Raw genomic sequence first — 144,179 nt, forward strand, 5'->3', positions numbered from 1 at the left:
AATGATGGAAAATAAGGCGAGCTAAAGCAGTGGTGAACTCTCCTGCAGAGATTGTTCCACCACTCAGAGAAGAGAAGAAACAATGCTTCCCGCCCAGCATACAGCAGTACGTGACCTGGACGTGTTCTGACGTCAGAGGTGCCTCTTATAGGTACTCAGAGGCACGAGAGTGGAACAGGCTTGTTGGCCTCGAGGGACCCACTAGATGGGAGGAAAATGGAAATCTGAGAGTAAGCACCTTAAGTGCTCCCTGATCACCCTAGTACGGATTATGGCACGCATTGAGGGGAGACATGGAACCAAGCCGAGCTGTCGGGCAATGCCAGGCTCCAATGGCAGGCACTGGCAGTCCCGTTTTCTACAGTGGGCACTGATTTTGGGTGCCCACTTTGAAATATCTAAAGCCTGATTTTCAGAAGTGCTGAGCACCTGCAGCTCCCATTGATGCCTGTTATGGCCGTGCACCCCAAAAACAAGTGGGTGTGAGCAGGGGGTGCTGAAATGGAGGTTAAATCACCTGTGCCCACTTTATGAATGAGGAGCTGGGCTCAGGGCCATGCTCCCACACTTGTTACTGCCTTCAGGATCTCTGGAAGGACCAGGAGCAGGACAGCATGTAGTAACTTTGCAGGGGGCAAGTGGGAAGAGGGCTTCTTGCATTCCTTACAACATGTGCTGTGCTCTGGTGGCTCGATGTTGGCAGGAGGACTGTTGTAGCCCGTTTGTATTTGATAAAGCAAGGGGGTCTTTATAAACCTGCTTTAGCTATCACTGGATCAGTGGCAGACGCACTGCCTGGAAGAACAGATGCTTGCTGAGATCTTTCAGACAAAGAATCGTCTGCTCTAATGCCCAGATTAGGACAATTAACCTGCAGGACAATTGCTCCATTAATCAGCTGGGTATCGCATACTTTCCTGATGCTCTGTGGTTTTTAACACTCTCCCAATCACCTATTATTAGCCTTGTTTCTCTGAAAGTGCCGCATGGCAGGAAGCCAGCTCCAGTAGACCTGAATATTTCAGGTTCCTGGAAGATGTGGTTCTGCTTTAATGGAAGAAAGCGGTAGAAGGCATTAGTCACCTTCAATAAGTCAGGCGGCAGATAAGCAGGCCTGGCTGGGGACTCGGGCAGCGAATTCAAAGTGGGCAGGGTATGCTGAGCAGTAACAGTAAACTGCTCTGTTCTTCCCATTCAAATTTGTCTCCAGCTCTCTGCCACTTTGCTGGAGACTCCTCCTGTACTTGGGTCTTGCTCCTGATGAAAGGTGCCAGTTTATCCAGAGCCTTTGATAGGCTGCCTGGAGTGCTGGGATCAGCAGTTTGGCTGATCGTGCCACAATGAGTTTGAGCTTTCCCTTTTTTCAACAGTTCTTCCAGCGAATTTAGGGCTTGGCTACACTTGCAAGTTGCAGCGCTGGTGAGGGGGTTACAGCGCTGCAACTTACTCAGTGTCCACACTTACAAAGCTCAGCCAGCGCTGCAACTCCCTGGCTGCAGCGCTGGCTGTACTCCTGGTCTGCTACGGGTGTAGCGAATCCAACGCTGGTGAGGCAGCGCTGCTTATCAGGTGTGGACACTCACCAGCGCTGTTATTGGCCTCCAGGGTATAAGAGTACCCAGAATTCCTGTCTACGAAAAACCGGAAGGTACTCCCGAGTACAAACACAGCTGCCTCTTTGCTCCAGCGAGCGATGTGAGCGAGGCTTTGGAATGTTTCACAGCTTGTCTGCTTGACGGAGACAATAGCACGGCGGGGGGGAGGGAGTCCTTGGAGAAGCTGCTTATCTGGTCTGAAGCCTTTTTACCATTTAAGAGTGATTGAGAGAGGGGTGGGGAAATGGCCAGAATTTGCAAGGCAGGGAGCTCAGTGTCTGCTCCAAAAATCCGCTCTCCTGTCTCCCCGACGCTCCCTGTCACACTCCACCCCCCCCCCCCCTTATTGAACTTGCAAGGCAGGGAGCTGTCACAGTGTCTGCTCCAAAAATCCGCTCTCTCTGTCCCCCAACACTCCCTGTCAACTCCACCCCACCCCCCTCTTTGAAAAGCACATGCAAGCCACTTGAACGCTGGGATAGCTGCCCACAATGCACCACTCCCAACAGCGCTACAAATGCTGCAAATGTGGCCACACTGCAGCGCTGGTAGCTGTGAGTGTGGCCACACTGCAGCGCTGTTCCTACACAGCTGTACGACCACAGCTGTAACTCCCAGCGTTGCACATTTCCAAGTGTAGCCATACCCTTAGCGTGAGGGAAAGATGCCAGATGGAGAGTTCTGAAGGCCTCTGGTTAGTTACAGGATAGATTCAGCCTGGGTAGGGGACAGTGTAAGCCTATATACAAACACGCCACCAGCTGCCAGGGCCCCTGAACCCTTATTAGTCCAGCCTGCATGCTCATTTAATCACCAGTCCCACTGCTGATAAAGCCAGTTATATAACCCATGCTCATGGCTGTTAAGGACTGGACTGTGAGACTCTTTTCACGTAGGTCCCCATACTGCCATCGTATGGTAACAGCTTTAATGTGTTATTCACTGAGGATGGACATTAAACCAATAATTTACAGATTAAAAGTTCCCCAGATATTTCATATCCTCCAGCATGTCCTGAGTCGCCTGACTGAGCTTTTCAGAAATGGCTTTTCATTTGAATGAAACTGACTCATAAGGGATAGGGTCCTATTGCTTGCTGGCCAAGGGGGCCTTCTGCCCCCAGAACATCCTCTAGGGGGCACTAGCAGGTAAATATCTGCAGTTCAATGGGCAGTCATCTCTTTCCCAAAGGGTGGCCTGAGGGAACCTGCGGAACTTAGTTTGTGCCTGTGTGGAACTAGGAGACGGGGTGGGTTTTTAAAATCAAGTTCCCATTCAAAATGCCAGTTAAAACTTTAACTTAAGAAGGTAGAGGGTGTATTGATATAATGCTGGTAAATATACACTGGTCCAAGCCCATATTTTTCTCAAGGGTTCTCCAAGTTGCTGAGTCTTTTACAATCCACTCTCTCTGGAGTCCCTAGCTTGCTTGTCTATCTCTCCGTCAGAGATATTTCTGCTTTGGGATATCTCAGTGACTTAAGCCATCTGCTTTCCAGTGCTGTAACTTCACTTTCTTCACCATCAAGGAAGCCCATAGACTATAGAGCTTTTTCTTTAATCTGTGATTTTGACTGCTTTAGGAATAGCTGCTAGAGCGAAGAGGCGAGGTGTGTCTGGAAGAGACATCTGAAGAGTGAGAATAATTCTGATATGTATGCCCCCCTGCAGTCCTTTAATGAGCAGGCAGTCCCCGCAGCATATGTATCCAGGACCTATGCCCCAGTGCCTCTCTCTTCCTCCCTCTGTATCCCTAACACCAACTCTGTATATTTCTGCAGGGGTTGTGGGTAAATGGAAAGGTGCTTTTTGATGTCTGGTTCATTGGCAAAGGCCTAATGAGGCTCTTTTCAAATTAAACCTGAACTTGAGTGTCCCTTTCAGTCAGGGCCGCCCGGGGGGAGGGGCAAGTGGAGCAATTGCCCCAGGCCCTGCAAGCCCTGGCCCAGCGGCGGTCTGGGTCTTCGGCGGTGGGAGGCCCTTCAGTGCTGCCGAAGATGCAGAGCGACTGAAGGGCCCCCCCACCGCCGAAATGCTGCTGAAGATCCGGACCGCTGCCGGGTAAGTACAAGTGCCGCAGCTCTCCCGCTTTGCCTTGGGCTCCCTGTATCCTCTGGGCGGCCCTGCTTTCAATGCACTATTTAGAACCAAGCAGAAAGGTTCAGGAGAGATGTCTCTTTGGATCAAGCTCAGGCCGGTCTATAGAGACAAATGGCTGGTGGTGAAGCTTAACTCATTATGGTCCCTAGTATAGAGCTGGGTGACCAGATAGCAAGTGTGAAAAATGAGGACACTTTTTTAAGAGTGTGGGGGAGGTGAGGGGGTATAGTTGCATATATAAGACAAAGCCTCTAATATTGAGATGGTCCCGATAATACAGAGACATCTGGTCACCCTAATATAGAGCCATGGAGAAGTTCTCCTGGAGGAATGAGAGAGCATTTTTAATACAGTGCCCAGCAGCAGGCCTCTGTCAAGGAAAACAGAGCAGCCTCATCTCCCCCTATCTTTACAACTCATTAAAAATGAAGAAGCCTTATTAAGTGATTCAAAATGTGGATTATTCCTTAATGCACTTGCATTCCTGCGGTTCATCGTTGGTTACTTTTTAGCCATTAGCTTCACAGACAGTCAATAAAACACTATCAACACTGGGGGCTTTAATCCTGAAGTCGTCTGGACTTTATCCTCTCTTCTGATGGACTAGTAATGGTGATATGAGAAACCCTTCTGGAATGCGGATTGCTTTAGGAAGCAGATGGGGTGAAGAAAGTGGGAAGTGCATCTTTCTTGGGAGTATATATTAATCACAGTAATATCTGAGCAGTGAACGTAGGGAGAGAGAGCAAGACTAACCAATGTGCTATATTCTTGTATTCTTCCTGAGGGGTAGCTATATGGAAGAATTAAGTTACCAGGTCCTTAATCTAGTAATATAGCCATTTCCCTGGAAGAGCAAAGTCCTTCAAGCACAAGGTTCTATATAGAACCAGATAGAACAACATGTGGCAAATGTTACCAGTTTTCTTTAATAAATACAGTCCCATTGTGACGGCCTGGTTGGCGTTTGGGTATGCAGCCCAGACCAGTGAAAGGTTGTCTCACCACTTGTCCTGTAACCCTGCCCCCTCACCCACAATGCTTTGCTTCTGTAGCTCCCAACCTGGGCTACTCACAGCCAGCCTACGAGCACACAGGCCACCCTCTGAGTGTATGTGAGCAAGGCAGCCCTGGTTCAGCAGCATTGACCCCAGCCTTGGTGACAATCATCGAGGTGACCTCAACACACTCCCTAGTCCAAATTTTCCCCAAACCATGTGCCCTGAAGTGTCCAGCCCTCTCCTGGAGGGCTCAGAAAAATAATATAAGATTTGTTGCTCCTGTAAAGAGACAAAACCACATCACAGCTTATTAACTTAATGGGGGTAAATACACTCTTCCCTTTAAACCCAGCATGAAGGTGGTTTATAGTAAAAATAAATGGATTAACAATCGGACATAGGTTAAGTGATGCGAAGTAAAAGGAATAAAGTTAGTAAGGGCTACAAGCAAATAAATGTGAAAACGCTCATTGAAAAGTCTGAAACTTAATCGAACAAGATATGGGCTTTGTTCAAGACAGTTTCTCTCAACAGTCATTTTTCCTCCCAGCCATGGCTGACTTTCCCTCAGGCAGGACCTTCCACAAAAGTACAAGTTGCTGGCTTCCCTCATTGTCTTACATGAAAGATTTTTGCTTAAGCAGGTTTCTCATCTATATTCAGTTCCAGAGACTTCAACCTCCTTTTGGTTGAAGGACCCATCTTTCTCAGCTTGCTAGTGCTCTGTTTCCTTGTGTCTGTCTACTGATGGATTCCAGAGAGTGCTTCTGTCCTTGCTTGTATCTTCCAAATTGCAATGAACTTGTTTCAAGAGGCAGGATGAGCTCATGGTGCTTTTCCCTTGCTGTGGGCTACCCACCCCCCTGCTGATCTCTATGTAAGTGGAGCGTCCATTGTTTCTGGTCTCACGATGCTTAATTTACACAGGAGACAGGTAGACAGCTGTGACTTTCCTGCCTGTCTGAGCAGTCTGTATGGCCTAATATCAATGAGCATCCATAATTCCTTATATAGTGTTAATACATGCCTTTCACAATGATAGTAATCACCAGTGTGTCATTAGCTCCAGAAAAGACCTCATTCTATAGTATCTTATAACATGGTAATATTGTATGCAATCAGTTCATTCAATTGCTTATCACCTGATGTTCAGCCCCCCATCTTTATAGACCGATTTGCAGCGATTCAAAACAATGAGAAGAGTGGTCACTTGACTTAAGGGGATTATGGGACGTTTCCAGAGGTTGATCAGAGTGCAGTAATGCAACACCTCATTCATACTGCCGCCGCAGCGCTCCAGCAGGGGCGCAGCAAACATTATTCTTCTTGCCGAGGTGGAGTACCAGGAGCGCTTTAGCTGCGGAGTCAGAGCGCTCTACGTGCCTTGCTAGTGTGGATGGGGAGTGAGCTAGTGTGCCCGGGGCTGCTTTAATGCACTGTAACTTGCAAGTGTAGCCAAACCCTTAGGGAGGTGGATTGCCTATGCTGATGGGAGAACCCATCCCGTTCGCATAGGCAAAGTCTTACACAAAAGGACTACAGCAGAGCAGCTCTGCTGCTGTAACATTTTAAGTGTAGACAAGCCCTTTATATAGTGCAGACCTGTCTACCAACCCCCTGGTGACCTGACATACTTAAGATCTAATTCTAGCATATATCTATAACCCTTCATATCCACTATGTACATAGGGATCACACCAGAATATTATGATCAGTGAGTTATTCATTTTGAGATGATACCTCACAAGGCATATTTTGTGCAAAGATTATTACAGTAGCGTGTAGGGTGTGAATACAGGGATGCTTAGCATCACAATCCTATTTCAACCTGGGGGATGGGTGGCTGTGAAAAAAACTAGAATCTGTAGGTATTAATCACTTTCCTATTTGCTGCTTTGCTATTGTATGTTCATGGATTTTATTTTTGCTCACTAATCACTGTAACTGCTTTCTGCATGCCACCGAGATGATGTACCAGTGGGAAACTGGATGTTACATTCCTTAGGGAAAAATCCTGATATACATATTTTTTGTTAGAAGATATTGCTCAGCTAACACTGTAAAGACAAGTGAAAAGAGAACCGCTCTTCTTACTAACAGCCTGCATTGTGTCCAGTATGTTTGGTCTGCTTGGTAACAACCATTACAAATATTAGATCAGATATTTAAATAAATGCATCTGGGTTCTGTCTGTGCCCCCGTTGTGTTCACTCTCCATGACCCTCCTAACAAATGCATTTAGTGGGAGGAACATTTAGGGAAATAGCAAATTTCAGCCAATATTAAGGAGAGTTTGTGGAAGGTGCATTTGTGATCATGAGTATTAACTCCCCAAACCTGATTCTAAACATTGTGTTAATCCAGTTAGGGAATAGACACATACTGGGTGAAATCTTGGCTCTGCTGAAGCCAATGGGAGTTTTGCCATTGTCTTCAACAGAGCCAGGATTTCACCCACTGTGTGATGATGTATGTGTTCAATTAAAAGAACTCAGATTTTGACAGCCAAGTACTTGCAATAAGCTAGCTACAGACGAACAATCATTCCCAGAATTTGGTGATTAATTTTGAATGTGATAAAATTGTGATCTGCTCCCAGGCAAAGAGAGGTAAAATGAAAGACATATAGTATTACTTACAAGTTATTCACCCACCTCAATTCTATGTGGTATGGTTAGAACACAGGAGGCGTGCCAGGGTCCTGGGTTCCAGTGCTGCCTCTGTTGGTGACTTATTGTGTGACTTTGACCCATTCAATCTCTGTGCCTCTTTTTCCTATCTGTAAAATGGGGATAATAAGTCATAACTAGCCTTGCAAAATCATCATTAAAATTTACTAGCACAGCCAATCTGCACCTACCATGTTGCTGAAGAAAGGGACCCCAAATAGGCAGTGCTTTCCCCCATCTTGCACTACAACCTCTGCATTGGGTATATTGCTGTGGGGCTCTGGCTCAGAGGTGAAGATGTTGCCATTGGTGCCAAATACCTATGTTGTTGGCATTTTCAGTGAAGTTACCAAAAATGAATATCTTGTACTAAAGAGCCTTAGATACTCTTTGCCAACTCCATTGGTTTCAGATCTATCCCCCTCATTTTGCAGCTACCTGAGATATAATATTGTGATGAAGTCTCATTATATTACAGCAGAACATGATGCTGGTGAGTTGCTATAATCTCACTCCCTAGGGCGACTTGGAAAGATCCCATTAGTCTCTCAGATGTTGTTTGCTGTAGCTGCGTTGATCCCAGGATAATAGAGAGTCAAGGTGGATGAGGTAATATCTTTTATTGGTCCAACTTCTGTTGGTGAAGAAGAGCTTTGTGTAGCTCAAAAGCTTGTCTCTTTCACCAGCAACAGCAGGTCCTATAAAAGATATTGCCTTACCTACCTTGTCTCTCAGATGTTAGCCTTTGAGTGATGGAATATGTGCCAACTTCAAGGACTTATTTGTAAGGATGACATAGTGAAATCCAGGATGTAGGCAGCCCCTCCTTCTGTATTTACATGAACACACATATCCAATATGCTGATGACCAACTCTGTGTAAAAAGTGAGCCCTCCTGGCAGCTCCTGCTAGCTCTACCTTTTGGTATATCCTGTCCGAGAAGCCTTGAGATGTTCTGTAGTGATTCCAAAAGCGCTATGGTGAGAATTCTTACAAGAGTGCATTTTGCTTGTTATATACACCTATGGTCATAGGCAGTGAGGCCACTACGGAGGCTTGCTCAGTTTATAACCATGAGTGGATTAAGTTGTGGCTTCAAAGGCGAGACTGTAGATTTATCCACTAGCCCTACCTAATTTATTTATAGCGCACAGATATAACCTCTTTAAATGCCACTCACAGCCCATATGAAGCATTCTTACCAACCAAAGGTTAATGGGCCTGGAGTCAAGGTAAATTAAACCCTATCAGAAATGTATAACCTTCTGCTGGAGGAGAACCCAGGAAGCACTCAAAATGTTGTGCTCTTAGTGATCTACAAGATGTTGGTTACTAGAGTAGTGGGACATTACTGTAGCTTCCACCCTCGCAGAGTCCCAGAACTCAGGATCCTGTCCAACCCCAAACATCTACACAATGATTTTTCAACCCTGGAGCCTGAGCCCTGCAAGAACGAGTCAGCTGTCCTGGGCCAGCTGTGGGTTTTTTATCCCTGTATAGACATACCCTATGTGTCTGTGTTTGCCACTTGTTGTGAGGCTTCATTAATTATTTGTAAAGCACTTTGATAGCCTCTTTTGAAAAATGCTACTTTGCGCTTTGGCAGAATATCAAAGAGGACTCAATAGTACTTTTCCCAGGAGAAAAATGCTCAGAAAATAAATAAAGACAAGTCAAAGAGGAGTTATATCTAAGAGTTCTGGGCAGACTATAACTTGGTAGTTAGATTCTGCATGCATGAATTCTCCCTACATGTTCAAGTAGCTCTCTGATCCCCCGAAGTGCTTGGGAATCCTTCTGGATGAAAGGAGCTGTATAAGTCTGTTATGTTATTAGCTCCTGCTGTTGCTCTACATATATGAAATTAGAAGAGCTTTTACACAGCAGCACCTCTGTTATTTGCTGGAAACCCACCAGCCTGAACCAGCAAGAGAGGTATAAAGGACTCAGTCACATGCAAACTGCATTTGTCTAGTGTAGAAGAAGGGTCACCAGCTATTATTCTGAGATTATTCTCAGTTGCCAGTTCAAATCCATTTTGGGTCAGTATTGATCCAAAGTTGTTGTCATGGCGATTTTGTGTTTGTGTGTGTGTGTGTGTGTGTGTGCGTGTGCGCGTGAGCTGCAGGTGATATTGTGGCTATACTTAGTCATCCCACGTCACAAAAACAAACCACTGTCCACTAACTTGCCAGTCTCACCTGAGACCTTGACAACAGGGCCCAGTCTTGATTGGTTCCTAGGCACTACAGTAGTAAATAAGTTTCATTCTAACAACAAGTGAAATGGAGGCTGAGCTGCTCTCCTCGCCCTCCTGACCAGAAGAGGAGAAATGATCTTGTGCTTTGTGAGTACTGTAAAGAACCAGAAGTTCAGTCTCTGGGGCTGTCATTCTGGGTACCCTTCACTAGTGCTCAATTCGCCCAAACACTAGACGTAACATGTAAAGAAACAGGATTATTTTCCCTTTTTTTTAGGGGAAAAATGCAAATGTTCAGACCAAGCACCATCATGTTTCAATAAGCCAGTTCCTTTGAATTCCATTTTATGTTCAGAAACTGCTGAAAGGACATTTTTATCCTGGTTAAACAAACATCTCAGGCTTTTTCCATGCTCACTGAAAACAAACCTTTTTTGAAGTGAATCAGCAACAGCCATGTTCAAGGCTCCAGCACTCCCCCTCTCATTGTCTCTTTGAAAGTTAATTCTTTTCCATTGTTGAGACCTCTGTCCTTAAATGTTCTTTTGATCTAGGCTCCATTAGTCAAGGCAGAGGAACAGGCTGAATTTGCATAACAGCTGCAAAGCTGCTGAGGGGGTTGTTTCAGACATTTATGCCGTTACTCTGTTTGGGGGAAGATGGTTTGCTGGAAACTTTGGTGAGTTAGCAGTGGAAGACCCAGAGGGTAACTGTTGGCCTGCCTCTACAACCTGGCATAACTAGAAGGGGTTTTGGTGCTTGTTTTTGTTAGGGTTAAGGAGGAATGGCACCCCAAACCTCCATCCTATTGCTGTGGATTGCAATATAAAGCACTAGCTTAATGGGTGATCATGTCTCCATCTAGTGGCTGGCCCCACTGAATATAATTGCCTGCAACTTACCACCTGTAGGATTCTTCTTCATCTCAAGTGACAGAGGCTATGGTTTTATTGCTGAAGTTCTTGGGTTCTCTCCCCCATGATAAACCCAGTGTCTTTGTGACCAGATTCAGATGTGCCTGTTCTGGACAGCACTGATGTGGTGGCTGGCTCAGAGTGGCAAGGTGACCATGGGAGAACAGGTGCAGGGTACAGTATTATAAGGGGGAGGTATAGCTGGATGCAAAGGTATCAGACAAGGTGAGTATTCAGTTCAAGGTGCAGGTACAAAGGGAGCATGGGAAGGCCCCATATTGAGTGGTTTGATTATTGGCCTGCAAAACCCAGGGTTGTGAGTTCAATCCTTGAGGGGAACATTTAGGGATCTGGGGCAAAAATCCGTTAGGGACAGCACTTGGTCCTGCTGTGAAGGCAGGGGACTGGACTCAATGACCTTTCAAGGTCCCTTCCAGCTCTATGAGATAGGTATATCTCCATATAATAATAAGTGCAGGTTGAGGGAAGCAGATGCAGTGATGGGGGAGGGGGGCAGCAGACAGACAGAGGTAATTACATATAGAAAAGAGAGGCTTATGGGACAATGAAGTGTAGATCTGTTGCCTCTCACCTGAATAGCCAGCACCATTGCTCTCCTCCACTAGCTAAAAACCCTAGTGGTGCCACGGGCATTTGTGCTGCTTCAAGCCCACACCAATAGTTTTTCTGCCTAATTACCCAAAGCCTCGTTTCTAATCCAGCTACCTGCTTTGAAACTCTGCCTTCTCTACCTGCCAGTCCCTCTTCTAGCCTCAGGGGACCTGGGATTGTCAGAAGCAGGACATGTTATAAGCACAGTGTGAGTCGGTTAGTTTGAAAGCTGCAGGGAAAAGCTACTGAATATGCTGTGTTACACTGCAGGACTTCAGTGGCCGACCTCATCCCTCCTATACCACACCCATGTTGAGGTTAAAATGCCATGTGTACTCTGGATTCGCTGCATCTCACAATTATGGTTAGTGCTCCCGGCAAAAGCCCTTTGCTCTCTGCTGTGATTGCTGTCTTCTCTTTTCTTAATAAATCTTACATGATTTCATGTTGATTTTTTTTTAACTTAGCTTGAGACCTCCTGCTGCGCCTGCCATTGAGCTTACACCAGCCCCGACTGTAAGGCTTTCTCATGGCCAGAGATTTAACAGCACAAAACATCTACCCCTTGTGGTAGTGGCAGGCATGAGACCTTGGCTGTACGCTTCCAGAGGGCTGATTTTCTTTCCCATGTTAAATCCCCACCTAGACAGACAGACTGACTGACTGTGCATTGTTCCCACTCCTGCTGTCTCTTCAGAAACCACCAAGGCTGCTGCTTTCAGTAGTCTGCAGCACTGCGTAAGACTCTGCAGCGTGTTAAAAGCAAGTAGGGACTGATTTCACCCTCATTGCAGAGCTCTGCCTGGCTCCCATAGATTTAGGGGTTCTCCAGATGCTCTGGGATGCCATCTAAGCTCTTGTAATAGGCCCTTCTTCCTCAGCTGGTGGGACTGTACAAGCATCAAGAGGAAGAAACTCTGCAGAAATTGCTCCCCACCACCCACATAGGTGTGGCAAGCCAGCTGCTGTTTGGGTTCTGGGGGTGGCAGTGGTGTGGGGCAGGCTTCCCTCCTGGGTTACATGGGGCCCTGCGAAGAGTTATTTGTAGTTCAACAAAAATGCCACTCACAAAGTTTCCCTTGAAAACGCATACTGTGCCCTGCAAAAGTCCAGCTCTCCCAGGCTCTCCCAGAGTCCTAGGGCCTTCTTTGGTCCTTTTAGGCTTTGGCTTCTTTGGTAAAGCCCTCAGCAAAGGGGCCCACTGTAACGGTCGTTTTTCTGATGTGGCCTTTTAAGTAATTCCAACCTAGTGTCCACGACAACATTTATAGAACATGCTCTTAGAAGTTCAGTCCAGGCAGGTCTAGCAGTGAGACCATGAATCAGAATCTCTTTGTTTTATGGCTTATTGGGTGGGTAGAGGATGCAAAGAAGAGATGGGATTTGCAAGAGGTTGAAAAGGAAATCAACCCTATTTTGCTTTACAAGGTGTAGAGGTCCTTTTTCAACAAACTGCAGCCCTTCTGGTGAACACCTTTGTATGCTGACATTTCTTGGCTCTCACAAACTGAGTTTCCTCCCTGTTTCTAACCCAGCTTTTCCATTTCCATAGCTTAGTTAAGCGCTAATCAGTGAAGCATGATTCCTGGCTGGCTTGCCTAACGTTGCGCTGCACAACAGGGAATGGAAAAAGGAATGCAGGAAGAGTCAAAATAACCTCTGATGAAGGTCACATCCGCATAGTGTGACGCAATGATCCTTTGAACAGTGTCCTCCCTACAAGTGTATCCCAAAGTGTTTTCCAGAGATTGAATAATATGAAAAGGGTCCAGATTCTGCTCTCCATTACACACATGGATTATATGGCATAAATTACAGAAAATGGGAGGGAAAGGAATTTTGACTGTTATATTAGGAATCAAATGAAATTTCTGCCTGGTTTAATATTTCTATGCTTCAGGACAGCGGGCAGGTAAAAAGGGAAAATGCGAAAATGCAGCACAGGTTCGGGGCAATGAGGGAATGAGGCTGTTTTCTCACACCATCTTGGAATCATCATTGTGATTCTTCCAATCAGAAAACCCTGCCTGAGTTGCTATGATGTTTGCAAAGCTCTATTTAAAATGAACATTGCTATGGTTTAGTCGGTTACATTCTGATTTGCAGAGTGGATGTCTTCATGCCCCACTTTACCCTGTGCTTATCAAGCACTGCAGAGCTGCGAGGGGAGGTTAGTGAGAGCATGCGGTAGCATCAGAGCAAGTGTCCTGCCCCTGAGATATGAGACACTTTCTGCACAGTTCTAGGGGCTGTTCCGGAAGAAATTAAGACCCCAGATTAGTAATGATGGCGCAGAGTTCTGTCACCATTAGGTCACTAGCTCAAATCTGACCGAGGTCGATGAAAGTGTTTAGTGGCCCATTTGAGCTGAGTTGCTGATATCAGTTCCCTTGGTAGAGACAAGGGCCATGTTTTGCCTCAGACTTCCCAGATATCCCTCTGCAATGAGTTTATCTCTAAGCACCCGCACTGCCAGTTTCCCTACACACCTGGCACCCTCATTGGCAGTCTTAGCAGAGAGGGCAAAAAAGAAAGAAATCCACCCTGAAAGTGATCCTTCAAGCTCAGGGCTGAGGCACCGTGGCAGCAGGGCAATGTGGGGAAAAGAGAGAGAGAGAAAGAGAGAGAGAATGAACCCCAGATGTGGCTGCAAGGAAGGGCAAATTTCTGAAATTTCTGGGGTAAAATCAAGCTGAGGTGAAAACAATCATAAAATCAGGGACTGGAAGGGACCTTGAGAGGTCATATAGTGCAGTCCCCTGCAATCCTGGCAGGACTAAGTATTATCTAGACTAGGGGTAGGCAACCTATGGCACACGTGCCAAAGGCTGCACATGAGCTGATTTTCAGTGGCACTCACGCTGCCCGGGTCTTGGCCAACAGTCTGGGGGGATCTGCATTTTAATTTAATTTTAAATGAAGCTTCTTAAACATTTTAAAAACCTTATTTACTTTACATACAACAATAGTTTAGTTATATATTATAGACTTATAGAAAGAGACCTTCTAAAAATGTTAAATGTGTTACTGGCACGCAAAACTCTTAAATTAGAGTGAAAAATGAGACTTGGTTGCCCGATCCCTGATCTAGACCATCCCTGACAGGGGGTTTTGTCTAACCTGCCTCTTAAGAATCTCCAAGTAGCTAGGATTTACCACAAACCTCCGCTAGGCAATTTATTCCATAGTGCTTAATGCACTTCCCTGACAGTTAGTAAGGTTTCTCAATGTTCCAACCTAAACCTTTCGTGTGCTTGCAATTTAAGCCTCATTGCTTACTGTGTTCCTATCCTCAGACGCGTTTAAGAAAAACAGTGTTGTTCTCCTATCCTCTTTGCTAGACACAACCTTTCATATACTTGAAAGCTGTAGATATATCTCTCTATCTCGGTTCTTCTCTCTTCCAGACTCAACAAAACCCATTTTTTCTTCAAATCTTCCTCATAGGTCATGTATTGTACTAACCTTTCAGATCAATTTTGGTCGCTCTTCTCTGCGACTCTCTCCATTGTACGTCACCTAAATAGGCACCCCAGAACTTCAGGCACAGATATACCAGTGAGGCCTAATCTCAGTGCAGAGTAGAAGCGGGAAGAAGTTACTTTCTCAGCGTACTTGCTTACAACACTCCCGCATACACGCCACCGCAGCTTATGATGATATTATGCTATTTTGGTACAGACCTATACTGTTGACTCATTTTGCTTGTGGTTTCACTATGACCCCAGATCCTTTCTGCAGTATCCTCCTAGACATCATTTCCCATTTTGTATGTGTGCAACCGATTGTTCCTTCTTAAATGGAGTATACTTTGCATTTGTCCTTCATTGAATTGTATTCCCATATTCTTCAGACATTTCTCCAGTTTGTCCAGATCATTTTGAATTTTAATCCTATCCTCCAAAGCACTTTCAACCCCTCCCGATTGGTATCCGCAAATTTTATAAGGGTACCTCATATGCCATTATCTAAATCATTGATGAAGACATTGAACAGAACTGGACCCAGACTATGCCTGTGGACCCCACTCGTTATGTTCTACCAAGCATGACTGTGACCACTGATAACTACTCTCTGCGGAATGGATTTCCAACAGTTTTGCACCCACCTTATAGTAGCTCCATCTAGGTGATCTCTCTAGTGGTTTATGAGAAGATCATGCAAGCAGTAATCAAAAGTTTACTAAGTCAAGATATACCACGTCTACCACTTTTCCCCATCCATGAAGCTTATTACCCTGTTCAAGAAACTATCAGCTGGTGTGGACACAATCTGTTCTGTACAAATCCAGCTGCACTTTAACTTATCATCTTTTATCTTCTATGATTTGCAAAGGTTTCTTAATTATTTTTCCTTTATTTTTCTGAGGTACAGAGTTATGCTGACTGATTTGTAATTCACTTGGGTTTCCTTATTTCCATTTTTATAGATGGCACTATATTTGCCCTTTTCTAGTCTTCTGGAATCTTTCCCATCTTCCATGACTTTTCAAAGATAATTGCTAGGCTCAGACATCGTCTCAGTCAAGTTGTGACTTCTTGAGTACTCTAGGATGCATTTCATCAGGCTCTGGTGACTTGAAGACATCTAATTTGTCTAAGTAATTTTTAACTTGTTCTTTTCCTATTTTAGCATCTTCTGATCCTACCTCATTTTCACTGGCATTCACTATGTTAGATGTTCAATCATCACCAACCTTCTTGGTGAAAACTGAAACAAAGAAGTCATTGAGCACTCTCTTCCATTTCCACATTTTCTGTTATTGAGTAACAGACCTACCCCGTCCCTGGGTCTTCCTCTTGCTTCTTATGTATTTATAGAATGTTTTCTTGCTACCCTTTAAGTTCCTAGCTAGTTTGATCTCGTTTTGTGCCTTGGCCTTTCTAATTTTGTCCCCACATACTTGTGTTGTTTGTTTATATTCATCTTTTGTAATTTGACTTAGTTTCCACTTTTTGTAGGACTCTTTTTTATTTTTTTTAGATCATTGAAGATCTCCTGGTTAAGCCAGGGTGGTCTCTTGCCAGACTTCCTATCTTTCCTTTGCTCTTGTGCCCTTAATAATGTCTCTTTGAAAAACTGCCAACTGTCTTCAGTTGTTTTTCCCCTTAGACTTGCTTTCCATGGGATATTACCTACCAACTCCCTGAGTTTGCTAAAGTCACCTTCTTGAAACCCATTGTTTTTATTTTGCTGTTCTCCCTTAGAATCGTGAATGATATCATTTCATGATCACTTTCACTCAAGCTGCCTTCCACTTTCAAATTCTCCCTGTGATAGAGCCACATCCTCCTCCAGTGTGGCCGACTTACACCGGGGTTGAATCTGGTCCTTTATTTACAAGGTGAGCTATGGTTGAGCACATACTGGCTGCTGTGCTGGTTTATAGTCCCTGGACAGCTGGTCTCTAACTCATCAGTGTAAAGCACCTCAAGTTGATTATGAAAGCTGCTATGTACAATCAAAACCTAGTCTGGATTTAAACAAATAGAGCCGATATTTTCAACATGGGGTCCAATTCTTCCCCTCTTGACCCCTCCCCATGCCCTAACTTTTATGTCTGGCATTAGCCTTTTACAATAATAGTGACTTTCTTGGATAGTACCTGATATTGCTGTCTGGAGGACTGTAGTCTGTTCTACCCAGCGTCATCAAGCAGTCCAGGTTGGAAGCATTCAGCATGCTCAGAGTTAATTCCTGCTAGGTAGTGAGTCTTGAGAGTGCCTCCCCTCCTTCCCAAAGGTGAGTGGCTGCGCACAAGCATCAGAGAGGAGAGGAGCTTTCATTACAGTGCCAGTGTGACTGGCAGAATGTCGGAGAGCAGCAGAAGTTTCTCAGATCACAACCTGACAGGAGAGAGACTGATTTAGTGGTAAGAAGATTAATTTGCAGTCTGAGCTAAATGCATTTAAAATTGCCTTTAAGGAAGTTTCTTACAAGCTCAGGGCTTTAACAGCATCTTAGCCCCAGTCTATTCATTTGTTCTGTGTTTTAAATTTTATTTTCTTATTTTATTTTATTAACAAGAGCAATGTCATAGTGTGTTTGTTTTTTTTCCTAATCCCATCTGTTTTGCTATTGTTTGTAGAATACTTACCTGGGATTAGAATCAGGATTTCACTTTCCCATTAACACACATCGAAAACTTAAAGGTAAAATGACCAGAGATTGAATATCCGAAAGAGAGAACTTCCTAATGCGATAACACTACAGGAGTTAAATGAATGTATCCACTGGAGCTTGGTTCAGATAATCGGCTTAATCATGCACAATGTGTATTGAAAATATGAAAGTTACATTTCAGTGAAATGAAGTTTACACAGATTTCACATTTACTGCTTTAAAATTGCATGTATTCCCTTAACAACCAGACATTCTGTATTGGTTTATGTGATTCTTCTCTTTTTTTTTTGGTCTGTAAAGGAGTGAAGGAAATGACTGCTGATAGCAACATAACATGTCAAATCAAAGAGCAGAGATTAAAAGACTAAGTACAATTATAAAATAATTACATTTTAAATGTCTTCCAATCGTTTCCTTACTCTAGAAGTTTGCAAAGGGACTTCTATAAAACATGGTTTACTTGCAACCTTTCTTTTTGCATTTACAACTACTCCAACATTGGACAACGCCATGAAATATTCAGAATGGAAAAGCCCTGCACTAGCACTGTATGAGCTAACAGGTCTTTTTCATCTCTAGCGCACGGGCTAGACTCTGTGCTGTATTTGGTAGGTGCAGAGGAGGGGAAGGTCAAAGCCATAGATCGATCTGTCTGTCTGTCTATCTTATGGTTTTATATGACTGCCCATCACCATAGTATCTGAGCACCTTCCATGTAAAAGGAATAGCAATAGTGCTGTTCCTACTGGACTTCATGGAGTCTCTGGAACAGCTCCCTGACTAGGGCTCAAAACACTGCTTGGGGTAGAAGTGAGTGAGCTAAATCGGGAGGTAGTATGGCCTTGTGGGTAGAGCACTAGTCCAGACTCAGGAGAGCCGGTCCTAGCTCTGCTGGTGGGTGACCGTAAGCAAGTCACTTCCCTGGATGTGCCTTGGTTTCCTCTTCTGTAAAATGGGGATAATAATATTGACCTTCTTTGAAAAGTGCTGAGAAATCTATGGATGAAATATGTTATCTGTGAGTTAGGTGGTATTATCCAGTCATACAATGACCCAGGCTCTGGCATACTGTAGGAGCTGATCTAAAGTAGGCAAGCTAACTAGGACCACCTGTGGATTGCTGGCAGGTAGTAGTGCTCTGGTCATGCTCCCTCCCCTGGTTTCCTGCTCCTGACATGCCCCCTTCACTGGTGACTACAGGATGTGTGGCACAGCAGCCAGCTACACTGGCTTTGTATCAGCTGAGAACTCCCCCATGTGGTGGGAATCACGAGCTGGGGGAAGCTGGTGGCTTTCCTGCCCCATTAGGCCACCAGAGCAGCTCAAAGGAAATTGATAACAAGAAAGGCTCTGGCTCTATAATTCAATGATTTATGTGTCACATTACATCACAGTTATGAGGCAGTTGCAATATGATGGCTGGTGTTTATATATTTCTGTCTGTCTCAAGTACTGTATATGAATATGTTTCTGCTCTGCCTGGAGTGAATGCACACAGAGGATGAAGATCTTAATAGTGGTACAACTAGTAAAGATTATCTCACAGATCTCGTGGTAGGGCTCTATGCCTGCTTGTGACCATGAAGTCCACACGGCTACAGGATGTGGAATGGGTAATGATGGCAGAGACTTCTACAACCACAGAATCATAGGCCTGGCCACCACATCGGTCATGTGGGTACCTTTCACTCTAGAGTTCTGCTGTTTCCTGCTTGAGCAGGGATTCAGTAAACTACAAAGGGTCCTTCCAGCAATAGACCGTGGCACCTGCCCCACTGCCTCTGCCTTCATCACTTGGGAAACTGCCTTCTACTGCTGCTGAATGGACATCACCTGGCTAGTCTTTGTGCATTGCTGTCTGCCTCCTTGCTCTGTAGGGCTGTGACTCATACCTCGCAGAGTATGGCACAGGAGCTGCTAAGAGGAGTTGGCTGGCACCGCTATCCTCCGTCGTGTTACAGGAAGGATGTAGAAAGAAAGGCAGATTGGGGGCCATGGGAGCATGAAGAGTGAAGGGAAGAGATCTGGGCTTTAGGTTACTCATTTGTATTTTATTTATTCATGTTCCTGTATGATGTTCTCTTGGCGGATGCCCCACAGCACTCTATATCCAAGGGAAGGGAAGGTTAAGGCAGAACAATATTGCTGTGGGGCTTGGAGTCTTTTTACTTTGCACCAGAAGGACTAGATTTTTAAAAGTGCTCAGCTCCCAGTTAGGAACCAAGAAGAAGGGTGCAGATTTTCAAAGGGGTTCAGCATGTTGGGGGAATGCGGAGGGCTTCTGGAAATCTGGCCAATTCCCTTAGGCACTTTGGAAAATCTGACCCTAGCTTTCGGGCAGGTATGTTCAAAGGGACATGTCCCATAGAGTAGACACAGAAAGCACTTCCTCCACCATATCTCACTCAGAAATGCAGTCATCCCTGGAGTGGAGCCCAGCAGCTGTTTATCAGCATACAACAACATTACATCTCCCAAGTTTTAGCACAGGAAGAGAAGAACAGCACATGTTGAGATGGGTCTAAATTACAGAGTTTGCATCCAAACTGGAATTTTTCCAGTGTCCAGCTGTGTCTAGACTTGATGTGGTAGTTTGGGCTGCCCTGGTTTGATGCATCAGGTTGGGATTTGGATCTGAATGTCTCCCCTGCTGGTATTTGCATCTGGGGTTCCAGTTCAGGCCCATCTGTAGCAGTATCTAACAGGTGCTAGAGGAGGGGATTTAGGCAGGGATATAATGTAATATTCTGTACTTTATTTTGGCCATGTCATAGTGGCTAACACCCCAATTTCAGCAAAAACCATGATGGGGTCATTTTATTTCCTTTTAAAAATTGTTTTGTATGAATTTGGTACCACGGAGACCGAAGTTCTCGGTCAGCAGAACAGGAACAGCATGAGTAGCAGCACAGCAAACCTCCCCTCAGTACTCTACCCTGAACTGCAAAGGTCACCTCTAAAGACAAAAGGCTACTCTCTTTTCCATGCCCATTCACTCCTTGGCCTCCCGACTCAGATTGCCAGCCAGGGTAATTGTGATGGTTGTCCTGTGACGTAGACATCTGGACACTAGGAACTAAATGGAGACCGCAGACTCATTTACCAGAGGAGACAGAACAGCCACCAGATGGTAACAACTTCCAGTCACTTCCGAGCTGGGTTGGATCTGGACCAGTGAAGTAGATTAAAACGGCGAAATCTTTTTTCTACTAAAGTTTTGCTATTGACTTCAATGGGGCCAGTATTTTACCCAAAGACTGCATAGCCTACAGTATGACTGCCTGCCTGAGCTCTTCAGGCTCCCCTGCATGGGACTATTAATAGCACCAAGAGTGTGTGGTACAGAGGTAAGCTTGATTCCAAAATGAAGCACAAACCAACAGATTTTAGTCTGAAGTTGCCTAGGGCTCATGCAGATACATTACAAATTTAGTTTGCTTCTCAGTGGGGAAGAGGAAATTCTCCACTGCAATGGGGGAGAGGGAAGGGAGTGGAAAGAGTGCCTAGAGATGTAGCAACCAGAGCCCATAAGAGCCACACAAGCCCACTCAGTTGTTAAAATGTATTCACCAGATGACTTGTTACTGCAACTGCCTCATCTGTTTAGCTTTCTTCTGTTTTTTAATTGTAGTTCATTGGAGAAGCAAGAGAGAGATCATTCCAAAGTTATACTGGGTGCTTAATGACCTGTCATATATCTGGTGTGTGTAGAGGGGATGGATCCCAGAGAAATGACATGGGTTGCCTTTAAAAAAAACCTCATTTATGCCAGGTCTCAATTTGAATATTTTTACTAAAATTAATAATAAGAAAGCACAGTCCACTAGACTGGAAGATTGACTTTACCCCTTCCCTCCCTAGATGTAACTGACAAAACATTTACAACCAGAGCATATTGGCAGGGAAGAGCAGGAGCAGAAATGACAGCTCCTGCTATACTGTATTTTAATTAAAAAAACCCAATAACCTCAAAAAGTTTCCTAAGTCAAAAGTCTTTAACATCTGTTTGAAATTCTGTTATTAAAACGCAGAGTTCCAGCCTGGCTGTCATTTCATGAATGTCCTCAAAGGGCTCTCTTTCTCCTTAATTAAAAAAATACCCGCCGGCCCCTCCCCCAGTAATAAAGTTCCAGGGAAAGGAGTTTGACGGGGAGAGAGACGTGTTAGTGCTGGTGTGGAACTGGGATTGTTATCCATTGCTGTGATAGGAAGAATGGTCCAGTGCTAGCTGGGGACTTGAGAGACTCAGCTTCAATTGCCTGCTCTGCCACAGACTTGCTGGATGGCCTTGGACAAGTCACTTAAGGGTATGTCTATATAGCCTGTGGCAACGAGCCTCCCAGCCGGAGCCGAGAGACAGGTTTGCGTCCTTAAGCTTCAGAGTCCAAGCTCCAGCCTAAGCTGGGGGAGCTCTCTTTGCAGGGGGGAGGGATAGCTCAGTGATTTGAGCATGGGCCTGCTAAACCCAGCATTATAAATTCAATCCTTGAGGGGGTCATTTAAGGATCTGGGGCAAAAATCTGCCTAGGGATGGTCCTGCTTTGAGCAGGGGGTTGGACTAGATGACCTCCTGAGGTCCCTTCCAACCCTGGGATTCTATTTTCAGAGTGCTAGCACAAGCCCAAGTCTCTCAACCCAGGCTGGGTTGCTCACTGCTGCAGGCTGCATAGATGTACCTGTAGGCTCTCTGTGTCTCAATTTCTTATCTGTAAAATGGGGATAATAGCACTGCCCTACCTCTCAGGCCTGCTGTGATGGTAGATATATTAAAGTTTTTGAGGTGCTTAGATACTATGGTAACGGCAACCACATAAGACAGCTAAGTATAATTCTTCTTGAGATTGCTTTGAGGCCACCAAGTAAAGAAAGCAATTGTCACCTAGAAGGCACAAAACTATCTGTTTTTACAGATACAGTGCAATCTCTTCTGTGTGACTGGAGTGCTCACTGCGGCTGTTCACCCAGGAGTGCTCAGTGAGGGAGTTGCACATTGCTATATAAAGTCTCAGATTGGTTAAAGGATCATGGTCAATATTGTGAAACTGACTCATAGGAGAAACATTCTTGTATCTGAGAGAGGCCACAGGCACTGAGGGAACAAACTGAAACAAAAAGCAAATGATTATTCGTTGCTAATGTCTTTCATTTGCAATGACTTGCAATTTGCGTTTAATTTTTAATTTAATTTAATTTAACTTTTAATGTGTTTAACTTTTAACTGTGGGAGTACGAGACTGGGCCCGTGGTTTGCATATATAGGAGGACCTTTAAGTAACATTAATTCCTAAACACTTTTCTGGAGTGAAAATTTTTTGAAACCTACAATGTAAAGTATGAAATTGCTCAACCAGTAATCTTATTGGGTGGCTTTTCTATTTCAGAGATTGCAGCTAAACATAGCAACTGCATCAGAATGACCCGCTAGCACTGTCAGAGCCAGCTAGGAGGTCGACTGACAACGGCACAACAGAATCTGGACTTTCAGCAGCCTGAGCAAATAATAGTCTCTGGTTGGAAACATTGGTTTGTCTCCGGGCCCAAATGTATCAGTCAGTAGGCCTGGCCGGGCCCAGCACTCAGGAGAAGGACTAAGGACACAATGGAGTGAAATAAGAGGGATGCTGCTGGCTTGTTGCATGAGGGAGGAAGTTGTCAGGGACCCATAGTTATTTGCAATATAGAGAGGATAAGAATATTGTAAGACTTTTTTGAAAAAAAGGATCATTTTGCCTGGAGGAAGCTGGTGGCCTCTGAAAGCTGAGAGGCAGACCTGACGCACGGTTCCTGTTTTCTCTCTGGGCTGAGTCCCTTCTGTTGCCCCCTCTTTTGCCTCTCTCTGAGGTTTGTGAGGACCACGAACAGGGAGACACTTTACATGCCCTGAGGCAGCTACCTTCAATTTCACTTCTAACCAGAGCTCTAAGAAGATGGGCAGCAGTTTGACGCTGGTTGGGGCCCTCTGGGCTTTCCTATCCTTTCTCACAGCAGTTGCCAGCTCAGCCAGTTACTTTGTGCCCTGTTGGCTTGTTGGTTCCCAGATGGGGAAGCCGGTTTCATTTGGCACCTTCCGACGGTGCACGTACCCAGCTCAGACGGAAGAGAGGCACCTGGTGATGGTGGAAGAATGTGGGAGGTATGCCAGTTTTGGGGCTATCCCCAGCTTATCCTGGCAGATCTGCACCATAGTGACGGGAATTGGCTGTGCCTTGCTGCTCCTGGTGGCGTTAGCAGCCATCCTGGGTTGCTGTGTGGAAGAGCTCATCTCTCGGATGATGGGACGCTTCATGGGGGCAGCCCAGTTTGTAGGAGGTAATGGAAATCGTTTGCATTATGCTACATATGTGAGTGGCTTCAGGTTGCTGATTAGCATATGCTAATACCGTACAGTGATCTTCAGAGCACTGCTCAGGACAGCAAAGATCCACTGTGCTGGAAACATATGTATTAAACTTCTGAAGTAAATCTTGGTAGCATGAATATGATTTTTATTCCAGTACTTCACCCTTCTGTTTTATGTATAGTCTTTAATTTCCTGTAGGCTCTACATAAATACCGTGTCTGTTACAAGAGACACTCTCAGTACATTAAATGTTCTTCTGGTTTGTTACCAGGCCCAGAGCTGTAACATTCCCCAAAGGCCAGGAATCTCTGTGGGAGAACGTTCTGCCTACTTTAGCCGCTGGTCACGGTGCTTTCTCTTTAATACACATCCCCTGATGACAGTAACTGCAGTACTTTATTTCCACTATCGTCTTTAACACCCCTGATTACTTCAGTCATGCCTCTTCCAGAAAGAGGAGGACCTGACCTTTCTGAACCCTCTGAGTGCTTGACTGCACAGCAAGTTACTGCACGGCAAGCCAGGATATGACTCCACTGCGCCTCGGCTTGCTGCACAGTAGCGTCTTGTTGTGTGGACTCTGCTACAGCGCGGTGAGAGTCCCAGAGTGCAGCTTAGAGTAGTTCCAGTGGTAGTATACCAAGCCTCGCTTCGGCACTTTCACTGTGCTATAGCCATGTCTGCATGGGACATTGCTGTGCAGCCAGCTCAGGCGTTGTAGATCCTCTCTGCCATAATTCGTGAGACAGAGAGGATAATATTTGTAGGCGGTTTTTTTAGAAAAAAAGGATAATTTTACCTGTGGGATGCTAGTGGCCTCTGGAAGCAGGGAGATAGCTCCCTCCTGGCGGACATGGGACACTGTAGTTTTCACCTCAGCTAATCGAGGCCCACCCAAGGGAGGGCATATAATGTCAATTTTGATTAACTACATTCAGGTGAGAACCATCTATGCCTTGACTCCACAAGGCTGTTATGTTGTGGCAGCTCTCTGAGGTTAGCTATCTCTGCATACAAATACACTTCTTCTTGCAGTCACGCTATAGCTGTGGAGAGGTTCTCCTAATGTGGCTTTCTACCTAGCATAACCCTTGTGGCATTTTATTGGTCCTGCCCGCGGTTGTCTCCACAATTCTGTTATCATTATCTGTATTGCAGGAATCTGTCAAGACTGGGCCCAGTTGTCCTGGGCATCATAGACACACAGCTAGAGACAAACCTGCCCTGCAGCGCTTACTATCCAAAGGGAGAAGACAAGAAAAGGGAAACTGAGGTACAGAGTGGGGCAGGTACTTGCCCAGTGGCAGACAACAGGCCAGTGTCAGGGCTGGCAACAGAACTCAGGTCACCCGAATCCTCGTCCAATGGACCAGTGTGTTACCCCAGTCTGACACCCACTTCGCTCCTTTGAAATCAGTCTGGTGTGAAGCTGGAGTGACACCTTGGTGAATTAGGCTCATTGTCTCCAGAACTGTGTGATACCAAAAGAATCCTGCCTCTCTCTCCGTCTTCTCTTCCCCAAGCTTTGTTCAGTCCAAACTGATCAACTACTTGGCCCTTTCCTGTCTGTCTTCCATTCTCAGCCCCAGACCTCCTACCCCCCTGCCTTCATTCCCTCTCTGAGACTGCCCACCATGCCTCCATCTTCCCTTCTCTCTCCTTCCTGGAGGGTTCCATACTCTCCTTGTGCCTGCTAGTAAATTACCGTAGATGACTGATGGAAAATAAAAGGCAAAGCTTCCATCAGCTGCAGTGGCATTGCTCCCGGTGGGAGGTCCCTTAGCGTACAATTACCAGCAGTGATTTGCCCCGGTACCGCTAACCCATCCTTGAAATGTAGTTTTGCACTGTGGCAACTTATCCCAGTTTCAAACATTGGCGCAAAACATGGCTTATGGCCTGTGGCTTTGCAGGTCTACACTAGGGGTTTGCACCGCACCAGTAGTCAAAATTGCCACTGTAGCCAAGGCCTTAGTGTGTTGTCTGCATTTTTGTAATAAACTGGAACATCTTTGTTTCCCCTCCCCAGTGCGATACTGCTAGTTTATTTACAGAATAGCTTGAAAACCACAGAGACCACAGCAAAGCAGTGTGCAACTGCTTTCTTCTCACAAAGGAGGCCTATGAGCATGGAGGGTTATACATATAAAACCATGTTGTGATGGATTGGAAGCAGCTATCTAAGCAATGCAAACAGGAGTTCCTGTCCACAAAGCTGAGCTGGGACTAAGGGAGAAGTTTAAACAAAGGAACCCTCAAGGAGTTAAGAATAAATCTCAGTTGTGGGTGTTATATTCAAATGTGAAATCGATGATTACACTAGGCTATCATCCCCCCAGGTTCTGCTCTCCGTTCTGTCAGTAGCAATTCCAAAGAATGCCACTGATATCAGAATCTGGCTGCCAGACTGTAGGGCACTGAGGAGACTGGTTTTCAAAAATGCCGAGGACCTACCACTGCAGCGAAAGTCAGTGGGACCTGTGACTGCTTAGCACCTCTGAAAATCAGCTCACTACTATTTTCTCTAAGGCCATCCCTTTGTATTAAGGTAGCCTCATCTGTGCGTGCTGTGCATAATTTAGATAACTCATTGCCATGAGGCTTTCAGCTGGACAAGCCCCTGAAACCAGCACCACGAAGGATGAAGAACTATTGCTGGGAAATAGTGTTGCATTGGGATTATTTTTAAAAAATATGATAAATATTGGAACGTTCGTAATTGCCTCCTTTTACGCTTTAGCTTGGCATGCAATGGGCTTGGCTAGGCAGCTGGTTGTGTTTGCTTGAGACCGCTTCCAACTGAACAAAACAAAGAGGTATTGTTTAAAAATGCACATCCAGCCTTATGGGCAAGAACCGTAGGGGAGATATTACAGGGATGGTGCCAGAGTCCAAACGTTTTAATTGACCGCTGTCTGAGTCCCTTCGCCCTCCGGAGCTCTGTAATAGATGCATTTCTCTCCAGGATCTCCTCCCATCCAGGCAAATCATCCTCAGCAACAGAGTACAAATTGCTTTCAACAGCTCTTTGCAGAATCAGGCAACTTCCCCTGGGACATCAGACTATAACAGCAGGGTAGCCATGTTCTGCACAGTGGTACAAAGGGGAAGCAGAAAGGGCTTGTCGTTAAGGCCCAGGACTGTATTCATTAGATCTCGCTTCAACTCTTGACTCTGCTACAGACTCTTTGTGTGACCTTGGGTCAAACACTTAATCTCCCTACACTCTGGTTCCCCATCTATAAAATAGGAACAATAATATTTCCTTAAGTTATTGTGGGGGAGAACCTACTAATGTTAGTGAAGGGCTTGAATCCTACAGCAATGAAGGCCAGATTCATTAAGATGTACCACTAAATCTTGAAACCAATGCATGTTACCTCCTCTTGTGATGGATGTGATAATTTTCAGTTAAGGAAAATAAATAGTCCAGATTCTTGGCTCTGCTGGGGCTGCTTTGCATCTCTCTATCAGTGCAAAACAGCCATGAACCCAGAAGATTCATCTCTGTACAAGAAGAATCCACAGATGGTACAGAGCATATACTCCAGTGCGTCCTGGCTGCTAGACTAGCTCCAGGGAGTGTAAGTAATTTATATTGGAGAGTGGGCTGGCCCCAGGATCAGGGGAGCCCCTCTCTGGTCCTGCATCAAGTGCAGCATGGCCAGACCTGCAAATCAGGCACATTATTCTTTGATGATGGGAGAGTGGAAACAGAGTTGCAGGCTTCACAGGTTTAGATGAACAGAGGTAGAGGATGGCAAAGAGGTCTAAGCATCAGGTTTGAAATACCTAGAGTACCCGCCATCAGGACTAGGAATCCCAGCAGGGCTGACTCAGCTCTAGACCTCTCCATGGATCGCCTGTACGGCTGATTGCGCCTCCCTTGGACAGGTCCTTGATCTTCTCCATGCCAAACCACTCCTCACTCTCAGTTCCCTGTGGAGCAGTTCAACCACCTCCACCTTCCATGCAGACCAGGATAGATCCACTCATGGAGTGTGCCTTCCATGTGTAGGGTAAGGGACTTTGCTGCCAAGCTACATTCTAGGCAGAGTCTGCAATTCCCCACTATAGTTGTGTTTGCCTAATTGTTCAATTTAAATGCAATCTTTTGATGTTGGTTCTATATAATTTCATGTCCTATACTACACTGTGAGAAACAAGAATGATGTAAGACATATATGCTTGCAGTTTTTTTTGGGTTACATGTACATTAGCAGAAATCACTCCCTGGGTGACTATTCCTGCTGAAGAACTCGTTTTCAGATTATGTTGCATTGTTCTACTTAACGTCTGTTGGCAAGCCTGTTATGTGTTTTCTTCAGGACCAAGGAACAGGAACTTCTGGCCACAAGGATTTATTCTTCATACTAATCTAGCAACATTTGAGTATGTTCTACCGCCATCTAGCTAGCTCTCAAGGTAGTTCGCATTACTACCCAGCCCTGTGAGAGGTTGAAGGCTGTTTTATTTTTACATTTAAGATTGGTCAGAACCATGAAGTTCAGGTCTGGATATGAACTGCTTCAGAATACTTCTCTATGCGGGGCTCTGGTTTGGGCTTGTCTTATTGAGGCTGCTGAACATTTGTTTACCTGAATTTCCATTTCTACTTATCCTGTTGAAGCATACCTCAAAACATAATTGTTGCTCGGTATTTTAGGTGTCAACCTACATTTCCAAAAAATAAAAGACAACTGTATGAAAACTGCAGGTCAAAGTTTATTTTGAAAGGTCACCACCCACAATGTTTCATCATGTGTGATCAGGGCTTAAATTCTCAGAGAGGATGTCTTGGCGCCAACCATGCCTCCCCACCACCATTCTCCACAGGGCATACTGGGGTTCCAGGCTTCAGCCATGGGGCCCCATGGACCCCCTGAAACTGGCCCATGCCCCCCGCAGAGGACTGCAGATCCCTGGTTGAGAACCACAAGAGCATCAGGCTGGTGTCAAGATTTGAAAATATTTACCAGAGCTCTGCTCCAGACAGCTCCAGCTGAATTTAAGCCCTGTGTGTGATCCTTCGTATGGTTATTGCTTAAATATATATTTTTTCCTCCAGTCAAATGCTTCTTAGTAGATCTTAACTAGGTATAGGTCATGGGCTATTAAGCACCAAGTAGATAAAAGGAGGGGTGAATTCCCCTAATAACAATTAAAAATCAATCAACATTAAATAAAAATATGCCCAAGAGCAACATGTGTTCCTGAACAATGATAAATCAACATGGCTTGTGACTACTATCTCCTGACAATCCTGCCATGCAGGTAGCAGGTTATAGAAGACTGTAATTGGATGAATCAACTTGTCTCTTTCCTTCCTTGGGAAGAAATAGTATCACTAGTTAGCCAGTAACCACTCAGCTAATAGCAGTGTCATAGATCAATGCACTGGTGATACACAAGCGTAGACTCAGGTTTAAATCATTTCATACAGCAGCACAGGTAAACCAAAAAGCCTGCTTTAAGTACTATCCTTACCAACTGCATTACAGAGCTAATGTACATTACAGATAAAGGAGCTAGTAATGTTATTTTAAAAGAAAACATTTCACCACCTAGCAGTTTTATAGGTTTTTTTTTTAGAAGGCTGCAGGAGAAACTAGATTTGTAATTTAAATGATATTATTTGTATAATGACAGTGCTTATAAGGCCTCAACCAGGGATCGAACCACATTGTGCCAGGCACTGCACAAACCTAGAATAAAAAGTAGTCTCTGCCCCCAGACCTTCCTGATGTCCACTGATTCTCGACTTGTACAGCGTCTCACAATGTTGAGTCACATGTGCCTGCAAAACTCTATGGATTTTATGACAGGCATAGAAGGTTCTCAGCAGTAGGTGCATTAACTGAAATGGGGAGAAGTGCAATTAGTTTCCAGTCAGAGCAATCTCAGCATGGCAAAAAGTGCAGAGAAAATGGGCCCATTAAGACCCAGACCTCAGATACATTTTCCTTTTGCTTTGAGCCCAGCTGTACACAGCAGTTTGTTTACTAACCACAGAGACAGAGAGCAGGGCCCCTGCAAGTATGTCCTATCAGAGTAAACATCGGTTTGCTGAGGTTAATCTTCTGCAGTGATGGCCTGGCTGTAATATCCCCAGGAGACTAGATATGTCACATCCACACATTAGTTCTGTGCTCCTTTTGCTGGTGATGGAAACAGGCCGTTTGTCCCTCCATTTAATGACATGGAACATTCTCCATCTGAAAAGGCCACAGAGCATTATGATGAGTTTTGCTCTTTAACCCTTTGGACACTGGTAGTTTTTAGGCTTCCGGCCTTGTAAGGGGAACATACAAAATACATTAGAAATGTGATAAATACAAATGAAAAATGTGCTTCCCACATAAATGCTGGCAATTTGTATGTATAATATTTGTATAGTAGCAGTAAATATATCTGATGTTCCCCCCTTTAAGCATTCCTATAGCCAGGCACCTGGACAATGCTGGTGTTCTTAAAGTTCAGTGCTCAATGCTGCACTCTGAAACATGTCCACGGTGCAGCCTTAGCAGAGTTCCAGGCATCCCTCCTTCCCCTACCTGCCAAAAATGCAAGGATCACACCTGGATGGTGCAAGTCACGGCAAGTTTCAATTAACACAAACATCCTCTCTAGCTAAGGTTGAGCATGCATATTAAATGTATGATCCTAGCATCATGCCCATATGATTCTTGCACTTTTGCCAATGTGAGGCCTCCTCATACTTTGTCCTGGAGGTCTAACTTCCTCCCATTCCCATTGCAAGATATGCCTGGTGGCCTGCCCCCTCCTTACACCTTATCCTTGGTTCCAGCATCCCTCCTACTGACTCAAATTCTGCAATCCTTCATAGGCTTTAGCAGCTAGCACTGAAATGCTGATGCACTATTTCATGGAAGTGTTTACAGCAAAGGAAATAATATTTTCCATACTATCCAGCTTCACAGTCAGTATTAGGCACATAACATTGCTAATTATTACACATGCAGCCAGTGCTAAACACATGGGTTTGACATCATTCCTGCCCGGTGTATTTGTCTGTTGGGTATCACCCTAGTTTTCAAGCAGTGACATCAGAAAGAGACATCACCAGGGAAAACTGATCAGTTCCCCCTTCTAATAACATGTAACATAGGAAATGCGGAAAAGTGCAAATGTACTGCAGCATAATTTACTTACTACTTTATTTTTAAGAATACGCCCTTAAGGGCTTCCATTAGCCCTTTGGTCAAGTATAATGGGATTAGTTGTCAGTTACGAGTCCACAAAATACATTTTTGGCATAGTGCCTTGTACTTCTCTAAAAGGATTGTGCATGAGGGTGCGGCTGCACATGTATATTATATTTTTTGGAGAGGCTCTAGGTGGATATGGCTGACTGCCACGATAGGATGCATTGGCTTCTCAGCCCAGATTGCATTAGTGTCAAGCTGTGTTCATACTGTTATTCTCCTGGTATGACTTGTATCTGGATACACTCCACCTGAGGGGTTTTTTTTTTTTCGGCTCTAATTTTTAGGCTTTGATAGTATCAAATGAGGGGAAAAAATGCTCCAGTAACTGATTTAAATTGTAAATAAATGTGATTCAGCTGGGCAGCTGCCCCTTTTGTCTTTGGGTTCCGTGAATATTCTGGTGAATGAGTTTACTGGCAGCAATGTCATCAGACAGTGATATTTTTTTAAGTAGGGCTGTCAATTAATCGCAGTTAACTCATGCGATTAACTAAAAAAATTAATTGCAATTAAAAAATTAATCATGATTAATTGTAGTTTTAATCACACTGTTAAACAAGAGACTACCAATTCAAATTTATTAAATATTTTGGATGTTTTTCTGCATTCTTATGTATATATCTTCTATTCTGTGTTGAAATTGAAATCAAAGTATATATTTTGATTACAAATATTTGCACTGTATGATAAAAATGATAAACAGAAGAAATAGTATTTTTCAGTTCACCTTGTACAAGTACTGCAGTGCAATCTCTTTGTCCTGAAAGTGCAACTTACAAATGTAGATTTATTTTTTTGTTACATAACTGCACTCATAAACAAAACAATGTAAAACTTCAGAGGCTACAAGTCCACTCAGTCCTACTTCTTATTCAGGCAATCGCTAAGACAAACAAGTTTGTTTACATTTATAGACGATAACGCTGCCCCCTTCTTATCGACAGTGTCACCAGAAAGTGAGAAGAGGCATTTATCTGGCATTTTTGTAGCCAGCATTGCAAGGTATTTATGTGCCAGATATGCTAAACATTCGTATGCCCCTTCATACTTCAACCACCATTCCAGAGGACATGCATCCATGCTGATGATGCTTGTTAAAAAAAATAATGCATTGTTTAAATTTGTGACAACTCCTTGGGGGAGAACTGTATGCTTTGTTATACCCACATTCTGCCATATATTTCATATAACATCGGTCTTGGATGATGATCCAGTACATGTTGTTTTTCATTTTAAGAACACTTTCACTGCAGATTTCACAAAACACAAAGAGGGTACCAATGGGAGATTTGTAAAGCTAGCTAGTGCACTGGACCCAAGGTTTAAAAATCTGAAATGACTTCCAAAATCTGAGAGGGACGAGGTGTGGAGCATGCTTTCAGAAGTCTTAATATGGAAACTCCGATGCGGAAAATACAGAACTCGAACCACCAAAAAAGAAAATCAATCTTCTGCTGGTGGCATCTGACTCAGATGATGAAAATGAACATGCCTTGGTCCACACTGCTTTGGATGGTTTTCAAGCAGAACCCGTCACCAACATAGACGCATGTCCCCTGGAATTGTCGTTGCAGCATGCACATCTGGCACTTAAATATCTTGCGACGCTGGCTACAACAGTGCCATGAGAACGTCTCTTCTCACTTTCAGGTGACATTGTAAACAAGAAGTGGGCAGCATTATCTCCTGCAAATGTAAACAACCTTGTTTGTCTGAGTGATCGGCTGAACAAGAAGTAGGACTGAGTGGACTTGCAAGCTCTAAGATTTTACATTGTTTTATTTCTGATTGCAGTTTTTTGTACATAATTCTACATTTGTAAGTTCAACTTTCATGACAAAGAAATTGCATGACAGTACTTGCATTAGGTGAATTGAAAATAATATTTCTTTTGTCTTTTTACAGTGCAAACACTTGTAATAAAAAAATAAAGTGAGCACTGTACACTTTGTATTCTGTGTTGTAATTGAAATCAATATATTTGAAAATGTAGAAAATATCCACAAATATTTAAATAAATGGTATTCTATTGTTTAACGGTGCGATTAATCGTGATTAATTTTTTTAATCACTTGACAGCCCTATTTTAAGCAAATATTGGAGGATAGTGGCAGCAAGCGAATCTCAGATTCGTAATCTGCATTGTGGAAGGAGCAGCTCCTCAGCTGTGTCATAGCACATGTTGGCATAGCGCAACTGGTTTCCATAGAGCTATACCCATTTACACTAGATGAGGACCAGCCCTAAGAATAACATTCATCCAATCAAGGACCAGAAACCTAACAGATGACCTATGTGTCCAATCAAAACAACTTGTATTTCAAAGGTCAATTACTAAATGATAGAAAAGCTGTTTGCTTCAAAAATTCAAAAATCATTGGCTGAATAATTATGAAATTTTAGAAAATCATGTTCCTTTTCTAGATAATCCAAACAGATGAAGAGGAACATTAATTGTATAAACTACACATATCCGAATTATTCACCTCCCTTGTACCGAGCCCCTTAAATCCCATTGATTTAAGAGAGTTCAGCACCTGACAGGACGGAGCCCATTGTTTGTAAACTTAGTTAGAAAATTGTAGCTTTGATACTGAGGGGGATGGGGAATGTGTGTGTGTTTGTATGTTACTCACTAGCATCCTTTACTAACAGGCAGTAGGCAGCTCTTCAAAGCATTTGTCCTAGAAGAGAGACCGAGAGAATTCAATGCAACTTTGCATCATTAAACAGCTGAGAATGACGATGGGACCCAGCAGGAGACCCGAATGAGCACAGTGTATTTATCATTTTCTGATAGATTGTTACATTCTATGATTATCTACTGGAAACACATATCCTGGCAAGCCATTTACAGCGGTCAGTGACTGCTGAGTTGGTCCAGGGAAGACAATGACAGCACAGATTACACAAGGCAGAACCAGTTACTGGACCATACCTGAGCTTTTCTGCATTGCTACATCACCAAACAAACAAAAACAACAACCACCTAAAGCCCAGGAGCTGGAAACCCAAATCAGAGAAATGCTCAGTTGGACAGGTTTTCTGATCAATCCCACCTTGTCGTTACAGAGCAAATAGTTGCAATCATTTTTGGGTGCAGCCACAATTATCTGCAATGCTGCCAGTGATCCTCTTGATGGCTCGTTAAACATCACACATACATGCTGGGCTTACAGTGTGTGTCTGTGTGTGTGTGTGTATGTTGGAGGAGAAGGTCATAGACTAGGGACAACAATCAAACAAACAAATAAACAGAGTAATCAAGCTGGGTCACTGAGGCCTGTACTTTAAGCACTGTTTTACCAAAGCTGCCGCTCCCAGATTATGAAAGACCCTCCCAGCCCCCAAAAGTTTTCAGACCACTGTAAGCACCACACACGTATTCTCCTTCTTCTGATTCTTGGCCGGAGCTGGACGCATAGTCCAAACATTTTCTGGTGAATATTTGTTTGAATTTTTAACTGAGTTTGCTTCAACTCCGTACACGTTCCTGTAGGGTCCTTAATGCCTGTTATGGCACATTATGTGTTTCTCTGTCTAGCTGACTTTTGTTTTATATGAAGCAAGAAACAACAACTATCCAGAGACCCGTTCTGCTTTCAGTCAAATCAGGAGTAAATCAATGGCGCAAAGTCACCACCAGAGCGAGAACTCAGTGGTTCCCTCTCTAACATTGCGTGTCTGAAACGTTAACAATACGTGGCAGCTGCCTCCAGAGGCCCTTCTACACTTAATGGCACAGTACACAGGAGACAGAATAGCAGCATCACCTTTCAGTCACATAGCAACATGGGCCAGTGTGGCTGAGCTCTATGGGTATGTCCACACTGCAATTAAACACCCACAACTGGCCTGTGCCAGCTGATGGGGCTCCAGGCTGTAAAATTACACTGGAGATGTTTGGGCTCAGGCTGGAGCCTCAGCTCTGGGACTCTGCCAAGCTCCAGCCAGAGCCCAAATGTCTGCAGTACAATTTTACAGCCCCGCAGCCCAAGCCTTGCGAGTGTGAGTCAACTGCGAGGAGCCAGCCAAGGGTTTTTAACTGCAGTGTAGACACAGTCTCAGTGTCCTCTCTCTTAGCAGTCAGAGATCTTGATTTCTCAGAACACTAGCTTGGCTTTCAAACCGTATTTGTTTCTACTGAGGCGTTTTATTAAATTGTGTCAATTCCCAGTCCCCTGTTAATCTTCAGTGAGGTTTTCAGAAACATCTATTTGATGATGAATGAAATAAAATGAGCAGCCTAAAAGTCTGTGTTTCTAGGCATCCTGTCACGACGACCCCAGAGTGGTGGAGTTTTGTTTGGTTTTTTTAAAACTTCTGTGGGACGTCTTTACATTTCTCTCTCTCTCTCTCTTTTTTTATAGGGCTGTTGATAAGCTCAGGCTGTGCTTTGTATCCCTTAGGATGGAACAGCCCAGAAATACAGCAGACGTGTGGGAATGCCTCCAATCAATTTCAGTTAGGTAAGGCAGCCCTGGAAAGGAGAACATCTAATGGCTAATGGGTTTTTACACATATTCTCTCTAGTTAATCACCATAGATGAGTCCTGAATCAATGACAACGATATTATTCATCTCAGCCAGGACCTATGCTGGCCTGGTAGATCCAGCTATTTTGGCTGCTGTCAGTGTCATGGGTCATATCACACCTCTGCCTTCTGCAATTTGTGGAATTTTCATTTTCTTGTGTTTAAAGCTACCTCCTGGCGCTATTGCTAATGATCTTTCTTTGATGACTGGTGCAGCTGATTGTGACTTATTCGCCTCCCAGTCCCAGACCTGAACTTTAGCGTCCACAATCTGGTCCTGTCCCAAACCTGGACTTTTGCGTCCAAAAGTCTGGGGGCTTACCTGAAACTCCCCCAAGCTCACTACCAGCTTGGTATAAGCAAGAGCCTGTATTGAGTTCTTAAGCAAGTTATTTGTTTTATTTTCTTTCTTTTTTATATAAACTTTTTGTTAAACGGTGGAAGTTTCTTTTCCTAGGAGGCAAAGGGAGGGAAAGCCAGCTGTGGGCTATTTCCTATTGCTTCGGGAAAGAGCAGGCTACGGGAAAGAGAAAGAATGACCATCTGTCTCAGTACGTCTCCCTCACGGAAGGCGGCACGGGAAGGCAAAGTCCAAGCTTTGGATTTGCATTCAATTGTCCTGAGGCAGAGAACGCTTATTCTTGGGAACAGAGAAACCGGTTCTTGGCAAGCCTGGGAAGGGGGGGGAAGGAGTTTCCTGCTTTAGATCAAGCATTTGGAATCTGCGGTGTCCCCCAAGGGGGGTTGGGGACACCAGAGAGAGGAAGGGGGGTCAGGCTCTCTACTTAAATTCCGGACCTGGTGGCACGAGTTCCCAGCAGCGCTGGCATTTCTCTGTCCTTTGCCCTTCCCTAGAAAGAAAGCTTCCACATCGTTTTAAAAGAAAGTTTTATATAAAAAGAGAAAGCAAAATATAAACACAATAATCTTGCATTAAGAAACTCAATTACAGCTTCTGCTTATAAGAAGATATGAAGAAACAGTCTGATTTAAAAGGATAAGCCCATACTTAAAACAGTCCAAACATAATCAACATACCATGTGAATACAACCACATAAGATCATCATAGCGACTACTTGGCCTTTCCTATGTTCCTCACAGATTGTTTATATAAGTATTAAGAGATGATTAGGAGGAAAACACGTGTACTCATATGACCGAGAACGAAAACAAAAAAAGACCCCGAGTCTACAAATTCCCCCTGACTTTAAACAATCCAGTTCTCTGATTGGTCCTCTGGTCAGGTGTTTGGTTACCCTTTCCAGGTAAAAGAAACTTAACCCTTACCTTACCTATCCATTTATGAGAGATGACTGGTGCAGCTGATTGTGACTGTCGGGTAAAACAATACGTAGTGTGTCAGAAAAGTTGATCTGGGGCACTTGTTATCCGGACTGATGCCTTATTGTGCTAGATGCTGTGTACAGAGAGCTAGGCAGACATGATCCCTGCCACTTCCCCACCCAGGTGCAAGGGGTGCTTCTCTGGTGCACCAGTAGATATGTAGCCCTGTATCTTCAAAGTCATGTATACAAACATTAAATAGCGAACACCATAATACTTTATATTTTTCTTTGTTTCTTTCTTATTTTGTTAAGCAAAATGCTTGTGATCTGACAGAGAATGAAGCCCTGTGTTTATCCACAGGACAGATGCAGCACAGGCAGCAACTGTGTAAACTTCTTTGCCAATGTTCCCAGAGCTCACAAGCTTAGGCCTGGTCTACACTAGGAGGTGGGGCGGAGGGGGCGATGCAAGATATGCAACTTCAACTACAAGAATACTGTAGCTGAAGTCAAAGTATCTTATTCCAACTTACCTCCCGTCTTCATGGCACGGGATTGACGTCTGCGGCTCCCCTGTCGACTCCACTACCGGCACTCGCTCCAGTGGCGTTCCGGAGTCGACGGGGAGTGTGTTCGGGGATCGATATATCGCGTCTAGATGAAACATGATATATCGATCCCCGATAAATCGATTGCTACCAGCCAATAGGACAGGTAGTCTGGACATACCCTTGGACTGACCTGGAGGGCCCACCTCTGCTGGGGACAGAGTGTGACAGATTTTTGTTACCAATTTGCCTGGGCCACAGGATTTTTTTTGGGAGGACATGATGAAGCACATAAATAAATCTTTAAGTTTTAAAGATTTATAAATAAAATAATACAATATAGCAGAGTGTGCTGGGAATGCTCCCATGTCACTCTGGGGAAGAAAGAAAGCATTACAGCCCCAGGTCCTAACCCACTTTTATACTTACACACGCACTACCCAAAACTGGCCAGGCCTGGGTGTAACGTAAGAAGAAGAGGGAGAGGGGCGGATGTGAGTTTTTGCCCTGGGCTCAGGGCAAATTCACAGTAATTTTTGAATTGCTTTAGCTTTTGGTAGGGTCTTAAGTTTTGGGTTTTTTTGGGGTGTTGTTATTTAGGGCCCTTCATGCCTGATGCACTTTGTACCAGTTTAAACAGGCTTGCTGTGGCCTTTTTGGTTTTTTAAAACATTTTGGCTTTGGAGACTTTTTTTTTTGGTTGGCTTTTATTGTTTCTGTTATTTTTGCAACTTTGCATTTTTTTTTTTTTTTTTTTTTTACAGCTGGTTGTGGGGGGTTGGACTTTTCCCCTTTTGTTTTAGCAGGTAGCAACTGGCCTTGTGCGGGAGTCAGCTTTTTATTTTTGGACTGAGCTTGCTAGCTACAGAGTTGAGTTAACCTCTTCTTCTTCCCTGCCCCCCCTTGGACTTTGTAAGGAAACTTTCACTTTTCACTCACACACCTTTGACCTTTCCCAAATGCTTTGCGATGCTTGCAACAGCATTAGCAATATACAGTGCTGATTTGCCTTCCCAGGGGACTCCCTAAGGGGAGAGGTCCATTGGATTGCGACATTCCCTCCGTTGACCCTGAATCAACATTTTGTTGGGAGGGGTCACCACTTAGGTTTTTACCCTCCCCCCCATACGGTGGCAAGGGTTACTCTTGGTTTTTTACCTAAACAGCAATACAACATGCACTAGATTATTAGGACAACAATAATTGCATACACTAGCCAATAATGACTTTTAGCTTTATTAGTAACATAGGATAACATATTTTTTGTTGACATAGATGGCTTATTTGGATGGCTGTGGCAAAGGCATTTTTTTTTTTTTTTTAGGTTAAATGTGTGTTTTAACATTGTGAAGGAGGAGGCATTTGTTTGGAATATGGAAAGTTGCTTTTGGGTGTGCGCCAATGGGAAAAACACATTAGGTGTTATTTATGAAAAATTAAACACAGCATAGTTAGATATGTTAACAGTTTGTTGCAGAACGGCAGGCCAATGCACTGAAAAATTTTGTGTTTGTGATTTTAACAGTAAATTGAGAGGCACCCTGGGGTTGATGGCTTTTTAAACACACGCTGAGGTATTGGTAAACAGATGTGCTACAGTGGAAGCATATTTTGATGCCTCCCCTTCCCAACAGATGTGTTGATCCACCTTATAAAAGTGGCCTGGCATTGCCTTTTTTTTTTTTTTTTTAAAAACACATTATTTGAGGGTATCAGAGGGGTAGCCGTGTTAGTCTGGATCTATAAAAGCAGCAGAGAATCCTGTGGCACCTTATAGACTAACAGACGTTTTGGAGCGTGAGCTTTCGTGGGTGAATACCCACTTCGTCAGACGCAGGTAGTGGAAATTTCCAGGGGCAGGTATATATATGCTAGCAAGCAAGCTAGAGATAACGAGGTTAGTTCAGTCAGGGAGGGTGAGGCCCTGTTCTAGCAGTAGAGGTGTGAAAACCAAGGGAGGAGAAACTGGTTCTGTAATTGGCAAGCCATTCACAGTCTCCATAGGCCAGAGTTGCCAGGTGTTGCCCTTTGCAATTCATATGTGCTGGTAGTCCGGGGATGCAGTCAGCACATATTGCTTAGTAGTGTTTTTTATGGGGGAGCCACCACCTTTTATACATTATGATGGACCACCCAGTTTTAGAAGCAGCCTTTTTAAAGGCCTGGTTGGATTTTTATAGCAGGGGCCCTCACCCTTTTTTATGGGACCGAAGGCCATGAAGGAGCAGCCTATGCCTGTGCACTTTTAATTAGTGAGCCTTTAGAAATGGCGAAAAGGCCATTGTTTTGGGGGAATTTTTGAGTGGGAATGGATTTTACAGGGGATGATTTGGGCTTTATGGTGTACATTTTTTTGGATGCTATGGATTTATTGGGTTAAATATTGTTGGAGCTGGGAATACACAGAATTTTATGCTAGTTGGTTTTTGGCCTTAATTTTGGTTTTAATTAATTTTTGCAAGGTATTTTGCATGTGGAGGGCCAATTTGGCAGTATGTTTGAGGGTAGCAGTGGGCACTGTTGGATGGGTGAGATTTGCACTTGTGACTAGTTTTATGGCCTTTTAAAATCGTTTTAACTGCTTGTTTTTTATGGCCCTTTATTGAATAGTTTAAATATTGGCTGCCGAATTAGCTGCATTCCACAAGGAGCTTACTAGGATTTGCTTTTTTTGGGGGAGGGAGACACATTTGTGTACGGACGGGAAGTTGGAGGGTGTCCACCCCTTGTGCATTTGGGGAGGAACGTGGAGACCTGAAAGCATGTTAGGGTTTGGGATTTAATTGGGGAGGGATACACAGGGCCAGGACACCTAGGGTTCTTGGCAGGGGGCCTCCCCGGGGAAGATATCCAAGTAATACATGGTGTTACATTTTTAGGATGATGTGCAACAATTGCCCTCCCCCGCACTCCTGCCAGTGGATAATTGATGGTTTAAAAAAAAAAAAAAAAAAAGAAAAAACAAGGTCCAATTTTGGACAGTGGTAAACTTAACAAAAGAGGACACCTGAGGATTTTTATAGATACACCTCTACCCCCATATAACGCAACCCGATATAACACGGGCTCGCATACAACGCGGTAAAGGCAGGTGGGAGGCAGGTGGGCAAGCGGGGTGAGGAGGCAAATGGGGAGCAGGAAGGGGTGAGGAGGCAGGCAAGCGGGGAGACGGTGAGGAGAGCAGCTGTCAGACGGATGCGGGAGGCGTGCTGGGCGGACAGTGAGGAGACTCGCAGGGAGCCGAGCAGCGGGCAGGCGGGGTGAGGAGGCGAGCGGCAGCTGGGAGCACTGGGTGGATGGTGAGGAGACTAGCAGGGACGCTGATTTGTCCCGGGCCCCGCACCCCTCTAGGGACGGCTCTGAGCAGTGTGTTAAGGGTGCCAGGCCAGGGCTGAGGGGTTGGATGGGTTGGGGGTTCTGAGGGGTCATTAGGGGGCAGCAAGTAGGTGGGGGTCAGACGGGGGTGGGGCCAGGCTGTTTAGGGAGGCACAGCCTTCCCTACCCGATATAACACGGTTTTACCTATAACGCAGTAAGATTTTTTGGCTCCTGAGGGCCGCGTTATATCAGGGTAGAGGTATATGTGCCACCATACATACATTGCATTTTACCAACGAATTCTGCAGGCCTGAAGCAGCAAGAGCAGGTCCATCACTCCTGTTTGGGGTGTTCTTGGGCTTTTGCTATTATTGCCTTGCCCTGCTAACAAAGCAAAAGGGAGGGAAAAAGGACATTGCACATTCATTTATTGGGGAAACTGAGGCGCAAAGGATAAATGTTTAAAAATTATTAGTTGTTTTGTTACAGCCCTTTTTGGCTTTTGTTATGGATATTGTTTGCTTGGTTTAGGAAGTTACAGCAACAATATTGTGTTTAGGGATTGCTATTACTTGTTAAAGGGCTTTTAGGCCACCACAGGAGGAACAGGGTTTGTTTCCATGTGGTCCAGGGGAGGTTCGGGGCCACCCACCAGGTATTTTGCTGTGGCCCTACTGTGTTTATTTGGACTATGCACTGTTTTTAAGGCACTTCCCCTTCAGTCTTGCGCCATACTGTGCTTGAGCCACATTAGCAGTAAAGCCAGAGTGTCTTTGGAGAGTCTAAGGGGAAGGGTCATTGGACTGTGACAAGAGGAGGTCAGTTTCCATGGCTCATTCTCTCCTAGAGTTGTCAGACCTCCAGGATTGTCCTGGAGTATCCATAAATTAAAGAATAATCTTTAATTAAAGATTATGTTGCGATGAAACTTCTAGGAATATGTCCAACCAAAATTGGCAACCCTCTTTTTTCCTGGGCCTGTTCATTGGGATAGTTGACAATGAGGGCAATTAGCATCAACTGTGGAGGCTCTTTCTGTAATACGGACATTTGTCCACTCGATACTGGACTAAGACCACAAATTCATTTCACATAGGCCAATAAGCAGCTCTCCAGTGGTATTAACTTTTGCTCATTTTTAGAAGTGGCTGTGTTTGAATCTGTTTTAGGTTTGGGCTTAGGACTGATGTTTGGGTTTGGAGCTGAATTGGGGTTTGGGTATAGGGTGCTAAAACCTTTTCAGTAGTTCTCATGAGATTTCAGCTCCCCAATGGTCGAAGTTTCTGAGATCAGCTGATCTCATGAGGTTTACAGCCCTTGTGGGCTGCATCTGAACCTGGACTTCAAAGTGGGTCCCAGCTTTGGCATCTGATCAGGAATCAAAATCATAGAGAGATGGTTTGGCTCTAAGGATTCACAGCTGAACCCATCCCCCTAAAAAACCTATTGGGCTTGGATTCAGGGTTTGGATATTGGCTCAACTCTAACAACTATTGATTTGAGTCAGATTTGAATTGGCAACCCAGTTAAAAGACTCTATACTGCATTATCATCCCCCTGTGTCACCCAGTACCCCAGAGACATCTCATTCCTTTCTAAGGCAGAAGGGCATCCTTTCTTTGATTCTACAAAGCATCTGATGTATGTTTATCTTTAAGGACATGCTTAAATCCCATTGACTCAACAGGACTCAAACACATGCTTAACGTTACGCATGCACTCAAGGGCTTTGCTGAATCAGGGCCTTGTGGGTGATTTGATCTAGACATGCTAAATATAATCCTTTCTATCAGGGGATCACTTTCTACTGTGGCTTTGAAGGGGACAGAGAATGCACCCTGAACAGATAACATTATCCAAACCTCCCTCTCAGGAGGAGCAGCACCATGGAAAACTATTCCTGACAGTGCAGTTCCTCTGTAAACTGTCTCAGCTCCCTTGAGTACAATGTGCTGTCCACATCAAACACACAGGGAGGATTGAGGAAGGAGGAGAAGAGCTTTTTTCTGGTAGAGCTCTCTTTGTTGCTGACTCCTCTGAGATAGTAACAGATCAGGGTAGCAGTGTACATGGATCACAGGGGCATGAAGTTTATGATGAATGGGCTGAGGCCAATTACAGACGATCAAAGCATCTCTCCTATTTTTTCTTAATCAAATTAAGCCATAAAATAGCATTTAACTTGCTGTCTGCTGCTCTCAGAGATACTGCTGATTGCTTGTTAATGTCAGATGCACAGTCTGTTCTGGTTAGGCTCTTGTATTGCACCTCTTCCCATGGTATCTGAGCTTCTCAATGGAGAAGCTCTCACCTTAAAGTGAAGCAACACTTGGAAAAGTTTTTTGGGGGAGGGAGAGGGGAAAGAGGCATTTTGAGGTTCCAAATTGATTCACAATTCACAATATTCAGTTTGAAAATAAAACCAGTGACTTTTCCCAGTTGCTCACTGAAGTAGAAAGTTGTTTAAATTATTTTACTCTGGGATTTTCAGAGAGTTAGACACCTGGTTCCCATTGAAAGACACCCAACTCCCATTGGCTGGCACCCTTAGAGCTTTTGAACATCCTAGCCCTGGTCTTTATTGTAAGCAGCTCTGACTCCATCTACACATGGAGATCTGACTCCATCTACATATCTATTGAGTAAGAAGGTCCCTTTTTTGCACAGTCTATTTTCTGAGCATAGCCTTGCTTTAAGGATGTGACGTAAGACCGATGAACAGGAAATTGGGCATAATACACATGATCTTTTCTCAAAAATGACATGAATGTATCATTAAGGTTGAGAAATATTCAGGAAAGTCATAGGGTTGTCTCAGTACTATTATCCTTGTCATATTGTACATGAAGATCCACAGCAAGCACAAGAAGTAGTGATTTGGTTGATTGGTTTTCCTTTTAAATCTCTGCCTAATTGGCTACATATAACCTGGGCAAAAGAATTCTCAGAGGCCCAAACACGCTGAATTGTCAAGACATCTCTTCTTTTGGGCTTCTGACCATAGATTCACGTAGCTACTATACTCTGAATTGCATTTGGGGTTTGGCATGCTATGGGAAAAGTCAAGAAAGGCACAATCAACCTCTCCTCCCATCGTTTCCTGTGCTATTACAAGGCTTTTCAAGTCAGCAACTGGTAACTCAGTTACATCCTGAATTTGTGTTTCAGGCAGCTGTCCAGAAAGGACAGCTGGTTATAGAAGTGTATTTATTTCTAATGTTGGTGTTAACCTTTAAGCTGTCTGTACAGAGAGGACAAATACCAGTGGGGTGGGATGGATTAGGCTGGCTTGAGTTGTAAGAACACTTGCAATACTTTTTATTCTGAGTTTACCCAGCTCCAGCAGAGTTTCTGGGCCCAGCTGTTTCATAACTGCACAATGGCTCTTTGATGCCCATTGGCTGGTGCAAAGGTAACAATGTTGGGAATCATTAGGAACACCATGGTGCAGGAAGCCCCTGTGCTAAGGCAGGGAGCAGGCTCTATAGCAGTTATGGGTGCAGGGTGCGACTGGGTACCTGGAATGGGCCTCACTGAGAACGCCACACTCAAGGCAGATTGCACAGAATAGCGCAATCCCCCAAACGGGTGGTTTATTCTATAATTAGATTAATCAAGCCTGTAACAAAAGAGCTTTTGCAGCATCACACTAATAGATCATATATGTGCAAGTGATTGGAAATAGATCATATATGTGCAAGTGATTGGAAAGTCTTTGTATCAGGTTTCTGGCAGTGGTGGAACAAACTGCTGGTTTGCAAAAGTCTCTCTGGAATCACCCAAATAGATTGGGGGGTCCTCAGTCCTTGTTCAAAGCTTCCTTGTAGAAATCCAGTCCAGAGAAATGAAGACACAATGGAGATGTCTCAGGTGCCTTTTTATATTCTCTGCCATATACATGAAAATTTACTGTTCCAAACAAAGCCCACATGTGCATGGACAGATACTAACCCAAGAAAAAGTCCAGGGTCTGGGAGAAGATGGAGTTTCAGATCACATGTCCTCATCACATGTCCTTACATGCTTTGCTGACTCACTAGCGTGGCCATTGGCCCCTGGCTGTCTGAGGCATCCTCAGGAGGAGCTATCTGGGCAGCACATTTCTTTAATGCCCCATTGTTAGAGCTGAGTGACCTTAATGGGCCGTCAACACACAGTTGTGTCGCTGGAGGTAAATCTATCTGAGAGATGTCACTCATGTACAAACACATTTGAGATAGAAATGTGGCCAATATTCATAACTTCAGATACAAAGATGATACATGCATTTAAACAGGATTATTATTATTTTTTCCTGGTCATGGTGGGAAAGGGGCCCTGACCACCAGAGATGGGAACAGAGGTGGTGGTCGGGAAAGATGACGTAGTGGCAGGTGAGGGGGGCCACCGCCACCTGGGCATACACCCTGGGGATCGGGGGAGGAGCACCCACAGAGCTGGTGGAGGGAGCAGCGGGGAGGGACGCCATGGCTGGTGGCAGGGCTGCAGCGGTGGGGGCAGCCCCTGCCATGGAGGGCCTAGTCTTTTTGGCGAGGCCCTTACCCTATCATACATAGCAAATCATAACTTTTCCGTTGATACCTTACATGGTACATACTTTGTATAGGAGTTGTTGCAATTGTATAACAGTGGTAATATCAATATAAATGGTCATATTCAATCATGCAGCATCACGCAGGGGCATTTTGTGCTGGGAGGGGAGAGGCATGGGGATAGCGCAGAGGTGGACTGGCAGGGAAGGAGGCAAATAGAAGTAAGAGTTGTGGCCAGGGTGGAGCTGCACCTTATTGATTCTGCACCCCTGCAGGGGCCCACACTGCCCATTGCGAGGGGTACAAGTTCTGGCCTGTACCGGGGACTGCACCAGTCCCTACAGCATCTGAATAGTGGAGGTGCAGTCTGCCTTCCCTCTGTGCCTGCATCAGTATAGGGATGAATCTGCTAGTTCTAGCCACTGGACTGAGGTAGCCCCAGGAATTGTCTCCCTGTCTTTAACCTCAGATAGACAAGTGGCATCATTCATTTGGAAACTCTTCATAGGCTGTGTGATGACACTGGGAAAAAAAATCAAGTATATTATAAAGTAAAAAGCTCTTAGGAATAAGCTTTGTCAAAGGGGACTCAGAATGATGCACAGAGGTTTCAAGCTCAGGGTGATCTTGCAATGTGGAATGCTTGCATTGCTCGCACTTGTGCTGTGCCTCTTGGACCATGTCAGTCTTCCAGACTGTTTCCAGGCTCCGTTCCCAAAGATTACAAAAAGTACATTCATAGAGAAATCCAGATGAAAGCTGTAGCCCCGAGTGAGGGGCTGTTATATACTTCATATCTGAAAAACTGTGCAGATACAGGGCAGATGTTCTCAACCTTTTTCTTTCAGAGCCCCTGTCATAGCTCCCTACTCAGATCTGAACCTTAGGGTTCAGAAAATGAGATGCTAGCAGGAAACCCCCAAGCTTAATTACCAGCTTAGATCTGATAGCGCTGCCACCAGCCAGGAATTCCAGTGCCTGGCTCACTCTGGTCTCCCCAAAACCTTCCCTGGGGGACCCCAAGACTCAGATGCCCTGAATCTTACAACAAAGGGAAATAACCCCCTCTCTGGATGACCCTGGAAGATCACCCTGTTTCAATTCCTTGAAACACAAACCAGAGAGATCAGGTTTCTCTCACCCTCACTCAGAGTCCCTGCAAATGCAAGCTTTGTAACTGTAACACAAAGAGATTTTCTCTTCCCCCCTGTCTTCTTCCTCCCACCAATTCCCTGGTGAGCTGCAGACTCAATCCCCTTGAGCCCCAACTAGAAAAAAATCCAACAGGTCTTAAAAAGAAAGCTTTATATAAAAAGAAAGAAAAAGACATAAAAATGGTCTCTGTATCAAGGTGACAATATACAGGGTTATTGGCTTAAAAGAAAAAAATGAATAAACAGCCTTATCCAAAAAGAAATACAATTTAAAACATTCCAGCAAACTACACACATATAAATACAAAAAAAACAATATAAGCCTATTGTCTTTCTACCTTTGTACTCACAACTTGGAAACAGAAGATTAGAAAGCCTGGAGATAGAGAGATCACTCTCAGAGCCGAGAGAGCAACAGACAGAGACAAAGACCACACAACCAAAACTTCCCTCCCTTGAGATTTGAAAAATCTTGTTTCCTGATTGGTCCTCTGGTCCGGTGTTTGGTTCCCTTTGTTAACCCTTTACAGGGAAAAGAAACATTAACCCTTAGCTATCTGTTTATGACAGCCCCCCTCCCCAAAACATGCTATAAAACTCCACGGCCCACCTGTATCACAATAACTGGTTTTCTACATATACAAGTCAGGGCTGGCATTAAGGGGCTTGGAAGCAGGGCAATTGCCTGGGGCCCCATGCCACAGAGGCCCCCAGAAAGCTGCATTGCTCAGGCTTCAGCTTCAGCCCCGGATGGTGGGGTTCAGGGACCTGGGCTTTAATCCCATGCAGTGGGACTTCATCTTTCTGCTCCGGGCCCCAGTGAGTCTAATGGTGGCCCTGCTTGGAGGCCTCCCTGAAACCTTGAGGTCCCCTTGTGGGCCCTGGACCACTGATTGAGAACCACTGGTATATGGGGCATCTCTCATACATGCATCCCCCATTGCTGTGGGTTCTCAGTGCTTTACTGAACACACACTTCCCCATCTCCGAAGGAACAAGGAGCATGTTACTCTACACTTGACTGTATCCAAAGTAAACTCTAGATGTCAGTATAGCCAGATAATTTAATCAGCTGCTCCAGACCTTCCAGTCTCTTAATCTTGCAGCATTCTTATACTCATCCTGCTTTCTTTGCTCTCTTTCCTTGCAGCTGGTTTCTACTTCGGATTTTTATTGTCAAAGGAAGGACAAATGGCTCTGGAGTGAATGTAGATGAAAGAAGACAGCTGTGTGAAAACCAGCTCTGGTAATGGTTAGATGAAAGGTGGTAAAACTACATACTTGATACTACTACTATTCGCCACTGCTGCTTCCAGGAGAGCAAAATAATTATGGATTTTCTTAGTGCAGACAGGGTCTGATGAGAGTTCCAGGTTCCCATTGCTTTTTCCTAGCACCCTAGCTTCTTAAGGGGCTACCATGCTGCTTTTCTCAGCCAATATCAAGCTTGAAAGCCTAGTAAAATCCTGAAAAAATGTCCCCTTCATGAATATGCTCCCTGGATCTTTGGTCTGTTTTGTTGTGGGTTTGGTAGCTCCAGTAGTTGCCACTTTACAATTTATACCATCTACCTTCTGCTGGCACGTGTATTAAGAGAATAAACAGATGGAAGGTCTGTTGGTACATTCAGAGTTCCTTCAAAGGGAACAGGTCTGTTTATTCTGGCTGAGATCAGTTGTTCCTTGATGGACTATCGAATGTCCTGTGAACACACAAGCTGTTCCCCCATTGTTCTAATGGCAGTTCATGTATATTTTATTAGTACTTCAAGCTCTGTTTGCTTGGCTAGAAAGGTAATGTAAATATGTAGGACTCACCCCTGTGGCACCTTCTGCTGGTCATCTTGGGAGTTAGCTCTTTTCCAGCCTCTGGAGCACCCTCTGCAGGCTGGTGTCCCACTGCTGGTTGGCCCCCCATGTCCCTCCCAGAACCCCAGCGCCCCTTTAACTGGGTGCTGCCCCCTGGCAGTACCCCCACAGTTCTGAGTCTCCCCCTCCCAGGGAAACCCCCACCCACTATCACCACTTCACCTCAGTCTTGGCTACTGCCCAATCTCCACCTAGCCCCCATTCACTGGGGCAGACTGCAGTATAAGCCACTCATCACAGGCAAAGGGGTTCAGACCTGCTGCCTCTGGCTACCTGTGGGCTGCCTTTGTGACCCAGTACCTAATGAGCCTTACCAGGCCTGTAGGCTGGAGTTTCCTGATTCCCTTGGCCTTTCCCCAGCCCTGCTCCACTCCAGATACCTGGTTAACCTTTCTGCAGCCAGGCCCTTCTCTCAATGTTCAGAGAAAGACTGCTGAGCTCCTGGCTCCCAGACTTTTCATACAGGCCAGCTGTGGCCTGATTGGGGCGTGGCTCCCAGCTGTGCTTACTTCCCCAATCAGCATAGTTTTTTCTCTGCCCCAGCTCTCTGCCAGGGCTGTTTTAAGCCCTTCTGGGCAGGTGTGCGGGACCATCCCGCTAAAGGTAAGTAAAACTGAAGTGTGGTACAGTGAAGCATGTGTAAATTCAAACAAAGATAGGTTAAAAAACAACTAGAGGACTTCTAAAAGTTTCAGAGTAGCAGCTGTGTTAGTCTGTATCCGCAAAAAGAACAAGAGTACTTGTGGCACCTTAGAGACTAACACATTGATTTGAGCATAAGCTTTTGTGGGCTCAAGCCCACTTCATCGACTCCTAAAAGTCAATTCTTTGGAGCAACAGGGTCTGTGGCCTTCAAATTTGGCAACATGAAGCACTGGGCTCCAACGCTGTGTGAGACCTCCCACTGTGACTTGATATGCCTTGCTGCTGAGCAGACCATCTCTACTTGTGATCATTCCCAGAGGGTTGAGCATGAAGCACTTTACCTGTGAAAGAATCCAGAGGTGATTTGCCTGCCTTAGGAGGAAGGCACTAGAGCAGAGGTGGGCAAACTACGGCCCAGGGGCCATATTTGACCCACCGGACCATCCTGCCCAGCCCCTGAGCTCCCGGCTGGGGAGGCTAGCTCCCAGCCCCATCCTGCTGTCCCTCCCTCCCCTGCAGCCATGCTGCCATGCAGGGAGTGCTCTGGCCTGCCGCTCCCGCAGGGCTGCGTGGCTTGCACACACCCACCTCCCAGGCTTTCCGATAAGCCAGTCCTGCCACTCTGAGCAGCATGGTAAGGGAGTGGGGAGCAGGGGGGTTGGATAAGGGGTAGGGGGTCCTGAGGGCAGTCAGGGGGCAGGGAGCAGGGGGTGGTTTGATGGGGTGGAGGTTCAAGGGGGTGTGGAACTGGGGGGGGTTGGATAGACATGGGAGTCCCAGGGGGGGCCTGTCAGGGGGCGGTGGTGTGGAAAGAGGTCAGGGCAGTCGGGGACAGGGAGCGGGGGTGGTCCTGGAAGGGGGTGGTCAGGGGACAAGGAGTGGGGGGGGTGTTCGATGGGTCAGGGGTTCTGAGGGGGGCAGTCAGAGGGCGGGAAGTGGGAGGGGCTGGATAGGGGGCTGGGGACAGGCTGTTTGGGGAGGCAAAGGCTTGGTCTACACTACGTGTTTAAACTGATTTTAGCAGCGTTAAACCGATTTAACGCTGTACCTGTCCACACTACGAGGCCCTTTACATCGATATAAAGGGCTCTTTAAATCGGTTTCTGTACTCCTCCCCGAAGAGAGAAGTAGCGCTAAAATTGGTATTACCATATCGGATTAGGGTTAGTGTGGCCGCAAATCGACAGTATTGGCCTCCAGGTGGTATCCCACAGTGCACCACTGTGACTGCTCTGGACAGCAATCTGAACTCAGATGCAGTGGCCAGGTAAACAGGAAAAAAATGCCCGCGATCGGAAGCCCCGGCTCGAATTTTGATTTTCATTTCCTGTTTGCCAGCGTGGAGCTCTGATCAGCCGGGTGCGATCTGTCCAAATCCAAAAAGAGCTCGCATGGACCGTACAGGAGATACTGGATCTGCCCCCTGTATGGGAGACATATGTTTGTTCATGCAGCTCGTTACAGAAGCGATGCCAAAGAATTTGAAAAAATTCCAGTACACAGCGCTGCGTGACAAGTAACGAGCCAGAATCAAATGGACGCTCATGGAGGGGAGAGGTGGGTCTGAGGACTCCAGCTATCCGGCAGTCCCAGCAGTCTCCGAAACTATTTGCATTCTTGGCTGAGCTCCAGTTGGCTGTAGGTTACACATTGTCCAGCGTGTTCAGGGTATAGCTCGTAAATTTACTTCCTCCCCACCATGTGAAAGAAAAGGGAAGAAATCATTTCTTGACTTTTTTCATGTCACCTATGTTACTGAATGCTGGTAGTAGATGCGATGCTTGCTGCACGTGCAAGAGCAGTATCTGCCCTCTCCCTCCCTGGTGGCAGACGGTACAATGGATGCTATCCGTCGTCACCATCAGCCTGTGTAGGCTCCTGGCTGGCCTCAGGTGGGCTGGCCAGGGAGGACCTGGTAAAATTGGAATCCGGTCATTTAGCCGCAGTAGTGGTTACAGACGGCTGGTCCATCTTATCTAGGCATGGGGTCTAGAGCTCCATCAACCCTTCCTTTCCTGTGTGCATAAAGAAAGATGAGTTACTGGCCTGGACTTCTATAGCCGCGGCGCTGGCTCCTCTCTGATCGCACTGTGCACTTACATGTTCTGCCTGGACTGTATGCCCGGGAGGCTGCTTCCCCCTTTTTATCTCATTAAGTCACTAGTTTCGTATGTCTCTTTCTTTATATTCATGCCAAGATGGGGGACAACTGCCACTGGTATAGCCGAAGGTTGGGGGAGAGGGAAGCACAGGTTGGGGTTGTTGCAGGGCACCCCCCTGTGATGGCTGTAGTTCTCATTTCTGTGGGATCTGAGTCGGAGCAGCTGCTCCTTCTTACACTGGTTCTCTAGCTACAGCTGCCTTTCTGATGGCAGGATGACTTTTTTTTAGAACCAAAGGCGGGATTGATCGGGAACGTTGTGACCTCTGCCATCTGAGCTTTGTAGCTGTCAATTTGGTTGCTTACTATGATTCCCCCCAATGTTGTACCTGCTTGGATCTTATCTCGCTGTCCACGCAGATAGGATTCTGGGTCCTCAGCACCCCAAGTCGCAATATCCCTGGGGGACCCAAGCACAGCCCTGGGTTCCCTCTATCTATCCCCATCGCCTTCCCTTCTTCTGGTTCGCCAGAGCGATGCCTTACTGATGCTCTCTTTGAGATACAACCCAGCGAGGCATAAAGTCTACTTCCCCTGAGGCCTAGGGCATTCAACTTGTTAGCTCACACTGAGATTCCTCCTCGTTTGTCGCGTAGCTAGTGACTAAGCTGACCTTCAACACAAGAGAACAGTGCTTGATCTCTGCCTCTTTCCCCTACTAACTTTTTCCCCGCTTAGCTTATTCTCTCTCTTTTTGCCCATCAGCCACTGGGCTCTCAACCCAGAATTCTAAGGGGCGGGGGAGACTGTGGGAACTATGGGATAGCTACGGAATAGCTACCCACAGTGCAGTGCTCCGGAAATCGATGCTAGCCTTGGACCATGGACGCACACCACCAAATTAATGTGCTTAGTGTGCCCGCATGCACTCAACTTTATACAATCTGTTTTATAAAACCGGTTTATGTAAAATCAGAATAATCCTGTAGTGTAGACGTACCCAAAGCCTTCCCTACCTGGCCCTCCATAACATTTTGCAACCCCTATGTGGCCCTTGAGCCAAAAAGTTTGCCCACCCCTGCACTAAAGAGACCCTCCTCTTTGCTACAAGCAAGCAGCAGATGGGGAAAGAACTGCCTCAATCAGCATTGTGTTTTGGATGGAGGTGTTGATCTCATGTGGTGAGTGAGTCAGGAGGTATTGATTCTGGGTTCCACTCTAGTTCTAATCTGCCTCTGAGTGTTACTGACCACCAGTTCTCATCTATCCAACAAGGCTGTGGATATTCAAAGGGCTCTCGAAACCCTTTTCCACAGAAGCAAAGACTACACAGTAATTTTTTTTTGTTTTTAGGAAATGGGGAATAGGAGAAGCCAGAACCATCAGGGTTTTCTTCTGCCTGGTGGATTGTCTCTTTCACATACGAGCCTTGCTGAATGCAGACAACTACATAGAACCTCAGAGTTATGGACAGCTCGGGAATGGAGGTTGCCCGTAACTCCAAAATGTTCTTAACTCTGAACAAAACACAGCTCCAGCTTCAGAAATTCATACTCTGGACCAGGTTCCAGAGGCAGCTAGGCAGCTTCCTTGCAGGCAGCTTCTTTTCCAGGCAGGGCAAGCTTGTCCTGCACCTGGCTGGGGGTGGGAGTGAAAACAGCGAGTCCCCCTCTTGGCGGGGGATGGTGTTGGTGAAAACAGCCCCCCCCCCCGCCCCGCCAGCCAGGGGAAGTGGGGGTGAAAACAGCACCCATGGCTTACACAAAAGCAGCGCAGATCTCAGTCCTGCGCCTGGCTTTGAATTGCAGCCTCTTCAACTCCTAGTATAAGTGTGTGCCCCATGCATGAGGGTGGGGACAGGGTTAGCGGTGGGGACAGGCAGCTCAGATCTGCCTACCCTTAAGATGCAATACAGGCACAGTACAGGATTTGCTTTTTTATAAATTTTGTTTCTACTGCTGCCTGATTGGATACTTCCAGTTTCACATGGTATCCAGTTGACTCGTCAGTCCATAACTCTGGTTTTCGTATCTTTGAGGTTCTTCTCTATATCTAATCCAAGTGTCAAATCTAACAAATTGATATTGATTGTGCCTTGTTTTCTTGAAGTGTGTCTGCAGGTTAGTAAAGCTGATTAGAAAATGAATTTTTTCTTCACATACATTTTTTTACATTTTAGAAAAAATTGAAAACCAAATAAATTCAGATGGAAACTGACTTTTTTAAAATTTGGAAATGCTGCTATGGTGCATGAGAGTTGTAGTTTGCATTTCTCATACCCCTATTCTTCTCTACAGGCTGGCCTCCTTGTCCAGACTTCGTCTACCATGATGCACCATGGTACCATGCTCTTGCTGAGTCACCTTGGTGCATTGTGGGTGGTGTAGCCCAGCCCGGTAACCCAGAAGGCACTGCAACAACATTTCCAAATCAACATTTTCAGTTTTTGGAAGAATTTTGTTGGTTTTTGGATGTTTATTTTTTCCATGAAAAGTATTAGTAGTTTTCTGTGGAAAGCAGGCACTTTACATGAAAAGTTTCACTCAATTTTCTGTCAACAGGGCCGGTGCAACCATTTAGGCGACTGGGATTTGGGGGGTGGCATTTTCTTCAGCAGCAACCGTGGCGGCCGGATCTTCGGCCACCCCGGTCGCCGCTGGTATTTAGGCGGAGGGAGCTGGGGAAGGGGAGCGCGGGGAGGGCCACCTGCAGCAAGTAAGGGGGCTAGGCGGCACGCAGGGGAACTCTCCACCCCAGCTCACCCCTGCCCCAACTCCTTCCCGAGCATGCTGTGGCTGCTTCACTTCTCCTGCTTCCCAGGCTTGCGGCGCCTAAGCTGTTTGGCGCCGCAAGCCTGGGAGGCAGAAGAAGTGAAGTGGTGACAGTGTGCTTGGGGAGGAGTAGAGGCAGGGGTGAGCTGCTTCACTTCTCCTGCCTCCCAGGCTTGCAGCACCAATCAGCTTAGGCACCGCAAGCCTGGGAGGCGGGAGAAGTGAAACAGTGACGGCATGCTCGAGGTGCTTGTGCACAGAGCAAGGGTGAGCTGGGGGGGGGGATGCCTCAGGGTGGAGGTTGGGCACCTTAGGGGGGCGCAAGGTGGAAGTTTTGCCTAGGGCATGAAACATCCTTGCACCGGCCCTGTCTGTCAAAAACAGTTTTGATGGGAATTTTTCAAGTAGTTCTACTAGTTAGTTAGTCTAACATAATTCTAGCTATTCTGCCTGTGTTTTATAGCAGCATGTTGTTCTTACTGTTATATAGCACCTTCCATGAGCCTCAAAGCGCATTATACAATTACAGAGCATTTAATTAATGGAATGATTTTGCCCACCCAACAAAACAATCCCATCTGGAGTGGAAGTGAGACAGGTAGGATCATTTACATTAAGGCAGTGCTGTAGATTTCAGTAATGAGATGGATAAATAATGTTCTTTAACAGCATTTGTAGACTACAAGATATGATAATAAAGGGATCACGTTTCATGTTTCAGGGTGTCAGATGACTGAGTGTAGATTGAATCCCAAAGAAGTACCATCTTCCATATACATATATACACCGCTGGCTTGATGCATCTTTCATCTTCCTCTGAAGCGTTATGTATTATGATTGCTGAAGATAGGTTATCAGTCTGCATGGACCAAAGATTGGCATGAAACGGCAGTGGCCCTTTGTGAGATCCTGTGCACGGCCTTCAGACCCTACTCAGTGGGTTCACACTCCCGTGAATGCTCCTGATGAGAGCTGGTCACCATTTTTCAAATATAAAAAACACAAATGATTTACTTGAAAAATGGCCTGTTGTTCAAAAACAAACAGTGTTTGGGTTTTCTCTTTTTCCTGCCTCTTTCCCTTTTTCAACAGCAAAATGGAAATGAAAAAAAATAAAGGAGGGTGGGGAACGTGAATATTGAACTATTCAGTTCCGTTTGAAAACTTCAAACCTTTCTAAAAATTCCCCTTTCATCTTTTTATCCAGCTCTTCCACTGACTTACCCTCCATTCTCTGGGGAGAGGAGGGAGGAGACTTTCCTGTTTGTCTCTGCCTAGCCAAGTGCTTGGAATGTGCCTATCTCTGTAGTATACAGAGTCCGGCAAAATATGCCGGTCCCTCTACCCTCACCCATTGATTGCCATTCTGCTGTGCTTTCTGGCAGTCGCTCCTCTCAAGGCCGTTGGCTTTTCATTTTAAAATTACTAGTACTTGAGTGCTGTCGGGGGAGAGCTTCCTTAACCCTGCCATCATTTAGCTTGGCTGCATGGAAAAATATGTTTAAACTTCAGCACACACTGAGGCACTTATTCAACAGTCACTTTTCTGAACAGATGGGACCTTCAGCCTCCTTTGAGTTCCGCTGCTACTGCTAATGCAAAATGCATTTGTGTCGTGTCATGAAATCAGAACTCCCAGCACTGAAGGGAACTGCCTTGAGACGAGCTGAATCACCTGAATGCCAAACCCAGCTGCACAGCATTATGGAAATGCTTTCGAATTAGGTCTGGCTTGAGAACAGGCTCACATTGACGTAGGTCTGGTAAGAAGGAAGCTTTTCCCAGCAGACGGAGTAAATGTGCAGTTCTAACAAACAAGGTGTCTCCTCCCGCATGTAACTCCATCAAAGGTCATAGATTAATTTGGCCCAACATAGGGCTTGTCTACACTGGCACTTTATAGCACTGCAACTTCCTTGCTCAGAGGTGTGAAAAAACACCCCCCGAGCACAGCAAGTTTCAGCACTGTAAAACGCTAGTGTAGACAGTGCACCAGCGCTGGAAACCATGCTCCCAGTGCTGGGAGCTACGCCTCTTATGGAGGTGTTTTTTTTAGATCTCTGCTGTGACTAACACAGCCAGTTGCCAGTACAGACAATCCCGTTAGCACACGTAAAATGCCTGGCATTGCGTGTAAATTACTACTCTGTTAGGCTCTGGTGGCTTCTGCAATAGAAGACAGGGAGACCACTAGAGGGCGCCCAAACTATTTAAAGCAGAGGTGGGCAAAGACGGCCGGCGGGCCACATCCAGCCCGCAGGACCATCCTGCCCGGCCCTTGAGCTCCTGTCTGAGGAGGCTAGCCCCTGGCCCCTCCCTCACAGCCTCAGCTCACTGTGCTGCCAGCGCTTTGGGGGGCGGGCTGTGAGTTCCTGCTAGGCAGCATGGCTGCGTGACCCACTGGGTGGAGTGTATTAAATTGCTCCCCGTAGGAACGTGCTACTTACGTACAACTGCCAGTCCTGGTGCTTCATAAGTAGTACATTACACCCTGGGTAGGGAAGGCTGCAATCCCCCCCCGCCCCATATCCGCTCCCTCCCACTTCCCACCTCCTGACTACCCTCTTCAGAACCTCTGACCCATCCAACCCCCGCCCCCCGCTCCTTGTCCCCTGACTGCCCCCTCCGAGGACCCCCACCCCAACTGCACCCTGGGACCCCACCCCCATCCAATCCTCCCTGCTCCCTGTCCCCTGACTGCCCTGACCCCTATCTGCACCCCTGCCCCGACAGGTCTCCAAGGACTCCCACACCTATCCAACCCCCGTGCTCCCTGACCGCCCCTGCCACCAGAACCTCTGCCCCATCCAACCGTCCCCTGCTCCTTGTCCCCTGACTGCCCCTCGGAGCCCTGTGCCCCTTGCCAACCCCCCCGCTCCCCGCCCCCTTACCATGCTGCTCAGAGAACCAGGACTAGCAGCCATTAGCAGTAAACCATAAGTAGCACATTCCTATGGGGAGCAATTTAATACACTACACCATCCCTCCATACAGTTTCAGAACTGCCATGTGGCCCTCAGGCCAAAAAGTTTGCCCACCCCTGATTTAAAGGGTATTACTCAATTGGTGTACGCTATAATGGGTAACTCTGGCCCAATTACTCCTGGGTGAATTCTGCACTAAAAAATTAAAAATTCTGCACACAATATTTTAAAATTCTGCAAAATTTTGCATATTTTGTCAAAACAACACAGTGTAATTATACCAGTTTCAATTATTTTGGTAATTTATTACAAAAAACGGTCAGCAAGTATGTCTGTCATAATACAGACGAGAAAAAATCCAGGAAATGTTGGGGTTTTTTTTTTGTGACAAATAGATTTCTTCCTAGGCATATTAATACAGAACTTTGAGGAATTAATTTAAACTACAATACAGAAATGTATTTCCTGCTCCCCTCAGAAGCAGTGCAAAGACTTGGGGGAGTCAGAGGTAACAGAGGAGCTGAGGGAGAGGGAAGGGGTCTGGGAGTGAACCTAGAGGTTATTGGGTGTAGGTAGAAGTCTGGAACAGTTTTTTTGGGAGTTGGGGGAGGGTTTGTTAGGGAGTTGGGGCATCTCCCCCATATGACCCTGACAGACCCTAGCCTTTCCCATTCAGTCCCGCCCATCCCGGTGTGTCCCTGCACCTCCTACCCCCCTGTCCCCATGTGGTCCTGCAGCCCCCTACCCTCCATTCCCATGTGGTCCTAAAGTCCTCTCCCATTCAGCCCCTGGCTCAATGCTGTCACCCCACTAGCTCTTCAGCTTCCACCCCAGTCTGTCCCCCATCTAGCACTTATGAACACCAGTCTGTGACCCCTCAGCAGCCCTGTCTGTCCCCATCTATCTTCCCCGCATATCCAGTACCTGGCTCTGTGGGCAGAGTGCTGTGATGAATGCAGCTAGTTGCCAGCTGTTACTGCTGGTCAGCTGCTGCTATCTGTTCTAGCACCACAGCAGCCTCGGGTGGGTGAAGGGCACTTCTCTGGCAGAATGTATTTTCTGTGCAGAAAGAAAAAATTCTGCACCAGACATGAATTTTGCACATCTGCAGTGGAACAGAGTTTCTCCAGGAGTACCCAATATTAGGAAAACATTATTGTACAGCACAGAGCAATGGCTGTGCCAAAGCTAGGGTTGTGTTAGAGCTTTAAAGAGATTGTGTGGTTCACCAACCACCAGATCCAGAGCCATGTTTGTGGGGTGCCCATCCACTTGCTGATTAGAGAACTGAAATCCAAAAACATTCCAACTGCAGCAAGATGCACAGTCCTGCAAGAAGACTATAGCCAGGATGAGAACTGAATCCAACACTTCTGAGGCCCAGTCCAGTGCTTTACCCAGAGGCCATACCTCCTCTGCCCACTATCTCTGACCTAACTGTCACCTTTAAAATATTAGCATTTAAGCCTTTTTTTTTAAAAAAAAATGGAAAACGATCTAAACTCTTAAGTCCTTAACAGAATGTGTGTGTGTATAGACCTAACATTGCAACTAAATACATTGTAACACAAAATATTTCAAAATGCATTCCTACTTTATCTACCTGCCAAGACGTGTTTTGTACTGCCTCTGCTAGCCTGCTGATGTCTCTAATGCGGCATCTAAATCCATTTAGGAAATTATATAGGTGACCTGTTTAGGGCCTGTAAGGGACTGCGGAAGATTTTGTTACGGTTTAGCTAAGGCTGTTCGCCTTCTCAAGGACAGGTTATTAAAGGTTGCTGTATACTAGCATATGCTGTTTGTAGCCGGTTGGAATCGCTTAGCCTGGGAAGCCCGGCGTGTTTGGAAAAGCCTGGCCCTTTGCCATAAGAGATAGCCCAGTTGTGGGAAAGCTCCCACATGCCTATGTATGAGCTGCTTTACATGCTATTAGCATAAGGTTATATTTATCAGAATTTGTTTTGCTGCTTTGGACTCGCTCCCCGCTTTGAGTTAGCAACGTGCAGAGTCCCCGTTGCGGGTGTGTTTTCTTTACCTTCATTAAAAGCCATATCACTCACTGTGTGTGTGTGTGTGTCTCGTCCCTGCAGAGCACTTAGGCACGTAACAGGACCCTAACCCAAAGCTCATTGAGGTCAATGGAAAGTGGCCCATTCACTTTAATAGGCATTGGATCATGTCTTAGGTGCTTATGATTTTATCACATGCTGTGGGAAACGCACAGAACCCAGAGTGCCTGAATTCAGGTCCCAACAGGTAAATAAGCTTTTAAAATTGCCTTTAAAATATTTTAATTGTGATGTTTGAGGTACAGCTGGTCAAAAATAGAAATTCTCAGAATTTCTTATGGGAGATATAATCCAGTCTGGGGCAGGAGACAGCAGAACTATACCTTCCGTGAGGCCTGGCGACAGCTCAGGTGGACACATTCATGTTGAACTGACTGGAAATGAAGTGTTTCAATTCAGTTCAAACTTCCAAAATATTTCAATTTGGGTCCTCCTGATCAGAAACAAATATTTCATTATGATTTTCCTAATGGGCTTTTTTTGGCAAAACAGAAATTTTCCCGGAAACGCTATTTTCCATAAAAGAAAAAAAATGTTGATGGAAGATTCCCATCCACTCTAGTTTTAAACTTAGACATCCATCTATCCCTATACCATACCCATCCCTGTGGTATCTGAATGACTAATGAGTCTTATTAACAATCCAGGGTCTCAGACTTTTTTTGGAACAGCATTTTATTTATTTTTTTGCTATAAAAGTATTTTAATTTACTTTTAAGTCTTAGTGTCCATTGGTCTCCATCCCAACACATGTATGGGCTCATTGCACATGCTCACTGTAGCTGTCAGATGCCAGCAAAATGTTTTGCACAAGATGGTTTCTAGCATAGTTGGAAGGGAGGTTGCAGCTGGATACACTCAGATATTGACTATCAAGTACCAGGGGCATTTCAGGTGGTTGTGGATTGGTCTGAGGGCAGAGTTAGATGGTTTTAGCAGGGTTTTCTTTTAATCCCAATTCAATCCTGTGGGAACAGGAATATACTAATGACTGGGCAGAGCAAGGTGGAAGGGATAGAAGAAAACACTTCTGTGATTTGCGCTTTCAATCCTTGATTCTGTCTGGTGCCTAGATACCATGGTGATAAGGGCTTTTATAAAAACCAGAGATGAGCAAGAGATTAAAATGCCAGTCAGTGGCTTAGTTCGCTTAATGTTAACAATGCAATCTAATGAACTGCTGAATCTAAGGAAATATAGCCACATTCCAAATCAATGAGATTTGCAACTTGGAATAAAAGCAAAGTCTCTGATTGAAATGTCAGGCCTATCTCTGAGTGATGATTTAATAACTTTTATGAGTGATCCTGTCACAGCAAATCTCAACACTAGAATGGAGTGACTCAGTGAGAGCCTTTTAGCAATGATACCTACCAAAGAGGAACAAGATGAGCTTTTTATCCCTTCCCGACTTAGCTTAAAAGCTTATTTGTTGTGGAAACCTTTTCTCTTTCTCTTACAACTCCTTCCCCTCCCCCCACTCTCGTAGGATAAAATACTTCAGGGACGAATTGACCTGTGCAATGTGCCTCAAGGAAACAGGACCTAGAGTAAACAGAAGGTGAGGTACACCAGCAGGACCGGCTCTAGGCACCAGCAAACCAAGCATGTGCTTGGGGTGGCACAATTTCAGGGGCGGCATTCCGGTCACTTTTTTTTTTTTTGCTTCAGCAGTTGCGCTCTCGGACGTTTTTGTTTTTTTCTTGCTTGGGGTAGCAAAAAATCTTGAGCTGGCCCTGTACACCAGTTACGATTCCCTGTGTTCCTGTCATGAGTTGTGAGTGGGCTTACAGCTGGAGAAGGGCTTACATGTGAGGGTCACATGCTCTGGAGGTGTGGCAGAAAGAGGTGGAAAATCTTTTATCCCACAGTGTTACAATGGTGCCCATGGTATATAGGTTAAAGCTGCTTCCAGCAGGTTTTATACACCCACTGTTCACAACAGGCAAACCTCTGGGTGGATGAGGGTTACACTTGCCTGTCTTGAGTGGAGGCACAGGACTGTGTAGCTGTGAGCGGGGTCACTAAGTGGTTCTCTTCCCAGGTGCAGTCTCGCACACATCAATGGAGCAAGAGCATATCAGTGAGGTAAAGACTTGGTCAGATGTGTATACACTGTAGCGCCTTAAAGTGTGTGTTCTTTGGGGGTGGGGTGTGGGGGGGACTCTGCTGCCTTTACATACATGCACAATTGCATATCACATGGGAGTGCCACCTCAGTACCAATGTCCATGTGACATCAGGACTGACTGAGATTGAGGCATTCAGTCTCGTGTCCTCATCTAATGGTTGGAGCTTGACTAAAGGTGGGCAAATAACTAACTCATAACCCATAATTTATGTGATGTCTTTGTTATTCCTCTGTGATCTGTTCATGGGCACATGCAAGCTGTTTTGATTGGTAGGGGCCCATTTTGCTCCCCGACTGGATGAATGTAGCTCTTTGAAACATATTGCTAGTGTGAATGCTTGTGATTAGGAATTTGAAACTTTTACAATTCACCATCTCCATAAACATCGCTGCCAAAAATATCACTTGCTGAAGCGTTCCTGATAAGCAGAGACTCAGCCAAAGGGGAATTCATTTCAAAATGCAAAAGAATATTTGTGGATAATGTTTGTCATGTTTGTCCAGAGCTAATCAAGGGAGTGTCACTGAGCTTTATTTCACCACCTGTTGTAGCCCCGACTGGGGAAACCTGCATGGCTAGTCACATCAGCAGCTCTCCTCTGTGCTGCGCACCCTTGCTGCGCTTGCTCAGCTGCTCAGCATGGCTGGATCATTAGATGGCAGTCAGATCAGAAGCACATTCAGCAGACTTTTGCTCATCCTCTTATGAGCCCAGACCACTCCCACAGCTAAGCTTTACTTAGCTTAGGCTGGATACTCAGATCCATACTCTATGGAGCTGCATTGTTTTGGTGTGTCTTTTTTCCCCCTGTGCACGTCTTTATGCAAAAAGGGATGACTGGGCCCATAGATCAGATTCAGAAAGGGACGTTGAAACAACTAATCTTGTGCTCACTGTAGTGCATTTATACAAGGATAGCTACTTCAGTAATTGTGGGGAGCAGTCCTTCCTGAAGGACTTGAACAAACTGGGTAAACAATGCAGATACACGAATAAATGAAATAAACCCCAGTCCAACAGAATAACAGGGCTAGACATAGTCCTGAGTTACACAAAGAATATTCAAATAGCAGCACAGTTTGCTGGATTAAATCAAAAAAGCTGACCGTTGGCACAACAGTGCAGAGAACATCAAACTACATATTACTTGCCTTGTTCAGAGGCTAGCTCTAAGGACAGTAAAAAATGTGCAAGATATTTATAGATCTGCTTTTGCCAGTAACAATCCGGCCTAGAAGGATGACCTATATTGAATGCTTGCTGTTTTCAAGCAGAGAAACCAGCATTTTCCTTCATCAGTGCAAATTATCCATAGAATCCATGAAGATCTGCACATCTGTCCCTTGAACCATGGGGATGTACATTGGCTAACGCCTCTTTTTCATCACCGTGTTTACATTATAATACCTTGTAGTGGATTTTTAATTGTTTTTGGCTAGGCAGTGCAGGATGTCTGACAGCAGAGGGCCTGAATTGGTCACACAATAATAATAATAATAATAATTAATAATACCTAGCTCACAAGCAGGGGACAACAGTTTAGGAGAGATGTTACTTTTAATTCTGACATTTGCCATCTTTACTGACTGGATGCCTACTGAACAGGAGAGAGGCAGCAGGCGGGATGGAGGGTGTCCCTTAGCAGATTACCTTAAATCAGAGATTGGCAAAAACTCCAGCTCTGAACTCCCCCGCACTTTGAAGGATTTGAAATGTGGTGCAGGATGTGAATTGTGTGGTGGAGTCCTTCATTTTCAGCCTGATCTGTTCAACGATCCCTCCTTCCTATTAAAGGATCTTTGCAAATTCTGTTGTGCCGGCTCCAATGGTCTCATGCTTCCTGAAGGGGAAAACAATCTGCCCAACCCAGTACAACAGCTTTTTGGATGGGAGTGAATAATCCAGCTCAGATCTGTCTTAAACTAAGGGATTGTGTGTTTGACTACTGAGACTCCTTTCTCCCTGGCTTGTCCAAGTGCTCCATGTGGCTGGGCTTCATGACTATGAGACCACATGACACAGGCAAACCTTATTGTTAGGGACCTACCAATTCACCATCCATTTTGGTCAATTTCGTGGTCACGGGATTAAAAAAATCTTACATTTCATGATTTCAGCTATTTAAATGTGAAATTTCACTGTGTTGAAATTGTAGAGGTGCTCACCCAAAAAAGAGTGTGTGGGTTTTTTTTTGCAAGGTTATTGTGTGTGTGTGGGGTTGCAGTACTGCTACTCTTCCTTCTGTGCTGCCTTCAGAGCTGGGCACCCAGCCAACAGCCGCTGCTCTCTGGCTGTCCAGCTCTGAAGGCAGCGGAGAAGTAAGGGTGGCAATTACTGTAACCAGCCCATCCTAAAATAACCTTGTGACCCTTCTGCAACTCCCTTTTGGGTCAGGACCCCCAATTTGAGAAACACTGGTCTCCCCCATGAAATCTGTATAGTATAGGGTCAAAGCACACAAAAGACCAGATGTCATGGCTGGAGAGGGCGAGGCAGGGGAGACCAGCTTTCACGGTCCGTGACACATTTTTCATGGCCCTGAATTTGGCAGAGTTTATTGTACTGCAGTGCACATGACTGAAAAGGGGGTTCCTTGGAGTGAGTCTTGCCCACTGAGCAACACGGCATCATTTCAAAGGATTTAGCTTCTGCCAGCGTGTACAACCAAGGCCAATTTGTGCAATTTGTTGACTCTAGAACTTGCAAAATCTTTCTTCCTAAAGTGTAATTGTCACCTGCTGAAGATGTTCCCTCAACATGAACTACATTCCCTCTCGCTAATATGACATTGGCACCAGCACTGCAGTGTGGACATGAGTTACTCTCAGCATGCCAAAGACCTAATGTAGAGTGCTAATGTGAATTAATATGCCACGTGTTAGTTATGGTTGCTTTCAGTTGTCTGCCCTAGTAACTACTGAAATTATGACAAGGTATTACTGGGTAAAGCACACAACCACCAGTGCCATTATGGTATCAATTCTCTCCATTCTTGGAGCACGTTTCATCTCCCTCCCCCACCCCCCAGCTTTCTGATTGTCTATCCAACCTCAGGATTCGTGGATACTGATTGGTCGGTGAAGGGAACTCAAGGACAGATGAATATTACTATCTAATTTGGAATTAAGGCAGGATCCTGGAGGTTTATAGTATCACAGGCAATGTTATAACATGTTATAATATCACATATGTTGTAAACGAGCATGGCCTGTACCATATCTGGTAATAAACTACATTTTGGGGCTAGCCCGATGAATACAATTGTCTTCACCACCACCAGGTCCCTTTGCATTAGCGTACATCAGCCTACAGTGAGAAATCATAGGAAAAAGAGCTTCAGGGACTCACCTATTCCCCGTCCCTCTGCATTGAGGCTGATCTTGTCATATACATGCTTGTATTGAAGGCTTTCTAATGGCTAGGCCATAACTCCCTCAATAGTAAAATTAGTTCCCTGACCATCATTTTATGCAACTTAACTTTGCCTCACAGTTGCTGGTGCTCTAATTTTCTGTTAGATGAAATTTCTGCTGGGGGTTTGCAGTTAGGGTTGCTCTGGTGTTGTACAAAAGGAGTGACTCCAGGTGTGGAAACTTTATCAAATGTCTTTATAGTGATCTGGCTGCTTAGTGGAACTTGGATTTCCAGCACCAAAGCTGGATGATTTATTTCCTCTTCTTAGAACTTATTCTGCTTTCAGGGCAAAATTCTCAACTCAGACCGATGTAGCAGATCTTGACTTGGCCACTCCTCTCTATCCACTCATGCAGAACCCAGAGGGAGTTCCGTCGATAAAGCAGGATATAAGAATTTGCCATGAGCATCTGAGAAGAGAAGCTAATCCCTAGGCCTCCACTGACAGCGTTAATGACCTGGATTTTCCTCCTGGCTGCTGTTTAACTTTTGCCTAAAGCTTGTCTCACCCGCTCAAAGTGACCAGATGCCATGGTGTAATTTTTGCCCTGAATGTCTCACCAGCTCACGGCAACCAGATGCCATGGTTCCCATTGGACAAGCGGTGCCGGCTCTGTCACTGATTTGATTTAAGTATAAAATAGTAAAGTTTTAACCAATCAACCAGATAAACAAACAGAAAGAAAAGAAAAGATGCATTGAAAAAATGGGACCAGATTCACCATGGAATTACCCCAGCTTTACTCTGGTGTAAATCTACTGCTCTCTGCTTAGATTATAAACTTTTTGGGGCAAGGACTGTGTGTACAGTTCCTAGCACAGTGGCCTCTAGACACTATTCAATACAAATAAATAATAATACTAACGTTAGGAATAAGTGTAGGACTGGACTAACACAGTGGGGACTAAAAAAACCCCCAACAACCTTGGTCTTGCTAGTGAAGGGAGGGGACTGGACTCGATGACTTTCCAAGGTCCCTTCCAGTTCTATGAGATAGATATATTTTAAATCAGGCTCTATATACTTGAAATCAACCCTGATTTGTCTTATCATGGAAAGGATGAAAGAAGGACAATAAACAGGTAGATTATGTATTATTATTTATTTGTATTGGGGGGCACCTAAGCACCTCAATCATGGACAAACAAATTACAGGAAGAGGGTACCGGCTCCCGGACGCTTACACTCTAATATAAGACAAGAGACAAGAGATGGCTACAAACAGAGAGACGGGGAGCACAAGGAAACAATGAGGTGATATTGGTTGGCATGGTAGGTAGTGGTCTGACCACACCATTGCTGAGTTTTTGCTTTGTTTGCTGAGGAGTATTTTAAGGCGAGATTTGGAGAGGAACACTGCCATGGCTTTGTGGGTGTGTACAGGAAGCTCACGTCTGAGAAGCAGCATAGGAGAAAGCACAAAGGGAGTTGTTTGAAAATCTAACGAGTGGGAAGTGAAGGATGGCAGGAGTCAGCAGCTCCATAGTGTCTGAAAGATCACAAAGGGCTTTGGATGTAAAGATGATTTCAGTAAAAGTTTATGCAGGTATCTCATGCGCCAGGCTGCACCCTCATCTTTTCCCCACTAGCAGGGAGGTGCAGAGATAATACAGGGCTGTTTCATGACTAACACAGCACTACAACATGTACTGATTTCCCCTCTTCTTTCTCCTTCTGCAGGAACCTGCAGACTTGGCTGGGCATATTACTGCATGGGAGGTGGAGCAGCTGCAGCCATGCTGATCTGTACCTGGCTCTCGTGCTTCGCCGGAAAACATCCCAAATCCATAATGTTAGTGAAAAGCATCATGCAGAGTGCAAATCCATATGGAGTAGAGCTCGAGTGCTGCCTTAAACAATGAGCTTTCCTGGATACTCTCCTAAAAAAGGAGGAGGTGTGGTGGCCACATGGTCCAAACTTCTCTGACTAATACACATGAACTCCCACTTTTCCGTCGACAGAGGGAACCGAAGACTGCTCCCAACTACTGTTAGATATCTGGGCTAACTCCAGTCAGGTGGGGTTGCTCTAGATTTACACGGGTGTAACTGAGAGCACAACTTGGGCTACAATGATCATAGAAACATTTACAGTCTCCTTGCAGACCAGGCTCAAAGAATAAGAGGCTAATTTCCTCTGCACTGTGACTCCCTTGAAATCAGGGGATGAATTTGGCCCAAGGAAAATATTCATGCGTTCTCTGAATGTAAGCTATATCTTCATTAATAATGCCACCTGACTCTTATCTAGCATTTTTCCTCAGCAGATCTCAAAGTGATTTACTAATGAGGGCAGTATCATTATCCTAATTTTACAGATGGGGAAACAGAGGTGAAGTGAATTGCCAAAGGCCACACAGTAGGTTAGTAGTAGAGCAGGAAATAGAACCCAGGTCTTCTGTGTCTCTACTGCACCATCTACTTGACCACACTGCCACATTCAGGAGTGTGTGTCAGGCTGCTTTGCTATGCTCAGCAGACTGGTTATGCCAGCTTATGGTTGCTTTACAATTGCTGGAGCAGTGCAGTACTGGTACAGAAACAGGAGCCCCATGTGCAGTGTTTATCTAAAATGTCTCAGGCTGGGACAAGACTGAAGCAAGGAGAGGGAGGTGCTGCAACTGTGGCCCTTGCATCCAACCTTAAATATAGGAGCCTCTCCCTTCCCAAACCTAGAAAAGATGTAGAGTTTGTCCATCTAGCATGTGTATCCCTAGATGGAGTTCCGATAAAGCTGGCGGTGAGTGGTATATATAGATTGTTCTGTAGTAATATGGGGTTCTGAGTTGACTGAGTTCCTCTCCATGGCTATTGCAGGGCCTCAGAAATTTGAAGATTGTCTCCAGAGCATGGTCATTTTAGGATCACTGAGCACTTCGTCAGCACCATATGCTGCAAAATCCAGTGAAGGGCATGTTCTGGGCTTATAAACATGTGTATTCCTTAACCCTGCAGGAGAACTAGCTGGAGAAAAAGCTTGTGTTTTGCATTTATATTCTTGTTGCAATGTCTTGTAAATAAAGGTTTATGACCGTTTTCACCCACAGGAGGGAAACCCACATCGATTGCTGTATATTACACCAGCATTATAGAAGTTTATTATCACTTAGTTATGTAGCTATTCTGATTGACTATGTGACTTTCCAGAGCTATCTGATCTCGCGTATGCACAAAGTGACATAACTGGCATCCTTTTGGAAAATAATGTGAGGTTACTAAGGAGCATTCTTTTAATTTCTGCCAGAATCATGTAATATGAGGAAGAAGTAAGTCCTAATGCCTTTCATGGCAGAATCTCCTGGGGTGCCCTCTGATGGACTACAGGACTGTCTGCAGACTGTTGAATATCACCACTTCCAACTTGTGTTCTGTTAACAAATAAATAAATAATTTCTGCAACTGATGCAGAATTCATGAACATGTAGGGATGTAAACAACTGACAAGTGTGAGATGAGCTACCCAAAACCTGAGGGTCCTTGTACATTCTTTGCAAATTTGCATAAGCAGCACCTTTGTATTTAACTGAGCCTGCAATCTATTTTTTTACAGTTTAGTTTTACACAGAAATTTTTATATAGCTTTTAAAAAAAAGTCATATGTTGCAGCGGAAATTGAAAAGATTCAATATCTTATGGAGAGGGAAAACTAACCATTATAAACCTTTCAATGCTGGCCACTGAAATTATTAGAAAGACACACACACAAACCTGCTGGAGTTGAGAGAGGAGCAACAGCAATCAATTTATGAGGACCAAGGAACAATTAAACTCACTTTAGCAAATGTATATAATTTGGCTAAACATTAGCTGACCGAGGTGTGTAGGGGTGTGGGGAAAGATTGGGGAATGCAATAACCACCTGCACATTTTTGAAGGGTATGAATGCTAGGAAGGAAGATGAATTATATAAGGTGGTAATCAGGGTGTAGAACTAGGAACAACGGGCTCAAATTAAGAAAGCTTCCTGGCAGTGGAAAGATCTCCCAAGGGTAGGAGTGGAAGCTCTATCACTTAGGACATTTAGAGCAAGACTGGTCAAAGCATTAGTAAATGTCCTGTATGGAATAATCCTGCACAGGCACTAAAGTGGACTTGCTGTGACAAACCTTTCCCATCATTAATTTGGTGAGAAATCTCATCCTTTAAAATGGCTTGCTTTATTTTTCAGAAGTATATTTTATATGGAGGCTGGACTCTTGATGCACACTTTGGGCTCCACCCTCTTCACAGATCTGGGAAATCCCAGACTATTGGGAGAGTGGAGTAGCCCCTTAAAGAGATCAGGTATGTTGTTCATACAGGTGGATTTTTTGCTTGCTCTTTTCTTTTTTTAATCTGTATAGATTTGTTTCATGTGGCAAACGCTTCGATTTGTTCTTCCTGCTCTAAGTTTTAAAAGAGACTGTTATAAAGAACGTGGCCTCTTGTAGCTGCCTATTTGTGAGCCTCAGCTGAAGGTCCTTCGCTCCATGCCTGGCAGCTAATACAGGTTCTGTAAAGGCAGGGCAAAGTCTATGTTCATACCTTGGGGGAGTGGTTTTACCGTCACTGCTGTCCACAAGACACCCTGGAGGCTTCTCTTTTGTGGGAGAGCGAACCCCCCCTTGCCCAACCAGTTCTTTATTAATTTTGATCCTTGATCCCTGCATCACTGTTGCTGCTCAATGCTCAGGTTTAACACTAATGCCCCATGCTGTATGCTGTTTCAGATGGGAATCTGAGCACTGCCATATAGCCTATAGTGTGAGTATCACCTCTTGGTTTGTGTTCTTTCCCCGCCTCTCTCATTATTTCTTTTACTGCTGCTGTGCACTGAACTGATGGTTTCAGTGGTTTTGCCTCCTACCCCCTTTCCCCGGCCAGCACACTGCCTTGAGATACGTCAATCTCTTGCCATTCTTGCACTGCAGATCATCAAGCTAAGAGATTAGATGCAAAAAATGCTTTTGGGCATTAGAATAAATGGATTCATTTTGGATTAACTGAAATGCTGCAAATGGTTTGTTCCTTAGGCTTAGTTTCTTGAGCCTAGGGGTTTGAATCGGTACTCGCCTCAGAGTTGTTACTGCTCACAGTAAGCAGACTAGTTTAACAACAATGCAGCGATGCTATTAATTAACCACACTGGGCCAGATTCTCAGCTGTGTTCTGGCCCCTTTGTGCTGATGTAAACTGGAAAGTAGCCTGTTCTGGCCAGCTAAGACATTCCCAAGCATGGGCGAGCTCTCAGCTCAGAGGCTACCTATGCCAGATCTGCACCCCCACTCTCAGGCCCTGGGGGATGTTGGAGCCAGGGTTTGATCAGAGAGTGCAGTGCTTTGGCTATGTAAGGTGACAGATATTATCCGAGGAACCATTGACAGTTGGCATAATTTAGAGCAGCCTCAAGGCTCTTCTAACCTATGGTGGGGCCCAAAACAGTGCAGCTCCGCCTTGAGAATCAGGGAGCCACCTCCTCCTCCCCAGCTCTGCTGCACAGAGGAGAAAATAGGTACAGCCGAGACTCTGGCTCACCGTAAATTTAGTGTTCTCTCTCGAATAAATATGGATGACGATAGTGATTTAAAAAATACCCTGGGGTCTTCGCTGAGTTGCTCTCTAGGTTCTTCGCCTCAGGCTCCTCTGTGTCTGTCTATCTTAGGCATTTTTAAGGTGGTAGTCTCTATGGCACTGTATCTAAACACCAGTGATGAGAAGGGCTGTGAAGCTGCAGTTTGAACATCGCTATGATATTTTTCCTACTTTCATTTCCTATTACAGTCTGCATCATGAGACTGAAGCAACGAGACAGGAGAAATTTACAGGGTACGTTCTTTGAGAATTCGTTATTCACAGTCTGGCTTGTTTTTAATTTCTGTACCTGGCTTTGCCTGCCTCACTCATGACAGGGGCTATAACTTTAGTGACACTGGCGGGGATGAAAAGTGTCCCACTCTGGCTGGGCTGTGAAGATACCCAAGGAAATGTCTTCCCCTCAGAGATTTCCTTCTCCCTGACCCTTCCTGAAATGCACAAATGCACAACTCTTACTAACTTCCCACCCCAGCATATGACCCTTGTTCCCACTCATTACTGGAATGAAAAGCCCTCTGTACTGCTTTGCAAGAAGAACATAGGCTATCTTGCTGTAGTGTGATGATGGGCTAACATCAGATTTATCTCCACTTCAGTGTTTCCATTAGGGATGTGCTGACTGGTCTCACTCTCTTTAGAGAATCACTGAAGGAGAAAAGACAAAAAAAAAAAATCCAAACCTGCTTTATCTGCTTGTTATTAGCAGTAAGCACTATTTTTAATCACAGCCCCCATTTTTTTAGCTTTTAAACCAACATATGAGTCAGAATTAAGGGAAAAACAAACAAACCAAAACAAAAAAAAAAGGGACTTTGCCTTGAATGTTACTTAAGTGAATTAGTGGACCAATGACGATAGTGATGCTAGTGTGTTTTCCCAACAGACATAAGATCATAAAGAAAATTGTTGATGCAGGCAGGCTGTTAACGTGAGCAGAAGTGAAAATATTTGATGCTACTTTGGACTAGGATACTTAAAATGTTTGCCAGATTCTCCTCTAGCACTTCTCAACTATTTTCAATATTTAAATTAACCCTTTGTGAACCTTGACAATATTGCGTTTGCAGTGGAAAGTCATGTTGTGTGGTAGGAAGCAGTCATAAAACTGGCTCAGGATAAGACCACAGTAGTAGGTTGGTACTTTCAAAATTGCTCAGCATTGACTTAAATCTGCTCCCACTGAAGGCAATGGGAGTTTTACCAGTGAAGTTAATATGCCAGAGTCTCATATACACTAAGGCCTATTTAAGGTATATCTACACTGAAATAGTTTGTGGGTTCATAACTCAGGTTAGCTAGCCCACCCTTCGCTAATGGGTTAAATATAAATGAAGACAAGGTAACTCAACTTCTAACTTGGATCTTACACCAAAGACAGCTTGATTTCAACCCCAGGCTTTCCTTGAACTTGAGTTGCTAACCTGAGTTAAAAGCTGAGTTTCTGTGTCGTCATTGCTACTTGAACCTGAGTTAGTTAATATGTGTATGCTAACCTGAGTTAAGCACACACTTTTTTTGTGATGTAGACATACTCGTAGACAGCCCTGGCAGTGGAAAGCGTGCTTAAGGGGGTATGTGTACACTGCAGATGGGAGCGAGACTCCCAGCCTGTGTAGACAAATTCACAGTAGCGAGGCTCGAGCAAGCACGCTAAAAATAGCAGTATGGATGTTGCGGCTTGGGCTGCAGCTTGGGCTCTCAAAACCTAGGGGGTCAGGTGGGCCTGAGAGCCCAAGCCACAGTCTCCACACAGCTGTTTTCAACATGCTAACTCAAGCCCCACTAGCACGAGTCTGTCTACCTGGGCTAGGAGGCTCACTCCCAGCAGCAGTGTGAACATACCAAGAGGGGCCCTGGTGTGAAAGAGAAGGTGGCTCAATGGAAGCAGAGTTAGGCTAGCCAGCGCTGAGTGGTTTTGACAATCCCACCATGGCCACGTCTAGACGACGCGCCGTATCGGCGCGTTAAAATCGATTGCTCGGGGATCGATATATCGCGTCTCATCTAGACGCGATATATCGATCCCGGAGCGCGCTTAGATCAATTCCGGAACTCCACCAAGACGAATGGAGTTCCGGATTCGACATGGCGAGCCGCGGACATCGATCCCGCGCGGTGAAGACGGGTGAGTAAATCGATTTTAGATATTCGATTTCAGCTACGCTATTCTCGTAGCTGAAATTGCGTATCTAAAATTGATTTTATCTCATCGTGTAGACCTGGCCCATAAAGCCTAATTCCAATTACACTGAGAAAAATCTGACTGCTTAGCAGTCTCAACGAATGAAATACAATGAATTGAACAGAACTGCTGGTCACTCATAGTTGACATGAAAAGCATCTGAAGTTGGCCTCCCAACCTGCTAGATGATCAGACACATGAGGCGAGCCCAGTGTAGAAGGAAGTGTGACATAATGCCTATGACTTCCACAAGCATGAAGATAATTCCTCTCATTGGTTCAGTTCGTCCATAGTTTATGGATTAACAAGGCCACAGATCATGTGTATTGCTTCTTGAAATACAGCTATTTTTTCTGCTTAAGGATCATACAGACCATATCCATCCTTAGTATGATAATACTGCACAAGAAGCATGGCATTTTTTATAACTTATTGGAGTGATCATTGTAGATTTGAGGCCAAACTCAGTTTTGCTGTCAGCAGACAGAAGCCCCATTGAAAGCCCTGAGAACTGCATGCATGTACACACACCATTTCTCAACTGGTCCTTGAACATCTGCTATTCCCAGCTGCACAAACCTGTTGGGTATTCCAGTTGTTGTAGTGTCATAAGTGTATTGTAATGGCAACTGAAAGCAGAGATGAATGAAATTCCCCTTTAAATGACTATTGGGAACTTCTAAACATGGGAGGTACTTTGATCAATGGGTATATTTGTATCCATATTGTCAGATAACCATAACCGGAGGGCACTGTGTTTGTAATACTGTTCATAGGAATTTTGTCTCTGAATTACATAACTGCTGCCCCTGAAATGTTACAGCTCTGAAAATGCTGATTGCAAATTGATGTTCCGTCTTATGTGCCCTCACCCTGGGAATCAGATGAGATTGTGATGCATGAGAATGTTACTGGGGTAGATACAAACCTGTTCTGGGTAACATGAAGTATCCCCCCAGTTTTGGTTACAGTCTAGACATTGGAATGTGTAATGTTTTGCAGGATCCCAGATACCCCCACTGAGAGCGAGGTTAGAACACAGGAGCAGGAGTAAGAAATTTAATTACTGGTCTGACACTGGCAAACCAGGTCATGCTAGTGTGGATTCAGGTCAATTCACTTGTGCATTAGTATAGATCAAAGTGATTAGTGTTTACACTTCATAAAACTAATGGGATGTTACATGCATTGTTTTCACACATCTGTTCCTGTCATAATGTAATAGCAAATGTTTACATGGTAAATACCCCTGTAACTAAATAACTCATCAAGCATCAAAGAAATCTTGTGAAATGCTAATGAAGGACTTAAAGTCTTAAACAGAAAATGCTAATTTCAAAGCAAGTGGCCATTATGTGATGGTCGGCAGTTCAAAGGCTAAGTGCATTCCTCACTCATCATCGTCAAAGGAAAAGCCCATTGTCAGCTTGTTTTCTGTGTGAGGAGACGATAAATATGGATTCAGAGAAAGATCCTTCATCTCCCGACTGTTTGGATTCTAACAGTGCAGAATAACTGAGTGAGAAGACGGAGCTCCCCAGCGTTATTCTGGGTAGCCCCAAGAGACTTTTGGGAAACTGGCCAATTACTACAGCTCTGTTACCATTTGGAATTACAAACTGTGACTCACTTGTTATTATATTCTACCTGGTTCAACCTTTCAATAACTCTCATTTCCTTTTCTTAGCAATTAAACCTATAGTTAGTTTGCTACCAGCCTCATCTTTGGGGTAAGATTCATGGCACCAATCGATCTGGGGTAAGTGACTGATCTCTTGGGACTGGGAACAACCTGATGTGGTGTGATTTTAGGTTTAAGTGACCTTTCATCACGAAGTTTAGTTTGCGTGGGTGGCCAGATAGACGGGAGAGTCTAAGGGGACTGCCTGTGACTCCATGGTAGGACTGGTATAGGGATCCAGGAGTTCACATTTGTAACTGGCTTGGTGAAATTTAATTATGGACTATGTCACCAGTTTGGGGTGTCTACCCTTGTTTTGCAACAGTCTGCCTTGAGGTCAGACAGTTGTGAGCCACTCCAGAGAGCATGACAATTGGCTCTGCCACTGACTTCTTGTGCGACCCTGAGCAAATCTCCTAAGCTTTCTGTACATCTGAATAATTGGGATAATAATGCTTTCCTATTCACATGGGTGCGGGGTGGGGGGTACTAATTTGCTTTGTCAAGTGCTTTTAGCCCTCTGCTAAAAGATGTTTCACAAGCACAAGATACTAAGATAAAGCAAATTATTACTAATTTGCATCACAAACTACTAAACTTACTTGAGCATGACCATTTTTGCGGTGCTGTTATCTGAGCTCCATATTTCCCTTTGTTTTTCTTTCTGACCAGCAACCCCTTTTCCAGCCCACCTTTGAATTGGTTCATAGCCAGGTTGTGGTCTTTGCACCTGTTTTTCCCCAGAATCTATTTATTTCTCCATGTTGCTGTTAGTTAAGAACAGCCCGTAACCTTGTTCAGCCTTTCCCTTGTTACCTCATTTGTTTCAGACTCATGCTCAGCTGGGGAAGGTAATTGCTGAATGGGAAGCCAGATACCCAGATTATTCTTTAACAAATCCTGATTTCATACCAAGTTTTGTCCAGACAGTGCAGACCTGTACATCTCCCTGAATGGAAATGGATAGAGCCTTTAGACTTCATTTATGAAAACCACGGACCTATTATGCATAGGACCACAGAGCGCAAGCATTTTAATGGGACTGGGTACATACTGGATCAGTGCCTCTTAACCTTTTCAGACTACTGTACCCCTTTCAGGAATCTGATTTGTCTTGCACACCCCCAAGTTACACCTCACTTAAAAACTACGGGCTTACAAAATCAGACATAAATATACCGAAGTGTCACAGGACACTGTTACTGAACAATTGCTGACTTTCTCATTTTTACCACATAATTATAAAACAAATCAATTGAAATATAAATATTGTACTTACGTTTCAGTGTATAGTACATAGAGCAGTATAAACAAGTCATTGTCCGTATGACATTTCAGTTTGTACTGACATCACTAGTGCTTTTTATGTAGCCGGTTGTAAAACGAGGCAAATAGCTAGATGAGTTGATGTACTCCTTGGAAGACCTTTGCATACCCCCAGGGGTATGTGTATTCCTGGCTGAGAACTCCTGTACTGGATAAAGTGAGACATGAAGCAATTACATACTGGTTTTGTTTTTCTGTAATTGTTGGAACTGTAGCTATCCGCTTACCCCCGTCCTCCCAAGAGCCCCTGACCCTGAGAAATGCTATAGAAAAATGATCTGTGGCGTAACTGGGGCTGCTGTTGGGGAAGAGTGTGGGGTGTGACTGCAGAGGCCAAAGGTCATCCTCAACCTCAGAAGGCGGGGCACTGGACTGCAGGCAAACTGGGGAACTGCAGACAGCAGGCTCTGGGTACTATGGTCTATGTTTCAGTAAATTGCCAAAGACAAGCTCTCTATGACTTAATGAAAACAATCACACACGGAGCCATATTTTCAAAGAGCTGAGCTTTCACCCTTTTGAGACCCTGGATAGTTATTTGGAAATGTAAATGGAAGCTAAGCTCTTTTGGAAAGTCTAGTCCCTGATGGATGTAACTGGGAAACGTTTCCATTTTGTTTTCTGGGTACTGCACTTTTAAATTTCTAGGCGTCAGCTGCCATTTTCGGAAGCAGTGCTCATGCAGCATGTTACTTTGCTCGCTCTCTCATTCTTATGGAGATGTTACTTTTGTTGTTTTCCCTTCCTCTAAAATAAAAGTCACTCAGGCTAAAAATATATGGTTGTTCTTTGGCATGGAAAAAAAGCATAACTCGACAAACAAATGCATTTTGTATCTGCTTATTTGAATCCTTTCCCCACACATTCTCCATCTGTTAGGGTACTTAATACCACTTTAACGTACGCAGTGTATTAACAATTACCACTAGAAATGCAAGCGCTGTCAGCCATGGAAGCTCTGTCATCCAATTAAGGTAGTTACCATTCATGCACACTGCCCCAGCAGCTGCACTTTAATGACAACAGCAGCAAAATGAAGACAACCGACAAAAAGAGGCGAATCTGATTTTGATGGGAATATCTGCAGAGCTAGTGTGCTGTAGGCACAGTTGATCAGGTGCCATTGCTGGAGATAAACAACAATATTATATGACAATATTACAATATTACATAATGATTTATTAGCCATGGGCCTTCCACCTCCTTTCCACAAAAACAGGGCCAGAAAGCAGCATATTCTGGAATGCTGAGCCATTGTAGGGACTGGAATTAGAAACTAGACACAATGTGCCACTTTGTGACTGGTCCCGCATGGGAGTGCTAAGAGCGGGGATGGTGCAAGTACATTTCTAATCACCTCATTATGTCCTGGTGCAATGGCCAGCCAGAATCCAGCAGTGCCCAACTCTAGCGCTGCTGGAAATGCCAGTTTCACAAAAAGAGCCGGGGCAACATGATGATAGAAATATGACAGCTTCCCGTTCTTCCCCACATCAGCGCTAATTTGGTTGCGGGGGTTATATTTGGGTCCAGCAGGCGGTAGAGTTTATGAAAAAGGTGGCAGAAATCCTACTCCAGTGACCATTCCCCTAGAAGCCCATGCAGTCCAGACCCTGACTAATCATCCTCTCTATGCTGTCTCCTCTCCCTTCACTTTATAGTCAGAGCACTGAATGCAGCAGAGTGGCTTTCATTACAACATAAATCTGCTGGCAGTTCCTTTGACGCTTGCAGAAGGTGAAGACGCAGGCAATCATTACAATGCAGGCGCCACAGGAAATACTGACAATTTGAGAGAGGCTTACATAATGCAGGAAATATTTCTGCTTGGTGACAGGATGATTCGTTTGCAGGGGAAAGAAACACACCACTCCTCTATTTTACATCAGCACTAATTTGCTCTTTGATACCCTCTGCAAGGCAACAGTGCATGAGTGCACCAAAAATACAAAAATGCCATGTTGTTTCAGTCTTTATGGGGCTTTAATACATTAGGTTTATGCGTTTTGTATTTATTATTTGTAGCACAGCTGGGCCTAGAGCCCCCAGCTGAGATCTGGGCTCCATTGTGCTAGGGGCTGTACACACTCAGCAAGAGATGATCTTGGCCCGAGAGAGCTTACCACCAAAATAGACAAGATACACAAAGGGTGGAAGGATGGCTTGCCCATAGTCACATAGCAGGTCAATGGCAGAACCAGGAATAGAAGCATGGCGTCCTGATTCCCCATCCAGTTCCCTAGGCACTCGACCACACCCCATTTATTCTTTATTATGAATGGTGTATACTGACCAAGTGTATGCCAAGTGCGATGGAGAGTCTATTGTATCGTTGCACTAAGAACTCAGTATCTCAGTGATCTTGTCCCTCTGAGAAGCCTCCATGACTTCCCACCAGCCCCATGTTAAATGTTTGAAGATGCCCTTATGCTTTGAGAAGGCAGGTCATGTTGCTTCATTGTCTGGGCAGAAAATGTGCCAAAGGCTTCAGCGCGCACAGATGTCTGTGTGACAGAGCTTTGGCTTGGGGCGACAGATGGCATCCATAAAATAAAGCAGAGCCGTTGTTTTGCTTCAGAGAGCAAAGACGCCCTTCCAGTTACTCTTGGGCAAGCCGGGCACCTTTGAGCTCATCTTTCCAAGTGTTTTGTTTGGTTTTGGTGAGATCCTGCAGTGTCTGCATGAGCATAAGTGTTTGTGTGACTGATGCGTGATTGTATAGGTACAAATACTTCAAGTGTGTGTGCTGGAGAGTGTGTACCCTGCCCTGGTCTAGGGAGCGGAGTGGCAGCCTCAGACTGTGATTGTGCAGAATGAACATTACAACACTGCTTGGTCCTGCACCAGACCAGTCACAGCTCCATAGGTGCCCATCCTGTAGTGGGAAGGAAGGAGAAGGGGGCTGGCTTAGGTAACTAACATTCTATAAGAAACCAGAGTAAAAACACTTTGAAACAGATCAGGCCCTCCTGTTTCTCTGCTATGGAGCCTGTACCTCTCTCTAGCTGTCTCTGAAGACAGCACTGCCCATCTCCCATGTCTTGCCAGAGTACTAGAGAGGCTGAAATCCCATCATAGCTACATGGGCCTTACTCTTCTATAGGATAACAGGTTGGAAGGGGTGGTTAGGGCAAATGTCTGTCTGCTCCAATGGCTCTCTTGTGGATGGCTCTGTTTTGTCATCCTCCCTCTACTGTGAGGTTGCTGGGCAAGCTCATGAGGGGACTGGGCGTGCAAAGCCATTAGAGTGAGGATGGCCGCTGCACGTTTTGGTCAGACCCAGATGGCGCCGTGTCTTTGCTTTTCCATTGTCTGGCTGAGATAGTGACATGGCAACGAGTGAGCTGGACTAGTTAAATCCGGATAAGACAAAGATGATGCTAGTGGGTTGGAGTCATAGGAGGTGCTGACGGCCAGAAGGACCATTCCTATTAGTGCATGGTTAGATGTTCCTGACTTTTCCTCTCTAATCTGGACCTTGCTACTATGAGCCAAGTCTTTCCAATATCTAGGTTGCAGCCCTGCAGTATGTTCTGCCTGGGGCTACAAAGGCCACTCAAAAGCTACTGCTGGAGCAGAATGCAACTGCCTGCCTCTTAGGCAGTATCCAGCCTAGGGAACATGTCACACCAGTCTTCTTACAGCTAAGCTTGCAGCCTATTCATTTAATAGCCTTTCATTTTTACCATGACAATTTGCTATTGCATTTTACTTTCAGGTATGCAGAAAATTTAGTGTCAAGAAGCCTATTAATTTATATCAGGAATTCTTCTAAAAAGTGCTTCACTCCAGTTCTAAGTACAGTTTAGCCTGTGAGAGAAGTACAGGGTTATTAGTAAGTCTCCTGTCCCTGTACCAGGTAATCATTTAGCCGGGCTTCGTTATATATGAACAGCTAACTTTGCAGTCTAAGCACTTAGCCATAAATCATCTTATACTATATTAATTCTTTCACACAGAAGGATAAGACATAAATTATAACCCAGTGGGTTATAATTGCCTGTTATTAACGCATGTGCCTTGTTACTAATTATCCTTATTCTCCAAAGCAGCTTAGAAATTAGAAATGTTTAATTGTAGCTTGAAAGAAATAAAAGTACTGAGGAATGAGATTATTCCGTTCTACACTGTGCTGCTTTTACAGTCAAGGCCCTTCATAGCAGCTTGTGGATAGGGTGAGGCACGGCATAGTTAGCATCAGTTCGGCATTCTACCTTGGGAACACTGAGGTATGTAAGTCTGGGCCTGGGAAATAAGCTTTCCCTGAGATCTCTGCAAGAGCTGTTTATGGAAGTTGACATTTCATGTTCAGATTTTAGAACCAGAGAATTATTGCCAGTTTGGTGAACCCTAGTGGAAATTCCAGAAAACTACGTTAGAGTCCTTCACCTGGGCTCGCTTGGCCTCTGTTGTTAATTTCTATTAACCTTCAATGATTTCATCTTAAGGACCAGTTGCTCCAGAAATGAGTAACTAATAGATGTTCTGTTCCAAAACCTAATTGCCAGCTGAGGCCAGTAGGAACCAGTTGAATTAGCTGGAATTGCCACTGGGGATATGGTTGCCAACTTTGTAATATTTAAAAACCAGATACCCCAGCAGGAGTGCCAGACCCTCCTCCACCCTGCCTTCCCCCCTCCTGATTCCCCGCTCCTGCCCTGCCTCTTCCCCCCAAGACTCCACCCCCCATTCACTCGTCTTCCCCCATCACTCGCTGCTATTTCCCTCTCTCCCTTGCCCAGGCTGGGAGGGACTTGCCTGCGGAGCTGCGGCTGGGAGCTGCAGGCTGCAGCCTCCTGATGCAGGCAGGAGGTGGCTTCTGCTGAGTAGGGTTGGCACGGGTGATGACCTGGTGCCTCTCCGCCTCCCCCACCTGCAGTGACCGGACTTTGTGCGTCTGGTCAGTAGATTTGACCGGACAGTATCAGGGCTCCTTTGTGACTGGACTTTCTGGTCAAAAACCGGGCACCTGGCCACCCTAACTGGGGAAGGGAGAAATGTGGTGCTAAATGCTTCCCTTACCCTCTTTCCCAAAATTAAAACAATAAAGCTTATTTGGGAGGCCCGTGCATGCCTTAAGTGTGCAGAGGTTTCATAGGTCCAGTGACTGGGCCTCATACCCTGAAGGTCACACACTTATTCCACCCGCTCCTTTCCTTTCTCCCTCCTAGAGTCCACTTCATTACTGTGTTGTGTCTATCACGCTAGTTGCTACCCAAGATAACTATCAATCCCAGAGCAGCCACAGGAACTGGCTCTCTAATTAGAAATATGGGCTGAAGTCAAAACACACCCTCTGTATCCAAAGTCATGCTAGGCCTATGCTGTCCCCTCACCTTTCTGAAAAAGTCAGGGACAAAAATGACCTCTCCCTTTTTTCATGCATTTGACTCATATATGACACCAGATACAAAGCTGCTTTGATAGTGATTATTTTCTTGTGGAAAGGAAGGTAGGTCAAATGTAGGTCATTCTTGTTGGACCCCACATACAAGAGACAGCTCCTACCAGACTGATCTATCATGAGTACCAAAGAATATACAGTAAATATAAAATAATTAAAGCTTAAGCATCTGTTGTAGTTGTCATGATCATTAATAAGAACAGCTGGTGCTTACTGTCACCTTTCATCTGAGGATGTATTATTGGACTAAAAATCCAACAAACTCTATGATCTCAGCCAGGACATCAGCCATAAGATCTTTAACGATCATTTCAGACATGGTCAAGACCCTGGATTTATTTCTTTGGTAGATCAATGGGTCAGTTTAGCAGGCTGTACCAATTATACTTCAGAGTGCAGCACTCAGCAGTGTAGCTGTCCTTATGCTTGATTGACACTAAAGCATCATATTTAGTCTCAACTGAAATGGGCCTGGGATGCAAAGCTTGGAGAGCAAGAGGCGGTTTTCAGACCCAGGTCATTGATTCAACTCATTACAGAGATGCTATGTGTCAAATACCATGGAGATATCCATGGTGTAAGAACCTGACAGACAGTTTGATAAACAAATAGAGAAAAGTGGCAGCCATATCTGGGTTCATGTTCCAAATCTCCCCAATCATCAGAGTATTCAGATCCAGTGGAGTGGGCCCATCTCTAAAATCTAGCTAATAGAATAATGTGATTTATTCTTTGTATCTCAGTGGTATCTTGATTCCCCAGTGGGGTTTAGGGCCCCATTGTGCTAGGCACTGTACTAACAAGCACAAAGAAAGATGCAATCCCTGCTTTGATGAATTTTCAGTCTAATTCTGAGTTCACAGTCTCATAGGAGCTGATCTATGGCTGTCACGAAATGCTATGATAGCCAGTCACGGCAGTACATAGAACAATGACAACCATAAATAGTTAAAACTAACCTAGCTCAGCTGCAAAAGGTGATGGCAATGTTATTTTTGTAAGTGTGAATAGGCCTATTTCACAAATGAAAAGAACATAATCACCTTTCAAGGGTGAGGTATTTAATTTATTCCACAGGGATTCATTTCAATCCGTTTTTATACTAATCTATGCTTTTAATTCTCGGTCCCCCGCCATTAGGGAAGGATGCTGGCATGTGAGAGCCTGCTTAGAGGGAGACAAAGAGCATCTTTCTACATGCATGGCTGTAAACAGATTTAATTTCCTCCTGCAGCTTGATTTCATTTTGATCTGAATCAAATCACTGCCTCTCCTGCAGAATAATCATTGGACAAACCTGGTTGAACTGAGGGAGCTTTCTTATTCCTTAATCGCAATGCCTATGTGGTGGCAAATAAGCCACAGGAATCACAACAGCCTGAGGCCAAATTCCAACTTCACTTAAGGCCATTTTGGTTTTTACATTGGGGTGAAGCTGGAGTAACTATTGGTGTTACTCAGCATTTGCATTCATATAATCACGATCAGATTCAAGTCCTTGGTTAAAAATGATCTTTGGCATTCTTTGCCTTTTTGTTCTACTATAAAAACATGTTATTTCCCTCAAGGAACATTCCATAACAGAATCCTTGAGCTAATTTGGCCCTTGACTTCCCCTCCCTGTAATGATTTAGATCTCATCTTTGCTCAATACAGCTTTGGCCTTGCTTTCTGGGCTGGCTCAGAAAGGCGAACTGGCTGCGCTGTTGAACTGCAGACAGCAAATGTCAGACCTACACAATGTTAGAGTCACACAGATTATTCTGAAGTAAATAGCACAATTCTGTCAGAGTGGGGCAGTGAACACATTTTGTACAGGCTCAGGATTTCTGTTTGTTTTCTGGGTAACGGGATAACACATGGGGGTAGGTGACACACTTCTAAGCATGGTACGTTGGAAGAGCTCCTTGTCATGGCCCAAAGAACAGCAAAAGCCACGGGGTTAGTGCATACTTTATACAAAGTAAAGATCTGAGCCAGCAAAAACAGGTCAGGCTCCTGTTTGATGAGTGATTCAGTGTCCCAATTGTGTGTTTGAATTCCTTTACTTGTTCTTTTTCACAAGCCCGGTGACTTAGCGCTGGATATTGTGCAGTTGCTAGTGGGTTCAATCAATGTTGGTGTGAGCAGCTTACAAGTACCCACCCTGTCCCACAACCCAGTCAGCGTGCGCTGAGTGGGGAAAATTCCCAGGGCTTGGCTTTATTAATAAGTTAGCACAAAATAAACAATAATCTCCAGCCCAAGTCTGATCACAAGGTATTCCTAAGTTTCTCTCCTGACAACTGATCAGACTCTGGGTGTGTTTACACTACAATTGGGAGGTAGGTTTGCAGCATGTGTAGACATACCTGGTCAAAGGGTGCTCTGGTATGTCTCTACATGCTGCAACCATACTTTTTGACCCTCAGACTTTATATTACTCCATACCACTATAAACCCAGGGTGGAGTTAACAAGTTACAACTGCCACAAGATCCAGGAATCAGAAGGAATCAATTTACACTTCTTTTTAGGTTCTCAGCACCTGCTAGTTGAGTCTATCCACAAAAGAACCAGAGCAAGGTTATATATACTTTTATAGCAACTTTTTTTTTATAAGCTAATTTGCTTGTCATGATCTGTACGGGAGTAGGTTGACTCAAACTTCCACTGGCTTCAATGGGATCAGGTTTGGGAGCTTATTATTTAAACACTGTCAGTGGCTCCCACATTCTTTGCAACTGCACTTAGAGAAAAGATATTTCACTCTAGGGCAGTGATGTGCTGTCAGAATTTTGACAAAGGGCTCCCTTAAGAATTTTCTGCCTCAGCACCATACCATACTGAGTAGCTTCACTAGCTGAATATGGGGGAATATAGCCATCATTGCAAACATAGTACAAGAAGAATAATTCATACCTGCTGCAACTGCACTGACATCAATTTTCTGTGGTATTCTTCTTCCCATTTTATCGTGCAGTGTTGTACAGTATTGCTGTTCTCTGGAAATGCCTGCAACTTTCTGCCCTAGAAATGACTGCATTTCAATGGTGGGTGATGTGATTCCTGGTTCTAAAGTGCTTTGAAATCCCTCAGAATTAAGGATACTTGTGGTGGGATATACAACTCCTCCCCCCAACCACTGGACAACATGCGGTTAAAAGATTATGTTGGGCCTAGTCAGCCCTGCACCGCCACACCAGCAGCAAATGCTCCACCTGGTGGAGAAATTAAAAGACAGGGAAACAGGTCATTTAGGGGCAGGCCTGGAAGAAAGCAGATTTGTAGCCCACAGCTCCAGCCGCACAGAGCAGAGGGATGGCTGAAATCTCCAAGATAATGGCCCCAAAAGACCCTCCATGAGGGAAAGGAGGCCCCACCTCAGAAACAGAGAGGGAAGCATTCCCCTCCCCCTGCATATAGACATTGGTAGTCCCTTTTTATTGTCTTGATTTGGGCTACTCCAGCAGGGGAAAGTCTTGGACTGAGCTGGTTGGGGGGGCAGGGAGAGGAAGTGGCCCAGGGAGGGCCTGAACTGCCAGATCTTTAGTAGTCCAAAGGGTCCTGAGTTGCAACCTGGTGGAAAGGGAGGGCTCAAGCTCCCCAACCAACAATCCCCATAACTGTCATGGGTTGCAGCCCTTACCAATAGGCCATGCTTCCATACCCACCCCAGAGTGAAGAATATTATAATCCTATATAAATACAAGATAATATTATTATTACTATTATTATTTTGATGACTATTTTGCAGTGATACCCACTCTCTCTGTCACATTAATTGTAGCTGTGATTTGCTGATGGCTCAAAGCAACTTTTAAAATGTCTAGCAAGGTTCCATGCTTCTTATGCAGTCAGTGTTTTTCCACATGTCTTTTATGGGAATGTAGAAGAGGTGGCTAAAGTTCAAAGCTTTGATGCAGAAGCAACGCTGCAATTGACTTTAGCACTTGTGTAATTTTAACTATAGATAATTCCAAATAAAGAATAATTATCCGAGCTGCTCAAACTGATAGCCCTTCGCTTCCACTTGAACCCATCATCCATTCTCCTGAAATCAAGCTATATAATGAAGGATTTTGTGAATTTGTAGGAGAACAAAAAGCAATTCTCCACCATATTAATTCCCCCAATACTTCAGAGACAAAAGCTTTTAAGAAGTTCTGAGCTGTCGACTTACCATTAAGGCTCTTTCCTATGGTTTACCTGTTCAGAGAGAAAAAAACGATGAAATGGAGAATATTCTTGCACAGGATTAAATGCATCTTTGGTGACTCTCATTGATAACTTCTCCATCACTATCTGCTTGAGCAACAAGTTCATGGGACAGGCTCTGAGATAGTTTTAGAGATAGTTTTTAAGTATAACATTGATAGGTCCACTTATATTAGGCAGTAACACATAGCTGGAGTGCCCCCGTCTGGTGAAAACCCATTGAAGACAGCTAGAAGGAGAAAATCACCAAAGGTTCTCATTGAAGGTTTCCTCCAGGGAGTTGCCCTCTCATGAAATGCCTTGGGCCAATGAGCTAATCACCTTTTTCTGGGGTAGGGTGAAATAAAGTTTAGAGACCTCTCAGTGCTCTTTTTTAACCACAAGAGCACTCTTCCCATCCTAGACCAAAGCAAGAAACAGAAGAGCTAAATGATTTACATCTGAGTGAAGAAGAATGTAAGCCAACAGTTAAGTTCTAATTTCTACTTGATTGTCACAGACTGAACTCACCAAGAGCGTTCCATCATTGCCTTTTTACCTAGGAAACCTGGTTTAGGAAAGAAAATTCTTGTAGCTTTCAGCAACGTTAGTGGTGATTTAGCCCTCAGATATTGTGTGAAGCTCCTTTTGAGTTTGCTAAGATCTGGGTATATCAAAGGACAGATTTTAACTCAAAAAGTCTTCAGGGAGCAGCAGGACAGAAGACAAAGATAGTGAAGCCACGAAGATGTTCGAGGACCAAAGAATAATGCTTACATCCACTTCAGAGCCAAGAAGGAGAAGCCTGGGTTGATAGGCCTCATACTTCTCGTGCATCTACTTGTATAAATCAGGAAGAACTCCACAGAAGTGAGTGGAGTGAAATCAGTGTAAAGACATCCTGTGGAGAATCAAACAATTCTTTTTCTTTATGACATTATTATTTGTAATTATTTGGAGGGTCTGCTAGGCTCTAACAGGCACTCAAGTGGGACACTAATCAAACTTCAGAAGACTGTGAACAGGCCCATGCAGTGAATTTGAAGAATGCATTAAAGACAGAAAGAAAATTTCCCACTTGTAGATCCTAATTTTACAAGGGTGAGAGACTAAGTCTTTGGAAGCAGTTGGCCTGAAAGGAAGGACTTGCATGGAAAGGAAGTGACTGAGGACAAATTTGGTCACAAACCTGTGTTTTTCTCAGCAAAGGTATCCCAGATTTTGATCACTTTCCATGAGACTGAGGGAACATCATGGCTTTAGAACTTGTGACAGATGGAGGCGCTCCAAGCCTGGGAAAAGAGGCAAGATGATTACCCTTTGGTAAGTCTTGAGAGAGATCTTTTGCAGCAATCTTTTCAAACTTCATCCGGGGTGTAATGTTAATAGTCATCTCAGAAACATGAAGTTAAAACGTATGTCAGAGTCCTGATTCTCAGCTTACTAATATCAACGTAACTCTGCTTACTTCTTCCAGGTTACTCCTGAATTTCACCAGGCTCAGATCAGAATCGGGCATGTGAAAAGCAGGTGGGATAATATAGGTTGCTTCTCAAATTGTTTTAACTTCTTAATAGAAACAGTAAGAAGAAACTTGTAGAGTTAGAACAATGTATTCAGTCTGATTCCTTCTTGTTCATCCATGAGTGGGGACCTGCAGGTTATATAATGTTAACACTGATTGCCTGCAACTGTCCAGAGATTGCTTAGTTCAGTACAAATCTATACTTCTAACTAGAGAATTCTAGCCATCCAGCTTGGAGCTCTCTGTGAAAATAGTGGCACAGCATTAACTGCATAAACCAATGGTTGCATATGCTTCTATCAAAAGCCTCATTTAAACAATCAGATAAAATATGATCCTTGCACAGCTTTCTGTGCTGTCTCTGAATAATTGATATCTCTTTGGAAACTTTGGATTTTACCCAAAGAAATTGGTAGGCTGGAGAATGGAGAATTATTGTTTCTGTATTTCTTTTCGCTGTAGAAATGCTGTATTGTAGCTTTCTGATGGTTATCATTTTTTGAATAACACATTTTTCCATCCTCTCATAACTTCTTTATTGCTAATAGCTTTGTCATACAGCTTCGCTTGAGGTTCTTGACAGCTTTTATTCTTAAGGACATCTTTTATCATTTAAAAGATGTATCACAAAGACATCCAGGGTTTCTGTATATTGTGCAAGAGGCAAGGCTGACTTTATGAAGTAATGTCTTTCTTCAGATAAGGCCATTCTTCTTCCCATCACTGCTATGTTTGAGGCCTGTCTAACTTTACTATGCAACAACCTATCTTGGCATAATTTATGTCGCTCAGGGGTGTGAATAATCCACCCCCCTGAGTGACATAAGTTACACCAATATAAGCGCTCCTGTGCACAGTGCTATGTTGGTGGGAGAGCTTCTCTCGCTGACATAGCTTCTGCTGCTCAGGGAGGTGGTTTTATTATGCCTACAGAAGCCCTCTCTCCCGTGGGCATAGACACGCTGTAGTGGCACAGCTGTATTGGTACAGGCATGCCGCTGTAGTGCAGGATGTATAGACATGGCCTAAGTATCAAGGAATTTGCTTATGTCACTAACTGACAGAGATTCTTACAACGTCCCCTTGCCCAAGCAAGCTTGGTGCAGTATGATCCCAGGATGCAGAACACTCTACATTTATATATCGGTGCGATGAAGGTGTTCCATGCCCCACAACAGCCTTGAAGGGGTGAATGGACAGAGCAGCTACTTCCTCAAGCGTGGCTAATTATCTGACCAGCAACCATTGGCATAAAAGGCTGCAGCTCAGGCAGGGGAGGGCTGCTGCCTGAGAGCCTGAGAAGGACTTTGCACTGGCTACCGACTGGGAGGATGGGGCACAAGGAGCCAAAACCTCCAAGGAAAAGCACTGGGCTGAGCTACTCTGGAGGCAGATCAAGGTAAGAAGTGGCTGAGGGAAGCAGCAGTGAATCTGAGGGAGCAGACCTTAGTCCCTGGGCTGGAATCCAGAGAGAGGGACAGCCTGCGTTCCCCTACCTGCCTCCAAAAAAGGGGATGTAAAGTCCCCCATAACACTCCAATGCAAGGGGGCAAGAACTACTGAGCCCAAGGCGGGTCTGAAGACCTGGTGTAAGGTCATTGGACTATTTGTTAATTGGACTCTTTATTACTCTGGAAGGGGTGGAACTATAAGTGACCTGGCTGAAGGACTGAGCAGTGAGAAGGAGCAAGACATTGACAGGGGCAGCCAGTCTCAGAGGCACCTTGACACCATGCCTGGTCACGAGGGGGCATACTGGCCAGTGAGTGAACCCTCTACAAGAGGCTTCCATATAAAGACCTTGAAATGCTTTACAAGAATTAATGGAAGACTCTCAACATGCCTGTGAGGTTAGTACCGTCTCCATTTTACAGATGGGGAAACAGACACAGAAAGCAGATCGTCAGCTAGTACACATGAACACAGCTCTGCTGATCTACACCAGCCGAGGATCTGTCCAGAGCGATGAACTAATCGTTGGCAGAGCCTGGCACAGAAGCCTGATCACTTGACTCCTAGTCCTGTGCTTTCATCACTAGATCATTCGCCCATCCTTCAAAATGCAGCCAAGGCTGATGCTACTCAAACCATTTTGTTCCCTGCTGGGTTAAGATTGCTTCCTCATAGCACTCTTTGGGGAGGGAATCCCTATTTGATTCTTTTCTGTCCTATTTAGTTTCTCATCCTTTACATCCATCCCTGCAGTATGTGAACATCCATCTCTGCCCAAACAGTTGCATGCTTGATTCAGACTCCTGTGAGTTTACTTTCTTTCTCTCCAAAGTTCCCCAGCAGCAAGTAGCCCAGATTTAACAGTTTCCACAGCCAATCTCAGCTGTTTTAAAGAAGGCAGAGTTTATTGGAAAATGATCAAATCAGAGACAAGAACATATAAAACAGAAAATGAACAAACACTGCTTAGAATGATATTCCTTTTAAAAGAAATCTAAGGTGAGAGAAGAGTTGAAGTTACTTGGGCTAGTTTATGCTACAGTGTTAGATTGGCTTAATTTCAGTGCTCAGAACTGTGAAAAATTTCATGCCCTGTGCAATGCAATTAAACTGATGTAATCCCAGTGTAGACACTGCTAGGTCAATGGAAGAATTCTTCTGTCGACCTAGTGACTGCCTCTTGGAGAGGTGGATTTACTACCGAGATGGAAGAACTGTCGCTGCAGTAAGTGCCTACACTAATGTAGACACTGTGTAGTTTAGATATTCCCTCAGTACCGATGGCCAGATGTTCAACATATTTGTAGGTGCACATCATGAATGCACAGATCCCCAGATGTGTGCTTGTGACTTGTGGTTTGTGCTTGTGAACCCTCATCTGGAATTGCCTTTGTACCTGGAGTTGTGCATGCACAAGTCATTCACGTGAGAACTTGTGGCCTTACAAATCAGAGCCAGAAATATTACCTTGAACGTGGCATAATAAAGTTCTTCTCAGCCTACGGGTGTGCTCATTTCTTTTCCTTTTGTTGAACATATATATATAGATTGAGCCCTGTTTTGTGATATTAACGGCAGGTCCTGGGGAAAAAAAATGAGCATGGGAACTTGATAGCTCAGCTGCACTGTTCAGCTCAGTGGCAAGCTGTGTTACAGTAAAGACTCTCTGGCTCTAATTGTAACCTTGCTTAGATTGGGTTTACCTCAGTGTGACTTCATTCCAATACAAGAAAGACTCCCAGTGAGTCACATCATCTTAAATGAGCTCAGAATCCAGCCGTGTGTTAGCAGTTTGCTGCTGGCTTCACCCCTCTTTTTAATAGAAACAGGAAGGGTTGTCAGGGCTTAAGTTGCAATGGTCTTTTAGAGAAACATGAGTTTGCCAGCTGGCTGGTTGCCTTCTTGTTTATAAGATTTTGGCAGAGATCAACCAGATCAGTAAATGTGTGTAAAAGTCCCTTTGCCAAGCTTTTGACTGCTCTGAGACTTAACTGACAATGTGAGGTAAGCAACAGAGGGAATGAATTGTAAAGTGTCCTTGATGATACTCAGGAGCCAGCATTGCAGGGGATGCTTCTAGTGAACAAACTGGTTTAGGTTTTGCACGAACGTGTCTTATTATTTTATCAGTTTCTTCCATAATTGTGACCATATACCATGCACGGAGGTGAAACATGATGGCTAGATTGCACACAACGAGCCACGTTCTACTTGAGGAGATGCACTCACAGCTCCCATTGAAGCCAGCAGATTTACACTGGCAGAGTCACATTAAATCTGAACTCCTCACTGAGGCTCTGCAAAGCCCTGGCCCTGCCTACACTTCAGCATATAACTCTACTATCTCCCTCTCCTACCTCATGCTCTGCAGATTCTTGCCCAAGTTCACCCTTTGCTCCTAATCAAGACTTGCCTTCATTGGTCATGCCAGTCCCTATGCTTGGAGCAGTCTCTTGCCTCCAGTGCTCCAAGTAACTTTACTTTCTTTCTCTGTTCCCTCCTGAGAACTTGTTTCTTTTGACTAGCCTTTAACCAGTCCATGCCCAGAGATGCTGTGATTTGATGATATGAGGGCACCAGGGAAAGGAGCTGATGATCTCACTGGAGAAGGGTTCAGATTAAAGCTATATCCCATCACAACTGGCATCCTTGTGTGCCATTTGCCAGGGATTGAGTGAACATGTAAGTAGAATGAAAATTATACTTTCAGAACCACAGGCAGTTTTTAGCCCCTGGCCCCTCCCCGACTGTCCTTCCGCCCCCGCAACCTCAGCTTGCCGTGCTGCCAGCGCTCTGGGTGGTGGGGTTGTGAGCTTCTGCCGGGCAGCGCGGCTGCAAGAGCCACCAGCCTGCCCTGGTGCTCTAGACGGTGCGACGGTGTAGCTGGCTCTGGCTGGGTGGTGTGGCTGCCAGTCATTCTGGTGCTCTGAGCTGCATAGTAAGGGGGCGGGGAGCAGGGGGGGTTGGATAAGGGGAAGTGGGTCCCAGAGGGCAGTCAGGGGACAAGGAGCAGGGGGAGTTGGATGGGTCTGGGGTTCTCGAGGGGCAGGCAGGAGGCAAGAAGTGGAAGGAGGCAGATAGGGGGCAGGGGCCAGGCTGTTTGGGGAGGCACAGCATTCCCTACCCAGCCCTCCATTCAGTTTCAGAACCCCTATGTGGCCCTCAGGCCAAAAACTTTGCCAACCCCTGGCCTAGAAAATTGGGGCCATGATCAGAGTCAGGGTCTCTAGGTGCTACTGTTTTACAAATAATAAAGCATAACAAAAGCTCAACCACTCTTTCTTTAATAATATTTTAAAATACTCATTAATCTTTAAAAGAACGAAATCAAAATAAAAGAAGCTTCACATAAATGTTTAGTTAGCAGGATACTGGAACAAGGTTGTTTCTTGCCAAACGATATGTTTGATTGTTACCTTTAGCAGTTGGTGTCACATTTTGTAGATGTGTATTCCCTGTTATTGCAGGAAATTTGCCTATGTGCTCAGGGCTGTCCCTAGCCAGGTCTGGGAGGCAGGAGCTGTGGGGGGCCAAAATGCAGGGACAAAAAGTGCAGGCTATGCGTACATGAATGGGGATATGATCTGTGGAAGCAGTGAAAAGATTTGGGGATCATGTGTAATCTCCCAGTGCTGTGCTATGGGCTAATGTGATCCTTGGATGCATAAACAGGGGACTTCTGAGTAGGATTTGAGGTTATTTTAACGCTGTATTTGGCACAGGTGCAACCATGGCTGGAATCCTTCATGCAAGTCTGGTCTCCACAATTCAAGAAGGATATTGATAAATTGGAGAGGGTTCAGCAAAGAGCCATAAGAATGATTAAAGGATAGACTCAAGAACTGAATCTAGTTAGCTTAACAAAAACAAGGTTAAGGTGTGATTGATTACATGTGAGAAATAAATATTGGATAATGGGCTCTTCAGTCTAGCAGAAAAAGGTATAACATGATCCAATGGCTGGAAATAAGGCGTACATTTTTAACAGTGAGAGTAATTAACCATTGGAACAATTTCCCACAGTTTGTGGTGGATTCTCCATGACTGACAACTTTTAAGCGAAGATCGGATGTTTTCTAAAAGATCTGTTCTATGAATTATCTTGGGGAAGTTCTCTGGCCTGTGTTATACAGGAGGTCAGACTGGATGATCTCAATAGACGCTCCTGGCTTTGGAATCTTTGAAGCAATGAATTCATGTCCTCGGTGGAATTACACCAGGGAAGAATATTACCCCAGAAGAGATCCATTCCCGTAGAGAGATGAAAATTATTCTCCCTTTAGAACAAAGCAGAACTGAAATCTAATTGAAATGTGTAGACTCCTACTACAGCTGTGAGTAGAATTTTATGCCTAAGCATTTTTAATTGAAAATGTGATAAGAAAATAGTAATGGTGCGATGTGAAGCTGCACTCACTTGATAGCAGAGCTACTAGTAGCAAATTGCAGGCCATTCTCCAGCTTCTTTTGGTACAAGCATGCTCTCAGAATAGTAAAATATAGAAACACTCCTGATAGTATGGAATAGATCAGACACAATAGATCAAGTAGTTTATTTAGGCTTTTTAAGAAATTGGGTGAATCTCCTCCCTGCTGTGAACCCATTAAAGTCAACGGGTTCATGCCAGGGATGAATCTGGCCCTTTGCTATATGTATAATACAGTGTTCTAGGAAAGCATTGGAAATTTAGATTTTATGAAAACAAATGGTTATGCCCAATTCAAGGAAACAGCTTTAAAATAAATCAGCTGCAGTGTTTGCGAAACAAACAATGCTACCCTGCGCTATAGCATGCGGATCTGACAGTGTAATGGACTAGAAACCATTCACAATCAAAAGTGAACTTGGCTAGTTTTTGCATAAGCAATATCAACACTAACAATGTAGCTATTATCTAGAGTGGGATAGATGGCTTTATAGTTGCAAAGATGGCAGGAAGAAGATAACTACCTCCTAACTGGAGCTGTGGATTTTTGTACTGAAGGATCAAAGTCCCATGGGAAAGAGGCAAAAGAACACGCCCCTGAGAAGGGTGTCCCCATCACAGCAGGAGGGCTTAGCAAGAAGGGAACCAGAACCTAAATCTCCAGCACAAGCTTCAGTTGCCAATATATCAGGAGAATTAGAAGGAAACATTCAATTACACAGCAGATCCCAAGGGCACTCGAGAAGGACGTGTGACAAATCCGAGAGCAGCTTCAACGCTGTTAAGAGAATTCATAACAGCTCTTGCAGAAGAGCAAGGGAAGCATATTTGTCACTGGCAAACATGAGCATCTTTTTGCACTAACCCTCAGGGTGAATTCATCAGGCACTGAGGTGAGTATATTAGATCTCAGAAATTTTCAGAACCACACGAATTTGTTGGGCTTCAGATTTTCAGCAGGAACCCAAGTTTTTGGAGTTTGCATTCTCTTACTGGAAAATACCAAAACTCAAAAGACTCAAATCCAGCTGTATTTCCCTAGCATAAGGCAAATGGTCTTTGCTCAGAGGCTACCTGGGATTTGTTGTGTGATGAGTGCAGGTTTGCTGTGTGATGTCCTATTACGGGGAGGGAAAAAAAGGTCCAGGAAAGCCTGGGTTTAGGGGTGGGAGCCAATTGGTGCTGGCACCCATGTGAACTTCACTGCCCTTCCCCACAGTGGATGGGTTAATGGGGGGAATCTTCTGTTCCTTCTCTATTCTGGAACCACAGAGGAGGGACAGCTGGAGGAAGAGGAATATTCTGTCCCTTCCCTATGGGCCTAGGAGATGGGGGACTAGTGGAGCTGTTGGGCAAGGAGGAATCTTTGCCATAGAGAGTAGGCTACTGTGTGGACAGAAGGCTAAGAGCAGAGGTGGGCAAACTATGGCCTGCGGGACCATCCTGCCTGGCCCTTGAGCTCCCGTCCGGGGAGGCTAGCCCCTGGCCCCTCCTCTGCAGCCTCAGCTTGCTGTGCCGCCAGTGCTCTGGCCAGCAGGGCTGTGAGTTCCTGCCATGCAGCCCACCAGGTGGAGTATATTAAATTGCTCCCCGTAGGAATGTGTAACTTATAGTGTACTACTTACAACTGCCAGTCCTGGTGCTTTATAAGTAGCACATTCCTACGGGGAGCAATTTAATACACTACACATCCAGGTAGGGAAGGTGGTGCCTCCCCAAACAGCCTGGCCCCTACCCCCTATCCGCCCCCTCCCACTTTCCTGCCCCCTGACTGCCTCCTTCGGAAACCCCAATCCATTCAACCCCCCCCCGCTCCTTGTCCCCTGACCACCCCCTCTCAGGACCCCCCACATCCCACTGCCTCCCCGGACCCCACCCCCATCCAACCCCCCAACTCCCTCTCCCCTGACTGCCCCAAGGGACCCCCTTCTCCTTATCCAACTCCCCCACCTCACCCCCTTACCATGGCACTCAGAGCACCAGGACTGGCAGCCATAAGTAGTACATCATAAGTCCCTCAGGCCAAAAAGTTTGCCCAGTCCTGGCTTAGCCTGAAGAAAAGAGAATGGGCTAGGAGAAGCTGGAGCGGGTCATGGAGGGCCGGGACATAACTCAGTTGTTTCTCTCATGCTAACCTAGCAGGTGAATCTCAGAAACAGTTTGCTTTTGCTCTAGTAACAGATACTGCCTAGTGCAATGGTTTGCAAATGAATTCTTGCTGTGGCTACCTGTGCGGCCACAGGAAATTCAGGGTGTCCACAGTTTTGACAGTAAAAATATTATACTAGTGACCATTTGTCAGTTTGGATATTTGGAAGTGTCATGTAAATAAAATAATACGTATGATTAATAATACCCCAGAAGATACATGGTTATTTCTAAGTATCTCAGACTAGAACAATCACTGCAGCATGTGCATCGTCCTGTGTCTGTGCTTCCTGGCCAACACTGCCAGCTCCAGAGCTGCTTTGGGACTCACCTCTCCAGTAGCAGCAGCAGCAGCACTGTGTGGCCAGAGAAGAATGGAAGTAGATAGCCAGGCATTAAGTCCAGAGGAGAAGTGGGCTAGGTGGCTGAGCAGCCTGTCCAAGGTGCAGAGCAAGGGGGAAGGGAGAGAAGGGAATCAGATCAAGTGGATCATCATATGAACTGAACACTCCTGACTGGTCATTTCACTTGTGCCTCTCCTGGTCATTCCCTGAATCATGGAAGTCATGAGCCAAGCAGCAAAGTTCAGTGTCAGACTTCCCAGGAGATCTGAGATTTGAAGCTTGATGTGGATGTATAAAGAAATGGAAGCTTTATGAGAAAGTTAAATATAAGAATGGCCAGTATCCTTTCTTCTGATGGTAATCAGCACCGGAAGCTTCAGAGGGAATGAACAGACCAGGGTATTATTGAGTGATCCATCCTCTATCCTCCAGGCCCAGCTTCTGTCAATCAGAAGTTGAGGGACCCCTGGAGCATAGGATTGCATCTCTGACCATCTTGACTCATAGCCATTGGTGGAGCTACCTACCGTCCATGAACTTATCTCATTCTTTTTTTTAACCCAATTATAGTTTTACTCTTTACAACATCCCTTGGCAACAAGTTCCACAGGTTGACTGTGCCCTGTGTGAAGAAGAACTTCCTTACATTTCTTTTAAACCAGCTGCCTGTTAATTTCATTGGGTGATCCCTGGCTCTTGTGTTATGTGTTATAACTGATTTAGTTATTTGAAGAAAGGCAAAGTTTCAGCTTGGCTTTGCCTTGAGCTTTAACATTGAGGGCAGAAGTCCTGTCTGAGTGTAGCAATGAATGATAAAGGCTTCAAATTATCCACTGGTGCTGAATGGATAGGCAAGGACACTTTGTTCAGTAGGTTGCAAATATGGGGGGCAAGGGGAAGGTGTGTGGGGAAGACAAAGGTAAAAGAGAAATGAAAGCATTTTCAGATTATTTTGAAGGATGAACATGGAACTTTGAATGAGAACAGGTTTTTTAATGATTCCCTTTGGAGTGTGTGCGTTAATGGGCATTTTGCCTGCTTGCAAAATGAAGGTCTTCAATAAAATCTAACTAACTGTATAAACAATTACATTTTGTACCTATTCATTTTTTATTTTTATTTTTTTTTGCAGCAAAACTAAAACCATGTTTATAGTGAAAGTGCCAAGGAACAGCTGCCACACAGAAACCTTCTGCAGGGGAATCTGGAAATAAAATGCCAGCAAAATAAGTGATGAGCACGTACTTCATTAGGAAATGTTTTTTGAGCAGAACAGTGATTTTTGGCTATGTATGTACAATAAAACCCTCTTGCCTGCCTGCTTCACATAAAGTTACTGACAGGGCATGTTTATTTACTGTGTGTGCATGCGCTATTGCCATCTAGTGGCAGGAGTCAGATCTGTTTTTCCTGCTCTGAGAGAAAAGATGTTCTAGTGGTTAAGGCACTGGACTGGGATTTAGAAGATTTTGGGTCAATTTCCAGTTCTGTCACAGACTTCCTAGGTGACTAAAGCCAGGTCGATATTCAGCTTGACAAAGATCAAAGAGATCAAAGGCATCTAGATATTGTGAGACTTGTCTCTACACAGTCTACCCCAAACGAGAAGACGTGGTACTGGTTAATAATTAGCTGGATTATCAGCATCACGCAAAGGGTTCTTGAGCAAAGGCTGCACTAATGTGTCTTTCAAAGCAATAGCCAGCCTACCTTCTCTGAGAGGCTTGACAGTTTTCAGAAGCCAGGGCCCCTAGTACATCCCCACTGGCCTTCACCAGCCAAGAAAGATATGGATCAAAAGCACAGATTGTGGGACCAAGTCTCCCACCATCTCTAGTAGCTCAGGGAGGATTCTCATCTCAGCCTCTTGCAGAGAAGATGAGGCCCTCGTTCCCTCAAGACCTTACTCTGCCACCATGGAAGCAGATAGCCCGTCCCTAGTCCGATTGATTTTTGTCTGCAAAGTAACAGTTTCCTCACAATTGAAGGGATTCAGACCAGCTCCTGAGCTGAGACCACCTGAATTTATAAGACTATTGACCACACAAAACAAATCTGCTGTCTAAGATTTTGAGTATGCGATGGTAGAGGAAATTGTTTTTGTTTCCCTGCCGCACAGCCACAGCATAAGGGTTTAAAAAATCTCTGTGCTGCAACTGATCAGCCTCAGCACAAGCCTCTGCCACTAACACTCGAACCATCTTCCTTTTTTTTTCATTTGTCTCAGATCATCCATAAACCAGAGTGACAATGAAGCCAGAAAAGAGGGAGTCTAGGTGCTACCTCCTCAATAAAGGAGAAGAAAAGACCAGCAAGAGAGTGGTCCGTTGGTGGAACAAGATTTTCCCTCTGGAGAATCTTTCTGTTTCTGTTAATCTCTTGAGGGCAGACCTTAAAATAGGCTCCTCACCCTGGCAATTCAGAAGTGATGACGTTTTCTTAGTCTGTATAACACACTGGTTAAGTGTGATGTGTCTCCAAGCCTTGTCTTCACTGGTGTGTGTGTGTGTGTGTGTGTGTGTGAGCTGTGCTCCGTGAGATGACGTGTAGTATACGTTGTGCAGCTGTGCTGTGTGTGTGTGTGTGCTGTAGGTTCGCGTGAGTGTTCTTACTTTGAGTTAGCTAACATCTATGGTAAAGTCCTAGTGAAGACAAGACAGTTCAGAGTTCTCACAAGAGCTAACAGGGCAAATGAAAGACTAGACACCCCCATATAGTCTTTAATTTGATTTGCTTACTGATGTGAAAACTACAGACTGCTTTGTCTTCGCTAGGGTTTTACCTTGAGTTAATTAAGAACACAACTTTTCTGACCCTTGGTATCAACCCAGGCCTGGAACTGATCATGACCTCCTCTGCTACTTCCCGCCTAAGATTTGACCCTGCTCTCACCTTGGTCCTGACTGCCTTTGTTTGGATCCTGACGAGGGCCACTCAAGAGATACAGTCTTGGGATAAATCCACCCACGCATGGTGGGAGATTGTGAGGCACTTAGCACACTGTTGAATGCTATTAAATAATAATAGCTCGGTAGCATGTCTTAGGCCCTGCAATAGTAGTTAGTAAGGGACATTCACGTTTACTTGGTGTCTCTCCTTCTGGAGCAGGAGCCACTGGGTTCTCTGGCGGATGTTGCTGGGAATCTCCAAATGGCCACCATAAGCAGTATGACCAAGTAAAAACCGCTATGCCCTGGATAGCCACCAATTTATTACAACAATTTCCAGCATCTCACCTGGAACACAGGTGCATACATGATGTACAACATGTTAAACTGAATGTATTGTTTCTGATTAGACATAATTTTGTTCTCCTTCCCAGCTGGAGCCATTAGATGCCAATAGATCCTATATCGGGAGGCTTCATCTCCCGATATAGTATGCTGTCCCCACTCCCTTTAAATACAGTACTTGTATAATGCCTTTAAAAATACTTTTCATACTGGTTCTTTCTCTTGCTGTCTTCAGTGGCTATTTACTATATATTCTCTGAAAAGAAATTCTGCCTTGATTCCTTGATTCATGCCCCTTGATACTTGTATTGCATTTGAAAGATGCTATCGGAGCGTCTCATTTCTACTCCCTTCAGATTTTAATATACTTCAGTGAGGTCACCCCTTAGTCTCTTTTTTCCCAAAGATCTAGTTTAAGTTATTCTGTGCAAGTGATACCTCTCAATCCCTTGAATCATTCTGGATTGTTTCTCTTTTCAGCCTTTGTCTCTCTAGTATCCTGCTTATTATTAGACAGAAAACCTGAGCACAGTATTCTCAATACAGCCTGAAAGATATCTGCCCTCTTTTCTGCCCCAGATTGATTTCCCTTAAGCTTGTGCTTGATATCCCAGGGCTAAATGCTGTAGTCTTTACTCAGGCAAAGCTCCCATTGATTTCAGTGGTAGCTGCTGGGTGCTCAGCACTTTTGAAATCAAGACACATATTTAGGTAGCCTAATATGCATTTAGGAAGGTCAATTTTCTGTGGGTCTTGTGGAGCAGATGATAAGCATTTTAAAAAATAACAAATACATGTAAAAATCCATAATTAAAATTGCTTCAAAGCACTATGCAAAGAGGGTAATCTTCTAGGAGCAGATCCTCATTGGGATAAAACTACATAGCTTAGCTTCATTGAATTCAGTGGAACTTATGCATTATGAACCTCCGCAACCCAGGATCTGGTCCCTATTCAGTTTAATCCCCAGCTGCTTCTGCCTATATCTGTGGTTTCTAGGGTATGAACTTAAAACAGTGATTGTCCAGAGCTAGAGTCAAGGACTCAGACTCAAGGTCAGGTCTCCAGCATAGCAATGCAAAGAACCAACCAGGAATATTTTATGTGGTACTGTCCAAATATTTTTCCTGTTCCTGTACATCTTAGGTTTCTTTGCCATCTCTTCCAGAAATCAGTCTTATCTAATCTTCAGTGACTCTGATTTCTACATCACTTCTTTGCTGAGATATTTGCTCCCTCTATATTTCTTATGATTTCTTTTTCCTTGCAGAAAACATATTCCTGTCTCTGGCCTCAACCTCTCATTTCGCCTGTGAACACCGAGGCAACAAACTCATTTACAGTAAATTCTCTTCAATGGATCCCTCTTGTATTGCTAAATTACTTTTACACACTGTTGGAGGCCATCTTTCGGCTCCCATAAACTTTTGTGATATAAATGCAAGATCATTATCAAATGAAAGGTTGTTGCTTTTTCATATGCATTAAAAGTGTTGCCATCTGTCTTGACTTCTTCAGACATTTTCATTTAGGTCTCTCTTTTTCTTTTTATTGGTATTTGGGGAAATAAATACAACACGTAGCAGGCAATGTACTGTACCATCAAAGTCAAGGCATTCCCAATTACGAGTAGCTATACTGTTTCAATCACATATAGAAGAAAGACTCCTACACTGCTTGGGGTCTCATCATAAGCTCAATAATAAACCCTATCATTTGGCTCAAGGTTGTGGGAGAGAGGGGAGGAAAGAATGTGAAGAAGTGTTGACTATTATGTGAGCACTGACAATTTTACAGTGTTACAAACATACTTTCGCTGCAAGGTCCTAAAATGTACTAAAGAACCATTTGCAATTAAGTCCAGATGATGGTATTTAAGTTCAATCTTTTGACTGAGATGTAAACCTGCAGTATGAATATTTGCCCTAAATCCAGGACTGTTTCTGACATTCTGTCACTAAACTCCACTTGTAGCAGATTTGGTGTTCTTCACTTCCTGTTCCAAAAAAATTCTGGGTAATGTGTTTCTGCAAACTACTGAACAGTTGCTGCATTTCACGCCAGAGATGAAGTGCATTTCAGAAACGGCGAAGTGATTCCTCCTCTATGATTTGTCTGAGTCTGTACATTGGATTATATTCCTCTAGAAAGGATGACTTTGAGGTGAGAGTTCTTAGATATTAAAAAAAACTGATAAAAGTTGATGGAAGTACAGCATTCATGTGAGGGGAAGGATCTGAAAAACAAAAGGATATAATGCAAAATATAGAGTCATCATCTAGGCCAGGGGTCGGCAACCTCTGGCACGATTCTCGCCAGGGTCTTACCCTGGCGGGTCGGGCCAGTTTGTTTACCTGCTGCATCGGCAGGTTTGCTGGACTGCTACTCCCACTGGCTGCGGTTCACTGTCCCAGGCCAGTGGGGGCGGCTAGAAGCGCCGCGGGCTGAGGGATGTGCTGGCTGCGGGTTCCCATCACCCACATTGGCCTGGAACATCGAAGCGCAGCCAGTTGGAGCCACGATTGGCCGAACCTGCCAACATGGCAGATAAACAAATTGGCCTGGCCTGCCAGGGTGCTTACCTGGCAAGCTGTGTGCCAGGGGTTGCCAACCCCTGATTTAGGCCCTGGTTTAGGAAAACATTTCAATGGAGATTAACCATGGGCTTAAATTTCAGTACATGCTTAAGTACTATCATGAATACAGGTGCTTTCCTGAATTTGGGCTCTAGTGAGCTGAGCATCAGGCTGGGAGCTAGGAACTCCAGAGTTCTAGTTCTTCCTCTGATACTGATCATCTTTGTTTGGCCATGGGCAAATTACTTAACTTCTCTGGCTTACTTCCCCATCTGCAAAAATGGGCAGAGTAATCTTATTAAGCAACCTCACAGGGGACCTGGAAGGATAAATCTGGCCCTGTCTGTGACATTGTCTAAAAATTCCCCACCATTGTTAACATGGGTTCAACTCAACAAGTGTTAGCAATAGTCGGAGCCCTAGTATAGATAAAGCAGCATTTTTAACAGTGGCTATTAGGCTTGTTCTGAGCAGGGTTTCATAACATGGTGTTTAAAAATATCATTGGTTGCCAGGGACCCAGTGACTCAAGGGATCCCAATGTTGCCAACACCAGTGGAGCAGAAACAGTGTTTACAGCGGGGATGCAGGGGGAAAGGTTTAGAAAATCTTTTTAGTGTCGAAAGAAGCTTGGTTAATGGGTGAGATCCTCAGGCCTAGTCTAGCTACCAAGTTTTGTTGACAGAAGTTGCCTTTTGTCACCCCAGGCTTTGTGCCCAAATGTAATTCCTGCTGGAGTAATCCAGACTTTCTGTCTCCAATATAAAACCACCTCCATGGGTGATGCAAGTCCTCAGCCAAGGGGCAGAATGCCAGAATGGATGCTGCACTATGTGTTCTGATCAAAACAATCCTCCAGCAACAGTCCTACAATGCATCCATCCCTGAAACAATGACTACACCAATCACAATTCTGAGCACCTCTGACCAGGGTTCACAGTGACTGGAAAGCTCCCCACTCCTTTAAATTCTGATCAGAAGCTTCCCCCCGGCCTCTTACATTTCCCAGGGTGTTTTGGAAATATAAATCGCTGTAGCTCCATTGAAGGGAGAGGAGCTATGCTGACTTACATTAGATGAGGATCCAGCCTGTCAATATTTGTAAAGTGATTTGAAAGAGAAAAGTACAATTTAAGTACTAGATTTTATTACTATAGAGTAGGAGTCAATAGACAACTTGGGCAGAATTAATCACTGCTATCAGGGAAATATGAACTGGTTTACATAATATTTTTCTAACAGTGACAGTTGGATTTTCATTATTTATCTTACAGAATTTATCCAGCTTAAGGATTAACTAATATATTAGTAATTTGTATTTGCTGGGAGTGCATTGTCAAAGTGAATCCAAACACCATTTGTTTCCTTCCTTCAAAGGAATGAGAAGTACATTTTTTTCAGAATGGGAATTAAATAAAGCAACTTTTTTTTTTTGTTTTGCTTGAGGCTGACAAAATTACCACAGATATCAATTCCAGCTCCCTGGCTTGGTCTATAACCCTGCCTAAAGCCCAAAGTAGGAACTGAGTCAGCAGGGAATACATTTCCGCTTGCCTTAGAATATTCAGATCTAGACTGACCACTGACGACTGCTGGTGATTTGTCAGTGACAGTGCAAGAACTTTATGATCCAAAATTTCTAATGGGACTCAACTTGGCCTCCAATATATGCAGGCAATACAGCAGTGTGTGCCTTTCAAGCACAAACACTATGCATGCAGTTGATGTGTCTATTCTACTGCCAGTATGGGCTGTGTGTGAAGGTGTGTGCACGGGTGTTCATGAGCACAGATGGAGGCCACTGTCAGCCTGATCCAAAGCCAACTGAAATGGGACTTCGATTTACTCTAGTGGTCTTTGAAATCAAGCCTTGTTTGAACATTTTTATTGCGTTGGAATAAAAAGAATCCTCTGTGCTGGACTTCTAGTTCCAAAATGAATGGGCTTCCGCTGCCTATAACCTGATTAGTATGGCAACTGTTTATAGCTATGAATGTATATGCTTTAACAATCCAGCTGGAAGCAGCCCCTGGCAGTTGAGGGGGCTGAGATGCTAGGAAGGATTGCAGATATCTGTTTTTCTAACATGGTGTCAGCAACTTGGCCAAACCAACTGTGAACATACATCGAATGTAAAGCTGCTGGAAAACGTACAGTTGGTCTGTTCTCACTTCTGGCTTGTGAAACTATATAAAGTTCCCATCTGTTTTTCAAAACCATTTCATTCCAGGACTGTAATGTATCTGCACATATTCATAGAGTTTAAGGCCAGAAGGAGCCGTTAGATTATCTAGTCTGACCTTCTGTATATCTCAGATCATAGAATTTCACTCAGTTACCTTTGTATTGCGCCCAATAACTTGTGTTTGGCTAGAACAGATCTTCCAGAAAGGCAGCCAGTCTTGATCTGAAGACATCAAGAGATGGGAAATCCATCACTTCCCTCGGTATTTTATTCTAGTGGTTTATCATCCTCGCTGTTAAAAATGCATGCCTACTTTCTGGTTTGTGTGGCTTCAGCTTCCAATCATTGGTTCTTGTTAGACCTTTTCTGTTAGATTAAAGAGCCATTTGGTACTGAGCATTTTCTCCCCAGGGAAGTAAGTATACATTGCAATCAAGTCACCTCTCTGTCTTCCGTTTGATAAAATAAACAGATTAAACTCTTTAAAGCATCTTCTCCAGATCTTGAATTATTTTTGAGACTCTCTTCTTCACTCCCTCCAGTTTTTCAACATCTCTTTAAAAATGTGCACAGTGCAACTGGATGCAATATTCCAGTATTGATCTTGCCAAAGCCACATGCGGGGGTAAAATTACCTTATCACCTTCCTGTTCACTACTCTCCTATTTACACATAAAGGGATGCATTAGCCATTTTTTTGGCATAACATCCCAGTGGGAGCTAATACTGTTTGTCCACTATGTCCTCTAAATCCTTTTCAGAGTCACCGTTTTCTAGATTGAGTCCCCCATTCTGTAAGTATGGCCTGCATTCCTTGTTCCGAGACGTATAACTCTGCATTTGGTTATACTGAAATACATCTTATGTGAATGGGCCCAGGTTGCCAAGTGATCCAGATCACTCCATTTGATGGCTCTGTGCGCGTCATCATTTACCATTCTGTCAATCTTTGTTAGCCACAAACTTGATCAGAAATGATTTTATATTTACTTCCAGATCTTTGATGAAAATGAATAGTGTCAGGCCTAATACTAATCCCTGCAGAAATACTTTCATTTAGTGATGATGCCTCATGGACGGTTGCTGTTAGAGGTTTGTCGGCTAGCCATTTCTCAATTCATTTAATGTGTGCTTTATTGATATTGAACAGTGATAATATTTAATCAGGATGTCATGCAGTACTAAATCAAATGCCTTATGAAAGTCTGAGCATATTATCTCCACGCAGTTACCTTCATCAGTCAGACCTGTGATCTCATCAGAGAGTGAAATCAGATTTGTTTGACAAGAACTATTTCCATAAAACCATGTTGACTGGCACTAATTCTATTTCTATCTTTTTAATTTTTTTCATCAACACTAATCCCGTGTCACCTTTATATATATATTTTCTTGGGATTTTCCCCCTGTTTTCATTCCAAGGGACAATTAGGTCTCTGCCATTGAGGATGCACTGCTTTACTCACAGACATAAGGCTATTAAAACATAGCTAATGAAATAGGCCTTCATCCCAATTCTGTGTGGTCTTCATTGCAGGTAACATGCTAAAATAACCCTTCCATACAAATATACATGGGGACTTGAGCTGCAATCTCTAAGGGTATGTAATTCACCTTCCAGGAGGGTCTGTGTAGAAACTAGGCTGTTGGCCACTCAGTGAGGGATTCTTAATTGTCCTTAATTAGGGCCTGGGCCTGCTGCCATTTAAGTCAATGATAGAATATCTATTGATTTCATTGGGAGAATGATCATGTCCTTAATGAGCAGACAGTGGAATTTACAATGCTAAAATTTTGATCTAGAGCTGACATTAAATGTTTGCCTGAAACAAAGGATTAATAATGGGCCTGAACCAAAACACCTGGGGTGAAATCCAAGCTCTGTTAAAGTCAATGGCAAAACTCCCATTGACTTCAGTGGAGTGAGAATTTCACCCTGATTTGAACCCCCATGCTTAGGTCTGAGTTCACAGCTCAAAGCTTTCTCCAGACCCTGCTGAATGCAAACACCTTGGACTTTGGGACAGGTCTGACCTGGCTCTGACTTTCAAAATCCCACGTTCAAGAGCGTTTATTGGCTCTTGCTGCTTATTCCCCAACCAAGGCCATAATCCTCCCTAAGGAGCAGCAAGTTTGGTGACTGTGGGGATGATGAAGATGTCACAAAAAGTGTGTTATAACACTGTGTATAAGGTGGGGGATAAGCTTCAAGAGTCTGTGTTTGACTATCTCTAGGGCCTGCAGAGGTGAGTCACTCTCTGCTCTGCTAGGCAGGATAGCCAGCAGTAGCTGGGGCTGGTCTGGGAGGAGACAGAGCCAGGTTGGCAGGAGATGTGCTACTTCAACATCTGTCCAAGGAATCTTCAAGACAAGGTGGGTGACGTAATACCTTTTATTGGATTACCTCACCCACCGTGTGTCTCTCTAATATCCTGGGATCATCATGGCTCAAACAACACTGCAAATAAGGAATCTTCCTATGAGCTTCTGTAGAGCCCCAGCTGGAGTTTACAGCAGTTCCCCCACAATTAATTATGCTGGGAGGGGTGTGGTGCAATGACTGCCCCCTTCTGGGGGCCAAGCCACCCTTCAGCAATGATACAGAGGCCTACAGGTGAATCTGAGCCTTCTCTTTTTATATGAATGTACCTAGGGCTGTAACCCAGAAGAAGCTGAAATCCCAGAACTAGGTGATCTATGGCCATGAGTGTTTCCAAACTAAATGTTTTCCAGGAGGCATCTGCTGCTCTAAAAGATGTATTTTTTTTTAAGAATGTATTTTTTTTTCCCGTGGCATGATAAGAAACTTTTATTAGATTTACAGTATGGATTTGTTCACAGCAAGAAACAAACCCCTATACCTTCCCTCCTGAGGCTTACATTTGAAGAGCTAAAAGTTTAGAAACAATTGGACCAGAATATCTCTGATCTTAATAAAACAGATCTTTCCCATGAGAATTTATGGTGCTTCTGCCAACTGGTCTCCTTGTGACATCCTAGGCACACAAGCCACTGGAACACGATAGCACAGGCTGGATGAACGATAGCAAAGAATTAGTCTTCACCCATCTGCTTTAACTCATGCCTTCATCGCCATAATTCCATGTCCTTCTGCATGAGCTTTTTCTGGGGGAAGGGATAGTTCAGTGGTTTGCACATTAGCCTGTTAAACTCATGGTTATGAGCTCAGTTCTTGAGGGGACCACTTAGGAATCTGGGGCAAAATCAGTACTTAGTCCTGCTAGTGAAGGAAGGAGGCCAGACTCAATGACCTTTCAGGGTCCCTTCCAGCTCTGAGATAGGTATATCACCATATATTACATTATATTTCTTGCAACAACAACAAAAAGGTGGAAGAGTCATAGATTTCTCCTGTTTCCACAGGGAAATCATCTATGCAAGGTAGCATAGCACATCATTTTCCTAATCATGTAGTACTGCTAAAATGCTTTGCTAAAATTATAAGGATTAAGTGGCATGCAAATCATACAATAGCGCTGCTGTCAATGGCAATTTCACAATTCTTCAAAGGAAATCAGCCCAGATTTTCCACTGTGACAATTATTCCCTCCTAGGAGGTCAAACGCTTTCAATTTTCATGTCAAAGCTCATGTGCTACTGGTGAGGGAGCTTGGAAAGTTGCAATGTAACAAATAGGAAAGGTTGTGTTTAACATTCCTGTTTGGAATAAAGATCAGCCAATATTTTGATTGGGCACGTTGCACTGTAAGAGTTGCAACAGATGAGCTGCTTCAGTATATTATTCCATATATAGAAGTGATCAACCTTTCTTGCATGAAGCATTACAGATCAGTCTCTAGATCTGCTTTGAAGGTCAGGCCTATGAATGTACTATATTGTGTAGGTTGTGTTGTTTGTGGTCAAAGCACAGTCTGAAAATTGGAATGCCTAGATCTCTATCCAACTCTGCCACTGACTCACTGTGTGTCCTTAGTTGAGTCACTCAGTTTCATCGTGCCTCAGTTTACCTAATTGTAAAATGTACTACATGCCTCACGTCTCTCGAAGTGGTGTTTGTGAGGCTTTTTTAGTGACTGAGTGAGTGAGATGCAAAAGGCTATACAAGTGCAAAGGCCTTGATTCTGGGCTGCGGTTGAGCTAAACCTGATGCAGCCTGGGTGAACTAATATTACATCATGCTAGTTTTCTATCTCCTGGAATCTGGGGCTGCTGACCAGAAACTAGAGCAGCAACAGGGTCTGTTCTAAGTTACACCCCTGCTGAATAGTCCCCACAGGACTGCCCATGGCTCAAAATAACTGATATACAGCATGCTCAGGCAACAGCCTCTCTCATCTGTCCCTCTCTCTGCTGGCCATGCCCAAGTCTGTCTCTGTTACAGGCTGTGAGGTCCATTTTGCTAGCCCTTTATTACTGGGCGATGCCCTTACATTAAGGGTGTTGCACACTGGGGAACACCGGCTAGAAATGCAGCCCAAAGTGGAGGGTTAAATTTGATCACTGAGGCAGGATTATAATTGTATTCGTTCATAAGTTTCAAAGCATCCTGGGTAATTACCTAATAGAATCCCTGCCTTTTTTGCCCCAAATCTTAAACACATTTTTAATCTTCAAGTGCCTGTTCATTCTGTTCCCTGCTCTTTACAGAGAAGAATAGTTGTATAGTCAATGAACTGGAGTGGGACCTTGGACAAGATTCCCCTGGGAGTTAGGCACCTAAATACCTTGGAGGGTCCGGCCTTGAATCAATCTGGCCCTCACCTCCTCACCTCTAAAATGGGGATAATAATACTTCATTTCTCTTGTCCTTTGCGAGTCTTGCGTATTTATACTGTGAGCAGCTCAGAGCAGGAACTGTCTCCTACTACGTGTTTGTTCAATACTTACCACTACAGGGGCTGCTCTCAGTTGGGGCCTCTAGATAGAACAGTGGTCTCCAAACATTTTTGATCACACACCCCTATCAGTACAAAAATTTTTGAGCACGCACCCCCTGCCGCATCGGCTCTACCATTTAAAAAAAAAAAAGCTGCTTGGACTCTCACCTGAACTGCTGAAGCAAACAAAAAAGGCGCTCCTTCTGCCGCACCTGTCATAAATGAATAGGTAAGGTAAGGGTTAAGTTTCTTTTACCTGGAAAGGGTAACCAAACACCTGACCAGAGGACCAATCAGAGAACTGGATTGTTTAAAGTCAGGGGCGGGAATTTGTATACTCGGGGTCTTTTTTTGTTTTCTCGGCTGTGAGTAAACAAGGTTTCCTCCTAACTCCTTCTTATTTCAAATATTATACCAAAAGTCTGTGAGTACAAAGGAACCCCCAAAGCAATTCGGCTATGAGGAACTTTGGGTTGTACAAATAGATGTGGATGGCTGTGTCTTTTGTTGTTTTCTCGGCTGTGAGTTAACAAGCTTCCTCCTAACTGCATCTTATCTCCAAGTGTCTCCTACACATCTGTGAGTACAAAGAGACCTCCAGCAATTCGGCTATGAGGAGCTGTGGGTTGTATTTACATGTATGTGGATTGGTTGGACTGGTTTAATCGGGCTATCTTTTAAATCAGACTGTTTCTTCATATTTTCTTATAAGCAAGAGCCTGTATTGAGTTTCTTAATGCAAGATTATTGTTTTGTATTTTCTTTCTTTTTTTTTCTATAAAGCTTTTTTTTTAAACCTGGTGAAAGTTTCTTTTCTAGTGAGGCAGAGGGGGGAGGGAAACGCCCAAACTCGGTGCCTCATCTCCCTATTGTCCCAAGGGCGGGAAAGGCTATAGGACAAAGGGAGGGGGAATTTCTTGTGTGAGCTGACTAGGTCAATACCTAGCCTCGGGGAAGCTAGATTGCTTCTCCGGTTGATTTCAAGGAGCGAAGTGTAGCATTGCACCGGCTAACCCAGGAAAGGGGGGGAAGCTGGGAGAAGAGAGAGAGAGAGACCCAGGGCTCTGGGTCTTTGGGGGGTCCCCCAAAGGAAGAGTTGGGGACACCAGAGAGAGGAAAGGGGGAGGTCAGGCTCTCTTAATTAAATTCCTGACCTGGTGGCAGCGAGAATATCCAAGCTGGTAGTGAGCTTGGGGGAGTTTCAGGTAAGCCCCCAGACTTTTGGACGCAAAAGTCCAGGTTTGGGACAGGACCAGGCTGTGGACGTTAAAGTTCAGGTCTGGGACTGGGAGGCTAGATTACCACAGCACCCCCAAGGATCCTCTGGCACACCCCCCCCCCCCGCCCCCCGAAATGGGATACTACTGAACATGTCACCAGGCAGCTATGTGCACGTCAGGCACACGGGGGTTCCGTGTCAGACTGTTGTGTGCGCACACACGCAAACACAGCCCATCTGCAGAAGTGGGTGGATCCCCTTTCAAAGGCCCTTCTGTGTTGGTAAGGTATTTTGGTTCGCAGTGGTAAAGCACATGTAAAGACTGTGATGCTCACCATGTCGGATGAGAAGGAGGAGGAACTGTGCACAAGTACTCCCTTGAAGCAAGGCAAGGAGAAGGAGTCCTCGTCCTGCTTCTAACAGGGGAGGAGGAGCTCTGCTCTTCCCACCCCACCCCATTCCCACTTCCTTTAACTTCCCCGATCATGGCACTAAGGGCCTGATCTTGCTCTATTTAAATCAACTGGACTTTTGTCATTGACTTCAATGAGAAGGATCGAGCCCTTAGAATAGAATAAATAAATTAACGGTAATGGTAAATGCTCCTGTTTTTAAAAGCTGTTTTCTTCCTGAAATGTCCCAACGGGTCATATAACTCCGTTGTTCCCATCCCCATATGCTAGATCATTAACTGCGGCTGGTGAGGTGAAGGAGAGGGGGAATGTGGGAAGCCTGTAATTACTGTTGCTGTTCCACCAAATGCATCCAGCCCTGCATTTATTATTCTACATGATGCTGTTTACAAAGCAGAATTTTTCAAAAGATCCAGTGGGATGTGAGCAAAGGTTGCCTCTAGGTTGTTTCAAATGCAAACTGGCAAGTCTCCTGCAGAATCCACTATGTCACCAGCAGTTCCTAGGTGCATTTTATCCTGCCCTGCTTGATTCCTCAGCAATACATTCAGATGCCATGACTGTGACATGACTGACACAGGAGTGGGAGGGTGTATGACAGAAGGGATCAAGTGTAATTAGGATTGCTTCTTGTTCAAGGCTGCCTTATTTGACTCGTATGCTCCTCTACACCCCCGTATTGCTTGCCCTCCCCTATGCTTCTCCACCACTTTTGAATAGGACTCTTATTTACACAGGCTTATTTGCCTTGCATGGGCACAGAGATTAGAGAGGGTTGTGCCTGCCACAATGCACTTAATTTGCACAAATAAACAACTAAATACTTCAATCAACTTAGGGGAGTTTAGAGGAAGGCAACTGAAGTGTTAGAAGATTTGGGTAATAGGGGCCTTTGAGGCGGGGAAGGGGTTAGGACACCAGCACATGTTCATTCTATGGGAAAAGGAGGCTAAAAGGGGACCTGAGAGCAATCTGGAACTACCACATGAGGCCAAGCTGCACAATTCAGACTCCAGCCCTTATCACCAGTAACAACAATGGAAATAAGTGCCTGAGAGCTTGACCGCTGCTAGTTCTGGGGATCAGCTGGTAGGAGACAGGTCATATTTGTGACAATTTCTGCTGCTATATCAAGCTCTGTGCCAGACCTCCCAAGGTCCCATGAAGGTTGCATCTCTGCCACCCCTGGTATAGACTAAGGGTGGGCCAAGGCAATTTCATTGTCTCTGCTTCTGAATTCCCAGTGATCTGGATTCTCATCTGATGTCAATCCAGAGTGGCAAATGAAGTGGATTGACACCAGTGTAACCAACAATAAAATGTGGCCCATTGCCTTCTTTTGACAGTGGGCACAGCTACTGCTACTGCTGGTGGTTCCCCAAATCAAATGACATTTAGAGGTTCTACTTTAGGCTTTCACTCTGTGATATGAATATGGATGAGCTAGCCAGAAATGGAGTGATGCATCAAATTCATTTCTATAGCCAATAAACAGATGAGCAGTGCTTTCCCTCCCTAATTAGTTAGCTGGCATTGCTGCCTGCGCCAATATCATGGTTCATACATATAAGTTAGTTCCTTGGCTCAGTTCTCACGCGGAATTTTCCAAGTTGCTCTTCCAGGGTGTCAATAAACTTTCCAGCTGTTCTGTGCTGCAGGTCATGTGGAGGGTGGCTGTTGTGTGGAGACAAGCGGAAGGAAGGACACAAGCTGGGAATTCTGCAAACATCGGGTTGGCGCTGGTGCAGGGACAGAGGAAAGGCAGCTTACCACTCCTAGTCAGTGCAGGCAGGAGCAGGTGCGGCCCCAGCAGTACACTAGGACTCAGCTGCTCTAAGTTTTGCCCTACCTGTATAGGTCCTATGGGGCTTTGCAGCAGGGCTGGTGCTTCCATTTAGGCGACCAAGGCAATCGCCTAGGGCACCAGGATTATTGGGGCGGAATTTTGCTGGGGGGAGGCGTGGCAGGCGGCTCCAGTTGACCTGCCGCAGGCGTTCCTGCAGACAGTCCACTGGTCCCGCAGCTCCGGTGGACCTCCCGCAGGCATGCCTGCTGCAGCTCCACCAGAGCCGCGGGACCAGCGGACCATCCGCAGGCATGCCTGCAGCAGGTCCACCGGAGTCGCGAGAGCAAAGCGGGGGGCGGCGAAATGGCCGTGCGCCTAGGGCGCCCAAAAACACTGGCACCAGTCCTGCTTTGCAGGGATGCAGAATCAACTGTGTGTATGACAATCTTGGCCACACTTCTTCTGGTCCCACTCCTCCTTGGAATCTCTGGGCCTGGAGCTGCTGCAGAGACATACCCCTTTTGTAACTTCCTAGCTGTTGTAAAGGGGCTGCAAGCAACAATGAATGAGGCCCATGGTGCCTGTTTTTTCATCCCTGGCACCTGGGCAGTTACTTTTGCCTGTGCACAGTAGATATAAAATTCTGCCAGCTCAGGATCTTCAGTCATTCACACTGATGGTAGCAATTTACATTCACTTTTCACAAGTATTAACCACTATGCAAGTTGTAAGGCAGTGGAGAGTCAGGTTACTAGAGCCCAGAGAATTAATTTGGAGTGATTTTTGGATTGAAAATGCCTTCAGTGCGGTGCAGAGAAAAGGAACAGTTTGGTGTGCACATATAAAATTACACGCAGGTCCTCTTAGAACAGGCCTTAGTGAGCTTCCTGCATGCAGCCCTGATCGCTCCATCTCTTGGAACATTACAAGGCTTTTCAGACAAACAACTAGATTGAAAGAGATGAAGAGTCTTATCTGTAGCTTTCAAATAGTTTGAAAATTAGTCCTTTAAATTTAAAATGAAGGGTTGGCTCTTGCATTTTTTGCTCCCTGCTGTTACTTTCATCTTTATCTCACTAAGTGTTCTTACGGCTGATGAGATGGCAGAGTCTAGTTCACTTACAGGCAAACTTTCCTGCGGTAAAATGTCCCTAAGGTAGGATCCTCTTTCAATTCTTGACCTCTCTGCTGAGACTTGGTCTGCACTATGCGTTTAAACCGATTTTAGCAGCTGTAAACCTATTTAACCCTGCACCCCTCCACACAATGAGGCCTTTTATATCAATATAAAGGGCTCTTTAAACCGGTTTCTGTACTCCTCCCCGACAAGAGACGTAGTGCTGAAATAGGTACTGCTATGTCGGATTAGGGTTAGTGTGGCTGCAAATCGACGGCATTGGCCTCCGGGCAGTATCCCACAGTGCACCATTGTGACCACTCTGGAAAGCAATCTGAACTCGGATGCACTGGCCAGGTAGACAGGAAAAGTCCCGCGAACTTCTGAATTTCATTTCCTGTTTGCCCAGCGTGGAGCTCTGATCAGCGTGGGTGGTGATGCAGTCCCAAATCCAAAAAAAGCTCCAGCATGGACCGTACAGGAGATACTGGATCTGATCACTGTATGGGGAGACAGATCTCTTCTATCAGAGCTCCATTACAGAAGACTAAATGACAAAGCATTTGAAAAAAATCTCCAGGCTATGATACAGAGTTCACAGCACAGTGCTGTGTGACAAGCGTAACGGAAAGTCAAAGAATCAAATGGACGGTCATGGAGGGAGGGAGGGAGACTGAGGACTTGAGCTATCCCACAGTTCCTGCAGTCTCCGAAAAGCATTTGCATTCTTGGCTGAGCTCCCAATGCCTGAAGGTTTGAAAACATTGTTGCCAGTAGTTCAAGGAATATGTCGTCGATTTACCCCCTCTCCCCCCCCAAAGAAAAGGGAAAAAAATCGTTTCTTGCCACTTTTCAATGTCATCATATGTCTACTGGATGCTGCTGGTAGACGGGGTGCTGCAGTGCTAAACAGCAGCATCCTCTCCCCTCCCTTCCCTGGTGGCAGATGGTACAGTACAAAATGACTGATAGCTGTCTTTGTCATCATCCCATGAGTGTTCCTGGCTGGCCTCGGTGAGGTCGGCTGGGGGCGCGTGGGTAAAAATGGGAATGATTTCCTGTCATTCCTAGCAGGCGGTACAAAATGCTAGGTAACCAGCCTCATCATAGCAGCTGGAGCCTGAGCTCCATCAGCTCCCCACCCCCCCTTTGTGTCTAAAGAAAAGATTCTGTACTCCCTGGACTATCGCTGCGTTCCTCTCCCCCCCACTCTTTGATGTCCTACCTGGACTATCATAGCAGCTGGAGGCTGCCTCCCCCTCACTTTACCTCACTAAAAAGTCAGTGTTTCTTATTCCTGCATTCTTTATTACTTCATCACACAAATGGGGGGACACTGCCACGGTAGCCCAGGAGGGGTGTGGGAGGAGGGAAGCAACGGGTGGGGTTGTTGCAGGGGCACCCCCTAGAATGGCATGTAGCTCATTCTGTGGGATCTCTGGGGCTCTGACCTGGAGCGGCTGTGCTCTCTGGCTCTTTAGTAGACTTACCCCATATTCTAGGCAATACTGACTCTATTTTTAGACAAAACATAAAGAAGGGAATGACCCAAGGAGTCATTCCCATTTTTGTCCATGTGCCCCTGGCCAACCTCAGCAAGGCCAGCCAGGAGCACCCATGACAGCAGCAGATGGTACAAAATTCTTGATAACCATCATCACCAATTCCCAACTGCAAACAGTACAAAATGATTGAAAACTGTCATCTCATCACCAAATGACAATGGCAGACAGTGCAATAGGGATGGTAACCATCTCTGCTACCTTGCAAATGCAAACGAATGCTGCTGTGCAGCACTGCAGTACCACCTCTGTCAGCAGCATCCAGTACACATATGGTGACAGTGACAAAAGGCAAAACAGGCTCCATGGTTGCCGTGCTATGGCATCTGTCGGGGCAATCCAGGGAAAAAGGGCACAAAATGATTGTCTACCATTGCTTTCACGAAGGAAGGATTGAGTGATGACTTTTACCCAGAATCACCCGCAACACTGTTTTTGCACCATCATGCATTGGGATCTCAACCCAGAATTCCAATGGGTGGGGGAGACTGCAGGAACTATGGGATAGCTACTGGATAGCTACCCACAGTGCAACGCTCCAGAAATTGACGCTAGCCTCGGTACATGGACGCACACTGCCGAATTATTGTGCTTTGTGTGGCCGCATGCACTTGACTTTATATAATCTGTTTTACAAAACCTGTTTATGTAAAATCGGAATAATCCTGTAGTGTAGAAATACCCTGAGACTGCTAACAAGCGTGGCAGTCATATAGTATGGATATAGCCACTGGTACAATGGTGGGCAACCTGCATCCCATGGGCCACATGTGGCCCATCAGGGTAATCTGCTGGTGGGTCATGAGACAGTTTGTTTACGTTGACCATCCACGGGCATGGCCGCCCGCAGCTCCCAGTGGCTGTGGTTCACCATTCCCGACCAATGGGAGCTATGGGAAGCAGCAGCCAGCATGTTCCTGTGGTCTGCATTACTTCCTGCAGCTCCCATTGGTTGGAAATGGCAAACTGCAGCCACTGGGAGCTGCGGGTGGCTGTGCCTGCAGATGGTCAATGTAAACAAACTGTCTCGCGGCCCACCAGCAGATTACCCTGCCAGGCTGCGTGTGGGCTGCGGGCCACAGGTGGCCTACCTTTGCACTAGAACCTGGACATAGACTATCAACTCATTCCACAGAACATCACCATCACCAAATAGCTACCCTAACAAATGTCTCATATGAATTGACAATCTGGAAGTGAAACAGTCTCCATCCTCCTAAACCTATGAACCACTGATAGTATATGTGACATACAATTCAAGACTCCTTTGCTGATTCCATTACAAATCAACATGGTTGTTTTATACACTTGCAGCTGAACTTTACCATAGGTGTTCTTTGCACAAAAGCAAAATATATTTTAACATAATTATATCTGGATTCTGTAGTTGGTGTCAAAATTATTTGGTCTGGATTGGCCTATGTTATTCAGGATGTCAGTCTAAATCAGTGGCCCCCAACCTTTTCATCTGGCAGGCGCCAGATGAAGGACCATGGCAGCGGTCGAGCATCCGCCGAAATGCCGCCAAATTTGGCGGCATTTCGGCGGATGCTTGACTGCAGGCCAGGACGTGGGCACATTTAGATGCCTCATGGGCACCATGGCACTCGCAGGCACAGTGTTGGGGACTCCTGGTCTAAATGATCACAATGGTCTCTGGTGGCATAGGAATCTAAGAATCTATGAAGGCGATTACTATTTGCTAAAACAGTATATTTAGAGGGAATGTTCATGTAAATAGTTGCATAATCATGCTTACTTTCCCCTGGAAACCTGAACTGTAAAGTTACTCCCTTCCAGTCAGGAAATAGAAATGTTACATCTGGCTTTTGTGCCCAATCAAAACAGCCTGGAGTTTGTGTATTGTTCCTTCACAATCCACAGTTTGAACAAGCTATAGACCAAGCACTATTCACAGAAGTCATTCAGCAAATGGTCATGAGTAACAAATCTGAGAAAACTGCAGTTGGTTACTGGACAATTCACCAAGAGAAAGATGTGACATTCGCCAAATAAAATATCAGCTCTTAGAAATTTTGCAAATGACTGGAAAATAGCTCAAATCTCTCTACCTGCCCCTGTGAAAAAATATCTTTCTGTTTTCGATTGCAAGATGTTCAGTTCTAGGGTTCAAACACTCTCCTTTCAATTTAACACCTTGATGAAAACAGCTGTCTCTGTCTATATTTTGTAAGCACAGGACCAGGATGATAAATGCCAACTCTTCCTTCTCTATTCAAGTCTTCTTTTCTTACTGTAGGACATTCACATGAGGGCTGCTTGTTTTGTAATCACTAGACAAATCTGCTTTTATGTGGTGGTTTGAAAATTGAAATGCTTTCCAGACAGCATCTGAGGAACTGTTATTTGATCTTTGCTTATAGAACCTCTTGTGATTCTGGTTCAGTTTACATGACTCAGTTCTTGAATATTTTTATGAGATATTAAAGTTTATAGTTATTTTTAAAAGACAGCTTAGCTCTTCTTGGAAAAAAGAGCATTCTTGGAGATCCTAACAAGTCTCCCCCACACAGGATGTCCTTGCCATGTGATAATCTATTTCAAAGGGCAGATGACACTTTTTGAGTGATAAGGCCTCACTGAGTAGCCAGCTTAGTGCTTCCTTCTCGAGTGGCATGAAGTAGCTTGTCAATATCCCCTAGAATCCTTGCTAAGATAAACACAAAGTAACAAGAGTCAGATCAGCCAAGGTTGAGTCTGTCACTATAATAGGGCAGCCAAGAGAACAAGCACATTTTGCTGCAGGAAAAAAATCCAGTTTAATAACGTTGACTCTGGATTAAGCGATGTGTGAAGTCCAGAGATAGCTACTAGGGGGTGAGGAACCACAGTTCTTGTATTCCAGCCCAAACCCTTAACAAATATATTTCTATCAGTTCCACAACAGTTTGGATTTTGTTTCTGACCAATATACACTAAAAGCTTTTAGGTTTCATGTTTTCCTATGAAATCTAGATTTTCTTATGACAGCGCTTGTGGGTGAAACAGCCCATTTAGTCCAACCTGCGCAGTATAAGGTCTGTCTCATGTATATGGAGACAGTGTGTTTAATGATTAATGCACATAACTGGTGACCTGGGATTTTTTTTCTGGCTCTGGCACTGACTCACTGTTAGATCTTAAACAAGTTACTTAACCTCTGTGCCTCTCTGCAAACTGGTGATAATACATACTCTTTGTACAGCACTTTGTGACCTACCAAGGCATTTACACTGTGCTCATCACAGCACTTAAAAAGTGCTATAAACTATAATAGATTATTAGTATATCTGTATTTTATATATATTTTTCTCACCATATTGCATCATTGTTTCCATGTTCTTCCACATCTGTAGCCATCTGTTGTGCCTTGCCTTACACTTAGCTTGTAAACTGTTTGGGGGAACAGATGATGATAATCTGGAAAATAGAAGTGAGCAGCTTCTGTCTGGAGCTTCAGATGGTCAGCATGGAGATTTCTTCTTGATGAGTGGTGTCTTGGATTAGTTTCCTAGTAGTGCTTTGTCCATACAGTAATGAGAACCACATTGCACTGTTCCATTTTTTTTGTTTTATGTTGTTATCTTGATAAGACAGTGGAAGTGGAGGATGGAAACCAAGAATGACGCAGAAAATCTGTGCAGCACCTTGGTCAGCACTGCTAGGATTTTGTTTGGGAAGCACAAGAATGTCCCTTAAGGTACCAACTCTCTGGAGAATAAGTGGGTGATCCTAAAACTAAGATTATTAGGGAAATCCAAAGAAAATAAGTGCCTAGAATAAAAAACCCCACTTCCAGCCTAGTTTTTGTATCCCCAAGGACCATAGCCTTAGATGCTGCTTCATTTCAGACAGTTGTTAATTCCTCATTAATTTTCTTAGATAGTTTGGCTGGTAAGAGCTAGCACTGTAGGTCTCTATCCTCCCCCAATCCTGTTTATATTGACTGACAGCTAGATTCTTTTATCCCCACAAGAAGTGATTTATCTTTTATTCATCTTTGCACATTAAGTGCCTGTCAGGTTGCCAAGACTTTCTGTCTCCCCTACAGATTTATCATTGTTAAGAGAACCGCAAATTTAAAGGACCTGACATAAGTATCCACCACTGGTTGCTTGAGAGGAAGCAGCAATTGCACACATGAGGAAGTTGCAATGGCTTTTCCAGTTTGACTAGAGAAAGATTTGCCAGACTTGACAATGATGTTTGTTTCAGGAAAATATTTGGGTCTCCCCTGATTAAAACCATTTGCAATAGACAGTGAGATGGGGTGTGTCATAGTCCATGGGGTATCCAGGACTATGAGTCTTTTGCCTGAGGCAAGAGGTAGCCTTGCCTGTGGTCACTGAGTGTTAGCTCCTTAATGCCAGCAGCCTGTTAGCATCACAAGCTTTCTTTTTGGGTCCTGCCAGCCCTGCCTTCGCCCTGTGATATCCAGTCCCTGACACTGGCTACTCACAGAAATCCCCGGTCCTCTGCCCCCAAAGCAGCAGTGTACACCAGTTTACTAGTTTTATCTTAAATCACTGCTCCTGTAAAATCACAAAATTGTGAGCACTTTTAATAAAACAAAAGTAGGTTCATTCAAGAAAGAATGGAGAATTAACTAGAAACAAAAGAGAGATTGATGGAAACAAATGGTTACAACACAAAACAAAATCATAAAACACAAACCTGGATCTAAATGTAATCCTTACCTTTCTTCTTTAGAAAAGCAGGTTTCCCTGCCACAGTTCAGTCTGTTACAAACTTTCTGTAGATACCTAACATGTTACTCTTAATGGCTAAATATCCTTTGGTGTAATGAATTTGTCAGGTCTGAGGTGAATTGTTTGTGAAGAACAGGGGACCCTTTGCAAAGGAGCCTCAATGTCACAGTGAGTATCTCCCCCTAGAAGAAATATTGATTTTAGAAGATTATTTGAAGGCAGACTGCTAATTTTTTCCTCTTGCTGGTTCAAGTTCACCTAGGACTCAGAAAAAACAAGAACTTCTGTACAATATTTAGGACAGTAGTTTTCAACCTCGTCCACAGACTATGTTTAAAGGGTCTGCGAAAGGTTGTTGTTACCACAGAACAATGGTCTAAGATTTCCAAAGGATCCGCACCCCCATTTGAAATTGTTAGGGGTCTGCAAATAAAAAAAAAAGGTTGAAACCCCCCTGATTTAGGATCTAGCATTAATCGTTCAATACGAGGCTTAGCTGTATCTGAATCCCATTGTATGTGGAAATGATCCAGCAAGGAGGAAGAGAAACCCTTATACTCTTCTATTCTCAGGTTCGCTGGACTGTCTTTCATCTTCTCTGCAGTGTGATTGGCCACTCACCCAGCTTTTCACAGTTTGAGAATTGCTGATATTTTTGTGCTTTGGGGTTTAACTCAAACTCAAAAGCCAAACCATGGTAATCTCTTAGCAATACCTTCTTCTAATCATGGTTGAAATAAGGCTTTATGTGGCAGTTCTCTTTGAACTTATTCTGCCAGGCAGTTTTTCAGTTCATGTTCCCAACCCGAAAACTCACACTAATTGTCTTATTACAGTCTGTGGTTGCAAAGTAGCTAGGGGCACTTTGTAGCAAGTAACTCGCAGTGGGAGTTTATTGACAGCATACATGTTCTGTCTAACATATTCTCTTCACAAAAAGGAACCCAAGCAGCCTGCCAAACAGAACCAAAGTGTTGCATTGTTTTTCACTTGTTCTTTGGTGAGTGAACATTTTTAGGGGACTTGCTTTTGAAAACTGGCCAACATCCAAACTCATACACTTTGAAAAAGTCCAGAAAGGATTTTTAGGTTAATCTGTTACTGGCTGACTGAGAATGCAACTTGATATGGTCTGCAAGGTTTCATGACCATTTTGTTACTCATCTCCCCCAAAAGACAGAAGGAGGACAAAAATGGCCAGCTAGCACCCCTCGGACTTTGGCCTAGGAGGCAGCATGACTGAAGGAGGAATGACCAGGTCCCACTTGAACAAAGGCATCACAGTAGGGGTCCTTTGGGCTTGGTGGGAAGCAGTTACTGCAGAGGGAGTGGGCTTAGGTGTTTTTTGTAGACCTGACATGCTCGTTCATGGCCATCCCTTCATGAGACCGAGTAGGGGGGTGGGATGCCAAACAGAACCTGCACCCCTCCCAATAATCGCACATTTAAGACTAGGTATGTGTAACCTGGAAACATTGTGGACACTGAGCCAAACCTGACATGGTAATTTCAAAAGAATTTTGATCTTACCCATTTACAAACAAAAAGATGCTGCCTCATGTTTTCTTTATGGACTGTTTCCTATAACTTAGCAACTATTTGCTCCACATAAAGTTTTCTGAATTATTAGAAGGGGCAGGTGGCACTAGTGATTTTTGGTCACTTGCAGCAAGTCAGAAACGCTCTCAAATCTGCTCTGACTGCATGCTAGAAATGGAAAGATGGAGAGCGTGCCTGTCTATTATGCTATTATTATAGTTTATATAGAGCCAAAGGCATGTGTGGATCTTTACTTAGATTTTAAGCAATTCAAGACAGGGACAAGGCCACCCAGAGAATTCAGGGGGCCTGGGGCAGGGCCGGGTCTTCGGTGGCAATTCAGCGGCAGGTCCCTCTCGGAGGGAAGGACCACCGTCGAATTGCCACCGAAGAATGAAGCGACGGCGGTAGAGCAGCCTAAGTGCTGCCGATAGCAGTGCTTTTTTTTTTTCTGCTGCTTGCGGCGCTTGTACTTACCGGGCGGAACTCCGAGGCTTCGGCAGCACTTCAGCGGTGAGTCCTTCACTTGCTCCGAGTCTTCTGCTGCACTGAAGGACCCGCTGCTGAAGACCCGGAGTGAGTGAAGGGCCCACTGCCAAAGTGCCGCCGAAAACCTGTAGCGGCTCATGGGGCCCCTGCAGGGCCTGGGGCCGGGGAAAATTGCCCCACTTGCCCCCCCTCTGGGCGGCCCTGGGCAGGGATGTCTCTTTGTTCTCTTTGTAGAGCGCCTACCACACTGGGGCCCTGGTCCATGACCGAGACACCCAGGTGCTACCACAGTGCAAATAATTAATAATAAATAAAAGACCCGGCTACTGGCTCAAAGGACTTACACTCTATGAGGCAAAATTTGGGATTCTTACATAGAAGTTACTCAGTCCTCGCTCAGGCAAACTCCCAGTGACTGTCATGAGATTTTTTTCGTGAGTATGGGCCATATAAAAACTGGACCACAGGATTTGGCCCTAAATTTACTCAGAACATGAGTGAAGACAACAGAAGCCAAGGAGAAGTCATGAGAGGAAGAAGGTTGACAACAGTGCATTTTTATAAGGTTTGTATGCACCCTTCACTATCACCCCATACAGTATCCGAGTGATGGGATAGCGCTAAGTATACACTGATTTATAAATGTAAAAAAAAATGGCTTTGGATGCAGATGAACTCATTTTGATCCACTGCTATTAAGAGATTGCTTTTTGAACTGGAAAAGGCAAACAGTGTGATTAATAGATTGTCATGTTCTCAGGTTTCACTGTACCTCCTGTAATGACCACAATAGCTCAGAGAGGAGCTAGCTTCCTTTTTCTACAACAGTGGAAGAACATTACCATGCTTAATTGGGGCACTAATGGTCCCCAACTGAGTGCAGAATCTAGTGTCCCAGTGCGAAGAAGGCACGTACCTTCACATTCCCCTTGTCGAAGGACAATAAGCAATTACTTGGGCTTATTGTAGATGCATTCTGCTGAACTACAATGGTATTTATACTGCAGTAGTGCCTAGAGACCCAGTAAAAGATGTGGGACTGATCCTGAATAATTTATGAATACTGTATATGACCCAGTTATTGAGAGAGTTACTGTACTGAACATGGGGTTATTGGAATGTGTACTGTATGGGAGCTTGTTTAGTTCAATAACAGGACTGTTAGGAAATCAGCAGGAAGGCAACACAATGGCTCCTGATAAGTAAGCTTCTAGTAAACACAGGGGGTCATTAGGATGCCATACCTGACCTATTAGTTGGGAACATAAGAACGACCATACTGGGTCAGACCAAAGGTCCATCTATCCCAGTATTCTGTCTTCTGACAGTGGCCAGTGCCAGGTGCCCCAGAGGGAATGAACAGAATAGGTAATCATCAAGTGATCCATCCCCTCTTGCTCATTCCCAGCTTCTGGCAAACAGAGGCTAGGGACACCATCCCTGCCCATCCTGGCTAATAGCCATTGATGGTCCTATCTTCAATTAATTTAGCTGGTGCTTTTTTGAAGTCTGTTATAGGCGTGGCTTTCACCACATCGTCTGGCAAGGAGTTTCACAGGTTGACTGTGCGTTGTGTGAAGAAATACTTCCTTTTGTTTGCTTTAAACCTGCTGCCTATTAATTTCATTTGGTGCCTCCTAGTTTCTGTGTTATGAGACGGAGTAAATAACACTTCCTTATTTACTTTCTCCACACCTGTCATGATTTTATAGACTTCAATCATATTCCCCCCCTTAGCCGTCTCTTTTCCAAGCTGAAAAGTCTCAGTCTTATTAATCTCTCCTCATACTGAAGCCGTTCCATACCCCTAATCATTTTTGTTGCCCTTTTATGAACTTTTCCAATTCCAATATATCTTTTTTAAGATGGGGCGAACACATCTGCCTGCAGTATTCAAGATGTGGGCACACCATGGATTTATACAGAGGCAATATGATATTTTCTGTCTTATTAGCCATCCCTTTCTTAATGATGCCCAATATTCTGTTCGCTTTTTTGACTGCCACTGCACATTGAGTGGATGTTTTCAGAGAACTAACCACAACGCCAAGATCTCTTTCTTGATTGTAACAGCTAATTTAGACTCCATCATTTTATATGTATAGGTGGGATTATATTTTCCAGTGTGCATTACTTGACATTTATCAACATTGAATTTCATCTCCATTTTGTTGCTCAGTCACCTAGTTTTGAGAGATCCTTATGTAGCTGTTCGCAGTCTGCCTGGGACTTAACTATCTTGAGTTAAGATGCTACTTGCAGACTTCATCCTAAATTCAAGACTTGTTTTGCCAAGGCTGGGAATAAAAAGATCAAAAGGATGCTAAACAGCTAAAAAGCCCCTGTCTAGAGAGAGTGGGAGGCAACTGCCAGGAGTAGTTTTTGGGAAACTGACTGACACAGAGATAGACACTGCTGGGTATGAGCAAGCAGAACCTATCTGGCACACTTCCACAGAATGGTAGGACTTAGAGTAAAATAGACGTGTACAGCCCTTTTATGGCTTTAAAATCCTGTTCTCTTGTGTTATGCTTTGTCTTGGCTGTTAGTATTGTTTAATCCTATGTTGTAAGAAAGCTGCCTGGACACCTGTATTAATCACTAGTCACAGTTCCCTAAGGGAAGACTTACGAGTGCTGAACTCAGTTGGGCCAGCTTTGTAGCACAGTTGGTACACAGAGTGCTGTAGGTCAGGGTTCAGTCTAGGAGTGTGAGAATCATGGGATTCTGCCCTGGACAGGCGAGGGCCTGACACCTCTGGGAGTGTACTCTTACAGACCAGAAGAGGGAATGAGGTGCAGCAAGCCCTGGAGCCATGACAGACTCTAAATGACCTCAGAGCCCCATGGTGCCTGGTGCTGTATAAATACATACAGACAGTGTCTTCCCTGAAGAGCTTACCTTGCTTCCTGTGCTCTGGAGCCTATTTCTGGGGACAGACAACCGAACTTAGCTGGTTAAATTTGGACCTCCAACAGGAATACCCCCTACCACATGATCGCTTCCCTATCAGGAAGCCCAGGTCTCCCTGAAGACATCTAAGGTAAGAAGCGGAGGCTTCCATGACTTGTCAGGTAAAAACAAACCAAGGTAAGCTGTGGGGAAAGGAGTATGATCCCTGTTTCCGAGCTGCATGACCTTGGCCCACACACGCTGTACTTTGACAAGGTTTGTAAATGTATCAGACCAGGAACCCAAGCCTCTGCCCTCTGCGTAGGTTTGAGGAAAAGCGGATATCCTCGAACAGCTCTTGTTCAAAGTCATCTGATCTGCTGATATTACAACAGTGAACTAGGTCTCTTCTTTATGCTGCTAGGCTTGTTGGCTCCTTATCTCAGTGACTGGATTATGTATCAGAGTTCATATAGGCAAGATGAACAATTGGCCTGTTTTTCCTCTCACATTGGTGTAAATCAGAAATTACATCAGAGTAGCATTGTTATAAATGAAAGGAGAATCAGGCTGACCACCCGAGAAAGATGCAGATTCAGAAAATTCATTGCTGGCAAAGTCTTGACTCTATGTACTAGGTACCATGCAAAAGTGACCATAAATCAAGTACTTTCGGAAGAAATGCTGATGTCCAAATTGGTGTCAAAGCAGCTGTATTCAACTGAGCTTGCTGTCCCCAAACTATTGAACCAGTTGAGAGCTTGGAGGACAATGTACTTAGATCTCATGATAAGAGTGATTCAGATCATGGATTGCGGCCACCAGTGTGGGCAGAAGCAGAACAAAAACCAAGCTGTTACCTCCTGCAGAAATAAAACCCAGAAGTAGTGGACTCATCTGCTACCAAGCTGGCTAACTTACAATTGCAGGTGACAGGATGACTTTTAAAAGCAGAGATTTGGTTTGAAAAATTGAATAGTAGGAACAACAGGATTAAGGAATAGGCATGACTTATATGCAGGAGAAAAATTAGATTGCAGTCCACTAAACTGCACTGAAACGAGGCTCACATGTTATTAAAAGACTTTGTGAGCATAAGACAAGTGATGGGAGCTGAATAACTTTATCTAAATAATGCAAGGACCCAAATTCTATGTGGGGACACAACATGGGGTTCATGGCACTCATGTCCAAGTTTCTGTATTAAAGAGAGGGGAGGTGGGACTAGATATTGGAACAGGAGGGCCCTGGGGGTGGGGGTGGGGGAGTAAGGAGACTTCCCTGCACAGCTCAGGGAAGTAGAGAGAACGAGCATTGGGAGCCTGATCCGCCGTAATAGATGGTCTTCTAAAGTGAGCATACTCTCTAAGGAAAGAAGGCTGTCAGAGGGAACCTCTCTCCATTTCTCCAGGAAATTCAGGAGGGCAACTTGGACAGAGCTGTTGGTGGGTTTGTTTATTTGCTGTGTGTGCTTTGGGTTGCTTGTGCTAGGTACACTGATAGAATCACACTACTTTTTGCCTGGGACTTCCTTAACCCTGTGTGTAGTGAACGAGGCAGGGGGAATCCCAGGCAATTTGTGGTGAGCAACTGGAATTAGGGGTCTAGCCATTGGAAGGGGATGTGGGGCAAAGGGGAAATAAAGGAAACTCTTTTGTGCTTTGTCTCTTATGAGGAAAAAAAATTATTAGGGACTGGTAGGGAGTGCTCTGGTTATGTTACAACTATTGATTCTTACGAATACACATGTAGAACAAAGCAACAAATCATATCAGTTTTCAGACAACACCGTGCAGTGTTCTTGAGGAGACTTGTAATTTGGCCATGCCTATTGATTTTCTAGGCTAACCTCATTTCATCTCACACCTACTGTACCACACTCATAGCTAAGTCGCCTCTACGGTGTTGCAAAACGGGCAGTGCTTTTCTCACAAGGCCCTCTGATCTTTGCTGGTGATTTTCTCATTGCTCTGTGTTGCTTTAAAAAGCAAGGCATTGCCACGCCAATCATCTAATGTTGTCCCCTGTACCTAATGAGGTATCTAAATTATTGGGAACTGGCAGGTTTGACCAGAGGGAGTTCAGAGTACTGAATTTAGAAGCAAATGCCTTTTTGCCGCAGTGCACAGGGCTGGCTCCAGGCACCAGCGAAAGAAGCAGGTGCTTGGGGCGGCCAATGGAAAGGGGCGGCACATCCTGGTCTTCGGCGGCAATTCAGCGGCGAGTCCCTCAGCTCCTCTCTTCCTCTTTGAGTTGCCACTGAAGAGGAAGAGAGGGAGCGAAGAACCTGCCAACGAATTGCCGGCGAAGAATGAAGGGGTGTGATTGAGCTGCCGCCAAAGTGCAGCCAATCGGCTTTATCTTTTTTTTTTTTCCGCTTCGCCGCTTGGGGCGGCAAAAAAGCTGGAGCTGGCCCTGGCAGTGCATACAAGTAGAAAGCTGCAACCGCCCTGTGGGGTAGGGCAGTACAAACTGATAAGGCTCTGCCATTATTTTTTTTAAAAGGAGAGAGATGAAACATTTGTATTTGGGCTTAAGGAGTTATTATCATATCCTTGGGCAAAAAGAGATTAACGTCTTTGTTTATCAGTTGTCAGTATTGTTTGCTGCAGACACTGTAGCCCAAGCAGAGTGCCTGAGTTTTTCGCTTCTATCCAATGGTGGCACCACGCTGTTCTGCAAGATGTGCCATTACATCACCTTGGTGGCACGATCAGTGTCTTCAGAACGTAGGCTTTCACAATCCACCCTCCCCGCACTCACAATGCCCTTTATGGACAGGGAAAGTTTGAGTGGGACCTGATGCAGTGCTAGCTGACTATGGCTGAAGAAAGAAAGAAAAGCCAAGCACTAATGCTATGGCCCACTTACACCATTCTGAGTTGCAAAGGGGGCCTAAAGTGGGCTTTACCTCCTGACTGAGGAATCCCCTGGCAAAGGGGAACCCCTTCATGGTGGAGAGCTATGCTGCCCCTTTGCAGCCCTGTACTCTGAGGCCCTCTGCCAATCTGTCAGGTAGAAAGGCCTCCCAAACCGCACTGGAAACCAGACCAACCCCTTTCTAGCCATTAGATCAGGGGGTTATAATGGTGGTTTAAAGAAAAGGTGGCCATGCACCAAGCAGAGCTCAGCCAGACTGAGGCTAATAAGTCTTCGGGTATGTCTACCTTACCCACCAGATCGGCAGGCACCGACCGATCCAGTGGGGGTCGATTTATCGCATCTAGTCTAGATGCGATAAATCGACACCTGTGCACTCTCTCATTGACTCCTGCATTCTACCAGGGCGAGAGGAGCAGGCAGAGTCGACCGGGGAGCAGCAACAGTCAACTCACCGCGGTGAAGACACCACAGTAAGTCAGTCTAAGTACCTTGACTTCAGCTACGTTAGTCACGTAGCTGTAGTTGCGTAACTTAGATCGATGTCCCCTCCCCAGTATAGATCAGGCTTTAGAAATGTTATTTGCCACCATTTATCTGAATGGGGAGCTAATACTGCAGTTAAATGACAACTTCCATGTTAAAGCAGCAGAGAATCCTGTGGCATCGTATAGACTAACAGACGTTTTGGAGCGTGAGCTTTCATGGGTGAATACCCACCTCGTCAGACGCAGGTAGTGGAAATTTCCAGGGGTAGGTATATATCTCTACAAGCATAGAGAAACAGGTTAGTTCAATCAAGGAGGAGGGGGCCCTGTCTAGCATGTAGGGTGTGAAAACCAAGGGAAGGAGAACTGGTGTAATTGCAAGCATCACAGTCTTTGTTTAGTCACAGAGCTATGTGTCAAATTTGCAATAGAACTGAAGCTCAGCAGTTTCTCTTGAAGTCCTGGCCGAATTTTATGCTGCAGATGGCACATAAGTCTGCTATACGTGTGGCCAGGAGGTAACGTCTCTCCCTACAGGTTTTGTATTGCCTTTCCGGGATATCGATTCCGTCATTTCCTAAGCACATTGGATGTAGAGGCTACTCTAACACAAACATCCCACACAGATGGAAATAATGCTGTCAGGAAGTATCCCTGATGATGCCAAGCAACAACGGCGCTGAGCTCTGTGCCTTTAACTGCACACCAACTATTTAATTATGATGACAATATTCTCCAGTCGTGGCAATGCTAGGGCACCTGCATGGCCCACAAATGCCCAATATATGGCTGACCTGCAGACGCTTCTCAGCTCTCGCCACCTCACGCCCTTCTCTACCTATGCTAACATTGAGACATCTCATCATCTGGACCCATGGAAGAGACCTAAAAAATTCACCATTCAATAACTCGGGGTTGCAAAAGGTCCCACCCATCAACCAGCCTGAACATACACAGGGTACACTTCTAACACAACGTGCAAATAATGAGGACACATTAACACACCATATGAAACCTACGACCACATGCCTACCTTCAGCCTCCAGCTTCCATCCCCGGGCACTCCATGATCCATGGGGTCTAACGCAAGCAACGAGGTATCATCCGCATCGTCGCAACCCCTCAGACAGAGACCAACACACCTAGACAAATCTTCTACGCTAGCCCTATTGCCTCCAAAACACAAACACCGACACGAAGGAATAGGCAAACAATCAACAGAGCCCAGACGTTTACCGGCCAAACGCTAAACCATCCTTGATCCTCAAGACAAACCCGAAGAGCTGAACAACCAACAGGACTCCACGCCACACATACAGCCCCAGCTAAAACCCTCAACGCTATCATAGGGATCTACAACCCATCTGGCAAGATCCCAGACTTTCACAGTCTGGTGGCAGGCATCTCTGCCCACAGCAACCCCCAACATGAAACGTATCTCACCAGCAACTGCACACGTACCATAGAACTTGACCACAGGAACAATACCATGCACAAACCCGATGCAATCTGCCCACAATCTACCCAGCGACACCATCACAGGAATACAAAACTCAGCCACCCATCATGTTCAATTCACTCACGGTCCACCATGTAACCCATCATATGCACCTGCACCTCTGCTATGTACAATCGGCAAACTGGACAGTCACTACGGAAAAGGATAAAATGGACACAAATCAGATATCATGAATGGCAAATCATAAAACCTGTAGAGAGCACCTTCACCTCGCTGGCCAACTATACAGACTTAAGGTGGCCATACCTGCAGCAAAAAACTCAACAGAACTTCAAAGAGAACGCTGAGCTCAGTTCATTTGCAAAATTACACCATCGCTCTGGACTCAAAAGCAAGACTGTGAATGGCTAGCCAATTACAGAACAGGTTCTCTCGCTTGGTTTTCACACCTCTACTGCAGAAAGGCCCCGCCGCTCCCTGATTGTACACGAACCTCGTAACGTTCTCGCTTGCTGTAGCCTAATAGTATACTACTGCTGGAAATTTCCACTACCTGCGTCTGACGAAGTGGGTATTCACCCACGAAAGCTCACGCTCCAAAACGTCTGTTAGTCTATAAGGTGCAACAGGATTCTCTGCTGCTTTTACAGATCCAGACTAACACGGCTACCCCTCTGATACTTAACTTCCATGTTAGCGTATTAACTGTTTAATCCAGAGGTGGGCAAGCTATGGCCCGTGGGCATATCCAGCCCATGGGACCCTCCTGCCCAGCCCCTGAGCTCCTGGCCCGGGAGCCCTTGGCACCTCCTCTGCTGTTCTTTCTCCTCGGCAGCCTCAGCTCACTGCACTGCCACTGCAAATCTCTGGGTGGCAGAACAGCTGCAGAGCTGTGGTCTGACCCAGTGCTCTGTGCTGTGCGGTGATGTGGCTGGCTCCAGCCAGGCAGCACAGCTGACTGTCCTGGTGCTCTGGGCAGCGCAGCTGTAGTGTCACCAGCCACCAGTGCTCCAGGCAGCATGGAAAGGGGGCAGGGAGTGGTAAGGGGGCAGGGAGCAGGGGTTGTTGGATAGAGGGCAGGGGAGTTCAGGGTGGTGGTCAGGCGGCAGGGTGTGGATAGGGGTTGGGGCTGTCAGAAGGCAAGGAATAAGGGGGGCTGAATGAGGGCAGGGTTCCAGGGAGGCAGTCACAAAGGAGAATGGGGGTTGGATGGGACGGTGGAGGGGCAGCCAGGGGCAGTGGATCTGGAGGCGGCTAGGGGACAGGGAATAGGGGGTGGAGGTGGGGGTGGATGGGGCAGGAATCCCAGGGGGCCATCAGGGGGTGAAAAGCAGGGGGGGTCTAATAGGGGGCGGGGGCCAGTCTGTACCTGGCTGCTTGGGGAGGCACAACCTCCTCTAACCGTCCCTCTATAAAATTTCAGAAACCAATGTGCTCCTCAGGCCAAAAAGTTTGCCTGCCCCTGATTTAACCCCTTAAACAGCATGTTAGCAGAAAAATCTGGCTCCTCAGATGCTGTGGGTGGAACACACAATTATGGGCAAAGCTTGTAATTGTAGGTGGGATTTGGGTAGAGTTTTACACGTTTTTTTCCTCTTGCTCTGATCCATATTCAAATCTCACACTAAATTATATTGTCTCCTTTTTTATAACCAATGGAAAGGATGATTGTTATCAATTATTTGTGTTTTCAGTAGGCCCTGAAGTCTCCAGTCACATGCCATTGGGCCACGTGCTATACAAAATGCAGGCAGCCAAGGCTCCTTGCCCCTAAGGATTTATAATTGGATTGGAAACAAGGCACAACAAGTGAATGTAGCAATGGGAGGGGAGTCAGGCAAGCTCTGGCACTAATTTTCATTCAGGAAGAATGCCATAGACCAAGACTAGCTGTCCCAGCAAATGTTGCTGCTGTTAGAATCCAAAAGGAATATGAATCTCATTAGTAACAGCCTTGTTTGTTTGTTTTTCTTTGTATAAGTTATCCTACTAGAAAAGCCTCTTGAGAATTTTACATTTTTGCTTCATAAAGGTGCCAGGAAGTTAAAAATAGCTATGGCCACAAAGAAGTTACATGATAAATTATAAGCAATTACAGAGAGAAACTTCAAAAAGATGGATTTTTCCCCCTTGAATGAGGACCAAAAAAAGATACACGGTTCTCCTCACATGGAAGTCGAGTGAATGTTTTAAAGATCCTGGGCGTGTGAAGGCACGATGAAGAAGAAGCTGTCCTACTATTAATATTTACAAAGGCCCACACTTGCTAGAAACATGACTGCAGAAACATGCCTGGTAACTTGCACCCACAACCACCAGACCTGCACTAAATGCAAACACAAGTTACTCACACATAGTATTCTGAACACCTCTGTGCAAGAGTGCATATAAAGCCAAAACCTGAGATCCCTTCTTCATGACAGATTATATGTGTTAACTGAAATATCCACATAGGATCCTGGGAACTTTCGGAGGTTCCTCTTATGCAATTCTCTGAATTCTGTCCAGGAAGTGGGGTCTGCTCCCCACAGGAGAATCCGGGATTTGGCCCAGAAACTTGTAGATTTCAGAGATCTGCTGGAGACAGAGAGTTACCTGCATGGAGGCAATATTCCTCTGCATTGGTCCAGATCCCTGGCAGTGTGACTCCAAGGGAACTGCTCTGCTAAGCTCCCCCAGCTGGTCCTCCAGACACGCTTTTTAGGATCCTCAGCACACAGGAGGCTCTGTGGGAAAGTTACAGCTGCCAGGTGCAGGACAGGGTGATGCATGTCCCAGAGCCCTGGCCTGTACCACCTTCTCATTCTCCATCCACTCTGGGATCCCTGGGACAGGGGAGGATGAAATGCTACCCTGCTACCCTACTTCCCCACCTGTCTGTGTCAGGAGAAAGATCCTGGCCTCAAGTACCCAAGATCCTGGCCCCAAGTACCCAAAACTCTATAATGTTTTAACTTAGCCTATGCACAGACAGACTCACAATAAAATCAGGAAATGGCCTGAGTCCCTGTCCCCGGCTCAGGAGACCACACAGACAGTGAGTTTGTGTCCAGACTCACCTCCTTCCTGGGGGCTGGCTTGGCTGGCAACTTAAAGCAATAACACAACAGGCCCTCAGCCTGAGCATGGCTGTCTTTGTGGCTTCCTCCTCTGATTTGTCTCCTCCAGCCCAAAAGGACACGGATACCCTTTACAACCTGGATGGAGCTAACTGGACCCACCTGTCTGCAGCAGATAGCAATTACCTTGAATTTTAATGAGGGTTTTAGAACCTAGACAAGCCTATACAGAGTCTTAGTGCAGCCACTGGTGTGATTTGCAGCTCGTGTAGACATTCCCGGCTAGCTGAACTCCAGCTAGCGTATTAAAAATAGAAGTGAGGATGCTGCTGCACCAGTTTCAGAAAGGGCTGAACAAGATGGGGATCAGGTGGGCATGCGCTGTGGTGTCCTCACGTCTGTTTTTAGCAAGCTGGCTGGAGTACAGTTAGCATGAATATATCTACATAAGCTGCAAACATAGCCACATCTGCAACAGAGATGCGTTCTTAGTTTGCTACCCTGTTACTGGACATACACTGCCTCCTCTCCACTCACCATGAAGCAATATCCAAGTGTGCCTTTCCCCTGTGCATCCTATTTGGGACTCAACTCCATCTTGCTGCCTGCAGGCCCAGTCTCTCCACTCTCTACAGTATTTCCTGTGCCGTTACTTCATGCAAGATCCGTGCCATCTGGTGTTCAGGAGCGCTGGAGAGTATTCCCAGTCTCTCCCTGGGATAGGTCAGAGAGACCCCAGAGCAATAGAGAAGGGGTTAAGTTGAGCTGATGGGCCAACTAGTACTGCACACTATACCAAGCCTGGATGAGAATAAAAAGAGAGAGCCTGGCTCAGTTCAAGGTTGATTGGCCAGGAAAAAAGGATGGACCTCTGCCTGAAAGGAGCTGTGCTTGCAGGGACAGGCCTGCTAGCAGAAGAACCCAAACAATCAAACCTTCAAGTTTCTGGTGAAAAGCGCTCAGTTTTCCCTTATTTGATGTGTTTCCTTTGGGTTTTGTGCTCATTTATATTTTTGGCCTGATCCACGTGTCAACCCTCTGTCAGGGAGTTGGTGAGTGGATTTAGGGTCTGGTAATAGAGATTGTGACACTGTTGTATTTGAAAGCTAGGGGCTACATGCTCCCTTTACTTGGCTTATTCACCAAAGCAGTGGGGAATTCTGGGGTTTTTTGAGGGTTAGGGGCTTGCAAAATTTCCTGCTTGATCTTCCACGGGAGGCTAGTGGAAGGATTTGTCCCATCAACCTCTTGAGGGAATTGTAAGAGATTCAGTCCACTGAACTGGTGGATTCTCTAAGGATTGTAGGTGGACCTGGTTCCTCAGCAACTACATTGCCCCATTCTCAGCTCCCCATCTTCAAACAGCCTTGCAGGCAAATGCCTCACCTTGAAATAAAAGTGCAACTCATAGGACACATGATTTCTTGGCCACAGTCACATGATAGGGGGTCACAGTTAAAGGTCAATCTCCCTATTGCAGGAGACTCTACTGATGTCACTCATGGGTTTTGACCTACAGTGGGGTAACTCATGCAAGTTAATGGTGACATGGGTAATAGTTGACTTCTCTGGGAGTTGAATATGCTCAGTACCTCGGGCTTGGTCCCCAAATTGCTACAGAATAACAGTGTGTAACTAAGACATTTGTACATTATTTGCATCACTCCCTTCTGGACCATGAACACAATTATTATTATAATGCTTGCTCCAACAGCATTCTGGGAACACGGACAGATAAAGTAACTTCTGCCTGCTTTAGAACTTTGCCATTACTCACCGTTCTCGCAGAGGACCTTTATAATTCATCCTGTTTTGCAAATAAGATGTCTCGGGGGTTGGTTTCATTAAGCAGTGTACTAGGGTTAATTAATTTTTAATGTTAACAACCTTTTCTTTGTATTACATGGCAGTTCATCAAATTCAGGAAGGAAGGGGAGAAAAAAGCCAAAAATGCAACCCATCTCCTCTAATAGCGGTTCATATCCTTGCTAAGAATGGCTTTCAGCAATTATGTATGTGAATGCAATTTTCTTTGCTTTATAACCCTACCCGGTAATCTAGGGAAACTGGCATTTTCCATTCCACAATACAGGTTAGGCTATCGTTCTGATGATATCTCCTTTGCCAACTGATTTTTTTCCCCGGTGGCATATGGCATGCAATGTTACATCTGTTCCAGTTTCAAAGAGATACTCTGTCCTTTGTTGAAGTTTCACAAAAGCTCTCAATCTAAATAATCCAGAATGCCATTATGGTAACAAAATGGGAGCATGATTCCTCCGTCCCACCCCCTGAATAAAAGGGATAAGGATAATATCTATGTCTTATTATCTGAGCCTTGCACAGATGGAATGCACCCTTTGGAGCTAGTGTGTTGTGGGGTGCTACTCCAGACTCAGTCCAAGGACCCACATGCAGACTTTATCATGTAATGCAAGAAGTTAGGACCAGACAAGATGCTCTAATTTTTTTTTCTTTATTCAGAGGACGATGGGGTTGATTGCAGAGCTCAGTGCCAGAACTCTTCCCCGCAAGCAGCTGCAGCAGATGCTCTTCTAGCAAAGAACCACCTCTCCCATCCTGAAAAACCTCACCCTCTTTTGAGAAAGAGGCCTTGCTGTTTAGTTGTAAGAGAGCTAGCACAAGTGAAGTTATTTAAAAACACAAAATAACAAACAACAACAACAAAAACCCAACCCAACCAAACCCTCAGATCTGCTAGAAAGATCACAATACAAAATAAATGAGCAACAGCACATGCATTTGAGTTCTCCTTTTGGGAGTGAAGAGCAGCCCCTTTCCAAGGAGATTTGCTCTTTAGATGTGCTTCTGAAGTTTGTCTGCAGCTGTCCAGCCTCCTTCTCTTGACCCCTGAAGGAATTACTTTGAGTCCCAGTTTCCTACTCTCAAACAGATGTTTCCATGAAATCGCTGCTGGGCCCCAAAGGGTCTGTAGCCCATTTCAGAAGGGTTGTAACATGAGTCCTTATTGGGATTGTAGATAGTGACTGTGTGGGTGCACAAGTTGGGGAAATGATGAAAGGAGCCTCTCTCTTCTTCTCCCTGTCTGTGGCCCAGCCACAGCTGAAGTTCTTATGGTGCGTGGCGTGCAAGGACTCCTGGCTAGTGCCACTGAAGCTCCTAGGTATGTGGAAAGACTAGAGCTGAGATCTCGTCATGTTCTGTTAGGGCAAATTCGAGCAATGTACTGCAGGTTGAGTCTTCAGTAACTTGCGGAGTATCCCCCTCTGCTGCCAAACTCCCCAAAGGAATTCCCAAAAGGTATTCTGGGAACAGACAGTAAAAACAGTAGGAGGAGCCCACTCATGCAGAAGCCATGCTGTCAAGGTATGGAGGCTAGAGTTGAATGCCTCTAGTGGAGCTTATGTATCCACAGGTCCTAAAGGCCAAGCTCTCTGGCCGCTTTTTTGTGTGCATATGGGGTCGGTCCTGTCCACCACAGAAAAGAATTAAAAGATGTCTCTGCCAGTGTGAACTCAGTTCAACTCCCTCATGAAACTGAACCTCCTCCTCCCCCCCCCGCAAAAAAAATAATCATTTAAAGTCAGAAATTTGTTGACATCTGGGTGCAAATACAGCTTTTACAGTTACTACTCTGAAATGTAAAGTTTGCAGAAGAGACCCATGGCCTTGTGTGGCTGCTAGGGTAAGGTGCACTCTGTCTCAGGACTTAAGTTAGTACCTTGGAGTGCAAAAGTCTCTCTAAATTATTTTATTAAATGATAGAACCAGTAATATTACTGAACCTACCTCCTCAGTGTAGTGCTTGCAACTGCAAATCTCTGTGTGCCTTCTTCTTAAACTCTTTTCAATCTATAAACAATGGCTCAAATTGTGAACTCATTTACACTGGGGCAAATCAAGAACAACCCCATTGAAATCAATAGAGTGGTGGTAGATGTACAGTAGTGTAAGTGAGATGAGACTGTAACTCAATAGGTGTCTTTTCTTTACTTGCGGAGTTCCTCCATTCTGGAGCTGGATTTGAGCCAACACTGAATAGGCCAGGAGCGACTCACTGAAAGTTGTTCACTTATGGCCATGGAGAAATTAGATTAACAGATCTAAATTATTCTGTAATTTGGTGTTAAACTTTGCAGAGCTATATTGGAATGTAGGATGACAGATGAGCTGCACAAGGAGAATGAAAACCCTGGTTCAAATACATATAGATGTAGTTCTATCCTTCCAATGGACTTTTCTCACCAACAACAGAGGCAGGGCAGAAGAGGAGTTTCTAGTCAGAGAAGGAAATAGTGATATATTTACCTAGCACTACAGATTAATAGAAATGAAACATTTTTACTTTGCTGTAAAAATGCTGTCAGCTTTGGTTAGAAATCACTTTAAGGAATAATTGGATGAACATTTTTATACCATATCATTATAAAAATAACATTTGCTTTGAAGAAGGATGACAGAATAGCCTTAAAAAAGGCTTCACCAGGAGCACTTGCGTGGTTTAAAATATTTTGGAGAGCTTCCCTTCTCTTCCCATTTCCCTAGGGACACACTAATTGTCAACTTAACAAAACATCATTTAGTGCATAGCACTGGCCTAGAAGACCTTGTTATATAGTTTGAACATTTTTTCTCCATTTAAGTGTTTGTTTTGGAGAAAACAGTGGGCTAGTCAGATATCTTTTAAATGTATTGGGAACAAAGAGAATCTTAACAATAGTATTGGTCTATTATTAGATGGAAATGGTAAAATTATCAGTAATAATGCAGAAGAGGCAGACTGTTCAAGAAATATACTCATATCATGTGATTAACACTCTTTCCCTCTAGTATCTCAGGACGATGTCAAACAGTAACCATTGAAATCAGACATTTTAAAATCAGTGGGTCTGGTTAACTTGCATCCAAGAGTTTTAAAAGAGTTGGATGAGGAGCTTTCTTCACTGTTTTCAATAAGTCTTGCAACATCAGGAAAATTCCAGATTAGAAGAAAGCAAATGATGTGCTAATATTTAGAAAGGGTAAATGGGATGATCCGAGTAATTATAGGCCTGTCATCAATCCTGGGACAGATAATGGAGTGGCTGATATAGGACTTGGTTAATAAAGAATGAGAGGAGGATAATATAATCAATGCCAATCAACATGGGTTTATGGAAAATAGATCCTGTCAAACTAATTTGATATATTTTTTTTTTGATGAGATTGCACGTTTGGTTGACAAACGTAATAGTGTTGGCATAATACAGTTAGACTTCTTTAAGGCATTTGACTTGGTGCTCAATGACATTTTTATTAAAAAAACCAGAAAGATATAAAATTAACATGCACACATTAAATGGATTAAAAGTTGGCTAACTGATCATCTCAAAGTGTAATTTGAAATGAAGAATCATTATTGAACAAGTGTTTTTCTAGTGGGGTCCCCAAAATGATTGGTTCTTGACCACACTATTTAATATTTTCATTACTGACCTGGAAGAAAACAGAAAATCATCACTGTTTGAAGTTTTCAGATGACCCAAAAATTGGGAGTGTGGTAAATAATGAAGAATACAGGTCACTAATTCAGAGCAATCTGGATTGCTTCGTAAACTGGAGGCAAGAAGGAAATACTCTGTGTTTTAATATGGCTAAATGTAAATGTGTACATCTAGGAACAAAGAATGTAGGCCATACTTACACAATGGGGCACTTGATGCTGGGAAGCAGTGACAAGTAATTAGATCAACTGCACTTCCCTTATCTGAAAGTTATTTTCTCGAAGCAGGAAATCAGGTTAGTCTGGCATGATCTACCTTTGGCAAACCCATGTTGCATTATCTTTATTATTTACCCCCATGAATTGAGTTATCCTTTCCTCTGCAATTGGTTTGAAAGCCTTGTATGCTACTGAACTCAGTATCCTAAAGGCATTTGAATATTAACCCCAGTTAGCTGCTCTCTCTATCAGGAATTGAATTATAGCAGCTTCAGTGTGAATGTCTTAGTTGACAGCTGAATAAAAGCTTTGGCTAGGTCTGACTTTTTAGGTATTTGTGGGCATGAGTGTGCCAGGAAAAAGTCTGTCACCATTGTGTAAGTGTTTTTTAGCAGTCGGGAGTTTGTCGTAGACGGTGTTGGGCTGGATTGGACTGCTAGGCTCCTCTCCTCCTCTGAGTGTGGCGATGATGATCAGTCTTGCATCACATCTAGTCTTGAGTATGAGACACATTGCTTCTGGCATCAGGAAACACCCACCTTTTCAGGATGCCCCCCTGGAGGCTGTTCATCATCTGTTCACTAGTCGTCTCCTAAATTGCTACATTCTTGGAATTAGCTACTGATGTCTTCAGAGAAAGCTTTTCAGATTCTTGCATTAGTCTGCTGTTGAAGGTGTACTACTCAAGGTGTACTACTTACTCTCAAGGTGTACTACTCAAGTTATACCATTGATATAAGTGGAACTGCACATGGAGTAAGGTGTTTTTCCACTTGAGTAAGAATGGAGAAATCAGGCTCATAGTAACTAATCTCCCTCCCTTCCTCTCTCCCTCACTGTAGCTTACTTCATGACATGAGCAGGACCAAACATTTTTTGTTTAAGCCTTTACCTCTCTGACTTTGACTTTCACATTCTTATGAGTAAAAAACCCAGAGACGTTACTAACAATGCAGCTACCAAATATGATCTACTCTTAAGCTAATTCCATAAAGGCTGCTTAATATTAGCAAAAAGACTACCACTACTATGGGAGATCTATTTTGTTCTCAACTCCTTTTAGAGTGCACCTAGTTTTGTGATTCTCTTAGTAATTCGTGAAAGGAAAGCATAATGGCAAACAATGCCAGCAGAGAAGTAATGGATTTCTCCCCATGCTTTCAAATTGGTGTGGCAGTACCATGCCCCTTTTAGAAGAGGACTTTTAAACTATTCATCTGGTAACTTGCAAAAGCCTTTCACTTATTCCTACACTCTGTATCATGTTAAGGTAAGTAGCTTGAGAAGTAAGGAGAATTGGATCCCTGTGTTTCTGGCTGTACCTATGGGAGCTCAGAATCACAGAAGCAAATATGAAAATGTAAAATCAGCGTTTTAGCGAACTGGAACATCAGCCTCTGTCTTATGGCCCATAAAATTGTAGATGGTCACAGAAAATGACTAGGACTAAGCTAAATGTTTCCCAAGTTCTAAACCTCCACCCATCCAGGCAGAAGAAGGTGAAGAAAGTGTGATTGATCTTGATAAGTGGTACTCTTGGGGAATTCTTATTAGACAATGTTGAATGTGTTTATATAGTTATTTCTTAGTTGTTCCATTTCAGATTGCCTCTTCTGTATTCTGCCATGATTCCTGATACAGGAGCTGTTGCATAGAGTTATGAATATTCTGGGTTCAAATTTGATATCCTTACTCCTATTGGGACCTGAGTAGTCCGTTGAAGACAATGGCCCTATTTGCAGAGTAACATACTACTCACATGGCAGTGTTTGGAGCATAAGGGGATTAGAAGCCATTGGGAGGACATGGTATAAATATCCTGAAAGAAAGATATAGGTAGAGAATTACTTTTTCCAGTTCTTTTCCTTGATCAGCTGAAATCTGTTTGATTCTTTGTGCATGTGGTTATGATTCCTCAACTGAAATTTAATAAAGCAAATATTGTTTACTTAAAGCAACATGGGGGAACAGAAGGCAGAAGGGAATGTGACTTTTCTTTGTTAAATATTTACCATATCAGCACTTATTAGTCCTTTTTTAAAACTTAAATTAGCTCCCTCTGAGCACAGAGAAATCAGACTCCCAAGGTTGTAATTGAACTGAAGATAAATATTTTCAAACTTGTAAATCGTTTACGGCACAAATAGCGTACACCTAATTTCTATCCATTTATAAGTGGCTGCACATTTTTTGTTACTAAAATTTCAACGGGTACGACAATTTAATAGCTAGACACGGGAAAATGTAGAAAACCAAGGATTTACTACTTTATAGGCTCTAGAATTCAAAGACTTCTGTGGCTGAAATTTAAAGGTTTTAGATTCTTTATAAGAACCTTTGAAAAACATGGTCTTCTGGGTGACTAATACAGAGGACAAGGAGCCAACAGATCTAGTAGCCTGAAGAGTTAATGAGATATGTGAATAACATGCTGGTGTTCTATAGACTGTTCTAGAGGATGGTCCCACACCATGGAAGATCATGGGAGCTTTGCTAACATCACCTATCTGAGGCACTCACAAAAGTCTTCAGATAATCCAAGTTTACTTATTAAAGCTTAAAAGGAAACTGTGAAAACCAATTCAACCTGTGTATATACGAGGTCAAACTCAGGATCTGGGCCGGGGGGTAGATCAAGTTATAGAAATGCTTTGTCCTGAGCCCTTAGATATACAGCAAATGTGGGGATTGGTAATTTATCTATCCCAACTGCTCTCCAATGCTGCAGTTATGTACACAAATCCATACCACAATGTACTGGAAGTCACAAATATCAGATGATTCACTACTAGAACAATCATTATAAACCAGCATGTTATTCACATACTTAAGTGTCAGAAGAATAAGATTGGATCTAAAAGACATAACAATTGCCAGGCAAGCCCTTTACAGAAAAATGAATTTGGGAGTTACACTTTGGTATGTAAAACAGATGCGGGGAAAGATAGATTTTAATTTCAGTAGGGGTCTCTGGACTCTCTTCACTGACTGGTACTCTATCTGGTTGACTGATATAGCCTAGAGCATGTTTACAGGTGGAAATGCTTCTGTGCATCCATGTAATCTCTCAGTTAGACAGTGTGAAAAGCATTTTTAATGTCAAGTACCAAGAAAAGCCTGAATGTATTTGTGTATTGGCTTTCCTTCACTAGGCAAACACAGACATAGTTTACTGTAAGTATGTGATATATGCCCTCCTAGCTTAAAGAAAAGAAACTTTGTCTCATGGGCATTTGTCACGGAGTCCCCGAGCGATGCTCTGGAACTGCTCCCCACCAAGCCAGAAAGGACTTTGGGGAATCTCCTCTCCCTCAGAGCAGACTTGTTCAGGGCAAGAAGCTCACACATCTTCACCTCCTGGGTCTCTTCTTGGAGCATTCAGCATCCTCTGCCCCTCCGTGCGCTTCCCACAGCGAGCCCACCCAGGCGGGGTCCTGGGGAAGCCACAGGGTTCTGCACCCCCACTTTGCAGTCAGACGTGACTCTCAGCCAGCAAAACAGAGGTTTATTCGATGACAGGAACAGGGTCTAAAACAGAGCTTGTAGATACAGCGAACCAGACCCCTCGGCCGGGTCCATTCTGGGGGGCAGTGAGCCAGACCCCTAGGTCTGCACTTCACTCCTTATCCCCAGGTAGCTCCAGACTAACCAACCCCTCCAGCCCCTCCTCTCTGCTCAGCTCCTTTCCCGGGCCAGGAGGTCACCTGATCCCTTTGTCTCCAACACCTTCAGTTGGCACCTTTGCAGAGGAGGGACCCAGGCCATCAGTTGCTAGGAGACAGAGTGCCAGGCATTTAGGTGCACTGGCCCTTTGCTCTGCAGCAATCACACACCCTTATTCCACCACCTAGATACTTAAGAACTGCATAGGGGACACTGAGGCACCAACACAGTATTCAGAGCAAACATTAAGAACATTCCCAGTTCGTCACAGCATTACATGAAATCTCAGCATTAAGACTGGAAATGGAGGAATATGACTGGTGCCTTCAATGAGAGCAGGACCACAATGTTAAAATACTATGAGGAAATGCTTTCTCTGAGACTGAGAGGGCTTATGTTCAAAGGAGCTGATAACTGTTTTAACAAGATAAGAAGAAGGAAATGAATTTACCCAGAAATCCAGCAGAACAAATAAAAACAGTCAACTCTCCCATTCCTAATTTCAATAACTCATGAGAGATACCTTATCCTAATGATTTTGAAAGCTCTTCCACTCCTGAAATCATTAGGCTAAGATGAATGAGCTAAACCTCACAGATATGGTGCCAGATCAATGCAAATCGTAAGGTACAGCAGTGGCTGTGCTTCTTTACCAAAATCCACTGCCTGAGAGGCGGATGTTGTTTGAGGTACTTTCATTTCCTATTGTGTTGCGATGGTAGCTGCCAGCCAGAGGAACATGGGCTAAGTGAAGGGGGAAAAGGGAATCTTTTTTAAGAGATGGACTTGAAATTATATATAATTGTAGACTACCTTTTCTCTAAGAATTCTAGGATGTGCCAAACATCCACTGTTTTAGGCACAAAAATAGACTTAGCTAATATCCACAGCAAAAACTCTGCTGTCCAATGTGTCCAGAAAAACTAAAGGTGATACTCATTGCCTCACTCCATCATGCTGTCCCACTCATATACAGTCAACCCACAAATAGATAAGCCTGGCAGAGAGCCTTGTAGAGCTGGGCTCTGTTGGACTCTGAGTGTGTGTGTGTGTGTAATGTGACTGAGAACGCTTTGCCAGCAGCTCCATCTTGTTTAAATCTGGAGGCTGCGAGCTCAAGTGCCTTGGTTGTTCTCAATACCGTGGTATCACATGAGGAAATTTGGTGGGGTTGCTGAGGTAGCCATGAGGTGCTATTAGATGAAACACCACTTGCTGGATTTTTGCCTGATAACAGATTGGATGCTAGAGTGGATGACGGGGCATAGGTAATGTTCTCCCAGCTGGAAGAAAATGAGCAGCCTCTTTCTGCATCAGCTGAGGTTTGATTGGCCTTCAGCTGTATAGTGCAGTACAGTAGGACAGTCTGCAGGTGGTGAGGGAATGTCATTTCCTACTTGAACTATTGACATGCATTCTACATCTGAAGACTATCACTGTTGCATGAGATTGACTCCAACAAAAGAGCTTCTGACTTGCCAGCACCACCTTCTGCAGCAGCATGACACTGACCAGCTCTGATTCTGCTTAGCTTGTGAGACTGGATGACTTGACAGCCCAGGGTAGCATGGCTACAAAAAGTTTACCATCCAATACTCTACCAAAACACCCTGAAACCTTCAAACAGGCAAGCAGTACAGAAATTAAAAATTTATTGTCACTTCTGCCTATGTCCTATTCCAATTCTTAGCGTTCAGAGCATATCTTAGTTATATAGCCCAGCTAATCTGCTCATATTTATAAATTAAACAAATAATTACCGGGAATTCACTTATTGAGATGAAGACATCTTGTCTTCTAAGAATAAAACCACATTATCGCTCTCTGTCTGGCAGCTCTTACACACAGGACAAATGCAGCCTATAACTACAAATACCCAGGGACACATGTCTGAATCTTTGGGCCTGATTTTCCAGAGATATTGTGCACTCACAGCTCCCATGGAAACGAGTGGGTACCCAGCCCCTCTGAAGATCAAGCTGGGCTTCAATGCTTAGTAGTCAATGTTAGCTCAGTGCCCTCAGACGATATATTTGAAAGTAGGTTCATGTCTGAAAGACTGTGGTGCTCTCCCAGGCATTGCAAGTGATTTAAATGAACCCAGCCGTAATCATTTGCTCCTACTTTTATTGTACTGTTCACTGAAATATTTATTTTAAAGACACTGTACAAAGGAATGTTGTATTATATAACCATTGTTGTAGGAAGTATTAATTCACCTATATAATTAAGGTCAAAATTAAGTTGAAATCAGCCAACTACAAGCTAATTTATTTTTCCACAGTGCCACTTCTGGAGCTACTACACTTTCTCTCAGGGAACCTCTTTATCCTTAGGTCAAAGCAACTCTTTCTCTTACTCCCGGGAAGTTTTTCTTTCTTTGTGAAGTTCAGCTTTTCTGCTTCCCTTAAGGGAACTGCAACAAATTCATTCTGATGTGTTTCCTCCCAGGTTACAGAATTATAGAGCCTGCAAATCCCTCTTGTAAGAAATCACTATGTCTCCTAAGGCCCAATGGGAGTTTCAAATGTGGTCTCAAGGGTCCTTTTAAAAATAAACACACAAGGCAGGTTTGTAACATCTACCCATGTGGTGAAATGTTATGCAGATGATGCATATCATATAACCACACCGATGATCCATTGTAAGACAGAAATACATGTATGTTCATGGACTATGTCAGAGTGGACCCATATAGGTTTCAAAAGTACATTCCAATCCAGTTATGGCAGCATGGCAGGCCCTTGGTTGCTCCCAAATGCTAGGAAACAGAAAGCTGACACTAACATAGATAACTAAATGAAATGGAGAAGGTTATTGCTTTCTCTTTTTGCTAGTAGGACCATCATGCACCTGCAACCAGTAAATTTTTGAACAGCGATGATATAACATAAATGACATGACTTCACTAATGGACTTACCAGATATGAGTGCGACGTTCCCCTGGTGTTATCTGGATTGGTGATCTCCTAGATCACTCCAATCCTTGACTCTGGGAGCCAGTCTTACCCTGCTTTGCTGTGAGAACCCCCACTCCTGGGCTGTTCATGCACAGCCTCTGGCATGTAAAGCTGCTTGGATTGTGCAAACAAATGACACTAGCCAATACCTCTGGTCCCAGACACAACCCTAGGTACCTCCATCTTCCAGTGTCCAGTTATGCCTGCTGAACACTGCAAGCTTATGTGATTTCATCATTTTAACAAAGAAATTGATATGCACCAGGCTTACTATCACAAGGGGAGTCTCTGACACGCTACAAACCAAACACACTGCTTCAGGTAGAATAAACAAACAAATTTATTAACTACAAAAGATAGATTTTAAGTGATTATAAGTCAAAGCACAACAAGTCAGATTTGGTCAAATGAAATAAAAGCAAAACACGTTCTGAGCTGATCTTAACACTTTCAGTGCCCTTACAAACATAGATGCTTCTCATCACAGGCTGGCTGTTGCCCTTTCAGCCAGGCTCTCCCTTTATCAGTGCTTCAGTCGCTTGGTGGTGATGTCTGTAGATGGAGGTGGAAGAGAGAGGAGAGCATGGCAAATGTCTCTTCCCTTTATCATGTTCTTTCTTCCTCTTGGCTTTGCCCCCGCCACCTTCAGAGTCATGCTGAGCATTATCTTGTCGTAGTCCCAAACTGACCAAAGGAAGGGGGGTGACTCACTCGAAAGTACAACAGATCCTTTGTTGCTGGCTAGGCCAATGTCCTTTGTTCCTGTGAGGCTGGGCTGGGTTTGTCCCATACATGCCCTGATGAGGTGTGAACTGCCTCTCTGCTCTCAGAGAGTTTTTGCCTTGGCTTGTTTTAAGCCATGAGGACACATTTTCAGCCTCATAGCTATATACATGAAATTACTACATATAACATTACTAAAGCATTACTATAACAACAATGCTCAGTGCATCATGAGCCTTCTGAAGACACCCGACATGACAAACTTTGCATTAGATACCACACGACCATATTATAAGGATGAACATGGGGGTGTAGGGTGTTTCCTCAAGGTACAGAATGTCACAATGAGCTACTGTAGTACA

General features: G+C 44.6%; 1 protein-coding gene across 1 annotated transcript; it reads left to right on the forward strand.

Annotated features, from left to right (window-relative positions):
* The first annotated feature begins 23,031 nt into the window (after positions 1-23,031).
* On the forward strand, positions 23,032-65,947 carry LHFPL1 (LHFPL tetraspan subfamily member 1). Its single transcript, XM_032766969.2, has 3 exons — positions 23,032-23,523; positions 35,154-35,252; positions 65,766-65,947. The coding sequence occupies exons 1-3, from the start codon at positions 23,142-23,144 to the stop codon at positions 65,945-65,947; spliced, it is 663 nt and encodes a 220-aa protein (XP_032622860.1). The 5' UTR covers positions 23,032-23,141.
* Positions 65,948-144,179: the final 78,232 nt, after the last annotated feature.

The sequence above is a fragment of the Chelonoidis abingdonii genome, chromosome 8 (assembly GCF_003597395.2).
Source record: "Chelonoidis abingdonii isolate Lonesome George chromosome 8, CheloAbing_2.0, whole genome shotgun sequence".
Taxonomy (NCBI): Eukaryota; Metazoa; Chordata; order Testudines; family Testudinidae; genus Chelonoidis; species Chelonoidis abingdonii.

Coding starts and splice junctions, on each gene's coding strand:
- LHFPL1 (XM_032766969.2), top strand. CDS start 23,142: ATGGGCAGCAGTTTGACGCTGGTTGGGGCCCTCTGGGCTTTCCTATCC. Junction 23,524..35,153: donor GGCAGCCCAGTTTGTAGGAG/GTAATGGAAATC, acceptor CTTTTTTTATAG/GGCTGTTGATAAGCTCAGGC. Junction 35,253..65,765: donor CTCCAATCAATTTCAGTTAG/GTAAGGCAGCCC, acceptor CTCCTTCTGCAG/GAACCTGCAGACTTGGCTGG.